Source organism: Phoenix dactylifera, chromosome 14 (assembly GCF_009389715.1).
Source record: "Phoenix dactylifera cultivar Barhee BC4 chromosome 14, palm_55x_up_171113_PBpolish2nd_filt_p, whole genome shotgun sequence".
NCBI lineage: Eukaryota > Viridiplantae > Streptophyta > Magnoliopsida > Arecales > Arecaceae > Phoenix > Phoenix dactylifera.
In genome coordinates, this window is record NC_052405.1 from 2,259,621 (window position 1) to 2,390,245 (window position 130,625).

General features: G+C 39.6%; 12 protein-coding genes across 27 annotated transcripts; 6 read left to right on the forward strand and 6 right to left on the reverse strand.

Annotated features, from left to right (window-relative positions):
- Window positions 1-2,535: 2,535 nt before the first annotated feature.
- LOC103714259 (cationic amino acid transporter 6, chloroplastic-like) lies at window positions 2,536-7,700 on the reverse strand. Its single transcript, XM_008801446.4, has 5 exons — window positions 7,092-7,700; window positions 6,316-6,538; window positions 5,316-5,667; window positions 4,026-4,257; window positions 2,536-3,410 (listed from the first exon to the last, which is right to left on the reverse strand). The coding sequence occupies exons 1-5, from the start codon at window positions 7,501-7,503 to the stop codon at window positions 2,845-2,847; spliced, it is 1,785 nt and encodes a 594-aa protein (XP_008799668.1). The 5' UTR covers window positions 7,504-7,700; the 3' UTR covers window positions 2,536-2,844.
- A 9,220-nt stretch (window positions 7,701-16,920) lies between these two features.
- Window positions 16,921-19,067, forward strand: LOC103714305 (protein trichome birefringence-like 8). Its single transcript, XM_008801511.3, has 4 exons — window positions 16,921-17,225; window positions 17,646-18,035; window positions 18,186-18,344; window positions 18,426-19,067. Exons 1-4 carry the CDS (start codon window positions 16,921-16,923, stop codon window positions 18,775-18,777), a joined length of 1,206 nt encoding a protein of 401 aa, XP_008799733.1. The 3' UTR covers window positions 18,778-19,067.
- Window positions 19,068-24,068: 5,001 nt separating this feature from the next.
- On the forward strand, window positions 24,069-25,518 carry LOC103714304 (probable F-box protein At2g36090). The gene has a single exon (XM_008801510.3). It carries the CDS (start codon window positions 24,259-24,261, stop codon window positions 25,204-25,206), a length of 948 nt encoding a protein of 315 aa, XP_008799732.1. The 5' UTR covers window positions 24,069-24,258; the 3' UTR covers window positions 25,207-25,518.
- An 8,035-nt stretch (window positions 25,519-33,553) lies between these two features.
- LOC103714258 (nicalin-like) lies at window positions 33,554-49,796 on the forward strand. The gene is made up of 14 exons (XM_008801443.4): window positions 33,554-33,948; window positions 36,793-36,950; window positions 39,113-39,216; window positions 41,639-41,705; window positions 42,924-43,016; window positions 43,103-43,267; window positions 43,392-43,532; window positions 43,668-43,745; window positions 44,711-44,823; window positions 45,089-45,149; window positions 47,550-47,717; window positions 48,575-48,676; window positions 49,337-49,426; window positions 49,518-49,796. Exons 1-14 carry the CDS (start codon window positions 33,657-33,659, stop codon window positions 49,578-49,580), a joined length of 1,695 nt encoding a protein of 564 aa, XP_008799665.2. The 5' UTR covers window positions 33,554-33,656; the 3' UTR covers window positions 49,581-49,796.
- A 1,548-nt stretch (window positions 49,797-51,344) lies between these two features.
- LOC120112992 (geranylgeranyl transferase type-2 subunit beta 1) lies at window positions 51,345-55,494 on the forward strand. Its single transcript, XM_039133287.1, has 9 exons — window positions 51,345-51,476; window positions 51,591-51,744; window positions 51,829-51,945; window positions 53,792-53,858; window positions 53,952-54,100; window positions 54,425-54,558; window positions 54,655-54,753; window positions 54,850-54,925; window positions 55,085-55,494. The coding sequence occupies exons 1-9, from the start codon at window positions 51,423-51,425 to the stop codon at window positions 55,204-55,206; spliced, it is 972 nt and encodes a 323-aa protein (XP_038989215.1). The 5' UTR covers window positions 51,345-51,422; the 3' UTR covers window positions 55,207-55,494.
- A 995-nt stretch (window positions 55,495-56,489) lies between these two features.
- On the reverse strand, window positions 56,490-64,711 carry LOC103699241 (mRNA-decapping enzyme-like protein). Of its 2 annotated transcripts, none has more exons than XM_039133286.1 (8): window positions 64,312-64,711; window positions 64,193-64,233; window positions 63,766-63,815; window positions 61,970-62,114; window positions 60,571-60,624; window positions 58,690-58,819; window positions 57,794-58,255; window positions 56,490-56,788 (listed from the first exon to the last, which is right to left on the reverse strand). In XM_039133286.1, the coding sequence occupies exons 1-8, from the start codon at window positions 64,468-64,470 to the stop codon at window positions 56,732-56,734; spliced, it is 1,098 nt and encodes a 365-aa protein (XP_038989214.1). In that variant the 5' UTR covers window positions 64,471-64,711; the 3' UTR covers window positions 56,490-56,731. The 2 variants fall into 2 exon arrangements, with proteins under 2 accessions (XP_038989214.1, XP_038989213.1); XM_039133285.1 differs by having other exon boundaries at window positions 58,690-58,822.
- A 2,466-nt stretch (window positions 64,712-67,177) lies between these two features.
- On the reverse strand, window positions 67,178-80,619 carry LOC120103934 (OVARIAN TUMOR DOMAIN-containing deubiquitinating enzyme 6-like). Of its 5 annotated transcripts, none has more exons than XM_039133292.1 (9): window positions 80,412-80,619; window positions 79,164-80,173; window positions 75,385-75,546; window positions 71,845-71,922; window positions 70,158-70,236; window positions 69,920-70,065; window positions 69,524-69,589; window positions 67,683-67,857; window positions 67,178-67,561 (listed from the first exon to the last, which is right to left on the reverse strand). In XM_039133292.1, exons 2-9 carry the CDS (start codon window positions 79,836-79,838, stop codon window positions 67,317-67,319), a joined length of 1,626 nt encoding a protein of 541 aa, XP_038989220.1. In that variant the 5' UTR covers window positions 79,839-80,173; window positions 80,412-80,619; the 3' UTR covers window positions 67,178-67,316. The 5 variants fall into 5 exon arrangements, with proteins under 5 accessions (XP_038989220.1, XP_038989219.1, XP_038989217.1 ...); XM_039133291.1 differs by having other exon boundaries at window positions 67,178-67,564; window positions 79,164-80,036; window positions 80,412-80,612; XM_039133289.1 differs by having other exon boundaries at window positions 67,178-67,564; window positions 79,164-80,183; window positions 80,412-80,612.
- A 2,300-nt stretch (window positions 80,620-82,919) lies between these two features.
- LOC120113112 (geranylgeranyl transferase type-2 subunit beta 1-like) lies at window positions 82,920-83,461 on the forward strand. Its single transcript, XM_039133916.1, has 3 exons — window positions 82,920-83,044; window positions 83,159-83,312; window positions 83,397-83,461. Exons 1-3 carry the CDS (start codon window positions 82,991-82,993, stop codon window positions 83,459-83,461), a joined length of 273 nt encoding a protein of 90 aa, XP_038989844.1. The 5' UTR covers window positions 82,920-82,990.
- Window positions 83,462-84,811: 1,350 nt separating this feature from the next.
- On the reverse strand, window positions 84,812-85,623 carry LOC120112993 (geranylgeranyl transferase type-2 subunit beta 1-like). The gene is made up of 3 exons (XM_039133305.1): window positions 85,567-85,623; window positions 85,299-85,452; window positions 84,812-85,214 (listed from the first exon to the last, which is right to left on the reverse strand). Exons 1-3 carry the CDS (start codon window positions 85,618-85,620, stop codon window positions 85,081-85,083), a joined length of 342 nt encoding a protein of 113 aa, XP_038989233.1. The 5' UTR covers window positions 85,621-85,623; the 3' UTR covers window positions 84,812-85,080.
- A 4,316-nt stretch (window positions 85,624-89,939) lies between these two features.
- On the forward strand, window positions 89,940-94,498 carry LOC103699162 (mRNA-decapping enzyme-like protein). Its single transcript, XM_039133917.1, has 5 exons — window positions 89,940-90,036; window positions 90,311-90,377; window positions 92,126-92,258; window positions 92,693-93,154; window positions 94,160-94,498. Exons 1-5 carry the CDS (start codon window positions 89,940-89,942, stop codon window positions 94,214-94,216), a joined length of 816 nt encoding a protein of 271 aa, XP_038989845.1. The 3' UTR covers window positions 94,217-94,498.
- A 955-nt stretch (window positions 94,499-95,453) lies between these two features.
- On the reverse strand, window positions 95,454-105,872 carry LOC103699163 (geranylgeranyl transferase type-2 subunit beta 1-like). Of its 7 annotated transcripts, none has more exons than XM_039133299.1 (15): window positions 105,419-105,818; window positions 105,300-105,340; window positions 104,873-104,922; window positions 103,077-103,221; window positions 101,677-101,730; window positions 99,794-99,923; window positions 99,472-99,552; window positions 99,204-99,357; window positions 99,003-99,119; window positions 97,090-97,156; window positions 96,848-96,996; window positions 96,390-96,523; window positions 96,195-96,293; window positions 96,023-96,098; window positions 95,454-95,863 (listed from the first exon to the last, which is right to left on the reverse strand). In XM_039133299.1, exons 1-15 carry the CDS (start codon window positions 105,575-105,577, stop codon window positions 95,742-95,744), a joined length of 1,578 nt encoding a protein of 525 aa, XP_038989227.1. In that variant the 5' UTR covers window positions 105,578-105,818; the 3' UTR covers window positions 95,454-95,741. The 7 variants fall into 7 exon arrangements, with proteins under 7 accessions (XP_038989227.1, XP_038989226.1, XP_038989228.1 ...); XM_039133298.1 differs by having other exon boundaries at window positions 99,794-99,926; XM_039133300.1 differs by lacking the exon at window positions 105,300-105,340 and having other exon boundaries at window positions 99,794-99,926; window positions 105,813-105,872.
- A 2,409-nt stretch (window positions 105,873-108,281) lies between these two features.
- On the reverse strand, window positions 108,282-121,747 carry LOC103699095 (OVARIAN TUMOR DOMAIN-containing deubiquitinating enzyme 6-like). Of its 5 annotated transcripts, none has more exons than XM_039133297.1 (9): window positions 121,504-121,747; window positions 120,256-121,265; window positions 116,477-116,638; window positions 112,939-113,016; window positions 111,262-111,340; window positions 111,024-111,169; window positions 110,628-110,693; window positions 108,787-108,961; window positions 108,282-108,665 (listed from the first exon to the last, which is right to left on the reverse strand). In XM_039133297.1, the coding sequence occupies exons 2-9, from the start codon at window positions 120,928-120,930 to the stop codon at window positions 108,421-108,423; spliced, it is 1,626 nt and encodes a 541-aa protein (XP_038989225.1). In that variant the 5' UTR covers window positions 120,931-121,265; window positions 121,504-121,747; the 3' UTR covers window positions 108,282-108,420. The 5 variants fall into 5 exon arrangements, with proteins under 5 accessions (XP_038989225.1, XP_038989221.1, XP_038989224.1 ...); XM_039133293.1 differs by having other exon boundaries at window positions 108,282-108,668; window positions 121,504-121,737; XM_039133296.1 differs by having other exon boundaries at window positions 108,282-108,668; window positions 120,256-121,128; window positions 121,504-121,735.
- Window positions 121,748-130,625: the final 8,878 nt, after the last annotated feature.

The window sequence follows — 130,625 nt, forward strand, 5'->3', positions numbered from 1 at the left end:
CAGTCCAATCAGGCAGTCACAGAGAGAGGAGAAGAGAGAGGGAGAGAGCAAGGCTTATGGAACAGCAGGAAGTTCATTAGAAAGGACAAAGGTAGGTGCGTATTTTTTGACAGAGAGAAATGCAAGCAAGTGGGAGCAGACGTTGCTTAAGAGAGCCGAATCTAATGAGGCTGTCGAGCCCTATTGCTTGTCCACGCATCAAGTGGGAAATGACCTTAGCGTAGGATAAGAAGCGATCTTTAGAATCTTCCCATGTCCCATGGCCAATCCTCTCTACTGTTGATGCTTAGATGACACCCACGACTTAGGAGTCAGACGAGTGATCATATAGTACTAGAATTGACCAATGGAGATAAATGAAGAGAAAGAGGGACAGCAAGTAGTTAGGTGGATGCGGGAATAAAGAAATCCAATTTGGAAGGCTTTAGCTTAGCCAGGATTTGCGCTATATATTTAGTCAAGATGTGCACTGTTTTTGCAGCCATCTGAAAAGGATACGTACTATACTGGCAAAGTGCACTACTTTGATGCTAAAGTGTAACACCTCGGCTTAAGTACTTCTTCCACAATGGATGGATATGCAGAAGTTATTTGAGTTTTCTCGCTTCCTGCTATCTCCTCCTTTTGTTTTCATCCATTGTTGCCACTCCTGGGAATGGATGGTGGAGCCAATGTTCAAGATAAGCTTGAAAGACTATAGGTGAACGAGTAAAAGCTCTGACTGGAATTGAAAAATGTCTCTTCGGCCTTGTCTAATCTTTAATTACTTTTGTCGACAGATATCTCATAATTCTCTTGGGGAATCCCTTTTTGTCCTTGGAAAGCTTATCTAAATTCATCTTCCAATCAGGTTTGTAGGAACAAATGAATTGAATCAAGAGAGAATACCAACTTGTGCCTGCCAAAGAAAAAGTTGCATGTCTCGAACGCAATGATGCGAGTATCAAGTAAATTGACTCCCATTTATCCTCTCTCTCTCTCTCTCTCTCTCTCTCTCTCTCTCTCTCTCTCTGTGTGTGTGTGTGTGTGTGTGTGTGTGTGTGTGTGTGTGGAAAAAGGGACTCCAACTTGTATGGCCAACTTCCTTTGCATAATAAGCATTTGCTACATAAAAGTCTAAAAGCTAGATAGGTATCACAATATGCAGGCTCGAAGTAAACATTACATATTTATTATTTGAAAGAAAGTGCCACCTTTGATCCAATGACATCAATCAGACTCTAAAACAAATAAGAAAATCGAGGACTCACATGCCGACATACCACTTGCCATGATATGTGCTCCTCTTTGCCTAAAGTTTACCTCTTAACTACCATAGAAAGTGAACTTCTTCTCTTTTTCAAAGTAGGAGAGTAGGAAAGAAGGGTCACCCTACCTTTCTTCTATTCCTTATAAAAGATATCACGAGGTGAGGGTAACAAATAGGGCGGTGGATATCTCGTTATTATCATCTTATAATGCTGACCAAGACACTGTTGGGGCCAAACCTAGCTATCACAATTTAGAACAGAATAAGTTCATGGATTTGGTGGAGGAGGTCATTTTCCTTTCTTCCATTTTGTGTGGTGGTCCAGTGATTCTGATACAGTGCAGCCACCTTCTCATGATAATTTTGCAACAGAAGTGGCTGCAGATTGCTGCAATGGTGATCCCTAATCACACTCCATCATCTGATTCCCAACAAAAGGGGTTATGATTTTTTACATCAAGAGCAGCAGGGGGGCTGGATGTTGTTTTGACTTGCATGCGAGAATTGAAATGATTGCAGCCATCTCATGTTTGAAAACATGTGGGGATTGAAAAATAAAGATTGGATCTTGATCGGGTGCAATGTCACCATGATTCGATTCTCCTCAATCCTAGAAAAGTGCTAGGTGATTTTCATCCAATCCCATTGAGAGCGAGTGCTCGCAAACCATTGAGAAAGATCGCATTTTGACATTATAGCTATCTAGCAACCATGATTATATATTTCATAAAAAGAAAAAAAATGTGAGGGTGAGGTATAAAAAGTGGAGATAACATATAGACATAAGGAGGGTAACAAATAAAAAACACCCGACAAACATGGAAGTTTGACGCAGAGAAGATGGAGCTGCCATAAGTTTTATCAGAGAGAGTATATACGAAGATGTGAAAAATGCTCTAGTAAGAGCAATGATTGGTTGAAGTATAAAATACAAACATTATTTTGTTTCAAGTGACAGTTCTCTTTTATTATTATCGAATAACTGTGTTGCATATGTTGAATAGTCTATATAACCAACTGAAGATATGCAATATCTCGCTAATAATGATATGTAAGTTATGAACATAGCTTTGTAACTTACCCTGGCCAAACATTTGAAACACTATTTACTTCCCAACATATAACCCAAGCTTGGAATTGATGACTTCTTTAATAATGTCTATCATCAAATATATTAATTGAAGATGAAGTCTCGTAGACCATTTCAATTGGAATCAGACGCAATGGATGTCTGAACGAAATTAACTACCCTGGCCATTTCAAATGTCCAAGTCAGCCCAGACAGACACCAACACAATTTTACTGAATTCTAACTCAACCAAGAAGCTGAAGGAAAGAGATGTTGAAACCAAAATACATAAAGGAAATTAATTCAAAAGCCATCTATCTTACAACTTGCATGTATAAAAAGCCTTCCTTTTCTTTTCTTTGGCATTTTGCCAGTTAGAATTTCTTTTTGGCCCCCATTTAACTCCCCAAACCCACTGGAAATAGAAAGGGAAAAAAAAAAGATGGAAATTGGTAAAGAAAAAGAGAAAAAAAAACAGAACATAAGAAAACAGAACGAAAGATTTGATCCTTTTCTTCAGCTCCTTTTACACCCTGAAGCTTCCATCATTATTTTCCTCTGGATAGCTCCGGCTATCTCCAGCTTTGTGCAGAGCACCATTCTCTTCGGCATCAACACTTGCATGCACGCTATAGAAAACATAAACCAGTACCGCAAGCACCGAGAAGAAGCCGAACCGCACAAACGAAGGCCGATCGAGAGAACCCAGCAAGAACAAATTCAGGAATACAGAGATGGAGGGTATCCAAGGCATCAATGGCACACCCCAAAACTCAGGCTTCCGAGCCTGCGGCACGAGGAGTTGGAAGGCTTGCAGGATGGCAATGGCCGACACAGCGCACGCACCAAGCAGCAGGGCCTTGGTCCTCCCAGGCGGAGCGAAGTTCCATACAAGGGTGAAGGCAAGGGAAGCAAAGGAGAAGCAGAGGAGAAATGAGATGGTTGGCCATGGGTTGGTGGAACCGGCCGTGACATAGCGCCTGTAGATCACGGCATTGGCTACCATGTAGAAGACGAAGAGAGTGCCGATGGAGACGAGGCTGAGGAGGACGTCGAGTTCGGTGAAGAGAGCTATGGCAGCCGTGAACACACCTGGACAAGTCAAAGATGGATCCAAATATGCGTCAAAAATGTCCAAAATTACAGAAGGAAGAAAGCTACTTGACACCAGAACTATACTGAAGAACTAGTAGCGAACAGCAATTTTGTAGTTAATAATTCTTCGAACGTTACGCATGGCCTCCCAATCCTTATCAAACGTTTCCTGCTCAATCCGGCAATAACAGGCCTAAGTCCTGTTCATCTTTTGTCTCTCGGAGCTCAGTTTCTTTCATTAATTAGGAAGAAAAGGAAGAACAAACTGTCTCTGTCTTCATCAGCGTCATTCTATGAAATGACTTGTAAATTTACAAGACTTAAGACTCATTCTTTTATTTAAGAACACGATCACCACCCGTATACAATTAACAAAATTTGGTATTATTTATGATTAAAAAAAAAAAAAGATGACAAGCAATCTTAACTCCTAAATTTCAGCATAAACTTCTACAATTTGTTTTTCTTAAAAAAAGAAATATATTTATCAAAATTGAAAGCTTTTTTTTAAAAAAAAAAGAAAGTAAAAGGGAACCAAAAAAGGAAAGAGAAAGGGATGTTAGTGGGCCCCAGGGAGAGTTGAAGATTGCATAGTAGGAAGGAAAGCCGTACCGAGGAAAGCGGAGGCGTTGACGGGCGTGGAGGTGGAGGGGTGGACCCGGGCGAACCACGCTGGCACGACGCTCGACCGTCCGATCACGCACAGATACCTCGCCTGCCCCAGCATCGCCACCAGCAAGGACGTCAGGATCCCGAAAACCGCCCCCGCCCCGATCACGTTCGACACCCATCCCCAGCCGTCCGATCCCGTGAACGCCGCCGAGAACGGTGCTTCAATGTCTATCTGCCAACACGCAACACCAACACCCAGTCAAATCAAATGGATATGTACACGTGTACGCACGTGGGACCCACAGCACCACCCGATTACATTTCTTGTCTCGTAGAAATCTGGGTCCGTATCTTTGAATCCGGTCAGAGTAGACGGTAGGGAAGGGGCTAAAAAGGTGACATCGCACGTTCCTCCCCAACCGAACACATTAATTTCACGACGGCGATTCGGGTCATGGTACGGTGGGTCCACCAACTCGACGGTCAGGATAAGACTTAAGAGAGAGCGACCAACAACCTACTTAGGTTGTGGATTAGAGAGTGAGGAAGAGAGCGGCCAGCTACAGCACAAAGTTTGATGCAGGACAGTAGGCGGAACGGAATGCAAGATTGCTTATACGTGAGAAAGGTGACAATGGTCAACTGCTGTTATTATTTGCTAACTATGCACGCAATCATGGTGAAATATGACACAAACTTACTTAAACCTATCGTACTCGGCCTGTGTGGATGGAGAGCCCTTAAGGGTTCGGTTCTCTTAAAGAAATGATAGAAAACATCAACATGGGCATAAAAGGACAACTTAATATATTAAAAGGAAATAACCTGTCCGGGCCTCTCAATTTCTGTTGCTAGAAGGTCAGCCACTTGGGCATATAATAACCCCTCGAGTATAGGAGAAGGCAAATATGTTGATCACAAATGACTTTAGGATGATTCAAACACATCCACACAAACCTATGTGGCTTTCGATTCGAGTAACAAGAAACAAAAGCTATGAGATGTTTTCAAATGATGAATGTTCGATGAGCCATATAAGAAAATATAAAAATATATAAATAAATTTATTTCATTCTATCAGCTTAATTTTTTTGGAACAAGTGGTGATTTAAATATGGTATCAGAGCAGAAAGTAGGCCCTAGAGATGAGAGGCCCAATTTCCTCTTCACAGTGGACCTAAGTCTCACCCTGCAATCAGAGTCCAGACCGATCGACACAAGGTTCCTATTCCTACCTATAATGTATAATTTATGATGGAAAGGGAGAAGTCGGGGGGGTGAGGTTCTTACAGCATCGTAGGGGAGGAGCATGACCATGGAGGCAGCCATGAGGCAGTAGAGAACTGTGACAAGGACGACAGAGCCCGAGACGCCAATGGGGATGTCACGGGTGGGGTTCTTGACCTCCTCCGCCATGGTGGACACGGCATCGTAGCCGATGTAGCTGAGGTAAACCAAGGCCGCGCCGTTGAAGACCCCTGAGATGCCGTAGGGGAAGAACCCGCCAGGGTTCTCTTCTGGGTTCGCTGGGTGCGTGAAATTCTTAGAGTCCCCTCGCCAGAATCCCATGACAATTATAAACATGATGAAGGCCAAGTGCACCGACGTCAACACCAAGTTTAGAACCGAGCTCTCTTTCGTACTGCGATGCAGGGGAAATAAATAAGCATAGGATTATAAGAGAGCACGAGCACACTGGAGAAAACAGAGGAACGAATTCATTTGACATATAAAACAAGGAAGAAAACGAAAGATAGATGCCGAATTCGTCATACTCAAAAGCCAAAAAGAAAAAAGAAGTACGATAATTACAGAAAAAGGAGCCGCCCTTGAACAGAAAAGATTGAAAGAACGGTAAAGAAAATCGCAGTGAAATAGCCATTAAGAGAGATCGAGAACATATTGAATAGAATAGAATTGGAAAAAAAAAAAAAATCAAGTTTTTGGTTTTTTTTTTTTTTCGTTTTTTAGTGATCCCTGAGTGGAATAAAGATTTTAACCGGAGGCGATGAAAGGTAAAAGAAAAGGTGAAAGACACACAAATTTTTGATGCGAATGTAAAAGGTTTGATTTGATGACAGAAGAAACAAAAGAAAGTAATGATGATTGGAAGCGTGGAAAGGTTAACAAAGAAAGCCCCACGAAAGCGAGTTCTCTTTGTGACAGGTGACGACCAGAACAGAGCTCCACTTCGAAACGAAGAATGAGACAGAACCATCCAAAGATTGGATTTTGCTTCACCCTCTCGCCCTCTTGCTCGCTCTCTTTTTTGAAAAGCGGTGGTGGTTACCTGTAACAAATGCACACAGTAATGATCAAAACCACGGCTACCGCCAGGAGATCGATCTGGTTGAAGCCTTTGGGGAGGCCGGAGACGGTGATCCGCCACCTCGCCGCCGTGTCCACCCCGATCACCGTCCCAAGATATGCCGTGAAGCTCCGTGCCGCCGCCGCATTCGACAACACGTACTCCATTATTAGATTCGCTCCCGTCAAAAAGGCCGCAAATTCTCCTGGAAAGAGCAAAAACAGCAGAGGATAATAAACGAAGCAGAAGATTGCGCCCATTCATCGCCCTAAAAGGAGAAATGAGGGAAAGAAACCTCAAATGTTCAAAAAAAAAAAATGGAGCAAAGCAAAGAAAGAAATCCAGACGGATAATATACCAAACTAGAAACAGCTCCAGTTGCTCGGATTGTCATTCAAAATTCAGATACTTGGTAAAATAAGTATTAGAAAGCTTCCAATATGTTGTAAATTAATCTCGGAAAGTAGCGAACGTCGTAGAAACGAAGGAAGAAATTAGAAACAGAGATGATTGCTTGGAGAAAAATATCGCCTCTGGATACGTTAAGAAACCGAGTTGATCACAGATTTCAGCAACAAATGCCCTTTTTTCTGATTTTTAGGGGAAAAAAGGAAGATCAAAAACCAGAAAAGCGGCTCAAGATCCCTTTTTTTTATTTTGAGTGAACTGAAATCCTAATTTTATCTTTTGACCGAAAACAAAATCCATTGTTTAACTTGGAAAAAAGAGATTTTTTATGAGAGAGAGAGAGTACGGACCAAAGGTGACCCTGAGGTAGCTGAAGGCGCCGCCGGCAACGGGCATGTCGACGGCGAACTCGGTGTAGCAGAACGCCGACAGGAGGGCGCAGAACCCCGCAATGGCGTAGGACACGACGATGGCGGGGCCGGCGTTTTGGCGGGCGGCGCGGCCGGTGGTCACAAAAACCCCGGCACCGACCATCCCACCAAGCCCCAGCCCAACGAGGTCCGGCCACCGCAGCGCCCGCGCCATGTCCGAACCGGACCGCGCCCGCACACGGCTCATCTCCTCGTACGTCGTCGTCACCGACCCCACCCGCCGCCGCAGCCGTCGGGGGGTCTCTGCTAGCGCCCAACCGTACGCCCTCAGACTCGCGAACGACGACGACGACGCCGCGGCGCCGCCGGTCGAGCCCGCTGGCTTCTCCATCTCTCTCTGCTTCTCGTTCTCTCTCTAGAAGAAGATAAGAGGGCCTTGTGTGTGATTTGGAGAGAACCAGGGGGTGTTATAAAGGGTGAGGAGCGATGGATGGAGATAACGGCTGGAGAAAACGAGACGGAGGAGAGAAGAAGCGGAGTGAGAAGAAGGGCGAGTAAAACGGCCTCCAAAAGCTGGCAGGGAAAGCAGGGGTACTTTGGCGTCTTGGGAGCCAGTATTTAATGCGTTATTAATTATTTGATAAGACGAGGACTGGATTGTACGAAAATAAAAACTAAGATAATTTTTTATAGCATCCCAAACGGACCGAGTTAGGTGGAAAATACGTGGTATTGAAGAAGCAGCGCGAGGAGAAGGTGGGTGAAACGGCCTCTAAAAGCTAGCAGGGAAAGCACGGGATCTTTTGGCGTGTTAGGAGCAAGTATTTAAAGCTACTATAATTATTTGATAAGAGGAGGACTGGATTGCATGAAAATAAAAGCTAAGATAAAATGACACATTTTTATGACCTCACAAATAGACCGACTAAGTTATGTGGGTAATACATGGTTTTGGACTTGGGTGTTAGGGTGGGTGAGTTGTGGGGTGTGGGGGAACGCACTCGACTGCTGGCGTGACCCTTGCCTTCTTTGTCATAATTATTTCTAATTAAACTTAACTATTTTTATAAATTTTGATTTAAAGTTATCAATGTTCCATCGGAAAAAATAAATTTATAAAAAAATTATTTTGAAAAAATTAAATACTAAGAGCTTATTTGGATATTTTTATGAAATTAAACTGAAAATCTTATGTTCTTATCAAGTTTTTGTCTCTTTTGTCAAAATGATTTTAATTGAGCTTATTATCTTTATAAATTCTGATTTAAAGTTATTAAAGTTCTACTAAAAAATATATATTTTGAAAGAATTAAATACTAAGAATTTGTTTGGATATTTCTATAGAATTTGACCGAAAATTTTATAGTTTTCGTGCATTAGGCCGTTCATTTAAGTATGATCCTATATCAATCAAATACCATCCATCCTAAATACTGTAGGAAGAGTTTATTTCTGCAAACCAAATGCTGAGGTCAGGGAGGCCAAGGGCAAGAGTTTGGAAGGACTTGGGGACATCAATGACGTGGGGCTGCTTGGGGAGAGCTCCAAATGGAATGGAGAAGAGGCGGGCACTGGAGAGAAAGGAAAAAAAAGTTTTTTTTTCCTCAACTAAGCCTTATAGTTAATAAAATTATAAGAATGCCATTGGAGATGGTCTCTTGACCCGGAAACATGTAATCAATGATGATCTTTGATTTTAGATTGGAGGAATAAAATATAGTTTCTTTTTATTTTATCATTTTTTACCTGGGAACAAATATTTAGGTATCAAACAAGTCCTCATAAATATTTGCTTTTCGAAGGCAAACATGGCGATATCTGAGATGGTTGGAAAACTGTGCATGGATGTAGTAGTTTAAAGTTACAAGTCTCTCAGGATGTTGTGGATTTAGATAGTGACCTGGGTATGATTAGTAAGAGATGATAATTGTCATTCCTCTTAGATATTTTTTCGGCATAAAGGTTTTATCAAGTTCTCGACGAAAAGAGGAAACTTTAAAAGCCACCGAGGCCGGAGCCCCGGCTACCCTCCAAACGAGACAAGAGAAACAAAGAATTTGCGAGCGACGACAACGACCACAACAAAGATGGAAGAGATGATGGTAGTACATTACGTAATCGGTGGCTTTAATATCATATTGAAAAAAAAAAGAATAAGAAAAAAAAAATGTATTTCTGCCTGTCCATTACAATATATAGAAGCATCCTCTTAGCTATGAGGCTGACGAAGTTTGGTAAGGCCGACTAAATTTGGCACAATTAATCACAAATCAATCAATATGAAGTTTGGTAAGACCAACTAAGTTTGGCACAATCAATCAATCAATTATCCTACAATAATTATAACACATTTAATCTCGCATGATTCTCTTCTTAAATCTTGTGGCTTGGAATGCAGGTAGGGTGGTTCTACAGTTATCAGCAACTCATCATACATTCCATAGTCAATGTCTAAATTTTTTATATAATTTTTTTATTAACGGGTTTCGAGATTTCTCTAGTGACTATTCTACATGCAAATGAAATTTAAAGGTGTGCTTAATAATCTGAGTTAAAAAAAACTTAAAGAAAGAAAAGAATGCATACGATTGATTCCATTTTGATGGGTCTAAATAATTAAATTCATTGATTTGTAAGGTAGCATAAGTCATACATTATTATAGTTTTAGTTGTTTACAATAATATTAAACAAATTTATAAGTTTTAGTTCAATAGATAAAAATTTGCTGTAAGTACATTCAGTTGATAGGTGTGAGGATCTATGTACAAATGTGTTCTAATTCTACATTGATTATTCGCCAAAAAAAATTTGTATACTTATATAAAACTTAGGAGCTCACATAATACTTTCTGACTAATCCTATACCACAATAGCTTATCGTTACATCTCAAATTTTAGTTGATATTTCTGTCGCCCAAAAACATAAGAATGATAACCATAAAAAACCTTTGATCAATTTTGAGCTGGGATTCTTTAATTTCAACAGGATAACCATGGGAAAGAAAAATGGCTGCCAATATGTAAAGTAAATGCCCTAGTATTCAGCCATGTTTAGCTAGCAACAATAACATTCAACAAATTCCTATTTATAAATTATAATAAGAAGTCTCATTTTTTCTCATTGCCCAGGACATTCAAATTCTTTCAACAGACTCCTTTTCTAGCAACTACGAGAGATGGTACGAGAGAAACAAAATTCATTGCAACTCTTGCACCAACTGCGCATCTCACCTACTCTATTCAAATGCTCTCTCTTGATAAATATATAATTCATAATTATTCTATAAATTGACTCTAAATACCTCCACCGTGTCTTTGAATGTTGTCCAAAGTATGGATGCCAAGTTGTCCCTTTTGCTCTAAAGATAATAAATTCACCATCCTAAACATTATATAAGGAAATGTGCCGTTCAAAATAACTATGTGCCATACATGATACATCAGTGTCCGTCGCACTTTTAAATTAGTTAATCAGAGAAAATGAAGCTTTAATTGACGCCAGAGATCAAAATTAACGGCCAAAAGCAGCAGCATGCGGCTTTAATTGCGCGTCTCCACGGCACGGCGAGAACCGGCCGCGACACGTGTCGAGACACGTGTGGCGGATCTGCGGATAAGAAGGGAGGGGTGCGGTGGAGAGGGAGCCCGAGAAGGCGCCGGTGCGGCGTGGGGTTCGAATCTCGATGCAGAATAATTAATAAAAAAATCTTTCACCAACAGTAACGGAAGCTGACGGCGTCAAATATTTTTCCTCCCTACATTGCCCTTGCGTTTTATCTGAAATGGCGGGCAATCTCCTTGATATTCTGACTTCCGTTTGACCAGCTTGTCGCCGTGCAGAATCTTTGACTTTAGTACTTATCTAACATTGATCGGGAAACGCGAACGCGCGGTTCCCCACGGGTGGAGTTGGCGCGGGATCCTTAGATTAGAAGCCACGGATATGGAGAATTTAATCGAGTAGTCTGGAGATTTTCGTAGGGTTTTCTGTGTCGAATGGAGAGATATAGGGGGGGGGGACAGCTAGGAGACGGACAAGAGCTACTGGATATGGGCCAGAGCCGCCCACCGGCCGCATCTTATCCATTCCCATGGGGAGAAGTCTGGACTTCTAATCCATGTCCTGTGGCTCTTTCTTGAACAATTATTCTAGTAGGATATGTAGGGGGCCACGTAAGAGATCGAGGTGGAGGGGGCGACAAGTTTCATGTCTCTGATCATCTCCCTCCCTCTAAAGCTGGAGGCAGGAATTAAGCCCATTCTTGCAGCTTGGTTCACAGCCTAGCTACATCCCATTCCTTTGAAATTACTGATGTAGCCCTCCTGCAGCTTTCAAGTTATCCACTTGTTGATCAATTGAAACTTTTGGATATGCCAAGAATCCTAATTGTGTCGTAGCATCGTCCCCACTCTAATTTGCTAGCTATGCATGAGCGTCGAGGAATTCCTATGCATGTGCTCGATCTGTCGTTATTAGAAACACAATCACATTCCCTAGTCTAATTTGCTTGCTTTTTTTATCGAGAATGTGCATCGAGGAATTCCTGTGCATGTGCTCGATCTGCCATTATAGAAAGGTAATCACATTCGACCATTAGTTGTTGATAGTCAATGAAAATGAATCTCTCTCTCTCTCCCCCTCGCATGTGCGCGCGCGGCACTGTGTGCAACTTAGTAAACGCTTGCACAAAAGTCATTTAGAATTGGTCCTTTCTATACCAAGAAAAGGCAAGGGAGAGAGAAGGTGTTACAATTGGGTACACAAGATGCCCATGCAGTTGATACCACAAGATAAAAAGTTGTGCTGCTGATGCATGAGGAGACGTGATAGACTTTACAGTTCATTGTGATCTTATTAGGAAAGATGGTCAAAGGTAGGTGGAGCTCTATATGTAGGAAAGGAAAGAATTTTGTTCAAGGTCATGTGATCTCATTTAGTGTCGATTGTCATGATCATCATCGGTAAATAGTTACAATTATAATCCTTGAAGAAAGGGAAAATGACCATTATATAACTTACAAACATGATTCTTACTTGGGTGGGACTACTTTCCTTCCATTTTTTTCCAATAAAAAAGTATGATTACGATCCCTTTTCATGATTCAAGATCTGATCTTGCACCACAAGGAGCAATGGCACAAAGCTCTGGACAAATAACCTCTTCAGTCAAGATTCTTAAAGCACACTCCTTTTTATCGCTTATATTTGACCTCTGTAGTTGCAAAACGAATATCAAGATCCAGCTACATTTGAACAAATTTCCATGTACCATAGACCTACTAATAGATCACTTGGTGGTTTCTTGATTAATTTGTCGCTACTCCTAGCAGATCTATCACAAACTCAAATTTCTGAACTTGCTTCATGGTAGGTCTTGATAAAATGCCATGGAATGTGTGGTATCTTCTCCTTCTTCTCCTTCTTGTTCTTTGAGCCGATGAATATTTCAGCGGCGGTCAAATTCACTTTGTTAACCTTTGCTTAGACAATCATGGCAAGGAAACTTCATTTGAGAAGTGCAAGCAGGGGAACATACCTCGCAAGCTTTCTTTTTTATTTTATTTTATTTTTTTTGAAAAAAAAAAAAAACAACGAGGTTCAAGCTTTGAAAGCTAAAGTATAGAATGGTGTAATACTAGTTACTTTATATGTCCAACAATATATGTCATTTCGAGATCCAAGGACAAGGTTTGGGCCACTTTCTCTTTTGGTTTCACTTCACATACCTTGTTAGGATCCGGATTTTGATAGGTCTCGTCAACGCCAAGGTTTCGAGCTAGCCGTTACGTCAAAGCTGACTTGGTTTCTTTTCAGTCAAAACGACCAGATTCCCGCGCAGTCCGGTCAATCTTATTCCATCGCTTAAAAAACTCTTCTCTAGGATTTTCTTGGCATCAACACCTTAATAATTTATAGATACCTAACTCCGCCCAAATCATTTGGGCTTGTAAAGGGCTCACAACGAGGCAGTATAATCTTTATAGGATCCAATGACCCCAAACCATTTTAAGCACTAGCATTTGACTAATACTTTGTGGTTTACAGTATAATCTTCACTTTTGTTGCTTGCCACAGTCATGCTTCAGAAGATTTGGATTATCTAAACAAACAAGAACAAGAAAAGTTTGACGGATGCTTTTTCTTGGAAAGGGCTCTGCCCTTTTTTTGTTCTAATCGTGTAAGGTGGGCATCCGTGTATTGTTTACAAAGTCTTGGTTGGTTTGATTCGGTGAGTCAAAAAAAAGAAGATTGCAGGAAAGTTGTTCAAACTGCATTGACTTAGTGGGCTAAAAAGGGTCTTTAAGTCTCCCACCTAATCCAATTATTATCATTGTATGTATAGTTTAATACTTGTACTCTTTGGTACAAGAGAATATTTTGCTAGTTAAAAAAAAAAAATATTATGGGGCTCGCAAAGTTACACGCTAACATGTGCTTTGGGGGCCTCCAAAGGTCTCTCCTGTTTTGTTTCTCTTGAACATTCCAACTATACTAAATCGATAGTTGTAATTTAAAATTGTAATTAAGTTTAGCATCATGGAACAAGATAGGTGTCATATTCTTAGTAATATTTTTACTACTTTTGTAGGTTGTAGCTTAACAATTGCATTAACTGAAGGATATAAGATGTGTCTTATATAAGCTGCATTTTTGTTTTGTTGATCCCCCTTGAAATTTTTTTCTTTGGTTGAAGAACATCATAGAAAATTGACACATAAAGAGCAGACCTTAGAAGAATGATTTGAAGACGTCGCATTAGTTATGTTTCATAATAATTGTGTAGGCACCATGCGAGGGAAGCAATTCGTATGATTACTTTTTGAAATTGCTATAAAACTTGAACATAGTGATGAATCTATATTCTAAATTTGTTTTCTTCTTATATATACCGATTACATATTTACGTAGTTTAAACTACAATACAAAAATCACAACAAATTGGATAAAAAGGTAGGTGATTAAGCTGTTTCCATTGTTTGTTGGGAAATATGGCGGGAGCAAAAACTGGTGTCATTGGCACATCCTTCATCTCTACAACCACTCTCTATTTCTACTGTCTCTTCTTTCTTCTTCTTGTGCTCTAATCACTCATCTTTCTCACATTTCTAGTGTACATATTCTAATTACTTCTAATCATTGATAAATCGGGGGAAGCAACTTGCTACCTACGTGGAAACAAATCATTTGTAAGTATAGAAATTGGCAAGTATCATTCCAAGTTTATAGTTAAGAAAGGCATTAAAGATAATGAAATGCTTATCCTAACATGATACCTATTGTGGGAATAAAGGGTCCGAACTTAGTCCCAAATCGACTAGATAGCGGAGAGGTCTATTCCTTAAATGGAGGGGGGCAACCTCTTTCTCTTCAGAGGCACCTTTTGTGGGGCAAAATCGTGCGTCGGGAAGAGACTATGAAACCCCCTTCAAAGCGGACAATACTTTTGAGGAGAAATACCCATGACAAACAAACAAACTTCTTATGTATTGATTTAGGACCTCACCAAAAAACTAACAAAGATATTGTTATTTGAGTTCATTAGCCTAGTATAAAAATCCAAGATCTACCTAGTACATAACCGATATGAGACTAAGCACACAACTGTACGAATCCATTCCTCATGTTTAGTCTTGGCATCTTTGTTAGGCTAAGGATCTAAGTCCAATCAAATCTAATTACAAAGACCATAATTAAATTTTGGTGAGCCCAAAATGGCTTGTGCTATAGTGTCCTCTATTCCATATGGTTCATGAAGTAGGTTTACTTTATATCATTTATAACAATTCAAGACCTCAGTTAAAAGGACTCACCAGAAAGTGTTCTTTAGATTCCTTAATCCTACTTAAATAAATATCCAAGATACACCTGATGCATAATCAATGCGAGACATGGCCGCATGAGCCCTTAGATAACTCGTATCTTGCAATAAGTTAAATTTGCATAAATTTATGTAAATAATTCAATTTCAGAAGTCTTAAGCTAAGTCTTGGGACTTGTTTAGAAAATCTAGTAGGATTGGACAAGATTTCTTATAGGAATCGAGTCTATTGATCTGCCCGGCTCATATTTTTCTGAAGGCCCATCCTAATGTTAGCCTAAATCCTATTTACAGGCTTATTGACTTGCAAGAAGAATTTGGGTTGCTGAAATATTTGATTGATATAAGCCTGCTCAAATAAATCGCCCACTCCATAAATCTAATAGCAAATTCAGCTTAATTTTACTAGATTTTTCGAACGAGCTCGTGGTCAGCATATTACAAAGTTAAGCTTGCACTTGGACAATATAAAATCAAGCCCATGGTTTGGCCCCTGGACAACCTTGCCTGGTATGGGCCACCTACGCATGCGGCATTGTTGCAGTTTTGATGAAATTTAGGGGCAAATAGGTTAAGGCACGGCCAGACAGGGGATCTTGTGGGACCCATCCGCCTCTCCAAGTGACCTCTTTGGTAATTCCGAAGCCTTCCATTTTCCCTTTATACCCCGCAACATTTCTCTCTCCACCCTTCTCCCCTCTTCATAGCCAGCAAAAGAAATGTCATACGTGGTCCCATGAAATCAGGCTAAATGGGTTCGGATTGGGTGCAAAAAAGCAGACGGTGAAATAAAGTACGCACTGCTCGAAGGACCATCATGTTTTTATCATTTTTTGTTGCCAGGGCCAAGGACTATCATGTTACAGCCACCACACGAGACGCCCACTGATACACCCAGTTTATGTGAGGCGTGGGGGCCTCCTTGAATGGATTAATGTTAGAAGGACCACCCGTGACGTTGGAGAGTTTTGATCTATCAAAAAGACTCTTGATTGATTATTTATTTATTTATTTATTTTGTACAACGGGGCTCACATCTGATAAGTTTGAATGCTGCCAATAAAATCAGAAAACAAAATACTACATAAAACCTCTGACATTGAGATGTGGTTCACCCAGGCAAAACCACCCGAGTGGTGAGCACCGTTCCTCTTTCTTAAAAGTCTGTAGATGTCACAAACCATCGACCTCTCCTTAGAGGCACGTCCCTGATCCCGAATCTACACGATTACTGAAGCTGAATCTCCCTCGAACAGGATGCGATCCACCTCTAGCACCCGCCAAGCACAGGACAACCCCTTGCAAGCAGCTCTCTCAACCACCTCATAGCATACATGAGTCAAATTTAATAATTAGTATTTTCCATGTCTTACGACTCTTCAACCTAATGCACGGCCAATCTTCGGTGACTCTTAAACCTAGGATTCATGCTCGACACACAATCACTTTAAGGGTGAGTTCTCTTCTTCTTCTTGTTGGTACATTGGGAGTGATCAGTTTAATTGATAGATAAGATAACATACAGCATCATTCGCCCAACTCAACCTCAAGATAAACTCTTCGTTTTTCAACTTTCGACGTGCAGCAACAAGGAACAAACTCTTAATTAAGAATGCAAACAACCTATTTACTAGCTTGAGATAATTTACTGGAAGCAAAAGAGGCATCTGGCCGAGCCCATTCGCTTCCATAACTGATAGCTCTACCGCGGAACGACTAGCTAGCTTTTCTTCTCATCAAATCAACAACCCACGGCAAGATCAGCCATCGACTCCAAATTAAAAATTTATCTTGCACATACAATACCATGGAAAGTAGCAATATTTTGGACGGACCAGCGTTTTCCAAGGAACGTTACGCAACATCTCCGCATTTAGGTAGCTAAAAAAGCGCATCCAAAAGCCAATATCTCACCACCACCAACCATCCCAGCTCCTGGCTCTCGCATGCACCGCCCCTCTCTTCTCCTATTCATAGAAAGAAGGAGATGGGCTACGCCTTGTGCTTTCCTCTCGCAGTCCTTCTTTCAATCTTCTTTCTTCTCTTTCTGGACGTACTCCTTTCCATCTTCTTCTCCATCTTGCCTTCTTCTCTGCATGCATCGCACAAAGATCATCACCAAGTTTGTGACTACTCGCACGGGCAGTGGGTCTGGGACGAGGGGTATGGCTCCAAGTTTTATGGCGAAGATTGCCCGTTCTTGGACCCTGGATTCCGATGCCGGGCCAATGGCCGGAAAGACGCTGCCTACCTCAATTGGCGGTGGCAACCTTATGGGTGCGACCTCCCTACGTACGTCAAACCAGATGGACTTCCATGATCTCTTCTTTCCCTCTATTCTTATTTTTCATTCATAATGTTTCCTTTTTTTTGAAAACAATAATTAGTAAAGCACCATCAGTCATTTTAAAGAAATACATATTAAAGATCAGAACCGGAGCCTTCTCCAAATAAATTAAGGAGGCATGCATGCAGCTAGCCTTTGGGCAATATAACCCATTGTTGCACCAACTGCACTTCTATTTCTTTTAAATTTTTCTGGATTGGATTGAAAGTTATAGGTCTTTGGAAAAAAAATTTTCCTATTGATGAAAATAGGGACATATTCTTACATACCCTACAATTTTCCTGTTACAATAGTCTATATTGGATGCATTTTTTGTTTTGTTCCGGTAGTTCTCTCATGGGTTTCTTTCTTTTCATGAATGTTAGATTGGATGCTACTGATATGCTGGAGAGAAGCAGGAACCGAAAGATTGTATTCGCCGGGGATTCAATTGGGAGAAACCAATGGGAGTCATTGGTGTGTATGCTGGCTAAAGCTGCAGGGAACCGATCCAGGATCTTCGAGAAGTACGGGAGCCCCATAACCAAACACTGGGGCTTCCTTTCTTTGGTTTTCCAAGACTACAACCTTACGGTGGAGTACTACCGCACCCCCTACCTCGCGGTCGTAGGTCGCCCTCCTGCAGAATCCCCAAGCCAAGTCAAGAGGACCATTCGGCTCGACGTCTTGGCCTGGCAGTCCAAACGATGGGCCGATGCTGATGTGCTCATCCTCAATGCCGGTCACTGGTGGAACGAAGACAAAATCGCCAAATCGTGAGCACACAGTTTCTTCAAACAAGTTTTTGATCTATATATTTGCGCATCGATCGATCACTGAAGAATTTTGGTAGCAGCTAGCTTTAGTTTTTGTTTTCCTTCCTTTCCATCAAAGTTGGCTGATTGTAAGCTCTTCCTGCACCCCAGAGGAAGCTATTTTCAGGTTGGTCAAGCAATAAACATGACCATGGATGTGAAGGAGGCATTTGGGAGGACCCTACAGACAGTGAAGGAGTGGACCCTTAGGAACCTAAAGCAAGAAAACAGCTATTTCTTCTTCCGAAGTTATGCTCCATCTCACTACAGGCAAGTGAACCAAACATTAATGTTTAGTCCTCGACACAGCTACCTGTTTCAGACCAATGACATGAACGAGATGGATTGCAGCAATGGAGCATGGGACAATGGAGGCTCGTGTCACGCCGATACAGCACCAGGAATCGAGGCTAGTGCACTCGAACCCGAGCCATGGAACAATGAAATCATCTCAGATATGATCGAAGAGATGAAGGGTGATGGAAGGCAGGTGCAGCTTCTCAACATCACGTACTCAACAGGATTCAGGAAAGATGGTCATCCTTCGAGCCATCGGGAGCCGGGCACGCCGGGTGATGCTCCTCAAGATTGCAGCCACTGGTGCCTCCCGGGGGTGCCTGATATGTGGAACGAGCTCCTCTATGCTCATCTCCTCTCCATGGGCTACGACACCAAGAGGAAATCTGATATTAGGAAACAATGACTTAAGGGCCACAGAGACTGATGTGAATTAATATTGTAGCCTGTAGAGTAGTCAGGACGGCCAAGTATTCTACAACAAAACTTGGCTGATATCCTGGGCCTAATTCGGCCTAATAGCTTCCTTGGAAGGAGGAAATAGAGTGCAAACACAGTGCTTCTATCTCTGTTGGAAAAAGTTGGCTTTAGACTCTGGTTGAGCAGTTCGGTGTCTGCCTGCAAACAAAATTAGATAGAGTAACTCATTTCTGGCTAGGTGCTTTTTTTTTCTGAAAAACTTTGATCTTCATGTCATTTTTTTTCTGACTTGGATCATGACCGCACCTGAAAAATTGATTTTAAAACTAATGTTTGATTTTGATCCCAATTCCAATTCTGTTCTCGGCATCGAACTTCCAGCGGAACTGGAATAAAACGTTACCAAACATCATCTTGATCATAACCAGTCTTTTATATTTCAGCTTTGGTGTCATCTTAATGTTAACGGCAAAACCAATTTAGTGTTGGTCCATTGCTGGGCCAATTTATGATCATAGATTACACCTTTCTACATTGTGTAGAGCAAAATTTTCAACCCTACTCCAGAATGATACTTACCATTTTGAATAACATGGTCATATGTTAGCAAGCATTGCAACGGCAAGGGTAACAGCCATCTTGATTGCATGCTTTCAAAGATCATGATAGGAATTCTGCACTTAAATATGAACCAAAAAACAAAACGTTAATCAATTTGCCTTCACTCAACAAATCAAAAAATCATCTTATTTTATTAGATTCTAAGCCTAATTGGGCATATTTGTTGTATAGATTCTTTTGGCAGGATATGAAAGACATATGACATCAATCAGAGATGGGAATGTTGTATGCTACTTAAAGTAAGACTGCTTTGAGTATATATAACTTTAATTCTCAAAGTAAAGCTATTAGCACAGCTAGACTACCCTCATCTGATCACCAAATTAACTAATCTTAGCTTCATACAAACAGATTTGCACACCTTCCTGCAATAACTGGAACCTTGACATACCTTGTCATCATTTGGGCTCCTGAGCTAGAAAATGAGGATGCCAACTCGAGCACAAAAAATCTAAAATCCACGGAGCATCAATCATAGTTCAATTTACTTCATAAGCCACCCTCCTGTGCATATTGCATTGCGAACTTCTCCGATGTTAATTGACTCATGATGATTAGGAAATCATGGTTTACATGAATAGGATTAAATTCCACTAACACCATCGAGCAGCCGAGAGGTGCCATTGCTTGGGTCAAGTCCTAGTCGGTAGAGGATGCAACTTCTGCAAATTTATTTGGTTAATGCCGATCAAGTGGGGTGGTGATCTAGCCCTAGTTCTATCAGTTACATGCCTTGAATACAGAAACACCACCCATGCATGTCCTCAATAATTTTGAAGCAAGAAATCATGCAGAAAATAATTTTAAATTGCATTCAAGCTGGAAAAAAAAACCATGAAACCCTAGGTCACCCAATACAATGTAATGCTCTAATGCCATGGGCAAATTGAAGAACTTCTGTTAGAAAAACCGCCAATCCTGGATGAATTGCACCAATTCCCTGCCGCCATAGCAAATGGATCGAGAACTAGGGAAAACTCTGAGTGATGACACTCCATATAGCATCACTCTTTTAAGTTGTGTTCTTTGAGCTATGTCTACCAACTCGACTTGAGAGTTTAGAATATTTGAAATTTGTCTTCACATCCATGAACCATATGGTATGATGTGTCAATTTGAGCTGCACTCCTGACTACAAATGATTACTATCAACTACTGGAATTAGTGCAAGGGCTAGATACAGAGATATGATTAGGGATGATAATTTACAAACAAATCCACTAACCTAACTCGCAACCAACCCAATTTAAATAAGCTTGAGTTTGAAATAAATAGATCCAAATTATAAATAGGTTAACATGCTAGAAATATTTATTTTGCTGGGTTTGGGTTTCAATTTTTGAAACATTTAACAATTGGGTCAGGTCATTATCCAACCCATTGAACCTATCTAAGTCCCACTTAATCTATTTAATTAAAACCTACCTAAGCTATTTAAAATACGTCTAACTCATCTAAGATACGTTTAATCTATTTAATCTAGTTCATCATGTTTATCAAGAATCATGCAAATAGAGAATGCAGGTTTGGTTCTCAATTTTTGACTCATTTAATAGACATGTTAGATTTGGATTGATATGTTTTTGATCCAACCCGATCCGACCTAATTACAATGCCAAGCTATAGTTCAATTGCGGTAATGGGCGGAACCTACAACTGCATGCTTATGTAGGGATCCCCACATATTCTAAGCTGCAGGCTAGAATGAAAATAAGAGGGAGTTCGATTTCACATTTTTAAATTGCCAGATGGCACTTATTGCTCATTGATTGTCTGTTTAACATAAGAAGCCACTCCAGAATCTATTAAACAATGTATACCTTATGGTTCTATTATATTTAATGGCTCATAGCTGATAGTCCAATATACAACACTAGCTCAAGCGTATGGCTCGACATATGAACCAAGAAAGCTGCTATTTTTTAATTAGCTGGAGCGCAAGTTTCTTCCAACGTATTTTTTATATTATCTAGTATTTTATTACAGTATCTAGTATATGCTATGTATGTGCGTGAATTGTACCTTCCTTAAAAAGAAAAAAGAGAGAAGGAAATAGAACTCCATCAAGAGAGAAACTGAGAGAAATACACCACGTAAAAGAGGAAGCATGCTGCTACATGATAACAAAAATAAATAAATGATCGGATGAAAAAAAGAAACAGATACGGATGTCGAAATTTTATGCTTAAACATCACGGGATCCAGATTTATGAAGAATTACTCAAAAGATTAAGTGCCACCGAAACCATTTTATTTTCTTAGTTAGCCTGGTCAAATCAAGTACCAAAAATAAATTACAGGATATAGCAGCCGCTGAGGAGATCACATTAATGGTGTCTCATCTTCAGAATTTATGGACCCAACGTTAAGCCTTGGCCCAGGGTTCCAGAGTTAGGCCTGCCGAAAACGATCAAAGAACTCCTCACTTGCATGCATTTTATTAAGCATGACCGTGCCAAACCTGGCCATGAGAATGGCACATCCTTCCCTTATAACAACTCAAAATCGAGTGGCAAAAGAGGCCAGCCATGGAGACTGCAGTCCATGTCGTAATCAAGCTCGCTTCCACTCCACTCATGAGGCGAGGGGAAGAGAAATAATAAAACCAAGAAAGTGACCTTGGTGGGGCGACCCTCTCAACTGCTTCCTTTTTAATTAATGGTGCCAGGGTTTCTAGAGCACGCAGTATACAAGCTTTCAGGCCTGCAACAGTGCCATTATCTCATGGTGAAAAGGAAAGCTGAACTCTCTCGAAGTCTACCTCAAAACTAAACCCTATTGTATTATAGTATATTACCTTTTCACTACCTGATAGAACTATAAAAATTTAATACGACCGACCTCCAAAAATGTAATCTCACATTCAGCAAACTATCATCTACCTTTTTTTTTCTTTAAAAGAGAGAAAAAAAAGATTCATAATCTATATAATGTGACATCAAGGGGAACTGCAGACTGATATCTATGAGCTAGTATTTGCTAAATATATACATGCATCATCACTCATGGTTGTGAGCTTGATATGATTTTTAATAGAAGAATGAACTCAAACTTCTGGCATGGAAAATAGTTGCAATTCTCCATACTAAAATCATGCTTCATTTCTTCCCTGTGTAGCTTCCTCTTAAAGCCTGTGGATTTCATGAGCTGAAACTCATGACTTGAAAAATAAGGGAGGGCTATCATCATGCCGACCTAATTTCCAAGCTTCTTGGTATGCTCATCTGATTCTTTTGTTTTGAAGAAGATTTCGACACCGACTAATAAATAGCTGGTATTGGATTCTTAGCGCAACGACCTCAAAAACTTTGATGAATGAATATATATAAGGCCTGTAAATTAAGTTGCATGCAGAGTGCACTATAGAGGTTACCCCTTTGGCTAACTCAAGTTAACAATGACCAAGGAAAATCTTTGTTCATCGACTACCATAGCTACACAACTTGTCTAATTTTTTTTTGATGAAACACGACTCGTCTATTTGCTGACGAACTGATACTTTATGCCAATTTTACGAATTTTTTAAAGTGAACAGAATCATGGAAATATCTTCCAATTAAACATATGAAGATGATATGTGGTTAACAAATAATTATAGACCCAACTTTTCAAAGTACAAAGAGAAGGCTCGACACAGTAATTGACACGCTCTTGCGTCAGAAAGGTGTATATTCTTTGAGAAACATTAAAAAATTCTGAGCTTGTGACACGATAAAACAATTAAGTGCTAGTTTAATTAGCACCGTAGCCCAATTGCCATATGGTGTGGTTTGTTAACTCTACCAAGTGCATGTAATTCAAAGATACAGAGTCCAATCTGGCTGTCAGGAAGGTATATATAAATGGTTATCAAACTATTAAATTTATGGTTCGCTCAAAAATGCTGCAAAAGTGAATGCATGGGCTAATAGGTTTTTATTTGTTGTTGTGAAAGCAGAGTTAATAGGCTAATTTAACCCCGTATGTTTATAATATAGTTTTTATTTCAATGGAAATACGATATAAAAAAGTCGCATATTAAAAGGTATTTGCACATGACAGATACCAATCTTGAAACTTACAGTTTGGTGCATATTAAAAGTGATGTTATATTAATCTGCACATCTCATCTAAATCATGCATTCACTTGAAGTCCTATTCAGATGCTTAGATAAATGATTCATGAATAATAAATAAAATTTACCATGCATTGCAAATGGTGAGAATAGGTTCGCAGTGGAAGAGAAGGATTTTTTTTTCCAATTAAAGATACTTTCGAACTCGCAATCTCTTGAAAACCATAAATACCATAAATTATCTTTTAAGAGGAGCCCACAAAATTCTTACTCTTAGAATTTTGTAATCTCAAAGCTTTTTTGTCAAAAATATTCTTTCCAGTCATTTATTATAATTTTTTAAATCTTAAATCCTGAATCTTAATCCAAACAAGCCCTAATTAAAGCATAACGCAGTCTCTAGTCTCTAGCGTCAGCTACGGCTTGATTGGTTTATGATCATTCTTATCATTATTAGGATAGATATCAGCTGTTGTGAGGTGAATAGCCACGTAATCTTGAATTAGAGACCGAGATTCAAAACCGGCTAAATCCGGCGAAACAGTGGGTGTCATATCCGACAACTCGGCAACTGGCTAACAAGTAACAGCGTTGTCTCCCCTCTTTTGCCCCCGGCCAGATATTCTATTGCCGGAATAACCACCCAACCCCGAACGGTGTCCCATCTCAAATAAAAAACTACCATCAAACTATCGCTTATCGGTTTCCTCTCCACTCTCCATAAAAAAGCTATTCCCCCTTCTCCCTCCATTTCACTCAAAGGCGAGATTTTTAACGCGATATCGATTCCCATGGCCACCGAACCGACGGCCGTCGGCCGCGGAGACACTACAATTGAGGACCTCCACGAGGACGTCCTGACGAGGGCTCTCCGGCTCCTGGACGGGCCGGCGCTGGCGGCGTCGAGCTGCGCCACCGCCCGCCTCCGGTCGCTCTCCACCCAGCCCCAACTCTGGCGCGACCTCTGCCTCGCCACCTGGCCCTCCCTCCGCCACCCCCGCCTCCTTCGCCTCCTTCCCTCCTTCCACCAGTCCCACCGCTCCTTCTTCTCCGACGCCCACCCCTTCCCCTACCCCCGCGCCACCACCGCCGCCGGCGAAGGCCGCCGCCTCACGGAGCTCATCTCCGCCGTCGATCTGTACCGCGACGGCGACCCGATATGCTCCCGCGTCGTGGAGACGGAGACCACCACGCTCTGGTTCCAAGGCGCGCCCTTTCGCATCGACGCCCTCGACCGGAAGGATCCAGCGGCGGCGACGCCGGTGATATCGCCGGCGGAATTAACCTTGAGCTGGGTGGTGATCGACCCGGTCGGACTCCGCGCGGTGAACCTATCCAGCCGGCGGCCGGTGTCGGTGGACCGGCACTGGTACACGGGAGAGACCCTGGTCCGGTTCGCGACGGTTTTGGAGGCGAAAGGCTTGGTTTACTCCGCCGGCGTGGTGGTCACGTGCGGGGAGGAGACGGGACACGTGAGGGAGGCGAGCCTGACGGTCGAGAGCATGGATGGTACTTGCTTGAGTGGGAGAGACACCTTGGAAATCTTGGGGGCCGCATTAGAAGGTCAGAGGAGAAGGGAAACGAAAGGGGAAACGATGAAGAGATACGAGGAGTTCGTGAAGGCGAAACGGCGGCGGAAGGAGCGGAAAGCGAGGAGGGAGGGGATGCTGGACATGTTCTGCACCGCCCTCGGGGTCTCAGTGTTCCTCAGTTTTTTGTTAATGGTGGCTTTCAAATAATTAATGTTCTCAGTTTTCCGATAATTATTAGTATGATAATTTTTTATTCATCGTCGGCGGCCGGCTGGCCTGTCGGAAAAATTGGCCGGCAGTCAAGACCAGAAAATAAACCTCCCCAGGTCATGTAAGTATGGGAATATATGCCTACATGAGACAAGAGTGCTCATGGATAAGATTATTCTACTGTACCTAATCTTAATATATTTTTTTTCTCATAATATCATGCTTAAGATGATGTATTTGTACTTCTTGTATTCTTATCGGCCAAATGATGCCTTGAGAAGTTACATGTTCATTTCTGAGTTTTTTAAAGTCTTCTCCCTCTCAACTTATTCTCCTGTTCTGAATGCCACATGCAGCCACAAGCATGCAAGTAATTTTTTTAAACAAGTAAATATAATGAAAATGTTTCATTTATTGTAGTATCAGGGATCAGAGTTTATCAGTGTGGTTAAAAACATATCCAGTCCAGTCTAGAAATAAGAAATAAGAAAAAGTTGCAAACACAGGAAAAGGAAGCATCTTGACAGCCAATCAAACAAGTAATTTCAGCAGATCAGGATTGTCACTATGGTCTTGCACTATCTGTTTCTCAAACTGGGATTTCCTTCATTTTAATATCCTGGAATTTACAGCAAACAAGCTGTCTTCCTGGTGATGTTTCACAATCGCTGAAAGATATGTCAAAAAATTTCTTTAGGAAACAAAAGAAGAGTAATCTAGTATCCTGAGTATCTTATAACTTGGGAAATCAAATAGAGCATGTTTTGTACCAAAAAGGAAAATGGGGCTTGGAGTGTGAAGGGGAAGTGAAGAATAGTTTGTGAAATGTAAGGAGAGGCTGGAGAGGAAGGCCAGCATAGAATAGAGGGGGTGTTGGTGGTTGACAGACAACTAATTGCATCTGGTTCTTTGATTAATCAGCCAATTGGATCGGCGGAACAGATCAGATGACAAGCTGGGATGTTAGGCTGGCGACCTTGTCTGAAAAGGTTAATGGAAGAAAGCAGAAGGAATCGAGACACAAAACCCAAGCGTGAGGCGAAAGAGATCATGGATGAGATATTTTGGTGAATGCACCTAAGCTTTCGAAGCAGTATAAGTTTTAGCATGGTGACCTTGTCATGGTAGCATCTTTGAGGCAGTTGCAATATTCTATCCAAACTAGGGAGGAGTTTTCTGACTACTCTTGAGTTTCTGGTTGGCCATGATAAAATTCTGAAAATCTTAATATTCACTCAATAATGCATGAATTTCATCAATTATTCATGATTTCTTCATGACGATGAAATTGTCTCTGACTATGGATTGATGATGCTGGCTATTGTACAATATTATATGTGGATTTTATTGTTTTCTAGTTTTTCCCAGCCCTAAACTTGTGACTGCTGCTGATATTTGTTCTTCAATCTTTTGTTGACAATAGATAAGAAAGGTATGGCATTTAAACCTTTGATACCTAGCCATGGGCATGCTATTATGGTCCTCCACATCTAAATTCTCAAAGGGGTCTCCATTATTTGGACTTTTCCGGAAAAAAAAGCAGCCTGGCCGACTAATGTTGCTGTCTCAACAGTCCCCCCACCCAAACCCACCAACAACCCCAAAAACTAGCACTTAATCATCATAAAAACATTTGATACATCATGATGTTGATGGATCAGGTAACTATAGACTGCCTGAGATGGTTAGAATTTCATTTTCATGGGCCAACGTAAAAAGAATTACAACAAATTGATGACAGATTGCTATTCAAACATGACAAAAAACTTCCATTGAATATCTAATTTCAAATATCTTACTTAGAAGAGATAAGCAACAATGCAGCTAATGCTTGTAAGAGTTTGCTTACAGACTAAGAGTTTAATTTTTGTAAGAGTTTGTTATTCAAACATGACAAAAAAACTTCCTCCTTTGCTTCAAATTCAGTAGCATTATGGAGAAAAAGATTATCCTTACTGCGAGACGAGACATTTTCCCCAGAGTTATACTCACCTTTGCTACTCTTTCTCTATTGGCTTAGCGTTGAATATCCTCAATTTTTGTGACATCTTTTTGACCAGAAATAGAGTCGAAGAAAAGTAAGAGCCATACATCTTAGAGGTTAGGTCACATATCAAGAAGAGTTAAAGATCACAGAAAAGATCACCTTCTTAGCTAACTTCTCTTTCTCAGCGATAGGATTTCCCTGTAAGTTGAGGTTTTTCAAGTTGTGCAAAAAGGATCTAACATTTGGATGAACCATTAGCATCTTTCAGATTGAAGTAACAGTCAGGCAGCATTAATCACCGAACTTTAAGTCTGACCAATTGTCAATAAGATTGGTCCCAAGATCTAAATTTTGGACTTCTATGTTCTGTGCCAACTCAGCTGGGAGAGTCTGGGGAATGAAGCAAGACATGGTTACAGGTAACAGAGACTAGCAAGGAAAAAAAAAGGATTGTAACAACAACTACATGTATGTATTGCAGGTAAAACATACTGTAATCTTGTTGTGAGCAGATCTGACTTCCTTCAAATCCACGCATGACATGAGGAAAAACCTGATTTCTTGGATTTGACAATGGGAGAGAGAGCTGAAATATGATGTAAGTTAAAAAAGCTGTAACAACTTCTGATATAAATGATCATAGATGCCAAAAACAAAAGAAAGAAGTAAAACAATATTGATAATTTTTTAGTGATATAACAATATCAATATTTAAACTCTTGCCTTTTTGAAAGATGTCAATTTCATCAAAGAGTCGCCAATCTCATGTATTGGAGTTCATGAAAGAACTGAGGAGAAAAGATTTAAGGATGAAAGAAAGTAAACATTGTCATTCTTTTAAAAGCATTTCTTATCAATGCCCAATATACTGAGTTGGTATTTATTGACCAAAAGCATGCAATAAAACTGCCAAAAGTTAAAAGGAGAATGTCGAAATTATAATGAGAATTATACATAATGCATTATATCTAAAGCAGTGTAAAACGAATTAAAACACTATAATCTGACATCATAATCTAATATTTTCCCAACTAACCGGAGTCGGTGTTGTGGTTCAAATTTGGCCCGAGGGTGACCACGCCGGAGGAGTCGAGGGAGCCGCCGGTGGTTGGAAGAAGAAGACAGAGGTCATCTCCTGCACGATGGCGGCGGCGGACCTGCACAAAGTCTCACCAATGTTTCCGGTGAGGGTTCTCCGAAGTTAGAGTGGGTAAATTTGGTCCAGCCAAAAAGTCCATTCGAAGTTACCTGATCGGGCTATTTATAATTCCGGTGGAGAGGCCCAGGTGGCAAAGGCATTGTCCGCCCTCATCATGAGAGGGGGCGTGGCTCTAAGCTGAATGGCGCGCAGCTAAGGCTGGTCAGTGGCGTGTGGTGCTGTCCGTTCTCGAGAATGGTAAGGTGTTGACAGTTACAGCAGGGTATGGCCGGAGTAGTCATGGTGTTGTCCTTTGACTGTCAATAGCGTGGGCGCGCACATGGGTGCGGTTGTTGGCGAGGCCGAGCCCATTGAGAGATCACGTCATGCGTTTGGCGAAGTCGGCTAGACGGGTGCTTAAGGTAGATCGGCTCCCCATGTTCCGAGGTGTGCTCGGTGGAGCGCCCCAAGCTCGAGAGTCGGGACGTACTATTGAAGTGGGCGCCCCGAGCTTGGTCGGGGTGGGTCGACGAATATTGGAGATACCCCGAATTTGATCGGACGAGTTGGCAAATATTCGAGACCGATGGAGCTTTTGGCGAAGTCCGAGGCCGAGCTGATTCTAGGCCGGGCCAAGGATTCAACTGGTCGGTATTGACATTTATTAAGCCAAAACTGGGCAGCCTTTTAACATCTACCTCGTCCATCAGTCGGCTTTATATATCCTCATTCGTCAAATATTCTTATCTAAGGCTACTTATGATGTTATTCCAAGTTTCTCCATACTCCTCAAAATCTGCATTTATGTTATTTAGGTCTTCCTACAATTGTCTTAACACCTTCAACACAAACTAAAGTATCTCTCCTTATAGGAGCCCTCTCAGAACTTCATCATACATATCCATACCATCTCAATTGATTTTCCATCACTTTATCTTTAATTTGAACAACTTCTATATCTCCACCAATATATTCATTTCGTAATATATCCTTCCTAGTTTTACCGCGCATTCATCTTAATATTCTCATTTTTGCACAATTTGTTTTCACATACTTTCTTTATAGCCCAATACTCTAAGCCATACAATATTGCAGCCCTTACTTGTCTTCTATAAAAATTTCTTTGAGGTCTTTAAGGTAAACACCTATCATATAATATTTTATATGAATTTTCCACTTCATCCATTGACCACTAATTTTATTGCATATCTCTTCATCTATGTCTCCATTATTTGATATAATAGATCTTAAATAACGAAATCAATCACTATGTGATATCTTTTATCCAAATATCTTAATTGATAATATGTGTTCATCTCTATCCTCATTAAATTTACATTCTACATATCTAGATTTTTTCTACTAATTTTTAAGCTTCTATCATCCACAAGTTTCTCCATAATTCAAATTTATCATTTAATCTATTTTATCAATCAGCACTATATTATATGCAAATAATATACATTACATTACATCTTTCTAAATATTAGCTGTGTTCATTCATAATTAATACAAAAAGATATTGATTTAGCGCTAATCCTTGATGTAAGCCTATTGTGACTAGAAAAATATTTGTTGTATTGCAATAACTTCTATAACACTTGTTAATGCCCCAACATACATGCCCTCAATTATTTCAATATACTGTTTATGAACGCTCTTCCTTCTTAAAGCCCACCAATCACTTTTCTTGGCACCCTATCATAAGTTTTCTCTAATCAATAAAGACCATATGTAGACTTTCCCCTTTGCTCTATATTTTTCTAGCAGCTGCCCAAACAAAAAGTTAGTCTCTATTATTGACTTTTCGGGCATAAATCTAAATTGATTATCTAAAATAGTTGTTATTTTTTCTTAATCTTTGTTCAATTACACTTTCTCATAATTTTATAGAGTAACTCGTAAGCGTAATTTCATAAAAATTAGAATAGTTTTGTACATTACCTTTATTTTTATAGACATGTACTAAACACTTCTCCAATCATCGGATATTTTCTTAGTTTTCATAATTTTATTGAATAAATTAGTAAGCTAATTTAACCCAATATATCCTATTGACTTTTCAAACCGCAGCAGGTATGTCATCTGGCCCTAGTTTCATACATTTTCGTATTCTTTTCAAAGCTATCTCCACATTACTTTTATGAATTATAAGTACGGAACTTTGACTTCCCCTTGATTGTACTTTATCAAAAAAAGATTTCTTCGGTATATAGAATACTCATTTAACAATTCTTAAAAATAATGCTCCTATTTTCTTTAATTTGTTTACTAATATCCTATTATCCTCACTTGTAATATATCTAACTTGATTAATATTTTTAGTTTTTTTTTTCTCCAGCTTTAGCTATTTTCTAAATTTCATCTCACCTTCTTTTGACCCAACTTAGTAAGCTATCATATACTAAATATTTTAGCCTTACTTAGTAAATGTATCTTTCTTAACTTCCATATATTTTATAAAATTCTCGACATCTTTTCTTATTGCCATTGTTTACCCCAAAACCGTTCTGTTTCAATTGCCTCCTATACCTCATTAATCCACTACCAACTTTCTTTGTATGCACATCTTTTCCTCTCTCTTTTAAAACATCATTAGTTGCCCTCTTAATACAATAAGCTATTTGGTCCCACATTTTGTTCAGTTCAATCCTTAAGTTTCAATTTTACTCCTTTTATAATTCATCCCTTAAAGCTATAACACTTTCCCCTTTTAAATTCCATCATCTTATCTTAGGGCATCTATTAATTTCTTATCTTTTTTCTTATACTTAGTATACACATCTAAAACCAGTAACTTATACAGTGACAATGACAAAAAAAAACAAGCCCCTCAAAGAGGAAAGTCCTACAGACATCTCATGTAGTGATCATCCCCCTTTCCACTCCCCAACCAAAAACACACACCCACACACCTTCCCTTTTCCTTTCTCTAGGAACATTCATTTCCCAACCCCAACCCCATCTTGTCCAGGATTACCAGACAATAGTACCTGTATATGAGTAAAATCCAGAAGTTTTTATGAGAAATATCAGGAAAGACAAAGATAATACTGCTTTCATGGAAAACTTGAGTTTGTGTGTTACATAGCAAGCGTATTTCAAGTATGTGAGCTGATCAAGCTTGCAGATGCAAGATATGTTGTTATATGTAATAGAAAAGACAAAGTAAAGATGTTACACAGAGCTAAATTCCAGATTGATTCAGGTATCCACAAAATTTGTATAAAAAACTTTTCGGAATAGTTACCTTTCAAAATTAAAACTCATAAGCTTGTGATAGATCTAATTTCATCGATTGTTCGAAGCTTATTCTTGCCAGCATTTAACACCTTCCTTGCAAGGATAAAAGAATGAGTAAATTTTGTGCTAATTAAAATCTTGATAAATTGCCATAATATAGAGTTACTTCACTCGAATAAAAAAAAATAGCACTGCTGCCATTAAACAAAAGTGAGAGTCACTGATGGCAGCAGATGAAAGGAGTGCTAGAGATATTCATTTCATGTTCAACTTCTTTTGCTTCAGAATTATGTGATTCTGTTTGGATCTGTTTCAAATTCGAACAAGTAAAAGCATGATGCATGTCTCAAAAAGAATCAGCACTAATGTCTTATGACCAGTAGAACAACTGAATATACCCACTCTAAACATGCAAAAAAAAAATGTGGTTAATCTGAAGATCCCCTAAATATATAACAATTGTATCAAATACCAACTACCCACTTCAAACCAACCAAAAGGTAAGCTTACTTTATTGTGCTACAGATTTTATGCCTCATGACATAAACTCAAAAGAAGTATTGCAAACAAGAATATCACAATAGAAAGAATGAAATATTTATTGATTATTCATAGCATAACAGACTAGCCATGGAAACTCGCTGTTAGCTTAGTAAGTCTACTGCTTGCTGCAAATTTCAAATATATTAGTCTATGAAGCCTAATCTTTATTGAACTTTTCTTTACTAAAACAATGAAACAGAGAAAAAATAAATAAACTGAAAATTTTAGAAGGAAGATATGGAAAAGATAATCTACCACTCTTGACCTTGATCATGCAATTACCTTGGTTAATGGATACTATATTCGATCCTCCTTAACCATGCCCCTCTTGATGTACCATAGACCATATCTTTCTGTTGTAAAACCTTCGTTAAACCTTTCTCTCAACCAACTAAGATGTTGTATTTTGAACCTTGCATAGTGTTTTATTTATATAAGTAAAATATGGCTTCTTCTACCATGTTATTTTTTTTGTATTATTATTTGGCCTTTTCTCTGTCCTCTTTCAATGTAATGCTCATTTCTCTTACTTGTTATACAACCCTAGGTTTTTCAATAATGTGTCAGCGTGATATTCTTCTGATCATTTTATAGAATTATGAAGTTGGATAGTTACATTTTCTATCAGAAAAATAAGATCTTTAAGTTAGCTGGGGTTCTATAAAGTTTCTACGAGAAAAAAAGCTTCTATAAAAAAAAAAGAAGGTAGCAGAGTAGCCGAAGCTAATTTTTTCAAAAGAAATGATAGAGGGTGCAATTGCTAGCATTAATTGGAGAGCACTTAATGAGCAGACTAAAACTAAATTAGTCAAAGCCATTTTAGAGTTATTGTTTTCATATATAGTAGTTTTTGAGTGAGTCAAGATATGATCATATACGAGAGATTATATAAAAAATTATTATAATGTAGAGCAAATATTAAGAGCCATGAAGATTCTTAATCTTAATGATACAACATGATAATAGTATTTTTTATCTTTACATAAACAAATTTATTCCCATCTATTCTACATTCTTGTTGCCATAGTGTCTTGGATGGAAAATACTAGAATTTAATAATAATAACATTCAGTAGGGATTAATATATAAAAATAGCAATGTTGAGTTTGAAATAATATCCACAAAGAATTTGCCAAAATTACTTAAAACTTGGCAATAAAATTTTTTATATAACCCGTCACACAACAAGTATCATGCCATACTATCATTCTATAACGGGTTATATTGCAAAACACCAAAATCAGCAGATTTTACTGGATTACTTCAAACTCGGCAGGAACTATTTTACATGTAGCCCCCACGAAAGATAAATATTAGATATAAGTGTTTTCGGTGCACGCATAAAAACGAATCCAGCGACGTCCATCCCTATCTTTTACATTATCCGCGGGGCAGTGTACCGCTTCCCCGTCAAAAACTAGGAAGCTGAATTCGGACAACTTCTTGATTCTTTTTTTTTTGGTGCGCAACTTCTTGATTCTTGGAAGACCTCGTTTTCTCTCTCTCACTCTCTTTGAAGCCCTCTTCCGTACGTCAATGGCGGGGAGGAAGAGAGCCCGATGCGGAGGCGGGGTGGAGGTGCTGGACTCGATCTACTCGGTGGTCGCTCTCGTCCTTATCCTTGTCGCCTGCGTCGAGCTCGGCGACGCCGCCACCGCCGTCGACGTCTACCGCCTGATCCAGTACGATCTTGCTGGCATGCCCTACGGATCTCGCCACGCCGGCCTCAACCACCATGCCGGCGCTTTCCCCTTCGCTCCCGGCGCCGATCTCTCCCGCACCGTCGTCATGATGCCTGTCCGGGAGCTCAATCTCACCTTGCTCCAAGGTAATTCGCCATTCGTCTCGCCCCTTCCCCCCCTCGTAGTTATCCAGAGAAGAACGGGACGGTTGCCGCTTTGATCTGTGCTTGGAGATTTAAATAATCGTTTTTCTTGTTTCTCGTTTCTTGCGTTTTGCTCAAGTAATAACTCCTGGTCAGCGTCGCTGTTAAATTAGATACCTCGGGTAACGTAACCAATTCGAATCTTTCTTTCATAATTACTTGGCGTTTTCTTGGTTAATGTGGCTATCAGGGGAAAAAAGGCAAAAAAAAATCTTGGTTAGTATCATAGTAGTTTTCTGCACGAATATCTTTCATTTGTGTATGAATGACCATTCTCTAATGTTGTTTCAAGAACGGAACATGTTTCATTCGGATGGTTTTTACTTTTTCGTTGAATATCAAAAAATCTCCTTTGTACTGTGGTTAAGAAAGTAATTTGCTTGGTTCTGTAATTGTTGGGTCCTGTATGGTGCAGGCTCCCCAGATTATGATTTTGATTTGGTTCAGATTGGACTTAATAACAAATTAATCATGAGTGAGAAACTCTCCAAGCAATTTATATTGGTTCTGTGAAAACCCATGCCAGAGGTTGTCTCTAGGTACTCGCTGATTCTTTTCTTGATGGGCTCACTGATTCTTTCATCTAGTTAACTTTCTATATACTATCAAAGTTGGCTAATTACTAACAAATAAACAAGAAAATAAACACGGTTTGACAATTCAATTTTTTTTTCGTAGAATCTATTTAAACTTCACACAAGTGGCCCCATTGATAAACATTTTCTAGTTCTCTTTTTGGGTGCATGAAAACAGGCATTCAACTGACATTATTAGGATATCATATTGATCATATTATGCATGTTCCAAGCAGAGATGACTCAAAAAAGGTTAAATGTCCCGTTTGTGATTGCTTTTGGAGGGCCAAAAACCCTTTTGGATAATTTTGAGGTATTTGGTAAAAATTTTGAAATAATTTTTTTTGCTCTTCTAAACACTGAAAAAGGTCGAGAAAGCTCCAATATAGAGCTTATGTACAAAAGCTCCAATTGGGATGCGCTGAAAATAGAGCTGCAAATGGGTCAGGTCGAGTCGGGTCCTGAGTGACCCCGATCCGACCTGGTTTCTTCTTCGAGTCCTAATTTTGAACCCAGATCCGATCCGGTTGAAAATCAGGTCGGGTCGGATCGGATCCATGCCTACAAATTTTGACCCGACAGGTCATTCGGGTCGGATCGAGTCCGAGTCTATGTATTTTTATATTCAAAGTTTCACTATATAATAGTAAATAACATTGAGCAAAAAAAAGGGTTGGGTCGGGTCCGGATCCGGGTCAAGATTGGATGGACCCGACCCGACTCGAAAAATAGAACGGGTCCAATTTTTGGATCTGATCCGACCTCGTGGGTCCTAAAATTCGGGTCAGATCGGGTCTTATGCGGGTTGGATCGGGTCGGGTCAGGTTACGGGTCGATCCGACCCATTTGCAGCTCTAGCTGGAAAGCTGTTTTTCTTTAAAATATTAGAGATCTAGGTTCAAGTCACAACAATAATTTTAGTTTGAAAATTAAGTTAGAAGTATAATCTAATAAAAAATATAATATATAATATTATTATCAACTTGTGTTATATTATATGATTAAATAATAGCATTATGTTATATTAAATAATCATATTATAATATAATATTATTATATCTATCATAATACAACATTTTTATAATAGATTAAAATAGTGAATATCATATTGTTATATCATGATAACATTGTAAGATAATAATATTATAAAATATTATTGTATTTTATGATAAGTTTAAAATTTATTATTTTTATATTATTTAGCTTAAATATCAATATAAATAATTTATAAATTAAGAATTATAATAATAGTTTTTATGTATAAATAGTTAGATAATTGAAAGTGCTAGGCAACATTCTTTACTATCATTGCATGATACAAAAGACACTTTCTCGGTTTGGTTACCAAATATATGTTAAAGTTGCGCAGCACTTCAAAAACCTTGTTATAAAATAGCAAACAACTTTTTGTAAAATCTCTACTAGCAAAAGCTTTACTATCTAAAGCTGTATAGACAAAAACTCTACTACTTACAACAATGCTAAATGGGGCCAAAATGATATTTTGTATATTATTTAGGCACCTCTAGATTTTACATCCACCCAATGCTATAGTTGTTTCACATGCAATGCTGCAAGTGATGGAGTATCACCTTTTGACATTCATTAAAGAATATCAAGGCTTCTATGCATGAACTTGGTTTGGGCCTACCATCCTTTGACAGTAAAGCTAACTTTTACGTTGCTAGATGTGTGGGAATCTTTTTCTAAATAAATTTATTATTTGACAATACAACCTACTTTTCTTAAAATACTGACATGTCACTCTTATAGTCTGGTGAAGGCTCAAGAAGTTCACTGCTCTCCACCCCGCCATTTCATAGCGAGCCATAACAAAGTTTATCCTATATCCATGCACGTTTGTAGTGGCAGCCTTTGCTTTCAATTAGTACTTGGCCTAAACTCCTGATGCATCTCATTTGTTTGTAACTACTATATTTTGAAAGCGTACAACTGCTCTACTTGCAATTATTATTCCACTAGATTTGTGCTCTTTCTTTCTGATTTAATTTACATAAAAACTTAAGCATTAGGAGGTTGAATTCATTATACCCTGAATTTCACAAGTAATATAATCTGTTCCACTATATCACCAGCACTGTTTGTGGTGTTAATTTGTTCTGACCCAGAATAGGTGGGACAAGTCTTGCTTTTTATGTTGTTTATGTGCGTGTTTATATTGCTAAATTTTGCAACAATTATATAATTTCAGAGTACATCATCAATAAGCAGCCATTTGGAGGCTTGTTATTTTTGCTTCCTCAAAAGGTTGGCAAAAAGATTGTTGGGGAGATCAAGAGCAAAGATGATGGGCTCATGAGAAAAATATTGGTTGAGTTGGAACAATTGCTCATACATGCTAGCATACCTGTAAGTCTCATAACCGTGTTCAAATCCATTCATGATCGCATAGTCACCACTTAAATATATGATCGCAATTTTGACTTCTATTTTTACATTTTTTGATCCTCTGGCTTAATGCCGGTAGTGTAGCAGATCTAGGTTCTTTAGTTTATGTTTGTTTCTCAATTCCTTGTTCCTTTTTGAGATTTCTTATTGCAAATTTTCTATTATTTTAACTGTAGTTGGTGCTTACTACTTTGATGCCCCATTGATTTTAACTCTTTTATGTTTCCTAAATAGTTTTTGACCTGTGAAATGGATATTTTTATATCTTCATCAAGATCATGTTACTCTATGTTATTAGTTTATCCTTTGGAGGGAAGAGGAAACGCTAAAATCTTCAAATTATGTTGAGTGCACGTCCCATTGATTTCTCTCAGATTAACATTATGTTTTCAGTGTCTAATAATAGATCTGTATGCTTATATGAATAGATATTTACATAAAGGGCAACATAATTCTGTCAATTGCTAATCTGGGTCACCAGACCTACTTGTCCTATCACAATTATTATTCTAAAAGTTTGTGGGAAGATTGGAAAACAAGTAGTTTCCCAATTGCATTAAGGAGTGGTTGTTACATCTCTTGGATGGGAATAATGCAATTATTGATTTTATATTGAGATTCATATCTTTGGGAGATTTTCTGAATTGTGAGGTAAATATAACAATTTGAAGTCATTCTCTTCAGTTAAATTTTCTGAATTATGGCATTGGAGATCTTGGTCCATGCTGGTATTTTTTTGAGGCTATATCTTTTTCTCTACAAGGAAGATAGGAGGTGATGGAGATGAAAAACTAGGGGTGAGATCTTTCAAGACCCTTCATGACATTTCTCTATGCTTTCTCAAATTGATCTCCAAAGGATTGTCTGGAAGACTGGAACTCCAAATTTCCTCAAATGGTTGCCTACCTAGTTGCTTCAATGGAACTTTAAGTTTCCTTGGCTGCTGCCTACCTAGTTGCTTGATCTAAAATTGTAAATTATGTAGATGGATTTACTTTTGAGAAATGCAAATAGAAGTTGATGGCACTTTAGGAAATTATTGGAACAAAATTCAGCATATCACTTATTGAGACTTTATTTTAAGCATAGCAGTGAAGTTGTCATGCATCATAATACCCTTGGACCAATTATGGCTGTGTTGATGCTGCTTGGGTTTTGGAATGATGTTCAGCTTACATGGTAATGCAAAGGAGGTGGGCTTTTTATTCAGTCAAATTTCTTTTCGGAGAAGTGGAATGCAAATTTTTTTTAATATAAATTTTAGGGTTAAAGGATATAAAATATCATGACTGAACTCAGTTGAACCTTTAATCCTGGATCCGAAGAATTAACAGTTGACTTGAGAGTTGGATAGTTCCTTGAAGTCTTGAACTGTTTTTTTTCCCCCTAGATACCTTCTTAGCCTTGGTGGACACATACCATTTTTTGACATGCTCAACTCTTTTCTTTTTCCTTATAATATACTTTTTGAAGACTGGGAGAGAAACATTCTTTTTCCTAGCTTAGATTAACATTTTTTCCTCACTGAAAAGCAACAGATTGGCTTTCTTGTGTCTTTTTTGCTACTTATGTATAGTCATGACACTTGGTGCTTGCACTTATGATTTTCATGACTGCTTCACTTTTTTTTCTGACATTTGCATGTTACCTAATTTATGTTCGTGAATGCTTTCCTTTCATCTTAATTTTATCTGGGATGTGATCCAAAAATTAGATGCAAATATCAGGGGTTTCATTAGTTCCGTAACTATTTTTATTTTATGAGCGTTAGGGACTTCTAGAAGAGAAGAAACTAGAGTAGAAATGCCAGTCCTTACCAAGACTCAGGGTTTAAGTTCCTTTTTTTATGTTAGTTTAAGATTGCAGATTTGCAGGTTTGTCGTTTTAACTCCATATGATCCGTTAACTTGTAGGAGTTCTGCAGATTTAATTTGCTGAGTTGTTAATCAAGTTTCAGCTGCTCTAATTTATGGGTTCCACATGATCTGTTGAAGAATGGATTATTACTTATCATTACTGATTTGGAGATTTGGCACGGCCGATAATCTCTATCCTTCATTATTATTTATATCTTATCATATGCTTGTTCTTTCTTGACTACTTATGTTTGGTAATAATTGCAGTATCCAGTTTATTTTGCATTCGAGGATGATAAAATCAATTCTCTATTAGCTGATGTCCGGAGAAGTGATGCTAGTGGCCAACCTACCACGGCAACCACTGGCGGGTTAGTTAATCTGCTAACAGTCATTTAAAGTAATCAGAACATCTATGCAACTCTAGGAAATCACCTCATACCCCTCCACTTGAATTATGGGGTTGGCGAAGATATAAATGTTCTTCAATTCCAAAATGTAAACTAATTTAGAGTTGGCAGCTTTTTAGCCAATCTCGTTGCTGACATTTAGCCTGTAAATGATAACTGCTTCATTAAAGACATCACTTATTGCTATATATCCATCTGAAACATGCAATCTGCCCAAACACAATGTATAGAAAAAAATGTCATCTAGCTCTTGTATTCTGCATTATGTGTACTGCCTGTTGCTGCTGCTTATCATACAATGAAGCCTCAATTTGCAACCATTTAATTTAGCTAACACCTATATCTCACCATGAGGAACTGATAATTGCTTTAAATCTGACTATGATGCAAATTATCAGCAACAAAATTTTGATGTAGAAGCTGTGCTCGTAAGCATATAATCATCTTTCTTGCCATGTGAGACATCTCCTTTTTGTGATATTCCTTTTTTGGGCTCTCCACCCTCAACAACCCCCCCCCCCCCCCCCCCCCCCCCCCCCCCCCCCCCAAAAAAAAAAAAAGGAAAAAAAATAGAGAGGGAGAAACTCCTATTGGTAACCTAAATTATTTTTTTTTTCAGTATGAATACCTCCAGCTCCTTCAAAAGATATGACTCAGTGAATACATTACTGCATAACAATTGTCACATTTAAAAAAGGTTAAGTATTTTCTTCTTAGTAATCAGAGTCTCCTACATGTTTACCCCCACTTGATTTAGCATCTCTAATTGTTACTGCCTTTATGAGGTCATACAAAATTCAACAATGGTGGAATCATTACTTGTCTATTAATTAAAGTTTAGTAGCATAAATAGTATTCTTAATGTATGTGCATGCCTGCAAAACTATAGTTCTCACTATTCTTCTCTACTATGCTCATTATAAGAGAAAAAAACTACCTGGAAGAAGAAGAAGAAATACAAGTACTTGGTATTACGTTCTCTTACCCATGCAAGAAAAAACACCAAGAATAACCTTTCTTTTCTCTCCATTCCTCTCTCATCTTTTCCTAGCAAGAATAGCTTCTTTTTTCTCTCCATCGTCCTCACTCTCCTTTTTCTTTCCATTGTATACATTTTGAGTGGTTTGAACCTTCTCCTTTTTCTTTCCATTGTATACATTTTGAGTGGTTTGAACCATCATCTGCATGGAGTGCCAAATGAGATTTGATTTTTTCCCCTTTCATCTTTAATATTCCTCTCTTTGTCCTACATCCCCTTATTCATCTTGAACTACTCAATTTTGAAGTGTTTGAAGTTTGAACACAAGGCCTTTTTTTTTTCTTTCTCATTTTCCATTCCTCTTGCTCTGGAATATAAGTTTTTTATGTTTCTTTTAAAATTGCCTAATGGATTCTTCTCTATCATCTTCCGCTTTTTTCAGAATTTCATAGAATGGGAGATTTTTCATTGCCTTTCAATTTTTTTCCCTGATGTTTTTTTTATTTAATTTCAAAACATCAGTTACAAACTCCAAAATATAAATATCTAAGCACTGAATATCTAAATTTTATTAAATTACATACCAGTATGTTTGATGCCTCAAGTGGTTTACTGGTCAGGGCCACCTAGGAACCTTTAAACATTTAGTAAACTAGGATTATAAATTTTAATCAGAGTTATTATCAAGTGGAATTTAAGATTTACTTATGTAGATGATAAATGGATTATGTGCATTATATATGGCAAAGACAAAGGGAAAGGCATCCGCTTTATGCCGAAAGATTAGAAACAATTATATATAGATCCTTTATAAATTGTGATGGAAGTTATGAAATGTAAAAAGATTTTCTGTACAAAAGATTTGGATCTTGATAAGAAACAATAGTGCAGAAGATTTCATATTCTTGCCAGTAGATGGATAGGATATGACTTTTTGATTATTAAGACATGGTTTCTTGATTATACTTATACAATCAGTTTCAAAAATTGATTTGAAACTTTTTGGCATCAAAGGAGTATCAGTTCTTGCACAGTTGCTTGGACCATTTGTGTCGGCTTATTTCTTGCAGGAATTTATTTGAGAAAAAGCATTTCAGAAGCATCCATTACTAGTTAAACTCATAATTTTTGTTAGGAGAATGCAACTCAGGAACTGGATTCATCTTAAATTGACTGAATTGATCTTATTAATTTTCCCTTGTCTTAATATTAGTTTGAATACAGTCAACACTCTCCAGTACTCTAATTCTTATGGAATGCAGATTTATCATTTCTTTCTTTATAAGATTTGTTGGCTATATGTTGTCCTAATGCACTAGTAGTGGAAAATGATAAATCAGCTTTCCATTAGAGTGGAATATATTATCGTCCACTAATTTCTTCTTATGTTGTGCGACATCGCAGCTACAAGTTGGTTGTTTCATCACCAGAGCCTAAAAAGTTATCGTCTCCAACAATAACAAACATTCAGGTCTAATCTCTTCTCTATTCTTGAAGTATGAACTACATAGACAAAATTGAATGCAAGCTTGTTCATTACACATAACTTATTATATTTCTAGAAAAGCATGGATCAAATAGGACATGTGTGTTAGTTACTCTACATAGCAAAGCATGTGTGTTAGTTACTCTACATAGCAAAGCATGGATCGTTGTATTAATATGTACCACCCCATATTGGGCAATATGATACCGTATCAATATTGAATCGATACTCAATATGAGGGGCATACTACGTATCAGTAGACCGAACTGACCCTCATATTGGGCATACCAGCACTATACTAATATGGTACTAGTACTAGGTCCATTACCGAGATTGCGAACCTTGCAGCCAAGTGTGTTAGCTATAGAAAAGGAACCAACACTCCCTTATCAGCAGAATCCAATAGACTGGTGTGTTAGCTACAAGTTGGTCGTGTCATCATTGGAGCCTAAAAGGTATCATCTCTAGCAATAACAGACATTCAGGTCCAATCTTTTACAGACAAAACTAAATGCAAGCTTGTTAATTCTAAAAAACCTATTATATTTCTAGAGGGATCCCACTCCCTTGTCAGCACAATCCAATAGGACAAGTGTGTTAGCTACACCATGTCATGAACTCCTCCTATTTAAGCTTTATAGGAACATCATTAATTGCATATCCTTAGGAGGCATCTTTTATTCCCAATCTGGCAAATTGTACACAATATTAGTATCTTTTGGAGGAAAAATGACAAAACTAGGTCAGAAAGTTCTCTTGGTTCTAAATGCCGGACCATCACCTTCTGTTTTTCACTGCGCCTGCAATTTGTTTTGTGAACCTCCACTTTGTAATATTTCCTTCCAGAGAATGTCAAGGTTTAGTGCCACTTTGTGAGGATGTTCTTTTCATCCTTTCTGTCTTTATATCACATTCTTACTGGATGATATGGGAACAGATTTAACAAGCCAACTGTTTGTAGCCATGGTTGCTGTAGGCCAAAATCTCTTGCCTCACGAGGATGCATATTTATCTGCTGCATTGTATCATTTAAAGTCCCTTGATATTGCTACTATGAATTGAAAATGTTGGGTTTTGGGTATGATGGGGACTCTAATTTTTTCCTCCATCCAATCTGCTCATAGACCAGTACTTTGTGTGCTTTCTTTGACATTCAGACATCATTTCCTACTTAATATACAGTTAACTTGATTTATATGTCAGGGATGGTTGCCAGGGCTGAAAGGAGATGGAGATACCAGTCAACTGCCAACAATTGCTGTAGTTACATCATATGATACTTTTGGTGCTGCTCCGGTATGAGGTTATGAATTATTCATCCAGTATTTCTTACATCTTTTTGTTTAATACTTTAGATGTTAAATTCTACTTATTATTTCAAGGCACTCTCTTTGGGAAGTGATAGTAATGGGAGTGGAGTCGTGGCTCTTTTAGAGATAGCAAGACTTTTCTCGCATCTTTATTCAAATCCAAAGACCCGAGGAAGATATAACCTTCTTTTTGGGTTAACATCTGGTGGACCTTATAACTATAATGGAACTCTTAAGGTAACTTTGGCTCTTCCTTCCATCAGCAACCATAGAAATCATTATATTTATTTTTTTCATCTAATTCATTGACCCTTGCTAGCTTTTATTCATTGTTCACATATTATAATTGTATTTATATCAGTGGCTAAGGAGTTTTGATCAACGGTTACGAGAGAGCATTGACTATGCCATATGCTTGAATAGTTTTGGTTCTTGGAACAATGAGTTATGGATTCATGTGTCCAAGCCTCCAGAAAATGCCTACATAAAACAAGTTCATAAAGTAAGTCAAGTGTCAGAATGATAACATTAATTTCATATGTTCTTTAGTGAAGTATGTGTCCAACGGCTACGCCTCTTTCACATTTAAGAACGCATACTTCTTTCTTTTTACTATGCTGAATTATTTTGATGGCAGAGTTTGTCAGATGTTGCAAAAGAGCTGGGAGTTACCATTGGTATAAAGCACAAGAAGATAAATATTTCAGACCCAAGAGTGAGTGGATTTTACTCCTGCGCATGCTAAATGACTATGGCAATCTGTTAATTTGCATAAATCCATCTAAAGAGATTGTCCAAGTTCTGATTTCTGTGTTGACACTGAAAGGGGTATCATATGTAAGTTGATGAATTCTTATGGCATGGTCAAAAACCATAAGCTTTCGTCTTCAATTAGTTTTGTAGTACGGGGTGTGGTTTTATTCATGGGAGGGTGAAATTTATGGCAGTGTATCCTAGTAGAACAACTTTCCCTTAGCTTTGTCCTCTTATCATCTCTTGTCATATCTTCTCTTGTTGGGGAAGTGAGTTAACTTCCTGGACAAATTATTTTTGTTGCTTAAAAATTCATGAATTTGGAAAAGCCTTAGGAAAGTTTTTAGATTGTCTTGATTTGCAAATGCTCAAATTATGGACTAGTAGCTGATCAAGAAAGTGCTTATGTTCAGAAAAAAAGCACTAATCTTTCTTGTCACAGCAACGCACTCTCCTGTTGTGCTGATATAAGCTGATTAACTTGTCTACCTGATTTGGTGGTTAAAACTGTTATTCTTCAACTGCCTTGCTAAATCACCACTTTCTGACATTCGTATACCATGTTTCCATCTGTTATTAGAATCATCTTCCAGGAGTTAGTCAAGGTGTAAATTTTGTCTACTATTGTAGAGCACATTTTTAGTTTGAAAGGTTAAAACATTTAAGCCAAACACCTAGGTCTATGAGTCATTCACAATGTCCTACTAAATGCATCTACTGTCCGAGTTCTTTAAAATTATCCGGTGTTTATTGCTTGTTGCAGCCAACTGAGCATATTACATGTTAAAATAACTTAACTGAACATTTCTATATGAACTTTTTGTTTTCTACAGAAGAAATTTACTTGATTTTGCTGTAATTGCGCACTTGCATGTTAGAAGCAGACCTTGTTTAACTCTTTAATGGACAAATATATGGCCTACTTAGGTTGCCTGGGAGCATGAGCAATTTTCTAGGTTAAGAATAACTGCTGTCACTCTTTCTGAGCTTTCTGCTGCGCCTGAATTGCTCGAAAATACAGGAGGACTTTATGACACAAGGTAAGACTACAAGTTTTCCTTTATTTCATGAGTACTGCTCTGCATACCCCCTAGCGTGCCCCGAATGAGCTCCAAAATGGGTTTTTGTGTGTGCCATATAATGTGGGTAGGTGGTGTATGAAGGGCTTTATTGCTCATCTTCCCCCTGGCAGCTCACAGGTAACCAGGTTGGAGTATGCTAAGGAGGAGTACACAGGTGTTTTCATTATTTCATCTCGAGTCTCTCCTAAATGATTCTTTGTTAAGCTTTTGAGTTTTGCTATAGGGATTCAGTGGATGAAGCTGCAGTCTACAGAAGCATCAGATTAGTTGCAGAGAGTCTTGCGGTATGATCAGCTACTTTTTCTTAGTCTTCACACAAGCTTTTGAGTTGTTAATATCACTCAAGTTCTCTTTTTTCCTGTGTCCCACTATTATGAACTGGAGTCGACACATTTACACACCAATGTTCAATGATAGCAGCATAATTGACAAGAACTACATTGTTACTATTTTGTGACATAGATTTGATTATGGCAGGAATTGTGGAAGTTAAGCTTCTAGTTGGAGGGCATATCCATGCTCATCTGGTGTTTTAAATAGTTCAGATTATTGAAGTAATTAAGTGGAAGTTGTGGATTATCTGTTCCTGTTGGATATGATCTGCATTAGATTCTGAGCATAATGGATATACAAGGAAATATTTTTGGGTTTATTTTTATTGAACAAGGTGCAGAGTCATAAAACAACATGATACAACTACACAGAAGGATGCAATTTTTCCTCAAGGAGCTGATTTAAAAATTGAATGGAAAAAACATGTGATCATCATTTCTATAATTTCTATCTCAAGACTGAACTGACCAAAGCAGTCTTCCATTTTGTTATAGATCTAGACAGCGCAACTATATGGTAAACCATAAAGCAATGTGTATAATTTAATGACAAAAACATTTCTAACGTGCATGAAACTCATTATGCTAATAGTGATATTTCTACAAACTCTTCCAATAGAAAATGGTTAGTCTTGAAATAAGGACCATTTCTTGGTGCCTAAGTCATGGTTTCGTTAGATGTACTGTTTCCTTTTGGCCGAGACAAAACAAAGCAGATCAGGACACTAACATCAGTACCACTAAACGAATGCCTAAACATTAAAACTTAATTTTAACTTGAGACACCTCAGAGCTAGTTGCAAAGCATACTTTAAGTTGGTTTTGTAACAAGAAGACATGATAACATTTTTCCAGTTATTGTTTCTATTATCACTGAAGATCTAAGCTTCCTAGGGGAGAGAATAAGCAAAAGAGAGCCATCTCTTGACTTCTCAGTGATTCTCTCAAATCGATAGGCACTTGTCTTAAGGAAAGATGTTGATTTCTTTGTTTCCAAATCTCTGAAGGGATAACACAAGAATTTGACTCCAGAACTCCTTGTCTGCCATCGCATATTGGGGTAGTAGTATTGTAATATTTTTCAGGAGTAATATGTTCCTAATATTGGTGAGCTTACAGTGTGATATTATACTGTTGGTTTCTAGGATTACTAGGATGCAATCATATTCATGAGGCTCAAACTAGAGCTTGAATAATACAAGTCATATCATAAATTTTCCTCACCGACACCAAATATCCTGTGTTGTTAGGAATTTGTTAGCCTACTGTAAAATTCCAGGTCTGCAAGGTCAGATGAAGCAGCTTCAAAGACATCTGCAATAATGTAAGGTGGTAACATATTGTTTGTTTTGGGGCCCACTTGCGAATAACTAGACCTTGTGGACTTTTCCACGTATTCCATGCCTTGTAGGTCAAGATTCTCTTTTAGGTGTTTGGTTGATAACAGTTTTTGTTTTACTAAGTGCCCAGAAGCCATAAACATTTTGTTCTCATTTATGAAGTTGCAATTTCTTTTTATCATATAATAATTATTCAAGATTTTTCTGCTGTTATGTTACTCCAAAATTTTTTCAGACGTGTGCAAAGCAGCGTAATGATGGATTTCAAGCTGTTGCTCACATCAATGTATTATTCCTGGATACATGTGCTGTCCTTTATTTTTCTAAACCAGCAATCTGTTACTTCATATCATCTCTTTAAAGTCTATGGAATATGCAATTTAGGTTTGTGTTGTATGACTATATCAGATAGTATATCTGACCCGAATACTGGCAGAAGTACCAGAAGAGGAGAACTCTTTAATCAGTGAATTATGTCGATCAAACCCACCCAGGCTGTCAGCAGATACGTTACAAAGTTTGTTGGTTATACATCATTATCTATTACATTGGGAATATGATCATTCCTATTCCCATTTCAATCCTTTCTGATTCCCATTCCGATTCTGATTCCGGTTGTGAACTAAACACAACCTTAGTTGCATCATGAGGATGATAGAGAACAATAGTGATTTTATTCATGTCCAGCAAGTGCATTTACGAGATTAAAAAGGAAAAGCCACCATATGTATCTTCATATGTGTGTCTATATATGTATTAACCTATGTGCTAGTGATGTTTATTTAGGTTTTAAATGCATGATGATGACTTTACTTCACAGGTTAAGGCTGATTGTTTTTTGCATCCACAAGGATGTGCCAATTCGAAATGCTTAAAATGGATATAAGTACAAGGAAATAGATCAGCAAATTTGTCATAAATGTTTTTTGTGCTTGCTCATGTCCTGTAGCTATGAACTCTAGTCTTCTATTTTGGCTTTTAGTTTTTAACTTTTTCTTTCCCCTTTATGCAGAGGCATATTTATGGATACCAAGGCAGGAACATTCAGATTTTCGCAGATAATAGTAGTTTGGCTGTAAACCCTTCTTATGTAAAGTCATGGTTGGATCTATTGTCACGGACACCTCGAGTGGCACCCTTTCTCTCGAAGACTGACCCAATTATCTCTGCATTGAAAAAGGTTTTATAGGCATATAATTTTTAATTTGCATCGTACTGTCATTTAATTTTTATTAATAATCTATTACAGGTTGAACTAGGATATCATGTTGAATGCCTTGCTCTACTGGTTTATCTTTTTGTTTAATATTTTTTTGGCTGGATAGGAAAAAATGAATATCAAACATGTAGTTCATGAAGTTCTGTGATCTTGTACATTAGCCTCTGTTGGCACCAACTTTACATGCTTACTCCTGTCAATGCCTCTAATTGGCACTAATCACAGTCTATGCTCCTTTTTAAAAGGAAAAAAGATCAACTGAGATCATTTCTTGCTAGTGGCTTGCAGACAATCAGATCAAAAGTCTGTAAGGTTTGGATATTCCTACATCTCAAGATCACAGAAACATTCTTTATTTTGTGGAGCTATATACATTTCGTACGGTTGACTCAGAATAATTGGCCATAGATCAAATTTTGTCTATTGCAGCTTAAATTCCTCCAAACATATTGATCAGAATAGGAATATCCTTGCTTGTGAAAGCCAAAAGTAACTTACTGTACCAGCAGTGGATGTACATAAACACCAAACTTGTCACTCATCCTCCTTCGAGCATCATGAGTTTGCATAATTACCTTAATCGCATAAGTGCTGCAATATGGCTGTCTGTGTGTGCATGCACGCATGTACGTGTGCGCATGCGAAGTATATCATAAAGAACCATGTAAAATATTAATTATAACCATGCGTTCCATCCATTCAAAATGCTTCTGCTATGTTGTTCTTCTGTAATAAAAGATTTAACATCTCATTTTCTTTCAAAGTGCCCTATTCTTCTGCCATGAAATCTGGAGAGCTGATTTTAGTATTTATGGCAGGAATTATCTGATCACACGGTTGAGGTGCACGTACAGCATGAGACGATTGATGGGATGTTCAGTTTTTATGATTCTACAAGGGCAACGCTTAACATATATCAGGTGCTTAAAGCATATCCATGTCTGTCACTCTGTTTTCTTGCCCATGTGGGTAGGAGGCGTACTTTATACACACATGCACATGTATAGGAGTCACTGCACTGTGAACCATATATCTGTCTTTCAGAATGTGGCCTTAAATGCAGGTGGTCCTGACATGCCAAACAGGAAATATTGTTTACAGAGTATGATTTTTGCGCACATTCATCTCTAAGTTTAGCACAGCTTGTGTTGTCAATCTCATGAAGAAAAGCTCTTGGTGGTGACTTATACCAAGCATGTTGTTCAACTCTTGTTAACTCAAAAGTTGACACAAACTAGAACTGCTATTTCAGTTTTTACCCTTCATCTGATTATACGAGGCAGAAAAGCATCTTAGTTTCAAAAGAAATAAATCATGCTCGTGTGAGAGATGTCCCATGCACTGGTCATCAATGAGCAGTAGGAAGCTGTTTACTTTTTGAACTTGGTAATCTATAGCTAAACTTTAGTTAGCTTAAAATTTTGATAGAACAAACTTAGAGAACACTAATGGCTGGACAAGAACCATCCAGCAAATGTGTTTACATCAGCCATCATCGTTGATCCACAAAGTACTACATAATGATTTGTGTTTGCTCAATGGAGAACCTCATCATTAGAATCTGATTTATGAAATTGCAGGTCGCAAGTGTTGCTTTTGATCTTCTTTTTCTTCTAGTACTGGGATCATACCTAATTCTCCTCTTCAGTTTCCTGGTCATCACCACACGGGTATGTATGCTTGCTTTTCTAACATTGCATTAGGTACCGTGTTGCTTCATTTTGAGAAATCCTTTACCCGTAATTGATGGCTTTTCCCCAGGGCCTAGATGATCTGATCAATATGTTCCGCCGGCCTACATACCGGAAGGTCAAGGCATCATGAGCTTTCGTAGTTAAATTTTTCCACAAGGACAGCAGCAAAGACTTTGCTTATAGCCAGCTGACAAACATTAAGTGGATTGTAAATGATCCTCAAATGAGGCAGATGAGGTAAAGATGTTATTTCCTAATCCTGTAACTCCAGTGGAAAAGAAATTTTGGTAAGAAGTATCTTGGAAAATTCTTGACTCAATCTTTAGTAGACAACCTTTCAGTTTTACAGTGAGCAAAACAATGGGAAAAATATCATTTATTTCCAGATGGTTCATGTGGCCCTCTTGAAATACGAAGAGCGTCATCAATCAATACGTGGCTTGGATTTTCCGTCGTCAACAAATATGACCCGTCCATGTAAAACCTCTTCAAATAATTTACGGATCAAACCATGCTCACAACTGCCATAAATAAAATATTTGCTAAACTCTTTATGACCTAGGCGATGACTTGTCTTAATGCGTGTTCACCTTGCCATCCATTTCTGGTAGGGCTTTTTGGGCTTCGTCTTCTGAGGCAAATGTTAGAAATCCAAATCCTTTTGATCCCTCGGAGACTCTGTCCATTATTATTTTTGGGCTGGAGACGATCATGTCAGAAATGCGACATGGCTTGTTTGCTCGTAAGAACTAAATCAGAATCAGATTTCTGGAGGAAATAGGAGGACCTTCAATCACTTGGTCATATTGTGAAAACGCTTCAGATAAGGCTTCCTCTATCGTGTAGAATAAAGGGCCTCCGTTTGGAGGGGGAGGGACTTGATGGAGATCCCTTCTATCACCTAATAGAGCAGCTGCTGCTAATTCAGCTGTAGGGCAGTGTCCATGAGGAGAACCTTCAGACAAGAATCAGCAATGATCTGCATCCTACGTAGCTTTAATAAATGGATAAAATAAACATTGCCAAATATGCTTATATTTACATGTACTCGTTTACCTATGTTTATCATAGCATGACAGCAGTGTCATCAATAGCAAGGTTCTAAGATGTCCTACAATTCATCGTTGCACACGCGAGATATGGGCGCTTAAAATCTCCAGGAGATGAGAATATTTCTGCCGCTCCATTGAAGCACAGAACAGAAGGCCAAGTCATATTTGGCTAAAGAGTTCTCAGCTTTGTAGTCGAACTAGCAAAGGCATCCTTGTTTAGGAAGAGAAAAGAAAATTATGATGAAAGGGAGTTTTCCAAATAGCTTTGCTATGACATTATTCAGCGAACTTTGTTTCTTGCATCGAAAAATAGGAGAATGACATGAAGAACCTTAGATCCTTGCTAAAACCATCAGTTCTCATCCGATTTGGAAACCCTGAAGAATCCAATCCACAAATTTTTATCCGATTTTCTTTAATTCCTCTAGAGGAGTCGAGCTGGAACTCTAGCGTTAATTAGGGTTTGCAAAAAGGATGCTGCCATCGCTCAAACCCGCCATGGCGGAGCTCTCTCCAACTCCCCTCTCCCGCTCCCGCTCCCTCCCCTGTTCCTTGCTCCTCGAGTCTTTATAGGAATTCACGAATCTGGACCGTCCATCCGTTCTCTAATCGAACGGGTCGGACTGCATCGAGCTCGCACCCGGTTCGTCCTCGACCAGGCCGGTCTCCCCCACTCGGTCTGAAATGAAGGCAGTTATAACGATTTTAGTGGAGGGTCCAGCCGGCCGGCTTTAGATCGACCGGGTCGGATCGCAGCGGGATTGGATCGTCTCTTGACGCGGTGATCCTCTTCTTTTTCCCCATCTCGCTCTCTTCCGGATCTCTGGTTTCGCTCTTCTTCGACCATACTCCACGCTTTTTTATCAGGGTTTTTTCTGGATCTATTTCTTTAGGGTTTTGGATCGAGACTCGGGGCGACGATGGAAGATTTGGTAGCGGAAAAGCATGTGAAGTACATCCTCTCCGTGGAAAAGGTTCGCTGGCTTCTCTCTCTTCTCTGCTCTCGAATAAATTTGGAATCGTCATAGGAAGCTATCGGAAAAAAAAGAGGAAGAATAACAACTTTTCTGAAATATTTGATTCGATAGAAGAAAGATGATTTCGAGTCTCTAGTGTTGGAGCATCTGAGGATGAACGGCGCCTATTGGGGTCTGACCACTCTGGATCTCCTCCATAAGCTCGGAGCTGTCGATCCGGATGAGGTCATATCGTGGATGATGGAATGCTATCACCAGGATTGCAGTGAGTCATTCCCCAACTCGAGAGATTGAATTTTTAGGTCAGACATGGTGTATGTTTTTGGTAATTGTGAGGGGGTAATTGCAGGAGGGTTTGGTGGGAATATTGGTCACGATCCGCACCTTCTTTATACACTCAGTGCCGTGCAGGTTTTGGCCCTTTTTGACAGGCTTGATGTTCTTGATATCGAGAAGGTCTCGGATTGTATCCTTCGTCGTTAGGAAAGATATTATGAAGTTTAAATTTGCTTTGATGGTCAATAAGATTTCAGGCTTTTGATGTAATTCTTCAGTTGGGTAATTTTAATGAATGGTAGACTGTTTGCAACATCGGGCTCGCGTATTGCTTGTGAACCCTTTCCTATCAACTTAGGCTTCCAATTTTTATGGTATGTACGAGCTTTCCTTTGTAATTAAGAGGGGCGGCTTCAAAATCATTAATTTTATGTTGCATTTTCATGCCATTCTTGATTAGTTACTCAACATGGAGAAAATTCTAGCTAGAAATCTGGGTTGGTCTATGATGTGAAAACTTATCAAAACTGTGGTTTCACTGTTTGGTAATTGGTAGGTTTCTTTTATCCCTTAATCTCTGACTAACTTCATTTTTTTGAATTTTCAATTGTGTTGAAGTATCGTATCTGCTTTTTAGATAAAATCATCTGCTTTCCAAGGACTAAAGAATGAGGTTTTAGTAGTTTTTTTTTATTATTATTTGATTGGAGTGGGAATATGTTTAATATGAAAAGTTCTAGTTTCAGGAGGACCTACTGTACTTTCCACCTTCAAAAGTTGTCATCTCTGAAATCTGTTTATATTGAGATTTTAGGTTCTTTCTCTAGTTTGTTTTGCATTTTGACATGTTATACTTTAACAGCTATTATCCTCACATGCGCTAGGCTTCCCATGTTAAGATGCATGATCCATATTTTCCTATAAAAAGTAATAAGTGTTTTCACTACTTTGTATCCACTTTGTTCTTCTGACACCTAGGACTTGTAGCATTAATCGTTTGTAGACCAGAAATTAGAAGTGATCAAAAGTTCGCTGGTAATTAAGGATGTCAATTTTCTTGGGTCTAGTGATATTGAATTTTTTGTGGCTTAACTTGAGGAAAACACTTCAAAATAAAACTTATAGAAGCTGATTTTAGAAGTAGACATGACAAGTCAAAGCATAAGCTGGGATCCACCAATAGCATTTAAACTCAAGTCTCACCTTGATACTGTTTCCCACAAACTCAAGATGAGACAAAATGCAGAGAGTGATTCACAGGTGGCAATTGTGCAATTGAAACTTTATGTGCATCTTTTCTGTTGTTGCTGTGGTTGTGGTTGTTGTTGTTGTTTCTTGATGTTTCTATGATCAAGGGTCAGATGTACAACCATATTCTTCTAAAGTTGATGGCATTGTTGTTAAGATGGAGTGCATGTTAGTGGGAAGTAGATGAATCCATCCAATTTTTGGTTGGCTATAAGAATATGATGATGTTAAGTTGGTTGAAAGAATTTTGATGTTTTTCTTTAATATATTTCAGAGTTTAGATATCTCATCAGAATATAGGATTGCTTCAAAGTGACATTCATGTTTCAAATCTTACAAAGCTAAGAAACCTGGATGTCTGTTTCGATTGTTGATGCAACTAATGGGCATACATTCTTATGTTATAGTAGTCCCTTGATCAACCTAAATCAGCGTCTCCCTGTATGCTTTTGTAGTGGCATAAATCAAAGGCTCAAACCTTAATTGAGTTCCACAAATTGTCAACACAAGTAGTGTCCTATAATGTTTACCTTGCAATATTAACAGTGTTTGCTATATTGCTTGTCCCAACACTTCATTTGATGAAAATAGTTTCATCTCTCTGAGGATCAAAACTTGGTATTATGATCAAACACAGCATTTTTTGTGAGATTGCTTTCCAGATTTAGGAATTTCTGCATGAATTTTCAACCATCTTGAGCTAGCATTGCATGTAAATCGACGTTTTTATTGGTAATGGATCTAAAAGGCCCGAGTCTATGTCTTGTTTCACTTGATCTATAAGTTAGATGTTGCTGGGCTGCAGAATGGAGATGGATCCTTTTCTGGTGATATATGGGGTGAAACTGACACAAGGTATAAGTCTCTATTTCTTAAGCAAAAAACCTATTTGCTATTTTATTGCAATGGCATATACAAGAGTCCTTAGTGCAACAAGTTCCCCTGTAGGTTCTCTTATTGTGCAATTTGCTGTCTCTCGATATTGCATCGTCTAGATAAAATTGATGTGGAAAAGGCTGTGAATTACATTGTGAGCTGCAAAAATTTGGATGGTGGATTTGGATCTATACCTGGAGGGGAGTCGCATGCTGGGCAGAGTATGTTTTATGATATTATTGAGTCAGTTTCCATTACATTGTATCACAGCTCTTCTCAGGAAAGAAAAAGGCAGACAATGTGTCACAGTTGCCTTTATGAACTATGGTGCATATCCCTACTAATAATTCAGTCATTTCTTGGTCATTTATCAAGGCTTACTGAACATTGAAATGATTTAAGATATTCTCAGTTTTGTCTTAGCTGCTAATCATATGTTATTTTCTCTACTGTCTTAATGGCAATACTTTTGTTATTTTGTCTTGTTTTTCCCTTCACAACTTTGAGTTTGATTGAACATACTTGATAAACAACCATTACTGCAGTCTTCTGTTGTGTGGGAGCCCTTGCAATCACAGGTTCTCTGCACCATGTTGACAGAGATCTTCTTGGCTGGTGGCTATGTGAGCGGCAATGTAAAGATGGAGGGTTAAATGGCCGCCCTGAGAAGCTTACTGATGTTGGACTTTTCCTGAACATTTTATTTTATTTTTAACTTGATTTAGAGATGTTTTTGAATAATTCCTCATTGACAATGTCATCAAAATTATATCAGGTCTGCTACTCTTGGTGGGTGCTGTCCAGCCTGATAATGATTGATAGGGTGCACTGGATTGACAAGGATAAACTCACTAGGTTCATCCTAAACTGCCAGGTTAGAATTCATGTTCCACAATCGTCTCTGCAGCGTGCAGTTGCTTTTGATTTCTTGTATTTGTCATTGAAGCGTGTTATTATTATCATAATGCAGGACAGGGAGAATGGAGGAATTTCAGATAGGCCAGATAATGCTGTTGATGTTTTTCATACCTACTTTGGAGTAGCAGGTGCTAATCAGCTTCTCCATTTGTGTTCCTCAATCCATGTTATAAATGTTCATCTGCTCCCCTGAATTAGTACCTTTTTCTCAAAGTGCATTGCAATATATTCTGTTCTAGTGTCAGAGGCTTGTGGATGACCGAAGGCTTCTTTTGTTTGATAAACAGGACTTTCACTGATGGAATATCCAGGATTAAAGTCACTAGATCCTGCTTATGCCTTACCTGTTGATGTTGTGAATCGAATTTTCTTTGGAAAACAGAGAGCCCCTTCACTGCTGGCAAGCTGAGCCCAAGCCCTATTTAGTGATTGGGGGAAACCATGTGATGGAAAAGAATTAAAATCACCGTCATGGTACATGGGTTCTGTTCTCAAACAGGTTCGACCAAAGTGATTGTTCTAAATTTGATGAAGAGTTCACTGTACCAATTTCCTAACACTGGTTCCAAATTCTTTAATGTTAGCCCAGTTCTGATACGAATCAGTCATGTTTGTTTACATGGAATAATTTTACAGTAAGTGGGGGTGGATTTAATATTAACACATGCCATATTTTTGTTTGGCAAGTTGAGGAAAATTAGATCTCTCCATTCTGTTTTTCAGAAGAAGGCGCTGCTGTTGTTTCTGCCTGGGGGCTAGCGCACCAAAGTTCATGAGATCAAGATTTGTACGATTCTTCTTTTTATTTTCCAAAATTGTTCTGCTGCAGGAAAAGATCATCCCCCAATGATCGTCATGCCATTCACTTCTTCCAATCTCAGAAACACCTAAGCGGTTCTATGGTGATGCCTGCAGATGCTAGCAGTAGGATGCTAACCAGCCTGCAGCTAGTAGTGTTTAGAACTTTATTCCTCGGTATCAGGCAGAGCAGGGCCGAGGGATTTCGTTTGAAGGAGTTTTCTTTATCTTGAATGCACTCCACCGATTGAAATGTCGTGAGTACATCACTGGTCCTGTACCAGCCATGAGCCATTATGAGAGAAGCTATTACTTGCTGATGGCAAGTGAACTGTAACCATCCATATCGAGGCATCTGGATTCATACCATCCCAATGTCTCATATGGCTCGGCAGTTTTCTTGGGGGGTGGGGGCTCATTTGTATCGAGACATCAACCCTGTATTGTGCCCATACTGAGAATTGTCCCTTACTGGCCAGCCATCGAGATTTGAATCCTTGATACATTCATACGATTCTAATCAGCCTCAACGACTTAAATGGAGCTATTATTAAACAAAGGAAAATACATTTGCAGGTCTGACAGGATATTTCATGCTTCAAATGCCTTTCAAAGGAACCCACAATATAATTCAGCAGAAAAGCTTCATTCACAGCTGCCTTTGCAGGAAAAATGATATTTTAGGCCAAGTTACACCAAGTTTAATGGTTGCTAGCGACAAGCCATGCCTGAAATGTAGTAGTTAATCCTGCTAGTCACATGACAGGGCTAAACAACCCCCCAGATTTGTGCAAAGAGCAGTCCTTATTAATGAGCTAATGTTAGCTTTTTTAAAACCTGAGAGGTTATTGAGATGAGCAGCCCATAACACCTGTTATTTTTCAATTTTTTATATGCTCCACAATCAGGTGTTGAAATAATGAAAAATACTCAGATCACAAGCCCCAAAATGAACATCTGTATAATGTCACTACTGGTATTTGTATAAAAAAAAAAAAATTGTATAAAATGGAGGCTCCGATGAGTACAGAAAAAACTTACAAAAGCCATATAAGCGAGCATCCTACAAGCACAGGATATGAAGAAACCACGCGTAACCAAAAGCAGGCACAACTCTTAAAACCCACTCTTCAGTCTTATGAATGATGTGCATTCAGCATCTCCCGGTACACCATATCAATAAATTGGTTATTCTGTCACAAAGTAACACAGAAAGCTTTAGTGCAGAAAAACTCATAAAAGCTATCATGCTGATGCATAATCTAAGCAGTAATGTGCCGGCTAATAAATTAAATGAAATTACCACCCAAACAGAGATGAAAAAAAAGTTGTTTACGGAATGGATCGAGTGACATTAGAGACAACAGAGAATTCAGAGAAGGAAAAGCCAAGTGTAAGTAGTTAAATTGGGGAAGACATGAAAATTTGAGATGAGTACTGAGTCAAACCAAGACTGAAGAAAATATTCTTATCCAGACATCTAAAGGAAAAAGAAGAATTGCAACAAATTTGCTTCAGTTATTTTAGGAATTCCAACAAATGTCCCATCATATCACAGATGTTCATAAAATTATCATAGAGGAGAATCAGATTGAATCAAGTGTTGTTGAGAAATGTAAACATCAAGCTGATTTATGCTATTTACCACCAATTCTCTATATACTGAGACTGATAATCAGAAAAAAGGTTAAATCCTTTAACAGATTAAATCAAGGTCATTCACAATTTATAGTCTCAGATGTGTTAATATTTGTCAATAACACGACATAGAATTTGAACATAAGCTTTCATTAACAGTGATGACAACAATGTAAATCAACAGGAAAGAACAGCACAAAAGATGGGAGCAATTCCTCTGAATTTTCAAATCCAATTATAGTCCTTAAATTGACATCTCTTAGCTGCCAAAGGAAAAGGTTGAAGTGTGGAACTGCTCCTTTTTCTAGTTCATATTGTTTTTCCCAACTGCAATATCAAGTATGGATCTACTTTTGTTAATTCCCTCAAATTATTTTTAATATGGGACAAAAATTTAATATCCATAATTATGGATCTGCAGCTATCTTGTCACCAAAGAATTTAACAAACTGATGAGTCATGATTCCATATGTTATATATTCACTGAATTTAGCATGGGAACAAGCTATGTCAGCAGTAAATACGTTCTGTTAGCGATAGCAAAGAGCAGATGGGCATACCTGCACAAGCTTCAGCAGCGCATCCCGGACTTTGTCTCTTGTAATAACTGAACCATAGTTAGGGGTAGGAGTAAGAGATGGAGGTGGAGTAGGTGGGGGAAATGGTTGAAGCAATGGAGTGCCATACGGACGCTGCATGGTTAGAGAAGGATGAAGTGGGGGAGCGGTGGGCATAGAAGATGCTAATGGTGGCATCATTAATGAAGAAGATGAGGGGGCAGGTGCAAAAAATGAAGGTTTGACCAGATTTGTTGCACGATTAATATTGCTGCTAGATTCATGAACATCAAGGAGTGGCATTAGAGGAGGGGTTGAAGTTGGCAGAGAAAGGGCAGACTGCAGGGTTGGCGCGGGAGATGGAATGACATTAGGTGCATGGGAAGATGAAGGAATTGCTGCAGAAGATTGCTGTTGTTGTCCAGTAACTGTTGAACTTGATATATTTCCAATATTTGTAGCTGTCTGCAAACCGTGAAAATTTCCAGTCAGAGAGGTGCAAGAACAGCTTGACCTGTAAATGAATGCCCAACATTTTTTCCCTAGTTTTATGGTATATGCAGCAAAGTGGATGCATCTTCCGAGAAAGGGAAGGGAACAAGTCTCCGGCAAGAAAGCAACTAGTTGAGACTCAAGTTCAGGTACTACTTTTCAAGGAAATAATAATAATGTTACATAGTCATGCAAGCGCAAAAAACCTTGAAAGCTTTGTCCAGATGCCACCAGGACTACCCAGTCTCAGGAACACATCATCATGTGAAACGACTGAGGCCAAGTCAAATTTATAGGACTTTCCCTTTCATGCAAGGTAACATAGCCAGGCATGCTAGACAAGGTTTAAAGCAACAAGTTCAATAATAATGGCAAGGTTCAAGTTTACGGTCAGCAAAAGAACATACACTGAAGAAGTTCACAAACGAATCATCAGAAACATCAGGAACAGCAGCAGCTGCAGAAGATGTTGGTGGTGGCTCCAGAGGACCTTCCACAACAGCTGATGTTGGAACAGCTTCCAACTCCTCAAACTCACTGCTGCAAATGTGGGAAAGAAGAATTAAACAGTCACAAATTTATTCAGGAAGTCATACACATAATGGAAAGTATTGCTTTAGATATTTAACAATTATAGACAGAGGGATTGCAGCAAGGAATTTAGAATTCCAAAAAAACTTCTTGGAACAATTATATATGCAACAAAGCAGTATGCAGTTCAGAGAAAAAGCATTGCACCATATCAAAATACAATTTGGGATCAGATCCACCAAAAGAAGCCACTATTTATTAGACGAATATAAACAAGCTAAATGCTAAACATGCATCATGTTAACACTATAATATTATTGCCATATTGGATAAAAAAATAAAATCTCAGTAGAAAGAACTGTTAAGAAAGAACTAGAATAGAATATTAAGAGAAAGACTTATTTTTCAGGAAGTGGTTGAAAATATCAATAGAATGCAGTATCAGAAAACAAGTCAAAGTAGAGAGTACAGATGATCTTGTTCCACAAGCTGTCTAGGAACTACTCGTAATATTCATATATAATTGAGTCAAGGAATCCCACCACCATTGTGGTGACACCAAGATCTTGATATACATGATTAAGCAATGTCACAGAATCACCAGTATTGGTCCCAAGCAATGACACAGAATCCCAATAAGAAAACTTATCGCCAGTACTGGTCTCAGTACTCTCTACTGGTCTCAAGATATAGTAGAAAATCTTGCCTTCCAGATATACTAGCAAAAGATGACATTTGTTTCAACTTCTCAGTGATTATGCTGACCAGTTTGATCTAGTCCTGGAAAAACCCTCTGCCAGTGGCCAAAAACAATTCTCTTTGCAATCATAAAGTATCCTTCTACAACAGAAAGCTGATATACTTGTTGCATATGCAAAATTCCAAAAAAAAGAACAAGAACATGTCACAATCACAATCACTTGTAGGAATTCCACAAAAATTTCAATTAATTGCATTAAAAAACAGCGATCTTTCATTATAAAGATTTTTTGTTCAAGAACTGCACCAAATGAACAACTGTATGTGATTCTGTTTATATCCAATCAAAATTAAAATTCCTCACTTCTTTTCCATTTCGATTAACTAGTGACTATACATTAAAACATGCAACTACTTACCAAAATGTTTATGTTTCAGCCCCAACAATGGCTTATCAAAATATTCCAATTCTTCTTTCAGGAAAGAAATCATTGCAAAGGTTCCCTAGTTGTTCTTCTATTAAGGAGTACAAGTTCAACGAGGCCAATTTGCACATCTTCTTTTGCGCCTACGTGAATGAATGAAAATTGGTCCATGTCTAATGTATGTATGTATGTTAAAGTATTTGTAAAACTGTAGCCTACAGATACACTGTTAAACAGCAAAAAGTATGCAGATTGTTTAAATTAAGTGTTAGCTATTAGGATTTTTTTTTCCTGCTCGAACAAGAACACAGGTATTTGGGATGAAGGCTGGGCTGGGTGAACGATATCTAAAATTCACCAAGACTGGCCTGACAACTTGACCAAACAATGGGAAGAAGTCTCGTTAGCCAGCACATTAGCATCCGTACCAAGTATGCTGAGAAGATATCCTAGGGCTGACAAGCGTTTAATGCTTATACATAGACTAAAGAAACAACTAAAAGGGAATTGGCTGAATATAACATGAATTTTCAAAAGCTGTAGTTCCAACTTAACATGTTACAACACTAGGATGCAGAGGAAGGAGATAGCACATCAGAGTTGATGCTTGAGTTAAAGAAAGTTGTATACCACCTTTTGGTTGAAGCTTTAGGCTTTTGAGGGACTTTGGAGTATGCATTCAGTATCCTGGTCAACAAAGATCAATTTAATTTTAGGCATATCATGTAACATCATATCAATTTAAAGCATCTATATAAACTTCCCGAGCTCACACAATAAAAAACAATGAGATCTCAGGACAAGATTTAATATCATGGATCATACCATTTTTGTGTACATGATATTAATGCAAAAATAAAATTTGTCATGCATAATGCTCATCAGTGTAACTAATAAAGGCAACATACATCAGGTTGTTAAGAGTAAACCCACAGATCTGTCCCCAATCCCAACCCCCCTTTTTACACACATACAGCTTCTGCAAGGCGCCGTCGATGACCGAAGCAACAAAAACCATGAAACAGCAATCCCGTGCAAATTCAAAAGAACAGCTCCCCAAAGAAAAAAAGGAAGGAACCACAAGGGATTGAAAAGTAACGTCCTACATCACAAAATGTCTATATAACATACATACATATATGCATGCATGCATACACAAGCATGCACATACATATATTTGTTCGCAAACACATAGGTATTCAATAGGTATGCATACAGGTGTTATTTTGATCACATGGATGCACTATCATGTTAAATCTTCTAAAGTTATCATGTTGAATTATCTGGGATAGTTGAGCACTTGAATTCCATGTCCCTATCCGACCAACATAATTATTCAAGAGAATTTCGATTTTGGTGGGTTAGATGTGAGAGCAGAAAACGCATAAAAGAAAATTGAAATAATCAACTATGTGACAATGGTTATGAAGTTCTGTGTGATACCACAAGCTAGTAAGTTTTAGCAAAATCACTGACAAAGTTGTTAAAGTTGACTTTGTCAAGACACAAAATGTTGACGTTGTCAAAATACAAAATGTTAAGGCATAAGAAGAAGGTTTCACCATTTAAGATGCTGGATCCAGGGATTACAAGGTTGATCTACAGCGAAATAAATAAAGAATTCATAATGAGCACATCTGTGGAAGCTTGGGGGTTGCACCTATAAGAGGTAAAGGGGGCAAAGAACCACCTAAGATGCCACAAGAAAGTAGACTTTGATTGCAGGGAAAGAGGGAGTAAGATAAACATATTTGGAAAGACTAGAGATGAAAGAAGATGTTGTCCTTTACCGGACGAAAAAACATTACAGATCCTGATCAAGTATGGAATAAGGCTTTCTGGCCATGGTTATTGTATTCTAAATACCATTATAAGCACAAATAGAAACATAACAAGTCATCAGGAAGATGTTTTATCTTTCAACCCCATCTATTAGCGACATAAGTAACACTAAAGTTAACATTTTATTTGATATTCTTAAAGAGTTCTTAAAGTTGCAGGATGCAAAGAAATGGAAAGTTAACTCCCAAACCTGCCAAAAAGATTTGCAGCAGCTTCACAGTCATGTGCATTGTAGAACCATATACCATTAACTTCCTGAGCTGCATTCCGATACAACAAATATGGAACTTGGACTTCATATTCAAAATCTCCCAAGAGATCCTCTACCAGATTATCTGTTCATAGAATAGAAGGCTACTTTAAATACATGTGTACAAATGTATCCCCATTAGATAAGGAGAATATTCACCATGTACCAGATCAAAAATCTAACGTCAAATTATATTCGCATGCGGTATATATAGATTCAGAATCAATCTTCATACCAAACTGGAAGAATTTTTAAAGTCTAAAGGACGTCGAATGGAAATATATGGAAGTGACAATTAAAGAAATGAAATTACAGAACCAAATACCAATCTGATTAGAAGAGCTAATCCAAACTAAAAGACACTATGTGGCATAGGCTCTTACTTTCTAGTAAAAATAAGAGCGGTTCGACAATTTGCGGCAACTCGTGGAACCATCAAGGAAAAGTGACTAGCACTTGTATTATTATGTAACAGTCAAAAGCATTCCTACTGTAATATTTTGATATTTTTTAAGCATTTGTGCTAGTAATAGCATTATGCAAGCTGGTATGATTGTATAAGATTCCAATTTTCATCCCTTAAATATCTGTCAGCTGTCTTAAAGTTTGATAGAGTGATTACTGGAAATAGATATCCGTTGAGAAACAAAGCATGAAAATTCAATTAATCAAAATTTTAATATATTAAAGATTCAGTGGAATGTATGCATATGGATGTTGGTTTACCGCAGTCTCTTAGTCTTCATTACAGAATAATGCAGAAACTTCTCAACAAATATCAATCATTAGCTTGAAAATCACTTAATATTGCCTTAAGTTTCCTATGACCCATGATGTAATTCTTATATCCTGCAATGTGTCAGCAAACAAAAGACATCACAAGGTCCTGGGAGGGCAATCAGCGGAAACTAACTTGCCAAAAGCTGGGAATGGGTGTGGGAGCCAGTATGGTTGTATGGGTAATGGTGCAGGTGTTCTTAGGAAGTGGGTCCAGGCTTGACTTTCCACAGAGTTTCCAGAGCAGGTATGTATGTGGAAATAATTGATAAGGATCCAACCAATCACTCCGTCAATGCTATAATTCTGGATAATATTGCAACAAAAGCTTTTGCAATTGCCACGTACTGTAGTGGATTAACAATTTACCCCCGGATGGAGAGATCAAGATAGTGATCAGGGTGTACACTAGGATGCCAACAAGAAAAACCAAGCCAGAGCCCTCCACCATGACAAAATTGACAGCAGAATAATAGTTAAAACAAAAAGGCTCCACAAAAAAAGAGAGTAGGGATACGAGGATAGCTATCAACCAACATAATAGGACCCAATCTCCTCAGCTTATACCAGTCGGTATGAAAATGGAAGATATCAGATAGTAGCACCAAATTTAATTACATTATATTTTAAAGCATCTGGATGCAAAGAAGACTAATTAAAATTTCATGTCATAGCAAAGTTCCTGGAAACAAGATCACTCTTATCATTTTAGATTTGATTTGATCTGCAGCAGAAAGGACAGAGATGCAGCCCACTGAAAAGAAAAAAAAATAAATATGAAAATCTGCTTTAGGTGTGATTGCTTCCACTGCGGCCCTATGTTTCCGCATATTTAGCTTTCCCGTACTATGCCATTTGCCACTATAATTTCATCTCAACGAGACATTGTGCAGTAGAATTGCTAAAGCATAGATTAATACTAATTCTTACAAGAGAGCGAGAGAGGGCTAATTCTGTACCTGTGTTGCGCCGGTTCATGACAATGAACTGAAATCTGGGCTGTGTATTTCTGCAAGAATGCAATTATTACGACCTTTTTTTGACATTATAAATCTGGCAACAGAGCAAATAACGCCATGCAGTTTTTAAATAAAATTGCAGAATGCACAAAAAAAAAAAAAAAAAAATCTCCGCAAGGTGGTGCCCAAACTGGTACGATATCACCATGTCAGAAGTAAAGACCCCATACCAAGTATCGGAAACCAACGAAACGGTTGTAAGAGAGGCGGAACAAAATAAAGAATGTCAGACAAACTCAAACGAATCATCAATCTATAAAAGGATCAAGGTTCAAATTCCTTCTTTCTAACCAAGCGACCACGAAGGATTTCGAGAATATCAATCAAATCGGATATCCAAGTGGGAGGGAGAGATCCTAACGATCACCTCTTGACAACAAAGAGCGATCCCTCGACATCCTTGCGGCTCTGCGAGAGAAGCGGCGACCCTATCAGAGGAAGGAAGGACGGGAAGGGGCAAAAGGGATCAAAAAGATTCAGGCATACCCATTGATTGAGCTCAATGTTGAATTCGTAGAAGGTGACGTGGGCCGCGGTCATGAGGATCTCCTCGACGAAAGGATCGATCCGCTGGAGGACGGTGAGATTGAGGACCTTGGTGCTCTGCTGATCTAAATTCGGCATCAACTTCCCGCTCTGCGACATTCTTTTTTTTTAATTTTTGGCAGGCCCAAATAAAGAACCCTAACCCCAACGAGCAGAGGACGAGGAGGAGCTTAATAAGAGATCGCCTTCGAGGGGGGAAAAAAAAGAAACTGGGCAAGGGGGAGGGAGGGGAGAGCTTCGAGTGCTCGCCGGCGAGCTAGAGAGATGAGGCCGGGGAGAAATAGGGAAAGGAAAACATGAAAGACGATGCCATGCCCGACCGAGCGGTACCCACCTCTGCACGTGTACCTGCACTGCTGTAGCCGAGTTACTTAGGCATGACCTGAGATCTCCTTACTTTCACACGCGCAAATATATATATATATATAGATATATAGAGAGAGAGAGAGAGAGAAAGGGAGAGAGAGGTAAAAGTTTTTGCATGGCTCTCTGGACTTGTGAGAGGTTATTTATTCAGGCTATTTGTTTGTCTTACTTGCATTGTAGTTATTCTTGCATAATGTTATATTGTTATGATGGTCCGAAACAGTTTCGGGTGAAATCTTTATAAAGTCGCAATGGCAATATCTCGACCATGCCGTCCAAGTGGTTTTGCGCCGCCCACCTGAAGCCATACTAACGGTGAAGCCGAGGACTCCATTGCCGGGCAAGAAGAAGGGGAGCCGTGTAAAGCCGGGGGTGGTTGCCTCATCGGATTTTAAAGGAGGAGGTAGAGAACCTGCGGCGGCGCTTTACGGTAGTCCTTGAACTACCAGAGGATCCGACCGAAGCTTCGAGGAAGGCTTGCGAGTAGTGGCGGTTGTTATCCAGAGCTTTGGCTGTTGGATTCCAGTGGGATGGGTGGCTTGGGATGTGGCGATACGCAGTGTTGCGGGGACGGACGCTTTGGCCGGAGCCTCACGCAACAGTTAGCCCACATTAAGCTAGCAGAGAAGGAGGACTGCGTTCCTCCCGAGGTATTGTCCGCTTTGGGCGCTCCGGCCCGCGCGTCCAGCGCAGACGGGGGGAGACTGGTGCCCTCACGGTTTTGTCCCACAAAAGGGCCCTCGAGAGGAAAGGATTTCCACCCCCCATTTAAGGCACAGAACCTTTCCGCTACTAGCCGATGTGGGACTAAATTCGGGTGCACCCCCCCACAACATAGCCCCCCTAGCGGGAAGGTTCCTGTGGCGCCTCCCAGTCCTAGGGGGTAGTCTGCGGCAAGGGGCGCGGCCCTTCCTCTAGCGCCAATCTGTTGCGGGGACGGACGCTTTGACCGGAGCCTCACGCAACAGTTAGCCCACATTAAGCTAGCAGAGAAAGAGGACTGCGTTCCTCCCGAGGTATTGTCCGCTTTGGGCGCTCCGGCCCGCGCGTCCAGCGCAGACGGGGGGAGACTGGTGCCCTCACGGTTTTGTCCCACAAAAGGGCCCTCGAGAGGAAAGGATTTCCACCCCCCATTTAAGGCACAGAACCTTTCCGCTACCAGCCGATGTGGGACTAAATTCGGGTGCACCCCCCCCCCCCCACAACACGCAGGAATCTCCAGTATGAGGTGGAGGCGGTGACATTACCTTTCGGACCAAGCACGTCTTCAAAGAGACTAATGGAGCTGCGAACTGAGTGGCTTCTTTTGTGGCTAATCACTTCGAAAGAATTCTCTAAACTGGTAGAGGACTACCTAGGACACTCTGTGACTCGTTATATTTTGATTTTTTTTTAAATATATTTATATTAGATTTGTATCAATCGTCCAGTGCAACCAAAAAAACAAAAACGGCATGCTGAAATAGCCTGACCTTCCACCACACTGGGATGAACATTGCTGCAACCAGAGTAATAAAATATGTAGTTGCCTTGGTTTTCTTGATAAATTTGCAGTTGCCTTGTTTAGGAGGCTAAAATATCAGTAGAGATCCCCACTCCCCCTTCCTTTCCTCCCTTGTATCCATGTCGATATACTTACCAACTCAACCGATTGACGCCCTTGCATCTATTGAGGCCCTTTCTCACTTTCCTAAAATATTACAGGAATTAGAAAAGATAAATAATTGAGATACAGGCCTGCTTGAAGGACGATCAAAACAGTTTCATCTCGCCAAAAGGCAGAGCTCGTGTCGGCACTCGTGAAAAGATTGAAAGACACCCGGGAACCCAGAGGACCAGGTTGCAACTCCCATCATGGCGAGTAGCTGGGCCCGACATCAGAGAGAGACAGGCGGCAAGAACCATAGTGGCGAATGGTTGTCCTCTTCGACAGTCGCACAGTCGAGCCAATGTCCCTGTGATGCGCGAAGTATGGTAGCTGAGCTGCTTGGATGCCCAAATTTGAACTACCACAAAATCCTATTGATAATTTTAACAGCCTGCGAATACCAAAGTGGAAGGAGGGAGTTTTGAGGCAGCGTGCGACAAGAAAGCGATTCAAAATAAAATACGCTACCAAGAACACCATCCAAAACTGATCCGACAGACAACAAAAGCTTTAATCAGATGATACAAGTTCCTCACAGATCAATATAAGATTTTGCTCAGAAACAAAGGATGAGGCTTGCAATAAGAAAGAACCAACTTCATTGAACACCATCTTTGCTCCCTGGAAAATCTTGTTTCACCCTAACTCTCTATTCAAGCAGTTGTTCTGCTATCCATAAATAGCTTGCTTCGTTTTATTGAAAAGATATAATTAAAGCAAGGGCTGAACCTTTTGAGCCCTAAGGCACGTTCGTTGAATGATGATCATGCAAACCCAAAGCGAGGAACATCATAGGCATCTGAAAGTCCAGGTTAGCATTTATTGAACTCATTTTGTTGAGTATCGGAACATTATCACCCTAAGAAAGCAATGCTTTTTTACATGTTTAACTTTATTAATGTTATCTAAACATTTCTCTCTGGTCCAAGGTTCACTCTGCTGCTTTTCCTTTGCGTCGATTGCTACCACCAGGTAACGCACCAGTACCTCCCATCTCCAGCAGGTAGCAGATCATGGAATCCACATCATCACCAAAGATGCCGTAAGCTTCGATAACTTGCATATAGCCGAAACCCATTGATAGGACCACCTGCATGCTGCTGGTGAGGATCATGTCAGATGACGGTGCCTTTTCACTTCCACCCTCCAAAACTGCTTGGGATGACCCCATCCCAGCTGCTGTTCAATCAAATGAATGTTAGAATCGCTTTAGACTCACCATAGCAAAGATATATATAATTTAGCATCTGAAAAGCAACTGAAAACTTGGTAGAAGTGTGGTCCAAAAAGAACATACTTGCTCCAGAAGATGATGGTTCTGCTCCTGACGTGGAAGATTCTCTGAAAGCAAGCTGTTGTTTCATCTTCTCCTCAGCCAGATATTCAGCTCGTGAAGCTTCCATAACCATCCGCTCTATTTCCTTCTCAGTCAGCTCCAGATCAGAGTAAAAACGCCCCTCAGCTAGAAGGGCCTGCCATTAGGGTGTTTGTTCATGAGGAATTAGTCAGGCTATCAACGATGGTATCAAATATATTACCGAGTTCCAACTCAACAAAACAAACGTCATGTCAAGATGCTATTACTTTCTGAAAACAAGATTCAACAATTTAAGAATATGTCCTTGTAAATTACTTTCATCACCATGTTAAACAAGTACATGGATATTATGACTCCAAAAGAGATGGATGGGCTGCAACATATATGTGAGTTGTGCTACGTGAGCCTTGCAGATGTGCGCCCAACCTAAATTTTCAGCTATCCAAATAGCATTGCAGTTACTACAATAAGGGGAGATAAAATGGTAAACATGATCACCAGGTTAAAAAGGCTGAGCTTCAAAGCTAAATAACCATTACGATGATGTTCAATGCACATCATAATTGGCCTCAGCACACCAGCAGAGAAGCTAATAGCTTGCATCTTATTCTGCATATACTGAGGATAGCATGGCAGAGACTCCAACATATATAATTATCCCACACAACTGGGCCAAAAATTCCAAGGACAGGACATAGATGTCATATAGCATGTTATGATAGAAGGCCTTATTCACATCCATTAAGTAGAAAAATCAACCATCAGGGCAGTCAAAGAACAAAAAGTAATACATTTGATATAGAGGAGAATATCTCATTGTAGCTGAAGTTAAAAAGAGCAGTCAACATTATAATCTCACTCACATATGTGTTACATGGACTACATACATGGATTGTCAACATATTACAACATTGGATTTATGATTGGCATGACTGGCTATATATAGAGCCTGATCAGTTCGCTCAGTTCTGGTTCATATTCTTAATTATGCTACCACTCTTCCTTAGTGTATTGGTTCCTTGAGTAGGATGAGAATTTTTTTTGTTTAAATTATCTATTATATTTTGGTTTATGAAATTTTGCTGATAAGTTGGCTAGGATTTGTTTGAGATATATGCACTAAGGGATAATATAGTTGTTAGGAGAGTTTGGAGCTATACAAGGAGACTAACTAAATATAGGACTCAAGTGAATTTAATGCACTAATATTTTTTAATCCACCAAACTGCACTATGAACCAGTCAGTGTAACAATTCACAATTTACTTCTGCTTTAGTGAATTAAGTAATTATGATCTAGCCATTATCCTGTTTCCTCCATTTCCAAGCATAATGATCTAAAGTACTCGTAAACGCTTATCTCAAAAACAGAACATGGTAAGGAACTAAAAGAAGGATTTAATCAGGACTGGTAAAAAAGGGGGGAAGAATCAGAAGCATCAAATATTCAATACCAATGATGTAATAAAATGGCTAGTTAATCATTAAGTTAACGGCTGCAAGTAAAATGAATTCTAAATCTGGAACGTTCACAAGTCATGTCATATCATTTATAGGGAAAGACCATCCAAACACACCATAAGGTAATTTAAAAGCAATACCTAGATGCAGATGGAGAAATTTGGTGAACAACTGATATGAGATAAGCTTGAAGAGAATAGTAAGATTTAGATCAAAAAGATTTAGAAGCTTCGCCTAAAAAGCAACTTGCCATATATTCATTTTGAACAATACAAAGTAGTCAAACATGTGCTTCTAAACAAACATCGCTAGCACAACAAAGAATAGATAGCAAAGCAAACTCAGAGAAATATCGCTTACATTATTAATCTGCTGGTCTTGCTGGGCTTTGATAGCAGCCTTCACCTGGTCCTTACCAATGTTCGTCTACATTGGACAAAAAAGAGGTCAATCAGGCGAAGAAGCACCAGAATTTGTAAGACAAGCATCAAAATAATTACAGACGCCAAAGTGTAACAGACAAAAATCTGATAGTGCAAGTAAAACATCAGTCCATCTAGCCAGTTGAAGGATCTTAAGAGCAATCATCTGTAGTCTAAAATGTTAAAATTTGCACAACCATTCCCCACTAATTTCTATATTGACATGTAGAAAAAGGAAAAAATACCGAGCTTGAGATAGACATTGACAATAATACGAGTCAATGTAGACAGACTGTCATGCTCCAGCAAGAGACGGTAAGTTGGAAGAACTCACCCCACGAAGACAGCTAAATCCAAGGCCTGCACCAATTGATAATCGGTGTGGATCAACAAGTGAATTGTAATGATTGCCATGATGGTAACTTAACCGAATGGGAGGCATATCAGTGCTATAGCTTCCTTGAAAGATATTAATAGGTTCTGCATATAAAACCGCAACATTATAAGCTGATTATAAACAATATTGCAGTAGATTGGCAACAAAAATGATAGCCCGAAAAAAAAAATCATACCCGTGCTGTATGAATATATATGAATAGGACGATTATACATCTCGGCAAAAGCCTGGATCTCCACATTATTTCCATAGACCTATTAAAAGCTAGTCAATCAATGAATTTCCCAAACAGACAGTAAATCATTTAAGGTTCAGAGGTATAATTCTATGGATATAAACATTTCCATCAATAAGACCCTATAATACATTGATAAAAGCATGATGAAAAAATAATTCCAAATATGTTTTTGCATTTCTAAATGAGACTGATGATATCCCTTAATGTTGGACCAGATTCAATTCCCATTTTAATTTGCAAGCACTCATGACAAGCTCGTGGTAGGATAAACTGAAGCCCAGAAAGCCTAGACAAGATGTTCTAAGAGCAAAGCTTGACATGCATGAGAGAGGATCATAGTAACATCAGTGACATTACACAGATGAATGAAGATAATAAATGCAAACAAACAGAATACTTGATTATACTCAAATTTCTAGGGACAAGATCTCACAAGAAACTAGGCTGCTGCATAAAATTTTGATGATACTCAACTGAACTGAGGCATAATGAGTCTCCGATATGCAGTCATATGGCTCTTTAAGCAACATGTACTATGGTGATGTAGATAGCTAAGGGCCATGCAGCCACCTGCACAACCCAATTCTGCTCCAACTAGTAAAAATTATAAAAAAAAAAGGTTTGTTATCTCTCCCTCTCCCTACTATCCTTTCTTCCCTTTTCCTCCACTCAAGATTATTCAAGATACCAACCATTCTTAAACAGCAACGTCAGAAATGTTGCAATTCATGCTTAGCTACAAGAAGAGGATTATAGTAATCCTCCCAGGTTTTTTGCTCAAGGCAACCTGACAAAGTGTAAAGACCGAAGAAAGTCATTTATGAGAGAACAACAACCCAAGGGAAAGAAACATAATTTAGAGAGTCTATTGGATGTTCATCTTGTGAGACCTTTAGTATCATTATGCGATTGATTTAAATAGATAAAGTTGTAACTAAAAAGAATGATCAAGACAGTATATTTGTTACAAAGTATCAAAAATGTTTTAGAAATAATCGAGCAAACTAGTTCCTCGACATTTAGGTCTTTTATTCAATGATGGCTTAAGGTAATCTGGGAGAATATATGTAAAAGAGATGTTAAGCTAACATGTAAACAGAGTCAATGTAAATTGCCGGATGCATGGTTCTTTGATGATCAAGCAGAGTCCAAGATATTTGTAGTGCATTTATTTACCCAAATATCTCTAGGCAATTTGTAACTTTTGTAATCAGAGTGGTGGGTCCACTTATGCCTGTTCTCAGCAATTCTTGAAAGAGAGCATCCTGGGTGTGACGTCTGAGTTTTAGTTAACTTAACGGTGCACCAGGTTGCTGTCTCATCTACAGCCATCATGGTCACATTAAGCTAAACCTTATGCTTATGAAATCACATGTGTATCAGGAAGAATAATAGGGGTTGCATAAAGGCGTGATGTGCAGCATAAATGTTAAATCTAATCCAAAACGCACGGTAGCATCTTACAAATAACAAGTCAGTTTTGTATATATAATCCAAAACGCACAGTAGCATCTTACAAATAACAAGTCAGTTTTGTGTGTGTGTGTGTGTGTGTGTGTGTGTGTGTGTGTGTGTGTGTGTGTGTGTGTGTGTGTGTATAGAGAGAGAGAGAGAGATCAGATACCTTGTCCCGCCTTTTCCTCTTACAGTAAGATGTAAATCCTTCAGTTATAAACTGAGAGAAATGATCCCTCTCTTTTTCCTGGGAAATCATAAACAAAATTGTGATTCACTACAATTTGCAAAAGTACCTGTCACGGACACTAAATAATAAATCATTTTCCTCTTTCCACATGATGATTCTACAATTCACAAATCATTAACAGCACACACTTTTTTATGCTCGACGACTATTTGCCTATGATGTTGGCCCCAACTGTGGCTGTCAAAAATGAGGGTTAAGACCAATTAACAATCAATAATAAGGAAAGCAGAAGCTATAAAATGCAACATCAGTACAATCTTGCCAGACAGAACTGCCTAAAATAGTGAAAATAGGGCAAAAATTGAAAAACTGATTCAACACCAGACCTTGATGCAAATAAATCAATTTTCAAAAAAAAATGTAATTAAAGAAGAATATTGGTTTCAGTCAAAATGGTAACATATAAGATGCAAGGAAGCTTAAAATAATTAATATAAGAAATGTTGATTCTCTATACATAAAGATTTCAGCAGAAATCGTGAGATTTATTCCATTTCTCCCCTTCTAAGTGTTTATAAAGTCACCAATAAATACATTTCCAACCATGGTTGGCTGCACCGTTCTGAACCGCCCAGTTTGGAACATGCCGAACTGAACCAACAGGGAACCAAGATGGTTCACCCTGTTGGCTCGGTAAATAGGCCAAACCGGCTCAACGACGAGGGCTTTCGAGCCCTCTCACTCTCAGTCTCTCTGCCCCCCCCCCCCCCTCTCTCCCTCCCTCTCAGCCTCTCCCTCCTTCTCTGACTCTATCTCTTTTCCTCTCTCTCCTTCTTGCTCTCCAACTCTCCAACTCTCCTCCTTTTGGTACATCCGGAATGGAACGGTACAGACCGTACCATGCCGAACCAGTCGCCAACTGTTACAACCTCCAGTACCGGTTTAGTGAACCTTATTTCCAACTATAAGTGATGATCAACCTAGGAGTGTTGTATCTAGTAAAAAAATGTAGGACTTCAGATAAAAACTGCTGAATATGATTAAATGAGAAAAAGTAAATCATTATGTGTTTTATAAGACCCAAATCAGAAGACCTAAACAGATTTGGCAAGGGCCTGGTGACGATGGCATGTACGAGGAGGTATAGTTTCTAAAAATTGAATTGAAGTTACTAATCCAGACTGTTCTGCACTTGAATAAAATAAATAAAAATATGAAGCACTCTTAACTTTTCAATACAAACAACCATACCTAACTTTGAGCCAATCACCAATGTTGCCTTATTAAAAAAAAGAAAGATAATGTGGCCAGAAGCTTTTTATAACCAAAGGATGAAATATAAAGCAATGTTTCAATACAAGCTCGCCATCAAACTTAACCTAAATAAAATGCAAGAGCCACAAATCATACGTTCAGAGTACATTTGCAAATCAAGATTACTTGGTTATCTGTATCTATGCATCAGCTGTTTTTTATTGAAACCGTGAACAGAAGATGGTGAGATCCTTTACTGAGAATCCCTAATGAAAAATATCTGCGCCTGTTCCTGTGAGCTAGGGATTTTCACAAGTAAATATCTTCAGATAAGCAATACTAACGGACCACTGTGAGAGAAGTTTTGCTATTTCCAAGTACAAAATTATAATTGCAAGGTAAACAGAGAAAAGGGGTATCTCACTATTGGTCCATCAACAGAAAGGTCATCGAGAATTAACATGTGAGTCCATAGCACCGTGTACACGACAAATGACATGACAGTAGATATGCATACCCAGGATATTGCAGCCCTTCATCTTGATGCAAACCGGTACAGGTTGATACATGGCTAGGATGCTCAGACACAACTAAATCTATACACATTGAGTATGTCATTCAGATGGGCCGGTTCCTTTTTCGTTTTTTTATTTATCCTCTCTTAGTCCTTATCTCTTTTAAGTTTCTTTTCTTTATCTTCATTAGTTTAAGGCAATATATTGGTAGTACTTTGTACCTTGTCATATATGACTTGTTCACCATTATAATCAGCATCCATCTTTGGCATGAGTCAGAAGAATGTTTAGGTACTCAGGATACCTATTTTGCACTAAAAAACAATTAAGAATAACCTAAAGACGCAAAGTTTTGTTGGGAAAAAAAATCCTACTGTATCTTATCATGCCACAAATATACATCTAAGTGCATTTATTTCCATATATGGTGTGCTAAGTGCTAGAAGGGCAAGGCGCCATACACATACTATACATCACTTGCTCATCACAAGAACAAAATACAGGCAGTGACTAACAGTCTAAACTTCCATTAAGAGCAGATAATCCATCACATATTGAAGGTCTTAGGTCGGTCCGCCATTCAGCTTTTGTCACTTGTCATTCCATTGTCTCGTCATTGATGCATGGATAGCAACAATGGCATGAGGAAAAGGTGCAGATTGCACATCTACAAATCCACCACCACCAATAAAATAGCATTAACAAAACAAGAGTGCAACCATGATCTGATATAAACAATGATCAAGAATTGTTGATCTAAAAGACCACCATTCTTTATTTGTTTAAACCATGGTATGTTGTGCCGGCACATACCGGGCGGTACAGGACATACCGTATCATACCGGTTTGGTACCGGTATCCGGTACAGATGGCGTACCGAGTACCGGATGACGTACCGAATATCGGTACACCAAAAAACCCCATACCGATATTGTGCTAGTGTGGCACCGGTACGGAATCCAGTACCGAGATGGCAAACTTTAGTTTGAACACCTCGATAAAGTCATTTGGTGGTCAGAACTTAGATACCGAAATACATAGCCTCTTGTTTTTCATAAACTTATTCCCTATATATAAGAAATCTGCATTATACCAAACAATAATTACCCAGGCTCATTGGTTCACGTGGTTCTGGTTCAGGCTCATAACTCATAACTCACAATTTGTTATTTCTAAATTAGTTGGGTTTTATTTAAATAAATTTATATAATCTAAAACCAGAATTAATCATTATTTATCATAAATTTTTCAACAAAATGGTTGGCACTCATCAAGATATGCTAGAACCAATACTGAACAAATAAGAGAGAGTTAGAAGAAGAATGATAAAGGGATTTAACAATCTAGGAATTATTAGAACATCTTTCCTGTAAATTTCCCTTACTCACCCATCTTTTCATATTAGAGCAAACTGTACTGCAAGAAAAAAATCATTCTAAACCAATTTGCTTGGGGCTTAAATGAATTAGGAAACTATTACCAAACCAAGGTCACATGACATTTGGCCAACAGCAAATCATATTGTATATGTTTGTGCATGTGGGTCATCTCTATAATGCTAGTTAAAAGGAGGAAATATCTAAAAAAAGCTAAAACGACTAACTTCTACAGTAAATTCCTGAAATGCCTAATAAAAATGCAGGCTTACTACTGTTCACAAGACAGCATTTGATTGGTACAATTATCTACCACAATCAATGCACACTTCCCCAACCAAAAGAAAACACATTCGATTGGTACAAATACTTACCATATAATCAATGCTCATTTGCCTAGCCATATCATACGATTCTGGATCACCATAAACTTGGTCAGCCACAGCACGGAATAGACAATTCCCATCCTCCAACATTTTTTTAACTTCAAATCCCTTTGTTCGTCTTATCTCAAGTTCAAACTGACGTTCTCGCTCCTTGAAACAAAATAAGCATGTGACAGTTACATCCCAAAGTATACACCAGCACAAGAAAAGGAAATCAATTCGGTAACCATAACAAGAGTAAGAAACATATAGAGTGAAGCTCATTTGATGGAAAGGATAAAATACAAGTACATGTTTTGTATCTGACATTTATAAATTATCAAAAGGACATATAGATATAAATTGTTGGATAATCTCAGCCTGATAATGCTGTATGTATACATTAACTACAATATCAAAATTCCAAATATATGTTGCCCGTGTCTAGCAAAACCTACAAACCAATGGCACAATCCCAGCCTTCTTTTCAATGGTACAAACATCTAGAATAAAGCTAGGTGCCAGATTCAAAACCAAAGCAAATTTCCAAGGAGCTGAGAAACCCAGCCAATGAACTCAAATAATGTGACTCAAAGTTCAGAGAGCTTCTGTCTATCAAAAGGCAACGGACTGTTGCTAAAATCAGGCCAGAAAACATCTGTTTTGCTTAACTTAAAGGGCTTTAAATATAGAATTTAATCCCTTCTATTTAAAGAAAAAGCAACTGAAGATTGTAGAAATTTCATCACTACTAGCTGATCGGTCCCCTTGCTGTGACAATACCGGACAGCACCTCACAACACTCTAAGAACAAGCACCAGAAAAAAAAAATGAACCATATATTAGATGCCAGAGCTCTATAGATGTCAACTAAGGGCAAAGTAGGAGTGAATAAAATTGAATACAGATCAAAACTAACACATGGCCATCCAGCTATCCTTTGCTTAAGCAAAACTAATCTGCTCTTCACAATGATTGCAGAAGAAGCTTCGACCTATAATTTTCTTACATGCTAAAACATCAAACATCCGCATGTTAAATGATATCATGTCCCTACCAATAAATTCTAAAGCTTGGACCTCAACTAGCCAACACAGAGATGGGAAACAAGAAAAGACAAACGCAACAGATAAAAGCTACAAAATGCCCAAAAATGGATGAACAAAGGCCAGAGCTCCATCATGCAACAACTCAGAAAAGAATGGCGGAATGGGTCACTAATAGTTTTACATCTGAGATAGAACAGTTTCTTTCTTTTATCTCTTATGAAGCAGCTCCACATCTTATCACCAGCACTTTCACAGTCAGTTTATTTTTGCCACACATCCCCCACAACTTAGTATCAAATAGAAGATTACCTGTGAAAATCTCAGCCAATAATTAAACTGAATCACTTAAAACTAATGGAGACTTTATTGAACAGAAAAAAGGAAGAGAAAACAAAGGAGAGAGAGAGAGAGAGAGAGACCAAACAACTAGAAAAGGATGGTAGAATGGAAAACCTTCAACACCCCATTTGACCTCCTTCCACCCAAGAGTGTAATAGCGTCAAATTTCAGGAAAAGTTTAACATCCCTGTGATATGTTTGGAAGGATCTCATCCCCAAAGAATTAGTATCCCACCCTTCACCAATTAAAAAGGTTATGTTGCAAAGCATGTGTTGAAATGATCCGTAGTGCCATAGGTATACTAGTAAAAGGAAACCATATGTTATACACGTAATACACTTTTTTTGCAGCTCATCAAAGCCTATTTACACTTAAAACACTGTCTCTAAATACTGGTTACTTATGCCTTTTTTTCATTGTGAATAGATTCTGCATAACTATTTCCATTTACCTCTTCTCCCTTCAATCATATCCTCTTCCTATCTTCACATGCTCACATCTGGTATCCAAGGCACACCAATCTGTATCAAAGTGAATAACTATCCTCATAACTATCTTCTTCATTCTAGACATGTGGCTAAAATGTGGCAAAAATACGGAGAATTTTAGTATAGGAAAATTTTACTCAGGGTAGAGCACAGGTCCAGAATCTCCCCTACAATCTAACACCCATATCCTAAGCATTTCCTTATTACATAACTTCTGAGAGATCCACTTCCCTGCATGGGTAACCAAACTTACTCTGTACTCACTCTCCCTTTAAGTAACTAAGCTCAGCAAACATGCCAGAAGCCACATGAATAACATATTTAAGACCAAGGATTGCAAATTGCAAAAGATGGAGTGAAAATTCCAAGGTGCACATGTTTCTTGCAAAAATGGAGAATCTCAATCAACTCTACACCACTGCCCAAATATGCTTCAACTAGGAATATATCCCCTATCAAGTTTTCTCAAGATATCAAAGCGTGAACCTATGTTTATTATCCCCAGAAGAATCTCATCTTTCATTTCATCTTCTAAAGGCATGTACTTTGATAAACTTTCTATTTATAGTAAAAGCCAAAAAGTCGTAACAACTTTTTCATTTGGCTACCTTATTTCACATGATTCTAACCCATATGAAAAAGGATATAACAACAAAACACATTCTTCATGCTGTACAAGGTTTACATTATCATGAATCTTTGTAGCACAATTTAAAATAAGGTATTATATGATAGCAGAGCCCAGTCAAGCCATTATTGACCATTAAAATCGTCATACTGACATCATATATCCTTGAAGAAAAAGGAGATAGGGTTTCTACCAAGTCTCATTGACTTTATAGTGCAATTTCAATGAAATTAATGGGAGTAGCTCAAATAAAGTGAAATTGTCCATAAGAAGGCATCTTTGACAGTAATCAGAATTCATAACAAGAACCCAAATGGAGTAATGTCAACAATTGATTGATTTCATTAACAATGCAAGTCCCCAAATATCTGCTTCTACTGGCTGCAAGAAAGAAAAGAATTAGAACCATAAGTAGCAAAATATGATTTGCAAAAGAAAGAGGTGGAGGAGTAAACAAATAAAGAATATTTGTTGAGAAAATTGCAGCTACAACAACCCTAAACTCTATATTGGAGAAAATAGACTAAAAATCAGAACCATCATAAGAAATGAACTTCAATAGTAATATATGCAGATGAACCCAAGACAGGCATGGTGAGAATTGGACCCAGTTACAGAGTGGATAATTAGATATTAAATATTCAAAATTAGATCGAAGTCACAGATACTTCTATTTTTTAAGAAGCTTGAACTCAGAAAGGCATCAAGACATAAAGCTGACCAAGATTGATGAGATGACGCTTTTTTTTTATTTCAATTCTTATAGTCAAGTTTATGTTCCAAGTCTTTCTAGTATGTATACTGAACCAAATTGTCATACTTAAGAACCATGACTATGGAAAATTATGGGCCAGATTGAATTGGTCAGAGCTACTAGTTCAATGTTTCATTATAGGGGCCCTGCCTTAGATCAAGTTTCATAGAAAACTGCATTCCCTCTTCCGAATCTCTTGGTTTTACCAATCACCATCATCTGGATTTTCCTTACCCAGATAAAAGGCACACAAACAAATAGCAATAAATAAACTGTATGTTTCAACTACATGGAATTCGTTTAAACTGAAAAATATTCTAGAGCGTCAAAGAAATTCAGCAAGTGTGTGTGAAAGCAGAATAACTCCTAGAAGGAAAATAGTGATTTCAACCTGCCAAGGAGCATAGTGGATCAGGATGTCAGGACATCAATCTATAGCAAGTAATTATACATTGTAATAAATACTGCAGTTGATAAATTTAGCGAGATGACCAAGTTAACAATCAAATTGTAATGGAACAGATCTTACTGCATCATCATACGAGGACACATAACAAGGGCTCTGTTCATCAGCACTGTTGTAACCTTCGCCTTCTCCGTATGACCTGGGAGAAGAAGGCCGAGAACCTGATGGTGATGAACGCGTTGAGACTACAGGCCTCGCTGATGGCCTTCTGGAAGGACCAATCCTCGCACTATTCGAACACCCCAAACCCGTTCTCCTTGGGCTCATATTTGCTGCAGATGGCTTTGGAGGAGGCACTGGAGGAGGTGGAGGGTAAGAACCTCCTGCAACAATCCGGGAAGATCCAATACCAGAATGCACCCTTTCATCATGATCTGAACGCTCAGACACCCGAAACCTACCCAATTCTTCCTCCAGAACTGCAGAACCCAATGCATCATCTTTTAAAGATTCTACCCTGTCATCAACACGTTGATCAGGCCCCCTTTCAATCGGGATGCCCTGGGAAATTTCGGGCAGAAGCTCATCATTCTTTACAGATTTATCCTCAGAACTTCCACATTGCTCTATGCTATCACCTAGAACACCTTGTTCTTGAAGGACTTCCTTGTCTCGCTCCTCCTCCTTCGCAGTTGAGGCAGCCTGAGCTGCTGAAGCAGGCGGCAGTGAAGTAGAGGGGGGGCGATTGGCATTTGAGGAAGAACCTGCTGAACCTCGATGGACAAAGATACGAGTCATCTTGTTCAGCCAAAAATCTTAATCCTTCTGATGCCTTCCTTCTCTTGGACTTCTTTTATTCCACCGCTTGACAACTCAAAACCTCCAAGCCTCAGTCATCCCTTTATTACGAGTTCTGACCTTGGGCGCCCCAGTGCCAATCCCTCGACTGAACGACTTCTTCCAGCCCAGCACGCTCTCCTCCACGCAGCACAATCTCTGCATCCCCCTATCAATTCTCATCAGTCCAAAGTCCTCGTCTTCCACTCAACCCACCAAGAACAAACCCCCTTTATCAAAAACCCTAATTCGCCCCAATAAAGGCCCCTATAATCCCAGAAACCTCACCAATTCCCCTGTCAAAACCTGATATCCATAAATCTCGGACCAAAAAGAAAAGCAACAACAAAAGAAAAGATCAGAGAATAAAGCACCTTCAAAAACATCAAGAACCTCGTCAACAAAAGAAAATCAAAAGAGGATTCTTTTGGAAGAACCGAAATAAGAATCCAGAAAGAAACCCCTAAAATCCTAAAGAATCGGTCGAGTAAGAAGGAAAGAAACGCATCAGAAGGAGGAGTTAAAGATATTTACCTTGGGGGATTCCGCAAAGGCGCCGAGATCTTCTACCGTGGAACCGATCGAAAAATCCGTGCGGGCTCGGAATCGATTTCAATGGTTTGTGAGAAATGGAAGAGTGTTCGAACACTTTCTTTCCAGAGCAGAAAAAGGAGGAGAGAAGGGCTGAGGAAGAGAGTGAGAGAGGCAAATAAAAAAAAAAAAAAAAAGGGTGGAATTCGGAAAATGGATGGACGGAGAGAGAGGAGGAAATGGCGGCTTCAAAATCATTAATTTTATGTTGCATTTTCATGCCATTCTTGATTAGTTACTCAACATGGAGAAAATTTAATATCACCGATATAATTAAGGGGGTTGGTTCGCGTTTTATCGAGGTGGGCGGGGTCACACCGCCTGCCAAGGTTTTTCCGATACCACCGATATAATTAAATTATAACTATATCAATATATAAATTACGGATCTTCCCCCTCAGCCGTTATCGACCGTCATTACGTAAATAAAAATAATATTTTGTTAGGTAGATTAGAGCACCTCCGGTAACAAGATTTGCACAAAGCCTATTTTATCATCCAAAAAAAGGAAAAAAAATCCTATTCTATTACAAATGACCTCACATTTCATTGTTGAATAATAATAGCTATTATTTGCAGCTTCATACATATTTTGGATAGAAACATAATAATATTATTGTCCAAATTATTGTTAAAATAATAAGAATTTTATTTTTTTTAAAGACATACAATTTTTTTTTATATACAACGGCGCCTCATATTAAACATATATAAGTACATCCAATAAAATCAGAAAAAAGAAAATAGCAAAGAGAGAAAAGAACAAATGCTTGGTTCTTTTAAAAAAACTCTAAAATGATGAGTCACAAAGGAGACGACTCGGTCAGCAATATTGTTCGCCTTCTGATAGACGTCGGTGGCCGGAAAAGAGCCACACTCTCTGGATAGCTTGTATATATTTCAGAGCAGTGACTGTCCGCCAACATCGCTATGCCGGCTTCGAATCCACTTGATTACCATAGTCGAGCCTCATTTAAAGTGAGTACAGTCTGCACTCAGAACAAGCCTTGCATAAGTGATGTCTTTCCATGCAACTCTCAATTCTACTGTAATAACAGTAGTGTCCAAAATTCTAGCTAGAAATCTGGGTTGGTCTCTGATGTGAAAACTTATCAAAACTGTGGTTTCACTGTTTGGTAATTGGTAGGTTTCTTTTGTCCCTTAATCTCTGACTAACTTCATTTTTTTGAATTTTCAATTGTGTTGAAGTATCGTATCTGCTTTTTAGATAAAATCATCTGCTTTCCAAGGACTAAAGAATGAGGTTTTAGTAGTTTTTTTTTATTATTATTTGATTGAAGTGGGAATATGTTTAATATGAAAAGTTCTAGTTTCAGGAGGACCTACTGTACTTTCCACCTTCAAAAGTTGTCATCTCTGAAATCTGTTTATCTTGAGATTTTAGGTTCTTTCTCTAGTTTGTTTTGCATTTTGACATGTTATACTTTAACAGCTATTATCCTCACATGCGCTAGGCTTCCCATGTTAAGATGCATGATCCATATTTCCCTATAAAAAGTAATAAGTGTTTTCACTACTTTGTATCCACTTTGTTCTTCTGACACCTAGGACTTGTAGCATTAATCGTTTGTAGACCAGAAATTAGAAGTGATCAAAAGTTCGCTGGTAATTAAGGATGTCAATTTTCTTGGGTCTAGTGATATTGAATTTTTTACTCTCTCCGTCCATCTATTTTCCGAATTCCACCCTTTTTTTTATTTGCCTCTCTCACTCTCTTCCTCAGCCCTTCTCTCCTCCTTTTTCTGCTATGGAAAGAAAGTGTTCGAACACTCTTCCATTTCGATCGGTCCCACGGTAGAAGATCTCGGCGCCTTTGCGGAATCCCCCAAGGTAAATATTTTTAACTCCTTCTTCTGATGCGTTTCTTTCCTTCTTACTCGACCGATTATTTAGGATTTTAGGAGTTTCTTTCTGGATTCTTGTTTCGGTTCTTCCAAAAGAATCCTCTTTTGATTTTCTTTTGTTGACGAGGTTCTTGATGTTTATTCGATTTTCTTTAATTCCTCCAGAGGAGTCGAGCTGGAACTCTAGCGTTAATTAGGGTTCGCAAAAAGGATGCTGCCATCGCTCAAACCCGCCATGGCGGAGCTCTCTCCAACTCCCCTCTCCCGCTCCCGCTCCCTCCCCTGTTCCTTGCTCCTCGAGTCTTTATAGGAATTCACGAATCTGGACCGTCCATCCGTTCCCTGATCGAACGGGTCGGACTGCATCGAGCTCGCACCCGGTTCGTCCTCGACCAGGCCGGTCTCCCCCACTCGATCTGAAATGAAGGCAGTTATAACGATTTTAGTGGAGGGTCCAGCCGGCCGGCTTTAGATCGACCGGGTCGGATCGCAGCAGGATTGGATCGTCTCTTGACGCGGTGATCCTCTTCTTTTTCCCCATCTCGCTCTCTTCCGGATCTCTGGTTTCACTCTTCTTCGACCATACTCCACGCTTTTTTATCAGGGTTTTTTCTGGATCTATTTCTTTAGGGTTTTGGATCGAGACTCGGGGCGACGATGGAAGATTTGGTAGCGGAAAAGCATGTGAAGTACATCCTCTCCGTGGAAAAGGTTCGCTGGCTTCTCTCTCTTCTCTGCTCTCGAATAAATTTGGAATCGTCATAGGAAGCTATCGGAAAAAAAAGAGGAAGAATAACAACTTTTCTGAAATATTTGATTCGATAGAAGAAAGATGATTTCGAGTCTCTAGTGTTGGAGCATCTGAGGATGAACGGCGCCTATTGGGGTCTGACCACTCTGGACCTCCTCCATAAGCTCGGAGCTGTCGATCCGGATGAGGTCGTATCGTGGATGATGGAATGCTATCACCAGGATTGCGGTGAGTCATTCCCCAACTCGAGAGATTGAATTTTTAGGTCAGACATGGTGTATGTTTTTGGTAATTGTGAGTGGGTAATTGCAGGAGGGTTTGGTGGGAATATTGGTCACGATCATAATGTTCATGAATGGTTCAGAATATTCCAATGATTCCTATTTTTGGACCATTGGAGATGGGGTTACTTCACTGGTTTGTACAAGTATTCTTTTTTCACTAATTACTATTATCCCAGATACGTCATGGTACGGAATTTTTTGGACTACAAGATCAAGCCAGATTATAGAACAGGACCTAATAAGTAACATTCAACAAATTGGGATTCATTGCGCGGCGCAGAGCATTTCAACGAACGGTTGACCAGACACGTCCCTCCATTGGAACAGGAGCTACCCTACTCCCCCCAAAAAATGCTAAAACGGGGGCGTGACGGCTGCGGTAGGATCAGCCGGAGATCAGCTTACTACTTTATATAAAAAAAAGCGAAGCGACGTCACCTTATTGAGCTATTCATTTTTCAAATTTCCACACCTTTTTTATACACTCAGTGCCGTGCAGGTTTTGGCCCTTTTTGACAGGCTTGATGTTCTTGATATCGAGAAGGTCTCGGATTGTATCCTTCGTCGTTAGGAAAGATATTATGAAGTTTAAATTTGCTTTGATGGTCAATAAGATTTCAGGCTTTTGATGTAATTCTTCAGTTGGGTAATTTTAATGAATGGTAGACTGTTTGCAACATCGGGCTCGCGTATTGCTTGTGAACCCTTTCCTATCAACTTAGGCTTCCAATTTTTATGGTATGTACGAGCTTTCCTTTGTAATTAAGAGGGGCGGCTTCAAAATCATTAATTTTATGTTGCATTTTCATGCCATTCTTGATTAGTTACTCAACATGGAGAAAATTCTAGCTAGAAATCTGGGTTGGTCTCTGATGTGAAAACTTATCAAAACTGTGGTTTCACTGTTTGGTAATTGGTAGGTTTCTTTTATCCCTTAATCTCTGACTAACTTCATTTTTTTGAATTTTCAATTGTGTTGAAGTATCGTATCTGCTTTTTAGATAAAATCATCTGCTTTCCAAGGACTAAAGAATGAGGTTTTAGTAGTTTTTTTTATTATTATTTGATTGGAGTGGGAATATGTTTAATATGAAAAGTTCCAGTTTCAGGAGGACCTACTGTACTTTCCACCTTCAAAAGTTGTCATCTCTGAAATCTGTTTATCTTGAGATTTTAGGTTCTTTCTCTAGTTTGTTTTGCATTTTGATATGTTATACTTTAACAGCTATTATCCTCACATGCGCTAGGCTTCCCATGTTAAGATGCATGATCCATATTTCCCTATAAAAAGTAATAAGTGTTTTCACTACTTTGTATCCACTTTGTTCTTCTGACACCTAGGACTTGTAGCATTAATCGTTTGTAGACCAGAAATTAGAAGTGATCAAAAGTTCGCTGGTAATTAAGGATGTCAATTTTCTGGGGTCTAGTGATATTGAATTTTCTCCATGTTGAGTAACTAATCAAGAATGGCATGAAAATGCAACATAAAATTAATGATTTTGAAGCCGCCCCTCTTAATTACAAAGGAAAGCTCGTACATACCATAAAAATTGGAAGCCTAAGTTGATAGGAAAGGGTTCACAAGCAATACGCGAGCCCGATGTTGCAAACAGTCTACCATTCATTAAAATTACCCAACTGAAGAATTACATCAAAAGCCTGAAATCTTATTGACCATCAAAGCAAATTTAAACTTCATAATATCTTTCCTAACGACGAAGGATACAATCCGAGACCTTCTCGATATCAAGAACATCAAGCCTGTCAAAAAGGGCCAAAACCTGCACGGCACTGAGTGTATAAAGAAGGTGCGGATCGTGACCAATATTCCCACCAAACCCTCCTGCAATTACCCACTCACAATTACCAAAAACATACACCATGTCTGACCTAAAAATTCAATCTCTCGAGTTGGGGAATGACTCACCGCAATCCTGGTGATAGCATTCCATCATCCATGATACGACCTCATCCGGATCGACAGCTCCGAGCTTATGGAGGAGGTCCAGAGTGGTCAGACCCCAATAGGCGCCGTTCATCCTCAGATGCTCCAACACTAGAGACTCGAAATCATCTTTCTTCTATCGAATCAAATATTTCAGAAAAGTTGTTATTCTTCCTCTTTTTTTCCCGATAGCTTCCTATGACGATTCCAAATTTATTCGAGAGCAGAGAAGAGAGAGAAGCCAGCGAACCTTTTCCACGGAGAGGATGTACTTCACATGCTTTTCCACTACCAAATCTTCCATGGTCGCCCCGAGTCTCGATCCAAAACCCTAAAGAAATAGATCCAGAAAAAACCCTGATAAAAAAGCGTGGAGTATGGTCGAAGAAGAGCGAAACCAGAGATCCGGAAGAGAGCGAGATGGGGAAAAAGAAGAGGATCACCGCGTCAAGAGACGATCCAATCCCGCTGCGATCCGACCCGGTCGATCTAAAGCCGGCCGGCTGGACCCTCCACTAAAATCGTTATAACTGCCTTCATTTCAGACCGAGTGGGGGAGACCGGCCTGGTCGAGGACGAACCGGGTGCGAGCTCGATGCAGTCCGACCCGTTCGATCAGGGAACGGATGGACGGTCCAGATTCGTGAATTCCTATAAAGACTCGAGGAGCAAGGAACAGGGGAGGGAGCGGGAGCGGGAGAGGGGAGTTGGAGAGAGCTCCGCCATGGCGGGTTTGAGCGATGGCAGCATCCTTTTTGCGAACCCTAATTAACGCTAGAGTTCCAGCTCGACTCCTCTAGAGGAATTAAAGAAAATCGAATAAAAATTCCGCAAGAACCTATTATGTTTAGTAGTTTAGTAGATAATTCAACATGATAACTTTAGAAGATTTAACATGATAGTGCATCCATGTGATCAAAATAACACCTGTATGCATACCTATTGAATACCTATGTGTTTGCGAACAAATATATGTATGTGCATGCTTGTGTATGCATGCATGCATATATGTATGTATGTTATATAGACATTTTGTGATGTAGGATGTTACTTTTCAATCCCTTGTGGTTCCTTCCTTTTTTTCTTTGGGGAGCTGTTCTTTTTTTTTTTTTTTTTGGTTAAAAGCGGCTACTCATTTCATATAATTCTGACGTGAGTACACCCAGCCATATCGCGGGACAGTAAGAGATACAAGGAAGGATGGACGTCCGACACAGACGTCCACAGAAAATTTCCGGAGTGCCGGGCTACAAAGGAGGCGACCCAGTCTGCAGCTCTGTTCGCCTCCCTAAACACATGTCCAATCTGAACCTCACCCATCAATCGCACCAACCCACGGATCTCCCGAACCGGGGGGTGGCCATCTCCAAAACGATCCGCTCCTCGAATCCAGTCAATAACCACAGAAGAGTCACCCTCGAGGCATACCCTCTCCATACCAAGAACATGCCATGCATAGGATATACCCTCCCATGCCGCCTGCAACTCAGCCCCAACCACTGTGAGACCCGGCGTACGCCGCCCTCCTGCTGCTATCATCCTCCCCAGATGGTCCCTGATCACAAATCCGATCCCTCCAGTCACACCATCTGCTGACCGACTACCGTCGAAATTTACCTTGAGAAAGCTAGGGAGTGGGGGTACCCAAGAAACAAGGGCAAACCGGGGCGCTGAAACAGCGTGACAAGTACCCCAGATGTCCCTGGCTAACCCAGAAGAAAACCCGACGGTAGCCGCAAGAACCTCCCTCGCAGATAGCATCGCTCTGTCTACCACCATCCTCGGAGACGACCTCCTCCCCTCGAAAAGACCGGCATTCCTGTCCAGCCATATGTAATAGGACAGGTATGCCACTACAATCCCAGCCTCAGCAAATCTGGGGCTCCGCACGGAGACTCTCAACATATGAATCAAATCCTGCACAAACACCACCGAATCGGGTAGTAGGACTGGTGCCATCCGCCAAATCTCTCGGGCTCTAGGACACCGCAGAAGGACATGCTCGATCGTCTCCTCGATATCTGCACACTCCTCACAGCACTGAGAGACCGCCATACCACGCCGAACCAATAAGCTCCTCGTAGGAAGGCAGCCCCAAGCCACCTTCCAGATGAATAACGCCACACGGGGGTGAATCCTCATCCTCCATATCCACCCACCCTCAATCTGACGGGCTGGCTCCCTACCGATCAGGGCAAGAAGATCTCTAACCCGAACCCGCGACCGTCCGGTCGGCATCCAAACTAATCTGTCGGCTCCACCCCCCGAAGGGAACAGGAAGGGATAAAACCGACTCCGCCAGCTGCTCCCCAAAAACCTCACGGATCAGCTCCTCCCTCCATCGGCCCCCCTCCAAGGTCAACAGCTCACTCACCCTGCACCCTGATAATCGCGTCGAATCCACCATGGTCGGCATACAGCAGATCGGTAGCTCGGTCACCCAACTATCCTGTAACACATCAATAGACCGACCGTCGCCTATGGTCCATCTGATCTCCGGAAGCACGACCCCAGCACTAGCACACATCTCTCTCCAGATCGGAGAGTGGTGACGACCGGCTCGGGCCCCGGGCACCAAGGTGACATACTTGGCCCTCATCAGCGAAGACCACATGCTCTCGGGCTCAAGCACGAATCTAGCCGCATGTCTAGCCACTAAAGCCTCCCTCCTCGCCACCAGGGACTGCACCCCCAAACCTCCATGGCTAGTCGGCTGGCATACCACATCCCATGCCAGCAAGTGGACTCCACCTCTGCCACTACTCCTCCCCCAGATAAATTTCCTGAATAGCTGCTCAAAGGACCTCAAGACTCTAATTGGAATGATAGCATTGGAAAGTAGAAAGATAGGGATCGAAGTAAGAACTGACCGCACCAGAGTAATCCTACCCATCATAGAAAGTGTAAGCATCTGCCACCCCTCCAATCGGCGTCTGATGCTAAGCTCCATGGATGTAAAGTCCCTACTCCGCAACCTGTGGCCCGAGAGTGGAACCCCCAGATAAGTCATCGTGCCCTCCTGCTCTCCCACCCTTAGGGTCTCCAGTATAGACCGCCTCACCTCCACTTTGGTTTTTGGGCTAAAGATAATAGCTGACTTGGTCAGGTTGACCCGCTGTCCTAATCCTGAAGAATCTGACCAATAGCCTGAGCCACCTGCCGTGACGACCTGGCAAGAAGTAGACAGTCATCAGCAAAGAGCAAATGGGAAATCGGAGAAGCCCCCACCGCCGGCCTGTAGACCTCCAACTCCTAAGTGGCCACTGCCCGCCGTAGGGATCTAGACAGTGCATCTGCACACATAATGAATAATAGGGGAGAGAGGGGACATCCCTGGCGCAGCCCCCCTGAGGACATAAAGAAGCGTGACGGCGTACCGTTCACCAAGATAGCAAAGGAGGGAGCACGAACACAACCCATCACCCAACTGGTCCATATCTCATGAAATCCGAACTCCTGCAAGGACTGCTGCAAGAAATCCCATCTCACCCTATCATAGGCCCTCTCCATGTCAAGCTTGACCCCCATCAGACTCTTCCTCATCGGAGCCCGACCGAGATCAAACATAAACTCCTGGGCAATAAGCACATTGTCAGATATGCTTCGCCCCTCCAAAAAAGCCCCCTGCTCTGGACTAATAAGCCTAGGGAGAACATCTCTCAATCTGCCGGCAAGGATCCTCGCCGTTGCCTTGTACAAGGTCGTACAAAGGCTAATCGGACGAAAATGACCCGGCTCCGAAGCATCCTGCCGCTTCGGTATCAAGGTAATGAAAGTCCTCTGCCAATCTCCTGCCATCACCGCTGTGCGAAAGAACTGCTGTATAGCCGCCGTCACATCTCGCCCAACTATCATCCAATATCTCTGGAAAAACAAGGGTGGAAAGCCGTCCGGCCCTGGAGCCTTGTCCCCCGCAAGGGACCTCACTGCCTCACTAATCTCCCTATCCGAGACTGGACTAATCAGCGCTGCTGTCTCCTCCTCTGACACCCTAGATAAGGGCGGGGCCATATCCGCTAAGCTCCCACCCATAGGCAGCTCTGTCCACCTAGCCCTGAAGAAGCTCTCCAAGATCCTCTGAATCACCTCCGGATCCTCCGATAGCTGCCCCTCCTCATCCCGGATAACTCTAATTCTGTTCTGGTGCCTTCTGATAACTGTCGCCTGGTGAAAAAATCTAGTGTTTCTGTCCCCCTCCATAATCCACTGTACTCTCGATTTCTGTCTCCAAAATGTCTCCTGCTGTCTAAGGAGCCCATCATGCAATGCCAATAATGATCTGAGCTCCCCCATCTCCACATCCTCTAGACCACCCCTTTGATCCTCCCGAGCCTGTAATCCGGCAATGGCCTCCTCCGACTCCTCAATCCTCCTGAAAATATCTCCCACCTCCTCTCGATTCCATCTCCTTAGTCGCCTCCTCGTCAGCTCCAATCTACGAGACACCCGATACATAGCATCTCCTCTAACTGGTGCACTCCAAGCCTCTCTCACCATCTCCCATGATCTCGGATAACAGAGCCATATTTTCTCAAATCTAAAAGGATGACGAACTGGAAAATAAGTCTCTGTACTCACCAGTAGCGGGCAATGATCCGACGCGATCCTGGGCAAGTGGCGCACATGGTGATCAGGAGGGGAGCTGTTCTTTTGAATTTGCACGGGATTGCTGTTTCATGGTTTCTGTTGCTTCGGTCATCGACGGCGCCTTGCAGAAGCTGTATGTGTGTAAAAAGGGGGGTTGGGGTTGGGGACAGATCTGTGGGTTTACTCTTAACAACCTGATGTATGTTGCCTTTATTAGTTACACTGATGAGCATTATGCATGACAAATTTTATTTTTGCATTAATATCATGCACACAAAAATGGTATGATCCATGATATTAAATCTTGTCCTGAGATCTCATTGTTTTTTATTTTGTGAGCTCGGGAAGTTTATATAGATGCTTTAAATTGATATGATGTTACATGATATGCCTAAAATTAAATTGATCTTTGTTGACCAGGATACTGAATGCATACTCCAAAGTCCCTCAAAAGCCTAAAGCTTCAACCAAAAGGTAGTATACAACTTTCTTTAACTCAAGCATCAACTCTGATGTGCTATCTCCTTCCTCTGCATCCTAGTGTTGTAACATGTTAAGTTGGAACTACAGCTTTTGAAAATTCATGTTATATTCAGCCAATTCCCTTTTAGTTGTTTCTTCAGTCTATGTATAAGCATTAAACGCTTGTCAGCCCTAGGATATCTTCTCAGCATACTTGGTACGGATGCTAATGTGCTGGCTAACGAGACTTCTTCCCATTGTTTGGTCAAGTTGTCAGGCCAGTCTTGGTGAATTTTAGATATCGTTCACCCAGCCCAGCCTTCATCCCAAATACCTGTGTTCTTGTTCGAGCAGGAAAAAAAAATCCTAATAGCTAACACTTAATTTAAACAATCTGCATACTTTTTGCTGTTTAACAGTGTATCTGTAGGCTACAGTTTTACAAATACTTTAACATACATACATACATTAGACATGGACCAATTTTCATTCATTCACGTAGGCGCAAAAGAAGATGTGCAAATTGGCCTCGTTGAACTTGTACTCCTTAATAGAAGAACAACTAGGGAACCTTTGCAATGATTTCTTTCCTGAAAGAAGAATTGGAATATTTTGATAAGCCATTGTTGGGGCTGAAACATAAACATTTTGGTAAGTAGTTGCATGTTTTAATGTATAGTCACTAGTTAATCGAAATGGAAAAGAAGTGAGGAATTTTAATTTTGATTGGATATAAACAGAATCACATACAGTTGTTCATTTGGTGCAGTTCTTGAACAAAAAATCTTTATAATGAAAGATCGCTGTTTTTTAATGCAATTAATTGAAATTTTTGTGGAATTCCTACAAGTGATTGTGATTGTGACATGTTCTTGTTCTTTTTTTTGGAATTTTGCATATGCAACAAGTATATCAGCTTTCTGTTGTAGAAGGATACTTTATGATTGCAAAGAGAATTGTTTTTGGCCACTGGCAGAGGGTTTTTCCAGGACTAGATCAAACTGGTCAGCATAATCACTGAGAAGTTGAAACAAATGTCATCTTTTGCTAGTATATCTGGAAGGCAAGATTTTCTACTATATCTTGAGACCAGTAGAGAGTACTGAGACCAGTACTGGCGATAAGTTTTCTTATTGGGATTCTGTGTCATTGCTTGGGACCAATACTGGTGATTCTGTGACATTGCTTAATCATGTATATCAAGATCTTGGTGTCACCACAATGGTGGTGGGATTCCTTGACTCAATTATATATGAATATTACGAGTAGTTCCTAGACAGCTTGTGGAACAAGATCATCTGTACTCTCTACTTTGACTTGTTTTCTGATACTGCATTCTATTGATATTTTCAACCACTTCCTGAAAAATAAGTCTTTCTCTTAATATTCTATTCTAGTTCTTTCTTAACAGTTCTTTCTACTGAGATTTTATTTTTTTATCCAATATGGCAATAATATTATAGTGTTAACATGATGCATGTTTAGCATTTAGCTTGTTTATATTCGTCTAATAAATAGTGGCTTCTTTTGGTGGATCTGATCCCAAATTGTATTTTGATATGGTGCAATGCTTTTTCTCTGAACTGCATACTGCTTTGTTGCATATATAATTGTTCCAAGAAGTTTTTTTGGAATTCTAAATTCCTTGCTGCAATCCCTCTGTCTATAATTGTTAAATATCTAAAGCAATACTTTCCATTATGTGTATGACTTCCTGAATAAATTTGTGACTGTTTAATTCTTCTTTCCCACATTTGCAGCAGTGAGTTTGAGGAGTTGGAAGCTGTTCCAACATCAGCTGTTGTGGAAGGTCCTCTGGAGCCACCACCAACATCTTCTGCAGCTGCTGCTGTTCCTGATGTTTCTGATGATTCGTTTGTGAACTTCTTCAGTGTATGTTCTTTTGCTGACCGTAAACTTGAACCTTGCCATTATTATTGAACTTGTTGCTTTAAACCTTGTCTAGCATGCCTGGCTATGTTACCTTGCATGAAAGGGAAAGTCCTATAAATTTGACTTGGCCTCAGTCGTTTCACATGATGATGTGTTCCTGAGACTGGGTAGTCCTGGTGGCATCTGGACAAAGCTTTCAAGGTTTTTTGCGCTTGCATGACTATGTAACATTATTATTATTTCCTTGAAAAGTAGTACCTGAACTTGAGTCTCAACTAGTTGCTTTCTTGCCGGAGACTTGTTCCCTTCCCTTTCTCGGAAGATGCATCCACTTTGCTGCATATACCATAAAACTAGGGAAAAAATGTTGGGCATTCATTTACAGGTCAAGCTGTTCTTGCACCTCTCTGACTGGAAATTTTCACGGTTTGCAGACAGCTACAAATATTGGAAATATATCAAGTTCAACAGTTACTGGACAACAACAGCAATCTTCTGCAGCAATTCCTTCATCTTCCCATGCACCTAATGTCATTCCATCTCCCGCGCCAACCCTGCAGTCTGCCCTTTCTCTGCCAACTTCAACCCCTCCTCTAATGCCACTCCTTGATGTTCATGAATCTAGCAGCAATATTAATCGTGCAACAAATCTGGTCAAACCTTCATTTTTTGCACCTGCCCCCTCATCTTCTTCATTAATGATGCCACCATTAGCATCTTCTATGCCCACCGCTCCCCCACTTCATCCTTCTCTAACCATGCAGCGTCCGTATGGCACTCCATTGCTTCAACCATTTCCCCCACCTACTCCACCTCCATCTCTTACTCCTACCCCTAACTATGGTTCAGTTATTACAAGAGACAAAGTCCGGGATGCGCTGCTGAAGCTTGTGCAGGTATGCCCATCTGCTCTTTGCTATCGCTAACAGAACGTATTTACTGCTGACATAGCTTGTTCCCATGCTAAATTCAGTGAATATATAACATATGGAATCATGACTCATCAGTTTGTTAAATTCTTTGGTGACAAGATAGCTGCAGATCCATAATTATGGATATTAAATTTTTGTCCCATATTAAAAATAATTTGAGGGAATTAACAAAAGTAGATCCATACTTGATATTGCAGTTGGGAAAAACAATATGAACTAGAAAAAGGAGCAGTTCCACACTTCAACCTTTTCCTTTGGCAGCTAAGAGATGTCAATTTAAGGACTATAATTGGATTTGAAAATTCAGAGGAATTGCTCCCATCTTTTGTGCTGTTCTTTCCTGTTGATTTACATTGTTGTCATCACTGTTAATGAAAGCTTATGTTCAAATTCTATGTCGTGTTATTGACAAATATTAACACATCTGAGACTATAAATTGTGAATGACCTTGATTTAATCTGTTAAAGGATTTAACCTTTTTTCTGATTATCAGTCTCAGTATATAGAGAATTGGTGGTAAATAGCATAAATCAGCTTGATGTTTACATTTCTCAACAACACTTGATTCAATCTGATTCTCCTCTATGATAATTTTATGAACATCTGTGATATGATGGGACATTTGTTGGAATTCCTAAAATAACTGAAGCAAATTTGTTGCAATTCTTCTTTTTCCTTTAGATGTCTGGATAAGAATATTTTCTTCAGTCTTGGTTTGACTCAGTACTCATCTCAAATTTTCATGTCTTCCCCAATTTAACTACTTACACTTGGCTTTTCCTTCTCTGAATTCTCTGTTGTCTCTAATGTCACTCGATCCATTCCGTAAACAACTTTTTTTTCATCTCTGTTTGGGTGGTAATTTCATTTAATTTATTAGCCGGCACATTACTGCTTAGATTATGCATCAGCATGATAGCTTTTATGAGTTTTTCTGCACTAAAGCTTTCTGTGTTACTTTGTGACAGAATAACCAATTTATTGATATGGTGTACCGGGAGATGCTGAATGCACATCATTCATAAGACTGAAGAGTGGGTTTTAAGAGTTGTGCCTGCTTTTGGTTACGCGTGGTTTCTTCATATCCTGTGCTTGTAGGATGCTCGCTTATATGGCTTTTGTAAGTTTTTTCTGTACTCATCGGAGCCTCCATTTTATACAATTTTTTTTTTTTTATACAAATACCAGTAGTGACATTATACAGATGTTCATTTTGGGGCTTGTGATCTGAGTATTTTTCATTATTTCAACACCTGATTGTGGAGCATATAAAAAATTGAAAAATAACAGGTGTTATGGGCTGCTCATCTCAATAACCTCTCAGGTTTTAAAAAAGCTAACATTAGCTCATTAATAAGGACTGCTCTTTGCACAAATCTGGGGGGTTGTTTAGCCCTGTCATGTGACTAGCAGGATTAACTACTACATTTCAGGCATGGCTTGTCGCTAGCAACCATTAAACTTGGTGTAACTTGGCCTAAAATATCATTTTTCCTGCAAAGGCAGCTGTGAATGAAGCTTTTCTGCTGAATTATATTGTGGGTTCCTTTGAAAGGCATTTGAAGCATGAAATATCCTGTCAGACCTGCAAATGTATTTTCCTTTGTTTAATAATAGCTCCATTTAAGTCGTTGAGGCTGATTAGAATCGTATGAATGTATCAAGGATTCAAATCTCGATGGCTGGCCAGTAAGGGACAATTCTCAGTATGGGCACAATACAGGGTTGATGTCTCGATACAAATGAGCCCCCACCCCCCAAGAAAACTGCCGAGCCATATGAGACATTGGGATGGTATGAATCCAGATGCCTCGATATGGATGGTTACAGTTCACTTGCCATCAGCAAGTAATAGCTTCTCTCATAATGGCTCATGGCTGGTACAGGACCAGTGATGTACTCACGACATTTCAATCGGTGGAGTGCATTCAAGATAAAGAAAACTCCTTCAAACGAAATCCCTCGGCCCTGCTCTGCCTGATACCGAGGAATAAAGTTCTAAACACTACTAGCTGCAGGCTGGTTAGCATCCTACTGCTAGCATCTGCAGGCATCACCATAGAACCGCTTAGGTGTTTCTGAGATTGGAAGAAGTGAATGGCATGACGATCATTGGGGGATGATCTTTTCCTGCAGCAGAACAATTTTGGAAAATAAAAAGAAGAATCGTACAAATCTTGATCTCATGAACTTTGGTGCGCTAGCCCCCAGGCAGAAACAACAGCAGCGCCTTCTTCTGAAAAACAGAATGGAGAGATCTAATTTTCCTCAACTTGCCAAACAAAAATATGGCATGTGTTAATATTAAATCCACCCCCACTTACTGTAAAATTATTCCATGTAAACAAACATGACTGATTCCTATCAGAACTGGGCTAACATTAAAGAATTTGGAACCAGTGTTAGGAAATTGGTACAGTGAACTCTTCATCAAATTTAGAACAATCACTTTGGTCGAACCTGTTTGAGAACAGAACCCATGTACCATGACGGTGATTTTAATTCTTTTCCATCACATGGTTTCCCCCAATCACTAAATAGGGCTTGGGCTCAGCTTGCCAGCAGTGAAGGGGCTCTCTGTTTTCCAAAGAAAATTCGATTCACAACATCAACAGGTAAGGCATAAGCAGGATCTAGTGACTTTAATCCTGGATATTCCATCAGTGAAAGTCCTGTTTATCAAACAAAAGAAGCCTTCGGTCATCCACAAGCCTCTGACACTAGAACAGAATATATTGCAATGCACTTTGAGAAAAAGGTACTAATTCAGGGGAGCAGATGAACATTTATAACATGGATTGAGGAACACAAATGGAGAAGCTGATTAGCACCTGCTACTCCAAAGTAGGTATGAAAAACATCAACAGCATTATCTGGCCTATCTGAAATTCCTCCATTCTCCCTGTCCTGCATTATGATAATAATAACACGCTTCAATGACAAATACAAGAAATCAAAAGCAACTGCACGCTGCAGAGACGATTGTGGAACATGAATTCTAACCTGGCAGTTTAGGATGAACCTAGTGAGTTTATCCTTGTCAATCCAGTGCACCCTATCAATCATTATCAGGCTGGACAGCACCCACCAAGAGTAGCAGACCTGATATAATTTTGATGACATTGTCAATGAGGAATTATTCAAAAACATCTCTAAATCAAGTTAAAAATAAAATAAAATGTTCAGGAAAAGTCCAACATCAGTAAGCTTCTCAGGGCGGCCATTTAACCCTCCATCTTTACATTGCCGCTCACATAGCCACCAGCCAAGAAGATCTCTGTCAACATGGTGCAGAGAACCTGTGATTGCAAGGGCTCCCACACAACAGAAGACTGCAGTAATGGTTGTTTATCAAGTATGTTCAATCAAACTCAAAGTTGTGAAGGGAAAAACAAGACAAAATAACAAAAGTATTGCCATTAAGACAGTAGAGAAAATAACATATGATTAGCAGCTAAGACAAAACTGAGAATATCTTAAATCATTTCAATGTTCAGTAAGCCTTGATAAATGACCAAGAAATGACTGAATTATTAGTAGGGATATGCACCATAGTTCATAAAGGCAACTGTGACACATTGTCTGCCTTTTTCTTTCCTGAGAAGAGCTGTGATACAATGTAATGGAAACTGACTCAATAATATCATAAAACATACTCTGCCCAGCATGCGACTCCCCTCCAGGTATAGATCCAAATCCACCATCCAAATTTTTGCAGCTCACAATGTAATTCACAGCCTTTTCCACATCAATTTTATCTAGACGATGCAATATCGAGAGACAGCAAATTGCACAATAAGAGAACCTACAGGGGAACTTGTTGCACTAAGGACTCTTGTATATGCCATTGCAATAAAATAGCAAATAGGTTTTTTGCTTAAGAAATAGAGACTTATACCTTGTGTCAGTTTCACCCCATATATCACCAGAAAAAGATCCATCTCCATTCTGCAGCCCAGCAACATCTAACTTATAGATCAAGTGAAACAAGAAATAGACTCGGGCCTTTTAGATCCATTACCAATAAAAACGTCGATTTACATGCAATGCTAGCTCAAGATGGTTGAAAATTCATGCAGAAATTCCTAAATCTGGAAAGCAATCTCACAAAAAATGCTGTGTTTGATCATAATACCAAGTTTTGATCCTCAGAGAGATGAAACTATTTTCATCAAATGAAGTGTTGGGACAAGCAATATAGCAAACACTGTTAATATTGCAAGGTAAACATTATAGGACACTACTTGTGTTGACAATTTGTGGAACTCAATTAAGGTTTGAGCCTTTGATTTATGCCACTACAAAAGCATACAGGGAGACGCTGATTTAGGTTGATCAAGGGACTACTATAACATAAGAATGTATGCCCATTAGTTGCATCAACAATCCAAACAGACATCCAGGTTTCTTAGCTTTGTAAGATTTGAAACATGAATGTCACTTTGAAGCAATCTATATTCTGATGAGATATCTAAACTCTGAAATATATTAAAGAAAAACATCAAAATTCTTTCAACCAACTTAACATCATCATATTCTTATAGCCAACCAAAAATTGGATGGATTCATCTACTTCCCACTAACATGCACTCCATCTTAACAACAATGCCATCAACTTTAGAAGAATATGGTTGTACATCTGACCCTTGATCATAGAAACATCAAGAAACAACAACAACAACCACAACCACAGCAACAACAGAAAAGATGCACATAAAGTTTCAATTGCACAATTGCCACCTGTGAATCACTCTCTGCATTTTGTCTCATCTTGAGTTTGTGGGAAACAGTATCAAGGTGAGACTTGAGTTTAAATGCTATTGGTGGATCCCAGCTTATGCTTTGACTTGTCATGTCTACTTCTAAAATCAGCTTCTATAAGTTTTATTTTGAAGTGTTTTCCTCAAGTTAAGCCACAAAAAATTCAATATCACTAGACCCAAGAAAATTGACATCCTTAATTACCAGCGAACTTTTGATCACTTCTAATTTCTGGTCTACAAACGATTAATGCTACAAGTCCTAGGTGTCAGAAGAACAAAGTGGATACAAAGTAGTGAAAACACTTATTACTTTTTATAGGGAAATATGGATCATGCATCTTAACATGGGAAGCCTAGCGCATGTGAGGATAATAGCTGTTAAAGTATAACATGTCAAAATGCAAAACAAACTAGAGAAAGAACCTAAAATCTCAATATAAACAGATTTCAGAGATGACAACTTTTGAAGGTGGAAAGTACAGTAGGTCCTCCTGAAACTAGAACTTTTCATATTAAACATATTCCCACTCCAATCAAATAATAATAAAAAAAAACTACTAAAGACCTCACTCTTTAGTCCTTGGAAAGCAGATGATTTTATCTAAAAAGCAGATACGATACTTCAACACAATTGAAAATTCAAAAAAATGAAGTTAGTCAGAGATTAAGGGATAAAAGAAACCTACCAATTACCAAACAGTGAAACCACAGTTTTGATAAGTTTTCACATCAGAGACCAACCCAGATTTCTAGCTAGAATTTTCTCCATGTTGAGTAACTAATCAAGAATGGCATGAAAATGCAACATAAAATTAATGATTTTGAAGCCGCCCCTCTTAATTACAAAGGAAAGCTCGTACATACCATAAAAATTGGAAGCCTAAGTTGATAGGAAAGGGTTCACAAGCAATACGCGAGCCCGATGTTGCAAACAGTCTACCATTCATTAAAATTACCCAACTGAAGAATTACATCAAAAGCCTGAAATCTTATTGACCATCAAAGCAAATTTAAACTTCATAATATCTTTCCTAACGACGAAGGATACAATCCGAGACCTTCTCGATATCAAGAACATCAAGCCTGTCAAAAAGGGCCAAAACCTGCACGGCACTGAGCGTATAAAGAAGGTGCGGATCGTGACCAATATTCCCACCAAACCCTCCTGCAATTACCCACTCACAATTACCAAAAACATACACCATGTCTGACCTAAAAATTCAATCTCTCGAGTTGGGGAATGACTCACCGCAATCCTGGTGATAGCATTCCATCATCCACGATACGACCTCATCCGGATCGACAGCTCCGAGCTTATGGAGGAGGTCCAGAGTGGTCAGACCCCAATAGGCGCCGTTCATCCTCAGATGCTCCAACACTAGAGACTCGAAATCATCTTTCTTCTATCGAATCAAATATTTCAGAAAAGTTGTTATTCTTCCTCTTTTTTTCCCGATAGCTTCCTATGACGATTCCAAATTTATTCGAGAGCAGAGAAGAGAGAGAAGCCAGCGAACCTTTTCCACGGAGAGGATGTACTTCACATGCTTTTCCGCTACCAAATCTTCCATCGTCGCCCCGAGTCTCGATCCAAAACCCTAAAGAAATAGATCCAGAAAAAACCCTGATAAAAAAGCGTGGAGTATGGTCGAAGAAGAGCCACCAGGACTACCCAGTCTCAGGAACACATCATCATGTGAAACGAGTGAGGCCAAGTCAAATTTATAGGACTTTCCCTTTCATGCAAGGTAACATAGCCAGGCATGCTAGACAAGGTTTAAAGCAACAAGTTCAATAATAATGGCAAGGTTCAAGTTTACGGTCAGCAAAAGAACATACACTGAAGAAGTTCACAAACGAATCATCAGAAACATCAGGAACAGCAGCAGCTGCAGAAGATGTTGGTGGTGGCTCCAGAGGACCTTCCACAACAGCTGATGTTGGAACAGCTTCCAACTCCTCAAACTCACTGCTGCAAATGTGGGAAAGAAGAATTAAACAGTCACAAATTTATTCAGGAAGTCATACACATAATGGAAAGTATTGCTTTAGATATTTAACAATTATAGACAGAGGGATTGCAGCAAGGAATTTAGAATTCCAAAAAAACTTCTTGGAACAATTATATATGCAACAAAGCAGTATGCAGTTCAGAGAAAAAGCATTGCACCATATCAAAATACAATTTGGGATCAGATCCACCAAAAGAAGCCACTATTTATTAGACGAATATAAACAAGCTAAATGCTAAACATGCATCATGTTAACACTATAATATTATTGCCATATTGGATAAAAAAAATAAAATCTCAGTAGAAAGAACTGTTAAGAAAGAACTAGAATAGAATATTAAGAGAAAGACTTATTTTTCAGGAAGTGGTTGAAAATATCAATAGAATGCAGTATCAGAAAACAAGTCAAAGTAGAGAGTACAGATGATCTTGATCCACAAGCTGTCTAGGAACTACTCGTAATATTCATATATAATTGAGTCAAGGAATCCCACCACCATTGTGGTGACACCAAGATCTTGATATACATGATTAAGCAATGTCACAGAATCACCAGTATTGGTCCCAAGCAATGACACAGAATCCCAATAAGAAAACTTATCGCCAGTACTGGTCTCAGTACTCTCTACTGGTCTCAAGATATAGTAGAAAATCTTGCCTTCCAGATATACTAGCAAAAGATGACATTTGTTTCAACTTCTCAGTGATTATGCTGACCAGTTTGATCTAGTCCTGGAAAAACCCTCTGCCAGTGGCCAAAAACAATTCTCTTTGCAATCATAAAGTATCCTTCTACAACAGAAAGCTGATATACTTGTTGTATATGCAAAATTCCAAAAAAAAGAACAAGAACATGTCACAATCACAATCACTTGTAGGAATTCCACGAAAATTTCAATTAATTGCATTAAAAAACAGCGATCTTTCATTATAAAGATTTTTTGTTCAAGAACTGCACCAAATGAGCAACTCTATGTGATTCTGTTTATATCCAATCAAAATTAAAATTCCTCACTTCTTTTCCATTTCGATTAACTAGTGACTATACCTTAAAACATGCAACTACTTACCAAAATGTTTATGTTTCAGCCCCAACAATGGCTTATCAAAATATTCCAATTCTTCTTTCAGGAAAGAAATCATTGCAAAGGTTCCCTAGTTGTTCTTCTATTAAGAAATACAAGTTCAACGAGGCCAATTTGCACATCTTCTTTTGCGCCTACGTGAATGAATGAAAATTGGTCCATGTCTAATGTATGTATGTATGTTAAAGTATTTGTAAAACTGTAGCCTACAGATACACTGTTAAACAGCAAAAAGTATGCAGATTGTTTTAAATTAAGTGTTAGCTATTAGGATTTTTTTTTCCTGCTCGAACAAGAACACAGGTATTTGGGATGAAGGCTGGGCTGGGTGAACGATATCTAAAATTCACCAAGACTGGCCTGACAACTTGACCAAACAATGGGAAGAAGTCTCGTTAGCCAGCACATTAGCATCCGTACCAAGTATGCTGAGAAGATATCCTAGGGCTGACAAGCGTTTAATGCTTATACATAGACTAAAGAAACAACTAAAAGGGAATTGGCTGAATATAACATGAATTTTCAAAAGCTGTAGTTCCAACTTAACATGTTACAACACTAGGATGCAGAGGAAGGAGATAGCACATCAGAGTTGATGCTTGAGTTAAAGAAAGTTGTATACCACCTTTTGGTTGAAGCTTTAGGCTTTTGAGGGACTTTGGAGTATGCATTCAGTATCCTGGTCAACAAAGATCAATTTAAATTTAAGGCATATCATGTAACATCATATCAATTTAAAGCATCTATATAAACTTTCCGAGCTCACACAATAAAAAACAATGAGATCTCAGGACAAGATTTAATATCATGGATCATACCATTTTTGTGTACATGATATTAATGCAAAAATAAAATTTGTCATGCATAATGCTCATCAGTGTAACTAATAAAGGCAACATACATCAGGTTGTTAAGAGTAAACCCACAGATCTGTCCCCAATCCCAACCCCCCTTTTTACACACATACAGCTTCTGCAAGGCGCCGTCGATGACCGAAGCAACAAAAACCATGAAACAGCAATCCCGTGCAAATTCAAAAGAACAGCTCCCCAAAGAAAAAAAGGAAGGAACCACAAGGGATTGAAAAGTAACGTCCTACATCACAAAATGTCTATATAACATACATACATATATGCATGCATGCATACACAAGCATGCACATACATATATTTGTTCGCAAACACATAGGTATTCAATAGGTATGCATACAGGTGTTATTTTGATCACATGGATGCACTACCATGTTAAATCTTCTAAAGTTATCATGTTGAATTATCTGGGATAGTTGAGCACTTGAATTCCATGTCCCTATCCGACCAACATAATTATTCAAGAGAATTTCGATTTTGGTGGGTTAGATGTGAGAGCAGAAAACGCATAAAAGAAAATTGAAATAATCAACTATGTGACAATGGTTATGAAGTTCTGTGTGATACCACAAGCTAGTAAGTTTTAGCAAAATCACTGACAAAGTTGTTAAAGTTGACTTTGTCAAGACACAAAATGTTGACGTTGTCAAAATACAAAATGTTAAGGCATAAGAAGAAGGTTTCACCATTTAAGATGCTGGATCCAGGGATTACAAGGTTGATCTACAGCGAAATAAATAAAGAATTCATAATGAGCACATCTGTGGAAGCTTGGGGGTTGCACCTATAAGAGGTAAAGGGGGCAAAGAACCACCTAAGATGCCACAAGAAAGTAGACTTTGATTGCAGGGAAAGAGGGAGTAAGATAAACATATTTGGAAAGACTAGAGATGAAAGAAGATGTTGTCCTTTACCGGATGAAAAAACATTACAGATCCTGATCAAGTATGGAATAAGGCTTTCTGGCCATGGTTATTGTATTCTAAATACCATTATAAGCACAAATAGAAACATAACAAGTCATCAGGAAGATGTTTTATCTTTCAACCCCATCTATTAGCGACATAAGTAACACTAAAGTTAACATTTTATTTGATATTCTTAAAGAGTTCTTAAAGTTGCAGGATGCAAAGAAATGGAAAGTTAACTCCCAAACCTGCCAAAAAGATTTGCAGCAGCTTCACAGTCATGTGCATTGTAGAACCATATACCATTAACTTCCTGAGCTGCATTCCGATACAACAAATATGGAACTTGGACTTCATATTCAAAATCTCCCAAGAGATCCTCTACCAGATTATCTGTTCATAGAATAGAAGGCTACTTTAAATACATGTGTACAAATGTATCCCCATTAGATAAGGAGAATATTCACCATGTACCAGATCAAAAATCTAACGTCAAATTATATTCGCATGCGGTATATATAGATTCAGAATCAATCTTCATACCAAACTGGAAGAATTTTTAAAGTCTAAAGGACGTCGAATGGAAATATATGGAAGTGACAATTAAAGAAATGAAATTACAGAACCAAATACCAATCTGATTAGAAGAGCTAATCCAAACTAAAAGACACTATGTGGCATAGGCTCTTACTTTCTAGTAAAAATAAGAGCGGTTCGACAATTTGCGGCAACTCGTGGAACCATCAAGGAAAAGTGACTAGCACTTGTATTATTATGTAACAGTCAAAAGCATTCCTACTGTAATATTTTGATATTTTTTAAGCATTTGTGCCAGTAATAGCATTATGCAAGCTGGTATGATTGTATAAGATTCCAATTTTCATCCCTTAAATATCTGTCAGCTGTCTTAAAGTTTGATAGAGTGATTACTGGAAATAGATATCCGTTGAGAAACAAAGCATGAAAATTCAATTAATCAAAATTTTAATATATTAAAGATTCAGTGGAATGTATGCATATGGATGTTGTTTTACCGCAGTCTCTTAGTCTTCATTACAGAATAATGCAGAAACTTCTCAACAAATATCAATCATTAGCTTGAAAATCACTTAATATTGCCTTAAGTTTCCTATGACCCATGATGTAATTCTTATATCCTGCAATGTGTCAGCAAACAAAAGACATCACAAGGTCCTGGGAGGGCAATCAGCGGAAACTAACTTGCCAAAAGCTGGGAATGGGTGTGGGAGCCAGTATGGTTGTATGGGTAATGGTGCAGGTGTTCTTAGGAAGTGGGTCCAGGCTTGACTTTCCACAGAGTTTCCAGAGCAGGTATGTATGTGGAAATAATTGATAAGGATCCAACCAATCACTCCGTCAATGCTATAATTCTGGATAATATTGCAACAAAAGCTTTTGCAATTGCCACGTACTGTAGTGGATTAACAATTTACCCCCGGATGGAGAGATCAAGATAGTGATCAGGGTGTACACTAGGATGCCAACAAGAAAAACCAAGCCAGAGCCCTCCACCATGACAAAATTGACAGCAGAATAATAGTTAAAACAAAAAGGCTCCACAAAAAAAGAGAGTAGGGATACGAGGATAGCTAGCCACCAACATAATAGGACCCAATCTCCTCAGCTTATACCAGTCGGTATGAAAATGGAAGATATCAGATAGTAGCACCAAATTTAATTACATTATATTTTAAAGCATCTGGATGCAAAGAAGACTAATTAAAATTTCATGTCATAGCAAAGTTCCTGGAAACAAGATCACTCTTATCATTTTAGATTTGATTTGATCTGCAGCAGAAAGGACAGAGATGCAGCCCACTGAAAAGAAAAAAAAATAAATATGAAAATCTGCTTTAGGTGTGATTGCTTCCACTGCGGCCCTATGTTTCCGCATATTTAGCTTTCCCGTACTATGCCATTTGCCACTATAATTTCATCTCAACGAGACATTGTGCAGTAGAATTGCTAAAGCATAGATTAATACTAATTCTTACAAGAGAGCGAGAGAGGGCTAATTCTGTACCTGTGTTGCGCCGGTTCATGACAATGAACTGAAATCTGGGCTGTGTATTTCTGCAAGAATGCAATTATTACGACCTTTTTTTGACATTATAAATCTGGCAACAGAGCAAATAACGCCATGCAGTTTTTAAATAAAATTGCAGAATGCACAAAAAAAAAAAAAAAAAAATCTCCGCAAGGTGGTGCCCAAACTGGTACGATATCACCATGTCAGAAGTAAAGACCCCATACCAAGTATCGGAAACCAACGAAACGGTTGTAAGAGAGGCGGAACAAAATAAAGAATGTCAGACAAACTCAAACGAATCATCAATCTATAAAAGGATCAAGGTTCAAATTCCTTCTTTCTAACCAAGCGACCACGAAGGATTTCGAGAATATCAATCAAATCGGATATCCAAGTGGGAGGGAGAGATCCTAACGATCACCTCTTGACAACAAAGAGCGATCCCTCGACATCCTTGCGGCTCTGCGAGAGAAGCGGCGACCCTATCAGAGGAAGGAAGGACGGGAAGGGGCAAAAGGGATCAAAAAGATTCAGGCATACCCATTGATTGAGCTCAATGTTGAATTCGTAGAAGGTGACGTGGGCCGCGGTCATGAGGATCTCCTCGACGAAAGGATCGATCCGCTGGAGGACGGTGAGATTGAGGACCTTGGTGCTCTGCTGATCTAAATTCGGCATCAACTTCCCGCTCTGCGACATTCTTTTTTTTTAATTTTTGGCAGGCCCAAATAAAGAACCCTAACCCCAACGAGCAGAGGACGAGGAGGAGCTTAATAAGAGATCGCCTTCGAGGGGGGAAAAAAAAGAAACTGGGCAAGGGGGAGGGAGGGGAGAGCTTCGAGTGCTCGCCGGCGAGCTAGAGAGATGAGGCCGGGGAGAAATAGGGAAAGGAAAACATGAAAGACGATGCCATGCCCGACCGAGCGGTACCCACCTCTGCACGTGTACCTGCACTGCTGTAGCCGAGTTACTTAGGCATGACCTGAGATCTCCTTACTTTCACACGCGCAAATATATATATATATATAGATATATATAGAGAGAGAGAGAGAGAAAGGGAGAGAGAGGTAAAAGTTTTTGCATGGCTCTCTGGACTTGTGAGAGGTTATTTATTCAGGCTATTTGTTTGTCTTACTTGCATTGTAGTTATTCTTGCATAATGTTATATTGTTATGATGGTCCGAAACAGTTTCGGGTGAAATCTTTATAAAGTCGCAATGGCAATATCTCGACCATGCCGTCCAAGTGGTTTTGCGCCGCCCACCTGAAGCCATACTAACGGTGAAGCCGAGGACTCCATTGCCGGGCAAGAAGAAGGGGAGCCGTGTAAAGCCGGGGGTGGTTGCCTCATCGGATTTTAAAGGAGGAGGTAGAGAACCTGCGGCGGCGCTTTACGGTAGTCCTTGAACTACCAGAGGATCCGACCGAAGCTTCGAGGAAGGCTTGCGAGTAGTGGCGGTTGTTATCCAGAGCTTTGGCTGTTGGATTCCAGTGGGATGGGTGGCTTGGGATGTGGCGATACGCAGTGTTGCGGGGACGGACGCTTTGGCCGGAGCCTCACGCAACAGTTAGCCCACATTAAGCTAGCAGAGAAGGAGGACTGCGTTCCTCCCGAGGTATTGTCCGCTTTGGGCGCTCCGGCCCGCGCGTCCAGCGCAGACGGGGGGAGACTGGTGCCCTCACGGTTTTGTCCCACAAAAGGGCCCTCGAGAGGAAAGGATTTCCACCCCCCATTTAAGGCACAGAACCTTTCCGCTACTAGCCGATGTGGGACTAAATTCGGGTGCACCCCCCCACAACATAGCCCCCCTAGCGGGAAGGTTCCTGTGGCGCCTCCCAGTCCTAGGGGGTAGTCTGCGGCAAGGGGCGCGGCCCTTCCTCTAGCGCCAATCTGTTGCGGGGACGGACGCTTTGACCGGAGCCTCACGCAACAGTTAGCCCACATTAAGCTAGCAGAGAAAGAGGACTGCGTTCCTCCCGAGGTATTGTCCGCTTTGGGCGCTCCGGCCCGCGCGTCCAGCGCAGACGGGGGGAGACTGGTGCCCTCACGGTTTTGTCCCACAAAAGGGCCCTCGAGAGGAAAGGATTTCCACCCCCCATTTAAGGCACAGAACCTTTCCGCTACCAGCCGATGTGGGACTAAATTCGGGTGCACCCCCCCCCCACAACACGCAGGAATCTCCAGTATGAGGTGGAGGCGGTGACATTACCTTTCGGACCAAGCACGTCTTCAAAGAGACTAATGGAGCTGCGAACTGAGTGGCTTCTTTTGTGGCTAATCACTTCGAAAGAATTCTCTAAACTGGTAGAGGACTACCTAGGACACTCTGTGACTCGTTATATTTTGATTTTTTTTTAAATATATTTATATTAGATTTGTATCAATCGTCCAGTGCAACCAAAAAAACAAAAACGGCATGCTGAAATAGCCTGACCTTCCACCACACTGGGATGAACATTGCTGCAACCAGAGTAATAAAATATGTAGTTGCCTTGGTTTTCTTGATAAATTTGCAGTTGCCTTGTTTAGGAGGCTAAAATATCAGTAGAGATCCCCACTCCCCCTTCCTTTCCTCCCTTGTATCCATGTCGATATACTTACCAACTCAACCGATTGACGCCCTTGCATCTATTGAGGCCCTTTCTCACTTTCCTAAAATATTACAGGAATTAGAAAAGATAAATAATTGAGATACAGGCCTGCTTGAAGGACGATCAAAACAGTTTCATCTCGCCAAAAGGCAGAGCTCGTGTCGGCACTCGTGAAAAGATTGAAAGACACCCGGGAACCCAGAGGACCAGGTTGCAACTCCCATCATGGCGAGTAGCTGGGCCCGACATCAGAGAGAGACAGGCGGCAAGAACCATAGTGGCGAATGGTTGTCCTCTTCGACAGTCGCACAGTCGAGCCAATGTCCCTGTGATGCGCGAAGTATGGTAGCTGAGCTGCTTGGATGCCCAAATTTGAACTACCACAAAATCCTATTGATAATTTTAACAGCCTGCGAATACCAAAGTGGAAGGAGGGAGTTTTGAGGCAGCGTGCGACAAGAAAGCGATTCAAAATAAAATACGCTACCAAGAACACCATCCAAAACTGATCCGACAGACAACAAAAGCTTTAATCAGATGATACAAGTTCCTCACAGATCAATATAAGATTTTGCTCAGAAACAAAGGATGAGGCTTGCAATAAGAAAGAACCAACTTCATTGAACACCATCTTTGCTCCCTGGAAAATCTTGTTTCACCCTAACTCTCTATTCAAGCAGTTGTTCTGCTATCCATAAATAGCTTGCTTCGTTTTATTGAAAAGATATAATTAAAGCAAGGGCTGAACCTTTTGAGCCCTAAGGCACGTTCGTTGAATGATGATCATGCAAACCCAAAGCGAGGAACATCATAGGCATCTGAAAGTCCAGGTTAGCATTTATTGAACTCATTTTGTTGAGTATCGGAACATTATCACCCTAAGAAAGCAATGCTTTTTTACATGTTTAACTTTATTAATGTTATCTAAACATTTCTCTCTGGTCCAAGGTTCACTCTGCTGCTTTTCCTTTGCGTCGATTGCTACCACCAGGTAACGCACCAGTACCTCCCATCTCCAGCAGGTAGCAGATCATGGAATCCACATCATCACCAAAGATGCCGTAAGCTTCGATAACTTGCATATAGCCGAAACCCATTGATAGGACCACCTGCATGCTGCTGGTGAGGATCATGTCAGATGACGGTGCCTTTTCACTTCCACCCTCCAAAACTGCTTGGGATGACCCCATCCCAGCTGCTGTTCAATCAAATGAATGTTAGAATCGCTTTAGACTCACCATAGCAAAGATATATATAATTTAGCATCTGAAAAGCAACTGAAAACTTGGTAGAAGTGTGGTCCAAAAAGAACATACTTGCTCCAGAAGATGATGGTTCTGCTCCTGACGTGGAAGATTCTCTGAAAGCAAGCTGTTGTTTCATCTTCTCCTCAGCCAGATATTCAGCTCGTGAAGCTTCCATAACCATCCGCTCTATTTCCTTCTCAGTCAGCTCCAGATCAGAGTAAAAACGCCCCTCAGCTAGAAGGGCCTGCCATTAGGGTGTTTGTTCATGAGGAATTAGTCAGGCTATCAACGATGGTATCAAATATATTACCGAGTTCCAACTCAACAAAACAAACGTCATGTCAAGATGCTATTACTTTCTGAAAACAAGATTCAACAATTTAAGAATATGTCCTTGTAAATTACTTTCATCACCATGTTAAACAAGTACATGGATATTATGACTCCAAAAGAGATGGATGGGCTGCAACATATATGTGAGTTGTGCTACGTGAGCCTTGCAGATGTGCGCCCAACCTAAATTTTCAGCTATCCAAATAGCATTGCAGTTACTACAATAAGGGGAGATAAAATGGTAAACATGATCACCAGGTTAAAAAGGCTGAGCTTCAAAGCTAAATAACCATTACGATGATGTTCAATGCACATCATAATTGGCCTCAGCACACCAGCAGAGAAGCTAATAGCTTGCATCTTATTCTGCATATACTGAGGATAGCATGGCAGAGACTCCAACATATATAATTATCCCACACAACTGGGCCAAAAATTCCAAGGACAGGACATAGATGTCATATAGCATGTTATGATAGAAGGCCTTATTCACATCCATTAAGTAGAAAAATCAACCATCAGGGCAGTCAAAGAACAAAAAGTAATACATTTGATATAGAGGAGAATATCTCATTGTAGCTGAAGTTAAAAAGAGCAGTCAACATTATAATCTCACTCACATATGTGTTACATGGACTACATACATGGATTGTCGACATATTACAACATTGGATTTATGATTGGCATGACTGGCTATATATAGAGCCTGATCAGTTCGCTCAGTTCTGGTTCATATTCTTAATTATGCTACCACTCTTCCTTAGTGTATTGGTTCCTTGAGTAGGATGAGAATTTTTTTTGTTTAAATTATCTATTATATTTTGGTTTATGAAATTTTGCTGATAAGTTGGCTAGGATTTGTTTGAGATATATGCACTAAGGGATAATATAGTTGTTAGGAGAGTTTGGAGCTATACAAGGAGACTAACTAAATATAGGACTCAAGTGAATTTAATGCACTAATATTTTTTAATCCACCAAACTGCACTATGAACCAGTCAGTGTAACAATTCACAATTTACTTCTGCTTTAGTGAATTAAGTAATTATGATCTAGCCATTATCCTGTTTCCTCCATTTCCAAGCATAATGATCTAAAGTACTCGTAAACGCTTATCTCAAAAACAGAACATGGTAAGGAACTAAAAGAAGGATTTAATCAGGACTGGTAAAAAAGGGGGGAAGAATCAGAAGCATCAAATATTCAATACCAATGATGTAATAAAATGGCTAGTTAATCATTAAGTTAACGGCTGCAAGTAAAATGAATTCTAAATCTGGAACGTTCACAAGTCATGTCATATCATTTATAGGGAAAGACCATCCAAACACACCATAAGGTAATTTAAAAGCAATACCTAGATGCAGATGGAGAAATTTGGTGAACAACTGATATGAGATAAGCTTGAAGAGAATAGTAAGATTTAGATCAAAAAGATTTAGAAGCTTCGCCTAAAAAGCAACTTGCCATATATTCATTTTGAACAATACAAAGTAGTCAAACATGTGCTTCTAAACAAACATCGCTAGCACAACAAAGAATAGATAGCAAAGCAAACTCAGAGAAATATCGCTTACATTATTAATCTGCTGGTCTTGCTGGGCTTTGATAGCAGCCTTCACCTGGTCCTTACCAATGTTCGTCTACATTGGACAAAAAAGAGGTCAATCAGGCGAAGAAGCACCAGAATTTGTAAGACAAGCATCAAAATAATTACAGACGCCAAAGTGTAACAGACAAAAATCTGATAGTGCAAGTAAAACATCAGTCCATCTAGCCAGTTGAAGGATCTTAAGAGCAATCATCTGTAGTCTAAAATGTTAAAATTTGCACAACCATTCCCCACTAATTTCTATATTGACATGTAGAAAAAGGAAAAAATACCGAGCTTGAGATAGACATTGACAATAATACGAGTCAATGTAGACAGACTGTCATGCTCCAGCAAGAGACGGTAAGTTGGAAGAACTCACCCCACGAAGACAGCTAAATCCAAGGCCTGCACCAATTGATAATCGGTGTGGATCAACAAGTGAATTGTAATGATTGCCATGATGGTAACTTAACCGAATGGGAGGCATATCAGTGCTATAGCTTCCTTGAAAGATATTAATAGGTTCTGCATATAAAACCGCAACATTATAAGCTGATTATAAACAATATTGCAGTAGATTGGCAACAAAAATGATAGCCCGAAAAAAAAAATCATACCCGTGCTGTATGAATATATATGAATAGGACGATTATACATCTCGGCAAAAGCCTGGATCTCCACATTATTTCCATAGACCTATTAAAAGCTAGTCAATCAATGAATTTCCCAAACAGACAGTAAATCATTTAAGGTTCAGAGGTATAATTCTATGGATATAAACATTTCCATCAATAAGACCCTATAATACATTGATAAAAGCATGATGAAAAAATAATTCCAAATATGTTTTTGCATTTCTAAATGAGACTGATGATATCCCTTAATGTTGGACCAGATTCAATTCCCATTTTAATTTGCAAGCACTCATGACAAGCTCGTGGTAGGATAAACTGAAGCCCAGAAAGCCTAGACAAGATGTTCTAAGAGCAAAGCTTGACATGCATGAGAGAGGATCATAGTAACATCAGTGACATTACACAGATGAATGAAGATAATAAATGCAAACAAACAGAATACTTGATTATACTCAAATTTCTAGGGACAAGATCTCACAAGAAACTAGGCTGCTGCATAAAATTTTGATGATACTCAACTGAACTGAGGCATAATGAGTCTCCGATATGCAGTCATATGGCTCTTTAAGCAACATGTACTATGGTGATGTAGATAGCTAAGGGCCATGCAGCCACCTGCACAACCCAATTCTGCTCCAACTAGTAAAAATTATAAAAAAAAAAGGTTTGTTATCTCTCCCTCTCCCTACTATCCTTTCTTCCCTTTTCCTCCACTCAAGATTATTCAAGATACCAACCATTCTTAAACAGCAACGTCAGAAATGTTGCAATTCATGCTTAGCTACAAGAAGAGGATTATAGTAATCCTCCCAGGTTTTTTGCTCAAGGCAACCTGACAAAGTGTAAAGACCGAAGAAAGTCATTTATGAGAGAACAACAACCCAAGGGAAAGAAACATAATTTAGAGAGTCTATTGGATGTTCATCTTGTGAGACCTTTAGTATCATTATGCGATTGATTTAAATAGATAAAGTTGTAACTAAAAAGAATGATCAAGACAGTATATTTGTTACAAAGTATCAAAAATGTTTTAGAAATAATCGAGCAAACTAGTTCCTCGACATTTAGGTCTTTTATTCAATGATGGCTTAAGGTAATCTGGGAGAATATATGTAAAAGAGATGTTAAGCTAACATGTAAACAGAGTCAATGTAAATTGCCGGATGCATGGTTCTTTGATGATCAAGCAGAGTCCAAGATATTTGTAGTGCATTTATTTACCCAAATATCTCTAGGCAATTTGTAACTTTTGTAATCAGAGTGGTGGGTCCACTTATGCCTGTTCTCAGCAATTCTTGAAAGAGAGCATCCTGGGTGTGACGTCTGAGTTTTAGTTAACTTAACGGTGCACCAGGTTGCTGTCTCATCTACAGCCATCATGGTCACATTAAGCTAAACCTTATGCTTATGAAATCACATGTGTATCAGGAAGAATAATAGGGGTTGCATAAAGGCGTGATGTGCAGCATAAATGTTAAATCTAATCCAAAACGCACGGTAGCATCTTACAAATAACAAGTCAGTTTTGTATATATAATCCAAAACGCACAGTAGCATCTTACAAATAACAAGTCAGTTTTGTGTGTGTGTGTGTGTGTGTGTGTGTGTGTGTGTGTGTGTGTGTGTGTGTGTATAGAGAGAGAGAGAGAGATCAGATACCTTGTCCCGCCTTTTCCTCTTACAGTAAGATGTAAATCCTTCAGTTATAAACTGAGAGAAATGATCCCTCTCTTTTTCCTGGGAAATCATAAACAAAATTGTGATTCACTACAATTTGCAAAAGTACCTGTCACGGACACTAAATAATAAATCATTTTCCTCTTTCCACATGATGATTCTACAATTCACAAATCATTAACAGCACACACTTTTTTATGCTCGACGACTATTTGCCTATGATGTTGGCCCCAACTGTGGCTGTCAAAAATGAGGGTTAAGACCAATTAACAATCAATAATAAGGAAAGCAGAAGCTATAAAATGCAACATCAGTACAATCTTGCCAGACAGAACTGCCTAAAATAGTGAAAATAGGGCAAAAATTGAAAAACTGATTCAACACCAGACCTTGATGCAAATAAATCAATTTTCAAAAAAAAATGTAATTAAAGAAGAATATTGGTTTCAGTCAAAATGGTAACATATAAGATGCAAGGAAGCTTAAAATAATTAATATAAGAAATGTTGATTCTCTATACATAAAGATTTCAGCAGAAATCGTGAGATTTATTCCATTTCTCCCCTTCTAAGTGTTTATAAAGTCACCAATAAATACATTTCCAACCATGGTTGGCTGCACCGTTCTGAACCGCCCAGTTTGGAACATGCCGAACTGAACCAACAGGGAACCAAGATGGTTCACCCTGTTGGCTCGGTAAATAGGCCAAACCGGCTCAACGACGAGGGCTTTCGAGCCCTCTCACTCTCAGTCTCTCTGCCCCCCCCCCCCCTTCTCCCTCCCTCTCAGCCTCTCCCTCCTTCTCTGACTCTATCTCTTTTCCTCTCTCTCCTTCTTGCTCTCCAACTCTCCAACTCTCCTCCTTTTGGTACATCCGGAATGGAACGGTACAGACCGTACCATGCCGAACCAGTCGCCAACTGTTACAACCTCCAGTACCGGTTTAGTGAACCTTATTTCCAACTATAAGTGATGATCAACCTAGGAGTGTTGTATCTAGTAAAAAAATGTAGGACTTCAGATAAAAACTGCTGAATATGATTAAATGAGAAAAAGTAAATCATTATGTGTTTTATAAGACCCAAATCAGAAGACCTAAACAGATTTGGCAAGGGCCTGGTGACGATGGCATGTACGAGGAGGTATAGTTTCTAAAAATTGAATTGAAGTTACTAATCCAGACTGTTCTGCACTTGAATAAAATAAATAAAAATATGAAGCACTCTTAACTTTTCAATACAAACAACCATACCTAACTTTGAGCCAATCACCAATGTTGCCTTATTAAAAAAAAGAAAGATAATGTGGCCAGAAGCTTTTTATAACCAAAGGATGAAATATAAAGCAATGTTTCAATACAAGCTCGCCATCAAACTTAACCTAAATAAAATGCAAGAGCCACAAATCATACGTTCAGAGTACATTTGCAAATCAAGATTACTTGGTTATCTGTATCTATGCATCAGCTGTTTTTTATTGAAACCGTGAACAGAAGATGGTGAGATCCTTTACTGAGAATCCCTAATGAAAAATATCTGCGCCTGTTCCTGTGAGCTAGGGATTTTCACAAGTAAATATCTTCAGATAAGCAATACTAACGGACCACTGTGAGAGAAGTTTTGCTATTTCCAAGTACAAAATTATAATTGCAAGGTAAACAGAAAAAAGGGGTATCTCACTATTGGTCCATCAACAGAAAGGTCATCGAGAATTAACATGTGAGTCCATAGCACCATGTACACGACAAATGACATGACAGTAGATATGCATACCCAGGATATTGCAGCCCTTCATCTTGATGCAAACCGGTACAGGTTGATACATGGCTAGGATGCTCAGACACAACTAAATCTATACACATTGAGTATGTCATTCAGATGGGCCGGTTCCTTTTTCGTTTTTTTATTTATCCTCTCTTAGTCCTTATCTCTTTTAAGTTTCTTTTCTTTATCTTCATTAGTTTAAGGCAATATATTGGTAGTACTTTGTACCTTGTCATATATGACTTGTTCACCATTATAATCAGCATCCATCTTTGGCATGAGTCAGAAGAATGTTTAGGTACTCAGGATACCTATTTTGCACTAAAAAACAATTAAGAATAACCTAAAGACGCAAAGTTTTGTTGGGAAAAAAAATCCTACTGTATCTTATCATGCCACAAATATACATCTAAGTGCATTTATTTCCATATATGGTGTGCTAAGTGCTAGAAGGGCAAGGCGCCATACACATACTATACATCACTTGCTCATCACAAGAACAAAATACAGGCAGTGACTAACAGTCTAAACTTCCATTAAGAGCAGATAATCCATCACATATTGAAGGTCTTAGGTCGGTCCGCCATTCAGCTTTTGTCACTTGTCATTCCATTGTCTCGTCATTGATGCATGGATAGCAACAATGGCATGAGGAAAAGGTGCAGATTACACATCTACAAATCCACCACCACCAATAAAATAGCATTAACAAAACAAGAGTGCAACCATGATCTGATATAAACAATGATCAAGAATTGTTGATCTAAAAGACCACCATTCTTGATTTGTTTAAACCATGGTATGTTGTGCCGGCACATACCGGGCGGTACAGGACATACCATATCATACCGGTTTGGTACCGGTATCCGGTACAGATGGCGTACCGAGTACCGGATGACGTACCGAATATCGGTACACCAAAAAACCCCATACCGATATTGTGCTAGTGTGGCACCGGTACGGAATCCAGTACCGAGATGGCAAACTTTAGTTTGAACACCTCGATAAAGTCATTTGGTGGTCAGAACTTAGATACCGAAATACATAGCCTCTTGTTTTTCATAAACTTATTCCCTATATATAAGAAATCTGCATTATACCAAACAATAATTACCCAGGCTCATTGGTTCACGTGGTTCTGGTTCAGGCTCATAACTCATAACTCACAATTTGTTATTTCTAAATTAGTTGGGTTTTATTTAAATAAATTTATATAATCTAAAACCAGAATTAATCATTATTTATCATAAATTTTTCAACAAAATGGTTGGCACTCATCAAGATATGCTAGAACCAATACTGAACAAATAAGAGAGAGTTAGAAGAAGAATGATAAAGGGATTTAACAATCTAGGAATTATTAGAACATCTTTCCTGTAAATTTCCCTTACTCACCCATCTTTTCATATTAGAGCAAACTGTACTGCAAGAAAAAAATCATTCTAAACCAATTTGCTTGGGGCTTAAATGAATTAGGAAACTATTACCAAACCAAGGTCACATGACATTTGGCCAACAGCAAATCATATTGTATATGTTTGTGCATGTGGGTCATCTCTATAATGCTAGTTAAAAGGAGGAAATATCTAAAAAAAGCTAAAACGACTAACTTCTACAGTAAATTCCTGAAATGCCTAATAAAAATGCAGGCTTACTACTGTTCACAAGACAGCATTTGATTGGTACAATTATCTACCACAATCAATGCACACTTCCCCAACCAAAAGAAAACACATTCGATTGGTACAAATACTTACCATATAATCAATGCTCATTTGCCTAGCCATATCATACGATTCTGGATCACCATAAACTTGGTCAGCCACAGCACGGAATAGACAATTCCCATCCTCCAACATTTTTTTAACTTCAAATCCCTTTGTTCGTCTTATCTCAAGTTCAAACTGACGTTCTCGCTCCTTGAAACAAAATAAGCATGTGACAGTTACATCCCAAAGTATACACCAGCACAAGAAAAGGAAATCAATTCGGTAACCATAACAAGAGTAAGAAACATATAGAGTGAAGCTCATTTGATGGAAAGGATAAAATACAAGTACATGTTTTGTATCTGACATTTATAAATTATCAAAAGGACATATAGATATAAATTGTTGGATAATCTCAGCCTGATAATGCTGTATGTATACATTAACTACAATATCAAAATTCCAAATATATGTTGCCCGTGTCTAGCAAAACCTACAAACCAATGGCACAATCCCAGCCTTCTTTTCAATGGTACAAACATCTAGAATAAAGCTAGGTGCCAGATTCAAAACCAAAGCAAATTTCCAAGGAGCTGAGAAACCCAGCCAATGAACTCAAATAATGTGACTCAAAGTTCAGAGAGCTTCTGTCTATCAAAAGGCAACGGACTGTTGCTAAAATCAGGCCAGAAAACATCTGTTTTGCTTAACTTAAAGGGCTTTAAATATAGAATTTAATCCCTTCTATTTAAAGAAAAAGCAACTGAAGATTGTAGAAATTTCATCACTACTAGCTGATCGGTCCCCTTGCTGTGACAATACCGGACAGCACCTCACAACACTCTAAGAACAAGCACCAGAAAAAAAAAATGAACCATATATTAGATGCCAGAGCTCTATAGATGTCAACTAAGGGCAAAGTAGGAGTGAATAAAATTGAATACAGATCAAAACTAACACATGGCCATCCAGCTATCCTTTGCTTAAGCAAAACTAATCTGCTCTTCACAATGATTGCAGAAGAAGCTTCGACCTATAATTTTCTTACATGCTAAAACATCAAACATCCGCATGTTAAATGATATCATGTCCCTACCAATAAATTCTAAAGCTTGGACCTCAACTAGCCAACACAGAGATGGGAAACAAGAAAAGACAAACGCAACAGATAAAAGCTACAAAATGCCCAAAAATGGATGAACAAAGGCCAGAGCTCCATCATGCAACAACTCAGAAAAGAATGGCGGAATGGGTCACTAATAGTTTTACATCTGAGATAGAACAGTTTCTTTCTTTTATCTCTTATGAAGCAGCTCCACATCTTATCACCAGCACTTTCACAGTCAGTTTATTTTTGCCACACATCCCCCACAACTTAGTATCAAATAGAAGATTACCTGTGAAAATCTCAGCCAATAATTAAACTGAATCACTTAAAACTAATGGAGACTTTATTGAACAGAAAAAAGGAAGAGAAAACAAAGAGGAGAGAGAGAGAGAGAGAGACCAAACAACTAGAAAAGGATGGTAGAATGGAAAACCTTCAACACCCCATTTGACCTCCTTCCACCCAAGAGTGTAATAGCGTCAAATTTCAGGAAAAGTTTAACATCCCTGTGATATGTTTGGAAGGATCTCATCCCCAAAGAATTAGTATCCCACCCTTCACCAATTAAAAAGGTTATGTTGCAAAGCATGTGTTGAAATGATCCGTAGTGCCATAGGTATACTAGTAAAAGGAAACCATATGTTATACACGTAATACACTTTTTTTGCAGCTCATCAAAGCCTATTTACACTTAAAACACTGTCTCTAAATACTGGTTACTTATGCCTTTTTTTCATTGTGAATAGATTCTGCATAACTATTTCCATTTACCTCTTCTCCCTTCAATCATATCCTCTTCCTATCTTCACATGCTCACATCTGGTATCCAAGGCACACCAATCTGTATCAAAGTGAATAACTATCCTCATAACTATCTTCTTCATTCTAGACATGTGGCTAAAATGTGGCAAAAATACGGAGAATTTTAGTATAGGAAAATTTTACTCAGGGTAGAGCACAGGTCCAGAATCTCCCCTACAATCTAACACCCATATCCTAAGCATTTCCTTATTACATAACTTCTGAGAGATCCACTTCCCTGCATGGGTAACCAAACTTACTCTGTACTCACTCTCCCTTTAAGTAACTAAGCTCAGCAAACATGCCAGAAGCCACATGAATAACATATTTAAGACCAAGGATTGCAAATTGCAAAAGATGGAGTGAAAATTCCAAGGTGCACATGTTTCTTGCAAAAATGGAGAATCTCAATCAACTCTACACCACTGCCCGAATATGCTTCAACTAGGAATATATCCCCTATCAAGTTTTCTCAAGATATCAAAGCGTGAACCTATGTTTATTATCCCCAGAAGAATCTCATCTTTCATTTCATCTTCTAAAGGCATGTACTTTGATAAACTTTCTATTTATAGTAAAAGCCAAAAAGTCGTAACAACTTTTTCATTTGGCTACCTTATTTCACATGATTCTAACCCATATGAAAAAGGATATAACAACAAAACACATTCTTCATGCTGTACAAGGTTTACATTATCATGAATCTTTGTAGCACAATTTAAAATAAGGTATTATATGATAGCAGAGCCCAGTCAAGCCATTATTGACCATTAAAATCGTCATACTGACATCATATATCCTTGAAGAAAAAGGAGATAGGGTTTCTACCAAGTCTCATTGACTTTATAGTGCAATTTCAATGAAATTAATGGGAGTAGCTCAAATAAAGTGAAATTGTCCATAAGAAGGCATCTTTGACAGTAATCAGAATTCATAACAAGAACCCAAATGGAGTAATGTCAACAATTGATTGATTTCATTAACAATGCAAGTCCCCAAATATCTGCTTCTACTGGCTGCAAGAAAGAAAAGAATTAGAACCATAAGTAGCAAAATATGATTTGCAAAAGAAAGAGGTGGAGGAGTAAACAAATAAAGAATATTTGTTGAGAAAATTGCAGCTACAACAACCCTAAACTCTATATTGGAGAAAATAGACTAAAAATCAGAACCATCATAAGAAATGAACTTCAATAGTAATATATGCAGATGAACCCAAGACAGGCATGGTGAGAATTGGACCCAGTTACAGAGTGGATAATTAGATATTAAATATTCAAAATTAGATCGAAGTCACAGATACTTCTATTTTTTAAGAAGCTTGAACTCAGAAAGGCATCAAGACATAAAGCTGACCAAGATTGATGAGATGACGCTTTTTTTTTATTTCAATTCTTATAGTCAAGTTTATGTTCCAAGTCTTTCTAGTATGTATACTGAACCAAATTGTCATACTTAAGAACCATGACTATGGAAAATTATGGGCCAGATTGAATTGGTCAGAGCTACTAGTTCAATGTTTCATTATAGGGGCCCTGCCTTAGATCAAGTTTCATAGAAAACTGCATTCCCTCTTCCGAATCTCTTGGTTTTACCAATCACCATCATCTGGATTTTCCTTACCCAGATAAAAGGCACACAAACAAATAGCAATAAATAAACTGTATGTTTCAACTACATGGAATTCGTTTAAACTGAAAAATATTCTAGAGCGTCAAAGAAATTCAGCAAGTGTGTGTGAAAGCAGAATAACTCCTAGAAGGAAAATAGTGATTTCAACCTGCCAAGGAGCATAGTGGATCAGGATGTCAGGACATCAATCTATAGCAAGTAATTATACATTGTAATAAATACTGCAGTTGATAAATTTAGCGAGATGACCAAGTTAACAATCAAATTGTAATGGAACAGATCTTACTGCATCATCATACGAGGACACATAACAAGGGCTCTGTTCATCAGCACTGTTGTAACCTTCGCCTTCTCCGTATGACCTGGGAGAAGAAGGCCGAGAACCTGATGGTGATGAACGCGTTGAGACTACAGGCCTCGCTGATGGCCTTCTGGAAGGACCAATCCTCGCACTATTCGAACACCCCAAACCCGTTCTCCTTGGGCTCATATTTGCTGCAGATGGCTTTGGAGGAGGCACTGGAGGAGGTGGAGGGTAAGAACCTCCTGCAACAATCCGGGAAGATCCAATACCAGAATGCACCCTTTCATCATGATCTGAACGCTCAGACACCCGAAACCTACCCAATTCTTCCTCCAGAACTGCAGAACCCAATGCATCATCTTTTAAAGATTCTACCCTGTCATCAACACGTTGATCAGGCCCCCTTTCAATCGGGATGCCCTGGGAAATTTCGGGCAGAAGCTCATCATTCTTTACAGATTTATCCTCAGAACTTCCACATTGCTCTATGCTATCACCTAGAACACCTTGTTCTTGAAGGACTTCCTTGTCTCGCTCCTCCTCCTTCGCAGTTGAGGCAGCCTGAGCTGCTGAAGCAGGCGGCAGTGAAGTAGAGGGGGGGCGATTGGCATTTGAGGAAGAACCTGCTGAACCTCGATGGACAAAGATACGAGTCATCTTGTTCAGCCAAAAATCTTAATCCTTCTGATGCCTTCCTTCTCTTGGACTTCTTTTATTCCACCGCTTGACAACTCAAAACCTCCAAGCCTCAGTCATCCCTTTATTACGAGTTCTGACCTTGGGCGCCCCAGTGCCAATCCCTCGACTGAACGACTTCTTCCAGCCCAGCACGCTCTCCTCCACGCAGCACAATCTCTGCATCCCCCTATCAATTCTCATCAGTCCAAAGTCCTCGTCTTCCACTCAACCCACCAAGAACAAACCCCCTTTATCAAAAACCCTAATTCGCCCCAATAAAGGCCCCTATAATCCCAGAAACCTCACCAATTCCCCTGTCAAAACCTGATATCCATAAATCTCGGACCAAAAAGAAAAGCAACAACAAAAGAAAAGATCAGAGAATAAAGCACCTTCAAAAACATCAAGAACCTCGTCAACAAAAGAAAATCAAAAGAGGATTCTTTTGGAAGAACCGAAATAAGAATCCAGAAAGAAACCCCTAAAATCCTAAAGAATCGGTCGAGTAAGAAGGAAAGAAACGCATCAGAAGGAGGAGTTAAAGATATTTACCTTGGGGGATTCCGCAAAGGCGCCGAGATCTTCTACCGTGGAACCGATCGAAAAATCCGTGCGGGCTCGGAATCGATTTCAATGGTTTGTGAGAAATGGAAGAGTGTTCGAACACTTTCTTTCCAGAGCAGAAAAAGGAGGAGAGAAGGGCTGAGGAAGAGAGTGAGAGAGGCAAATAAAAAAAAAGGGTGGAATTCGGAAAATGGATGGACGGAGAGAGAAGGAAATGGCAGCTTCAAAATCATTAATTTTATATTGTATTTCCACGCCATTTTTGATTAGTTACTCAACATAGAAAAAATTCAATATCACCGATATAATTAAGGGGGTTGGTTCGCGTTTTATCGAGGTGGGCGGGGTCACACCGTCTGCCAAGGTTTTCCCAATACCACCGATATAATTAAATTATAACTATATCAATATATAAATTACGGACCTTCCCCCTCAGCCGTTATCGACCGTCATTACGTAAATAAAAATAATATTTTGTTAGGTAGATTAGAGCACCTCCGGTAACAAGATTTGCACAAAGCCTATTTTATCATCCAAAAAAAGGAAAAAAAAATCCTATTCTATTACAAATGACCTCACATTTCATTGTTGAATATTAATAGCTATTATTTGCAGCTTCATACATATTTTGGATAGAAACATAATAATATTATTGTCCAAATTATTGTTAAAATAATAAGAATTTTATTTTTTTAAAGACATACAATTTTTTTTTATATACAACGGCGCCTCATATTAAACATATATAAGTACATCCAATAAAATCAAAAAAAAGAAAATAGCAAAGAGAGAAAAGAACAAATGCTTGGTTCTTCTAAAAAAACTCTAAAATGATGAGTCACAAAGGAGACGACTCGGTCAGCAATATTGTTCACCTTCTGATAGACGTAGGTGGCCAGAAAAGAGCCACACTCTCTCGATAGCTTGTATATATTTCAGAGCAGTGACTGTCCGCCAACATCGCTATGCCGGCTTCGAATCCACTTGATTACCATAGTCGAGCCTCATTTAAAGTGAGTACAGTCTGCACTCAGAACAAGCCTTGCATAAGTGATATCTTTCCATGCAACTCTCAATTCTACTGTAATAACAGTAGTGTCCAAAATTCTAGCTAGAAATCTGGGTTGGTCTCTGATGTGAAAACTTATCAAAACTGTGGTTTCACTGTTTGGTAATTGGTAGGTTTCTTTTATCCCTTAATCTCTGACTAACTTCATTTTTTTGAATTTTCAATTGTGTTGAAGTATCGTATCTGCTTTTTAGATAAAATCATCTGCTTTCCAAGGACTAAAGAATGAGGTTTTAGTAGTTTTTTTTTATTATTATTTGATTGGAGTGGGAATATGTTTAATATGAAAAGTTCTAGTTTCAGGAGGACCTACTGTACTTTCCACCTTCAAAAGTTGTCATCTCTGAAATCTGTTTATATTGAGATTTTAGGTTCTTTCTCTAGTTTGTTTTGCATTTTGACATGTTATACTTTAACAGCTATTATCCTCACATGCGCTAGGCTTCCCATGTTAAGATGCATGATCCATATTTCCCTATAAAAAGTAATAAGTGTTTTCACTACTTTGTATCCACTTTGTTCTTCTGACACCTAGGACTTGTAGCATTAATCGTTTGTAGACCAGAAATTAGAAGTGATCAAAAGTTCGCTGGTAATTAAGGATGTCAATTTTCTTGGGTCTAGTGATATTGAATTTTTTGCTCTCTCCGTCCATCCATTTTCCGAATTCCACCTTTTTTTTTATTTGCCTCTCTCACTCTCTTCCTCAGCCCTTCTCTCCTCCTTTTTCTGCTCTGGAAAGAAAGTGTTCGAACACTCTTCCATTTCGATCGGTCCCACGGTAGAAGATCTCGGCGCCTTTGCGGAATCCCCCAAGGTAAATATTTTTAACTCCTTCTTCTGATGCGTTTCTTTCCTTCTTACTCGACCGATTATTTAGGATTTTAGGGGTTTCTTTCTGGATTCTTGTTTCGGTTCTTCCAAAAGAATCCTCTTTTGATTTTCTTTTGTTGACGAGGTTCTTGATGTTTATTCGATTTTCTTTAATTCCTCCAGAGGAGTCGAGCTGGAACTCTAGCGTTAATTAGGGTTCGCAAAAAGGATGCTGCCATCGCTCAAACCCGCTGTTACGGGGGAACTTAGCCACCATGCCCCACGTGACCGGCACGCGCGCCCAGGAAGACTACGGCTGCCCCTTGATCCAGCAATCCGACCTCGGGTCGGATATCTTCGGCTCCGCAGCCCGACCCCGAGTCGGCTACCCCTTGATCCAGCAATCCGACCTCGGGTCGGATATCTTCGGCTCCGCAGCCCGACCCCGAGTCGGCTGCCCCTTGATCCAGCAATCCGACCTCGGGTCGGATATCTTCAGCTCCGCAGCCCGACCCCGAGTCGGCTGCCCCTTGATCCAGCAATCCGACCCCGAGTCGGATATCTTCAGCTCCGCAGCCCGACCCCGAGTCGGCTGCCCCTTGATCCAGCAATCCGACCCCGAGTCGGCAATCTCTCGACAACAACAGACTGTTCCTCTGAGGCACGCCGCGGCCCCCTGCTCCACTACTCCCTGCAATGGCCGTATCCGGCGCTGCCCCACGATCCCCTGTAACAGCCGTACAAAGCGGAGCTCCACTATGCCCTGCCATGGCTGTACCCAGCGCTGCCCCATGACGCCCTGTAACGGCCACGTCAGTGGCAGCCCCATCGTGCCACACGATGACGAATCCCCGGAAAAACCCCCCAGCCTGATATATATGAGGCTGGGGGGGAAGGGGAAAAAAAGGAGATATCTTCCAGAGTATCATCTCACCTGCTACCTTCTCCTTCTCCTTCTCCTTCAATCTCCTCTGACTTGATCGTCGGAGGGCCCCCACCACCCCGGTGGTGGTGCGAGGCTTGCTTGCAGGTTTCACGGCGGAGGGCGGAGCGCAACCAAAGCACCTCAAAGGGAACCCCGTTCACACCGCTGTGCCAATCGTTCTCGGTTTGGACCACCAGCAACACCCGCCATGGCGGAGCTCTCTCCAACTCCCCTCTCCCGCTCCCGCTCCCTCCCCTGTTCCTTGCTCCTCGAGTCTTTATAGGAATTCACGAATCTGGACCGTCCATCCGTTCCCTGATCGAACGGGTCGGACTGCATCGAGCTCGCACCCGGTTCGTCCTCGACCAGGCCGGTCTCCCCCACTCGGTCTGAAATGAAGGCAGTTATAACGATTTTAGTGGAGGGTCCAGCCGGCCGGCTTTAGATCGACCGGGTCGGATCGCAGCGGGATTGGATCGTCTCTTGACGCGGTGATCCTCTTCTTTTTCCCCATCTCGCTCTCTTCCGGATCTCTGGTTTCGCTCTTCTTCGACCATACTCCACGCTTTTTTATCAGGGTTTTTTCTGGATCTATTTCTTTAGGGTTTTGGATCGAGACTCGGGGCGACGATGGAAGATTTGGTAGCGGAAAAGCATGTGAAGTACATCCTCTTCGTGGAAAAGGTTCGCTGGCTTCTCTCTCTTCTCTGCTCTCGAATAAATTTGGAATCGTCATAGGAAGCTATCGGGAAAAAAAGAGGAAGAATAACAACTTTTCTGAAATATTTGATTCGATAGAAGAAAGATGATTTCGAGTCTCTAGTGTTGGAGCATCTGAGGATGAACGGCGCCTATTGGGGTCTGACCACTCTGGACCTCCTCCATAAGCTCGGAGCTGTCGATCCGGATGAGGTCGTATCGTGGATGATGGAATGCTATCACCAGGATTGCGGTGAGTCATTCCCCAACTCGAGGGATTGAATTTTTAGGTCAGACATGGTGTATGTTTTTGGTAATTGTGAGTGGATAATTGCAGGAGGGTTTGGTGGGAATATTGGTCACGATCCGCACCTTCTTTATACACTCAGTGCCGTGCAGGTTTTGGCCCTTTTTGACAGGCTTGATGTTCTTGATATCGAGAAGGTCTCGGATTGTATCCTTCGTCGTTAGGAAAGATATTATGAAGTTTAAATTTGCTTTGATGGTCAATAAGATTTCAGGCTTTTGATGTAATTCTTCAGTTGGGTAATTTTAATGAATGGTAGATTGTTTGCAACATCGGGCTCGCGTATTGCTTGTGAACCCTTTCCTATCAACTTAGGCTTCCAATTTTTATCGTATGTACGAGCTTTCCTTTGTAATTAAGAGGGGCGGCTTCAAAATCATTAATTTTATGTTGCATTTTCATGCCATTCTTGATTAGTTACTCAACATGGAGAAAATTCTAGCTAGAAATCTGGGTTGGTCTCTGATGTGAAAACTTATCAAAACTGTGGTTTCACTGTTTGGTAATTGGTAGGTTTCTTTTATCCCTTAATCTCTGATTAACTTCATTTTTTTGAATTTTCAATTGTGTTGAAGTATCGTATCTGCTTTTTAGATAAAATCATCTGCTTTCCAAGGACTAAAGAATGAGGTTTTAGTAGTTTTTTTTATTATTATTTGATTGGAGTGGGAATATGTTTAATATGAAAAGTTCTAGTTTCAGGAGGACCTACTGTACTTTCCACCTTCAAAAGTTGTCATCTCTGAAATCTGTTTATATTGAGATTTTAGGTTCTTTCTCTAGTTTGTTTTGCATTTTGACATGTTATACTTTAACAGCTATTATCCTCACATGCGCTAGGCTTCCTATGTTAAGATGCATGATCCATATTTCTCATAATATCTTTCCTAACGACGAAGGATACAATCCGAGACCTTCTCGATATCAAGAACATCAAGCCTGTCAAAAAGGGCCAAAACCTGCACGGCACTGAGTGTATAAAGAAGGTGCGGATCGTGACCAATATTCCCACCAAACCCTCCTGCAATTACCCACTCACAATTACCAAAAACATACACCATGTCTGACCTAAAAATTCAATCTCTCGAGTTGGGGAATGACTCACCGCAATCCTGGTGATAGCATTCCATCATCCACGATACGACCTCATCCGGATCGACAGCTCCGAGCTTATGGAGGAGGTCCAGAGTGGTCCAGACCCCAATAGGCGCCGTTCATCCTCAGATGCTCCAACACTAGAGACTCGAAATCATCTTTCTTCTATCGAATCAAATATTTCAGAAAAGTTGTTATTCTTCCTCTTTTTTTCCCGATAGCTTCCTATGACGATTCCAAATTTATTCGAGAGCAGAGAAGAGAGAGAAGCCAGCGAACCTTTTCCACGGAGAGGATGTACTTCACATGCTTTTCCGCTACCAAATCTTCCATCGTCGCCCCGAGTCTCGATCCAAAACCCTAAAGAAATAGATCCAGAAAAAACCCTGATAAAAAAGCGTGGAGTATGGTCGAAGAAGAGCGAAACCAGAGATCCGGAAGAGAGCGAGATGGGGAAAAAGAAGAGGATCACCGCGTCAAGAGACGATCCAATCCCGCTGCGATCCGACCCGGTCGATCTAAAGCCGGCCGGCTGGACCCTCCACTAAAATCGTTATAACTGCCTTCATTTCAGACCGAGTGGGGGAGACCGGCCTGGTCGAGGACGAACCGGGTGCGAGCTCGATGCAATCCGACCCGTTCGATCAGGGAACGGATAGACGGTCCAGATTCGTGAATTTCTATAAAGACTCGAGGAGCAAGGAACAGGGGAGGGAGCGGGAGCGGGAGAGGGGAGTTGGAGAGAGCTCCGCCATGGCGGGTTTGAGCGATGGCAGCATCCTTTTTACGAACCCTAATTAACGCTAGAGTTCCAGCTCGACTCCTCTAGAGGAATTAAAGAAAATCGAATAAACATCAAGAACCTCGTCAACAAAAGAAAATCAAAAGAGGATTCTTTTGGAAGAACCGAAACAAGAATCCAGAAAGAAACCCCTAAAATCCTAAATAATCGGTCGAGTAAGAAGGAAAGAAACGCATCAGAAGAAGGAGTTAAAAATATTTACCTTGGGGGATTCCGCAAAGGCGCCGAGATCTTCTACCGTGGGACCGATCGAAATGGAAGAGGGTTCGAACACTTTCTTTCCAGAGCAGAAAAAGGAGGAGAGAAGGGCTGAGGAAGAGAGTGAGAGAGGCAAATAAAAAAAAGGGTGGAATTCGGAAAATGGATGGACGGAGAGAGGAGGAAATGGCAAGGAAGGGGGTTGGTTCGCGTTTTATCGAGCTGGGCGGGGTCACACCGCCTGCCAAGGTTTTTCCGATACCACCGATATAATTAAATTATAACTATATCAATATATAAATTACGGACCTAGGGCTGGAAGTGGGCCGGGCCAGGTCGGGCCAAACCCCTACCCAAGCCCGGCCTGAATTTTTTTTCCGGGCTTCGGGCCGGGCCGGGGCCCAAAAAATTTTAAAGGAACAAGGCCCGAGCCCGGCCCGAGCCCATTTGGGCCGGCCCAGTTGGGCCCTAACCTGGGCCGGCCCGTTTGGGCCAGCTCGTTTGGGCCAGCCCGATCCCGAGCCCGGCCCGATCCCCAGCCCGGCCCGATCCCGAGCCCGGGCAGCCCGTTTGGGCCAGCTCGTTTGCTGCAAACTTTTGGGGAGGCATTTCAGTTTATTTTTTTGATGTAAAGAACTAGACGGAAATGTATAAACTACTATAGAACATGAAAACTTTTGGGGAGGCATTTCAGTTTATTTTTTTGATGTAAAGGGGAGGCATTTTCATTTCAGTTATATTAACGCACTTTGTCAAGCTTAGGATTTCTTTTTCTTCTTGTTATTGCCATCATCATCCAAGCCTTCTCTGACTAAATATAGTTGGTTAAGGACCACTGGACCAGCCATCATATGCATCAACAAACAGAGGTTACAGAGCCGGGTAAGAGGGAGAGAGAGAGAAGAGAGAAAGATAGAGAGAGAGTGGGGTGGGGGGAAAGGGGGTGTATGAGTATGAGGCGTTGGCGCCTTGGCGGGAGAGAAGACCGCACGCGGCACGCCGGAGCAGGAGGTGGGAGGTTGCCGGTTGGGCATCGGTGATGGTGAGGGGCGAGAAATCCACTAATCACCCCAGGAAAACATCAACCTAACCTGAGAAGTAGAGACCCTAACCTGAGAGCCGACGACGACGAGCCGAGAAACCCTAGCACTCGACGAGCCGCCGCCGACGAGCCTCCCCCGCTCTCGTCTCGCCTTTGCACTCGACGACCCGACGACGACGACCCAACGACGCCTCCACCGGAGTCCGGACCCTAGACGACGACGACGACGAGATATATCGCCTCCGACGACGACGACGGTCGACGAGCAACCCGTAAGAAATCCCCAAATCGCGATTCGGCAAGAAGATCCAAGACTGTCTAATACCCTTACCGCCTTACGGGCTTACGGGTTACGGCTTAGTGGCTTACCCTGTTACCCAGTTACCCAGTAACCCAAATGCAATTCGGGCCTTGATTTTGGGCTTGGTTCGGGCTGGCATGGGCTCGGGCTTGGTCCGGGCCCGGGCCGGGCCAATGGGAAACCCGAGCCCGGCCCGAAATAAAATTGGGCTTAAGTTTGCAGCCCGAGCCCGGCCCGACATTCATTGGGTCTAGCCCATAGCCCGGCCCGCAGGCGGCCCGACCCGATGGGCTTCGGGCCGGCCCGAGCCCACTTCCAGCCCTATACGGACCTTCCCCCTTAGCCGTTATCGACCATCATTACGTAAATAAAAAATAATATTTTGTTAGGTAGATTAGAGCACCTCCGGTAACAGGATTTGCACAAAGCCTAGTTTATCATCCAAAAAAAGGAAAAAAAATCCTATTCTATTACAAATGACCTCACATTTCATTGTTCAATAATAATAGCTATTATTTGCAGCTTCATACATATTTTGGATAGAAACATAATAATATTATTGTCCAAATTATTGTTAAAATAATAAGAATTTTATTTTTTTAAGTCATACAATTTTTTTTTATATACAACGGCGCCTCATATTAAACATATATAAGTACAACCAACAAAATCAGAAAAAAAAAATAGCAAAGAGAGAAAAGAACAAATGCTTGGTTCTCCTAAAAAAATCTCTAAAATGATGAGTCGCAAAGGAGACGACTCGGTCAGCAATATTGTTCGCCTTCTGATAGACGTAGGTGGCCGGAAAAGAGCCACACTCTCTCGATAGCCTGTATATATTTCAGAGCAGTGACTGTCCGCCAACATCGCTATGCCGGCTTCGAATCCACTTGATTACCATAGTCGAGCCTCATTTAAAGTGAGTACAGTCTGCACTCAGAACAAGCCTTGCATAAGTGATGTCTTTCCATGCAACTCTCAATTCTACTGTAATAACAGTAGTGTCCAAAATATGTAGCCCCCGGCCACCACAAGTCCATCATTGTAGTCTTTGATAACAAAACCCACTCTTCCACTACTGTCCATCTCAGAAGCACTGCTGTCAAAATTTATCTTAAAAAAACTATGGGGTGAGGCTCTTATGAGATAAAGACAATATTGGTGCAATTTCTTTACCATGTATATTTTTATAAAATTAATTTTTAAAAAAATATTTAGTTAAGTACGTTGCCATAGATCCTAAACGATATGCTTTTTACAATTTTGATATTGATTTTGACCGTAAATGAGGACTTAGGAACATCGTTCTAGATTTAAAAAAAATATTTTATCCAAAAAACAATAGATATTTAAATTTACGTTTCTTGTACGTGAAGTAACGGTGCCGTTATAACGGCTGTTATGTCTCTACTCCGGACAGATGGACGGGCTACACCGACACGTGGCGGCCACTAGGAGCGTATGGGACTAGAGGTCGCACGTTCGAGTCACCAGGGAATGGAATGGATTAATTTTCCCTCATAAATTTATTATTTATTGGTTTGCTCGTGGGATCGACAAGTGTTTCCGCGGCTCACTTTATCCCGACTCCCGAGCGCGAACGGAATGACGGGGGATGACGCTCGTCCGAGTCGCTCACCACCTTTGATGCGGGCGAAAGGGTTAAGACACGCGCGTTGCGTTACATGTCGCTTTTTCAATTGCTGGAAAGGCTGCTCGCTGTTTACGCCGGCAAACCAGTGAACTCCAGGTCGATTGCAATTATGATGACTAAAGCGAACCAAATCCGTGGGGACCGGTGATCACCCAGCCGATCCTGTTGCTATGCAGCGCGGCGGAAATTCTTCAGGAGGGCACGC

Excerpts from the sequence above, each read along its gene's own strand:
- LOC103714259 (XM_008801446.4), bottom strand. The coding sequence starts at position 7,503 with ATGGAGAAGCCAGCGGGCTCGACCGGCGGCGCCGCGGCGTCGTCGTCG. Across the intron at positions 5,668-6,315 it reads ACTGTGTGCATTTGTTACAG|TACGAAAGAGAGCTCGGTTC; the intron begins GTAACCACCACC and ends CCTGCATCGCAG. Across the intron at positions 3,411-4,025 it reads CAACGCCTCCGCTTTCCTCG|GTGTGTTCACGGCTGCCATA; the intron begins GTACGGCTTTCC and ends TGACTTGTCCAG.
- LOC103714305 (XM_008801511.3), top strand. The coding sequence starts at position 16,921 with ATGGGCTACGCCTTGTGCTTTCCTCTCGCAGTCCTTCTTTCAATCTTC. Across the intron at positions 18,036-18,185 it reads GAAGACAAAATCGCCAAATC|AGGAAGCTATTTTCAGGTTG; the intron begins GTGAGCACACAG and ends CCTGCACCCCAG. Across the intron at positions 18,345-18,425 it reads TATGCTCCATCTCACTACAG|CAATGGAGCATGGGACAATG; the intron begins GCAAGTGAACCA and ends GATGGATTGCAG.
- LOC103714304 (XM_008801510.3), top strand. The coding sequence starts at position 24,259 with ATGGCCACCGAACCGACGGCCGTCGGCCGCGGAGACACTACAATTGAG.
- LOC103714258 (XM_008801443.4), top strand. The coding sequence starts at position 33,657 with ATGGCGGGGAGGAAGAGAGCCCGATGCGGAGGCGGGGTGGAGGTGCTG. Across the intron at positions 36,951-39,112 it reads TCATACATGCTAGCATACCT|TATCCAGTTTATTTTGCATT; the intron begins GTAAGTCTCATA and ends TAATAATTGCAG. Across the intron at positions 44,824-45,088 it reads GGAGGACTTTATGACACAAG|GGATTCAGTGGATGAAGCTG; the intron begins GTAAGACTACAA and ends GTTTTGCTATAG.
- LOC120112992 (XM_039133287.1), top strand. The coding sequence starts at position 51,423 with ATGGAAGATTTGGTAGCGGAAAAGCATGTGAAGTACATCCTCTCCGTG. Across the intron at positions 51,477-51,590 it reads ACATCCTCTCCGTGGAAAAG|AAGAAAGATGATTTCGAGTC; the intron begins GTTCGCTGGCTT and ends TTGATTCGATAG. Across the intron at positions 54,926-55,084 it reads TACCTACTTTGGAGTAGCAG|GACTTTCACTGATGGAATAT; the intron begins GTGCTAATCAGC and ends TTTGATAAACAG.
- LOC103699241 (XM_039133285.1), bottom strand. The coding sequence starts at position 64,470 with ATGTCGCAGAGCGGGAAGTTGATGCCGAATTTAGATCAGCAGAGCACC. Across the intron at positions 63,816-64,192 it reads TCGCTCTTTGTTGTCAAGAG|AAATACACAGCCCAGATTTC; the intron begins GTGATCGTTAGG and ends GCATTCTTGCAG. Across the intron at positions 62,115-63,765 it reads CATGAACCGGCGCAACACAG|ATAATCTGGTAGAGGATCTC; the intron begins GTACAGAATTAG and ends TTCTATGAACAG.
- LOC120103934 (XM_039133291.1), bottom strand. The coding sequence starts at position 79,838 with ATGACTCGTATCTTTGTCCATCGAGGTTCAGCAGGTTCTTCCTCAAAT. Across the intron at positions 70,066-70,157 it reads TATATATTCATACAGCACGG|AACCTATTAATATCTTTCAA; the intron begins GTATGATTTTTT and ends TTTTATATGCAG. Across the intron at positions 67,858-69,523 it reads AAGACCAGCAGATTAATAAT|GCCCTTCTAGCTGAGGGGCG; the intron begins GTAAGCGATATT and ends CCCTAATGGCAG.
- LOC120113112 (XM_039133916.1), top strand. The coding sequence starts at position 82,991 with ATGGAAGATTTGGTAGCGGAAAAGCATGTGAAGTACATCCTCTCCGTG. Across the intron at positions 83,045-83,158 it reads ACATCCTCTCCGTGGAAAAG|AAGAAAGATGATTTCGAGTC; the intron begins GTTCGCTGGCTT and ends TTGATTCGATAG. Across the intron at positions 83,313-83,396 it reads ATGCTATCACCAGGATTGCG|GAGGGTTTGGTGGGAATATT; the intron begins GTGAGTCATTCC and ends GGGTAATTGCAG.
- LOC120112993 (XM_039133305.1), bottom strand. The coding sequence starts at position 85,620 with ATGGAAGATTTGGTAGTGGAAAAGCATGTGAAGTACATCCTCTCCGTG. Across the intron at positions 85,453-85,566 it reads ACATCCTCTCCGTGGAAAAG|AAGAAAGATGATTTCGAGTC; the intron begins GTTCGCTGGCTT and ends TTGATTCGATAG. Across the intron at positions 85,215-85,298 it reads ATGCTATCACCAGGATTGCG|GAGGGTTTGGTGGGAATATT; the intron begins GTGAGTCATTCC and ends GGGTAATTGCAG.
- LOC103699162 (XM_039133917.1), top strand. The coding sequence starts at position 89,940 with ATGGTGATCAGGAGGGGAGCTGTTCTTTTGAATTTGCACGGGATTGCT. Across the intron at positions 90,037-90,310 it reads GACGGCGCCTTGCAGAAGCT|CTTTGTTGACCAGGATACTG; the intron begins GTATGTGTGTAA and ends AATTAAATTGAT. Across the intron at positions 90,378-92,125 it reads CCTAAAGCTTCAACCAAAAG|CAGTGAGTTTGAGGAGTTGG; the intron begins GTAGTATACAAC and ends CCACATTTGCAG.
- LOC103699163 (XM_039133298.1), bottom strand. The coding sequence starts at position 105,577 with ATGTCGCAGAGCGGGAAGTTGATGCCGAATTTAGATCAGCAGAGCACC. Across the intron at positions 97,157-99,002 it reads TATCGAGAAGGTCTCGGATT|ATGTTGCTGGGCTGCAGAAT; the intron begins GTATCCTTCGTC and ends TCTATAAGTTAG. Across the intron at positions 96,997-97,089 it reads TGGGGTGAAACTGACACAAG|GTTCTCTTATTGTGCAATTT; the intron begins GTATAAGTCTCT and ends GTTCCCCTGTAG.
- LOC103699095 (XM_039133293.1), bottom strand. The coding sequence starts at position 120,930 with ATGACTCGTATCTTTGTCCATCGAGGTTCAGCAGGTTCTTCCTCAAAT. Across the intron at positions 111,341-112,938 it reads AGAGGAAAAGGCGGGACAAG|GTCTATGGAAATAATGTGGA; the intron begins GTATCTGATCTC and ends AGCTTTTAATAG. Across the intron at positions 110,694-111,023 it reads GATTTAGCTGTCTTCGTGGG|ACGAACATTGGTAAGGACCA; the intron begins GTGAGTTCTTCC and ends TGTCCAATGTAG.